This window comes from Lepidochelys kempii, chromosome 4, assembly GCF_965140285.1.
Source record: "Lepidochelys kempii isolate rLepKem1 chromosome 4, rLepKem1.hap1, whole genome shotgun sequence".
Taxonomy (NCBI): Eukaryota; Metazoa; Chordata; order Testudines; family Cheloniidae; genus Lepidochelys; species Lepidochelys kempii.
In genome coordinates this window covers 141,690,192-141,828,795 of record NC_136383.1, presented here as the reverse complement: position 1 = coordinate 141,828,795, position 138,604 = coordinate 141,690,192, and the positions used below count along the sequence as shown (strand labels likewise).

The following is a 138,604-nucleotide window of genomic DNA, read 5'->3' as shown; positions in this document are numbered from 1 at the left end:
CAGAGTTCATGTGGGACTCTCCCCCTGGGCTGGGACGCGCTGGCCTGCTCCCAACAGCCATGCGGACAAACCTTCCGAGCCCCCAGCAAGGGGCCAGAGCAGCAGCGGCCCATTGGGAACCCCCGGCTCCAGCCCTCCTCCCATCAAAGCAGCTTTCTGCTGCCCTTACCGCCCTCTGCCACCAGCTCCTGCCTCTCCCCTCCATCCTTCCCTCCCCCACCTCACCTGCCTCTTCTGCCATGGGCCTGTCTCTGCAGCCCCCTGCTCCCCCCACCTTCATCCCACCCAGACACACACACACCTGCATAGACACTAGCTACATGGGTGTCTGGGGCCATTTGCTCAAATGTAGTGGGAGAACCAAGATCTGAAAGTCCCATAAGTACCCCCAGGTCACATATTTCCCCCCTTGGCCCTGCCAGTGTGTCCTTGCAGATGCTCATCTTACCCACCCATGTCTGTTCCTTGTCTGAGCTATGTGCCTCAAAGTACCCTGCAGCAGTGAGTTCCACAGGTTACCCACACATTGTGTCCTTTGATTTCTTTGAATGCGCCTTTCTACCTCCCCAGGCACCTCCTTACCCTGATGGCCGACAAGGAGTGAATCAGCACCCTCAGCCATCTCTCAGCTCCTCCCTAGCTCTGCTCAGCTGCCACCTCCGGCCCAAGGAAACTTGTGTGAAAATGTGACGCAGCAGGGAGGGGGGAGTGTTGACCTGGGACTGTGCCCTGGGGATGGGAGACCTGAGAGCCTGTCACCTGAGCCAGGAGGGGGAGGGGGAGGTAACACCTTTGCCCAGGAAGGTGGACGGAGACTGCAGCAGGGAACCTGCGGGGGGGGGGGAGGGGTTAGTTTTAGTTTGGGGCTGGGTGGAGGAACGCAGGGAACCCCAGGGCTGGGGTCTAAGCTCCCTGCTCCCCCAGAAGGACTTGACTGAGGGGTCCTGGGGGTACCCACTAGCTCCGTTTTAGACTGTGTTCCTGTTGTCCAATAAACCTTCTGTTTTACTGGCTGGCTGAGAGTCTCAGTGAATCCCAGGAAGAGGGGTGCAGGGCCTGGACTCCCCCACACTCCGTGACAACTGGTGGCAGAGGTGGGATGTACTGCACCTCGTGAACGGCGCTTTCTGCAGTAAGTGACTGGGGAGCAGTAAAACGAAGGGGGAGTGACGAGGACCAGGCGTGCTGAAGGCTCAGAGAGAGACAGTTTCAGGGTTCAGAGTAACAGCCGTGTTAGTCTGTATTCGCAAAAAGAAAAGGAGGACTTGTGGAGTACAGTTTCAGGGGGCGGTTAACCCCTGGGAGTGTGTGACCAGAGAGAAGGACTTTTGCAGTAACAGGGTCCCCCGGGGGATTGCAGCGAGCGGTCCCAGGGGCGGAGGAGTCTGCCGCTCGACCCTGGCAAAGAGGTGGTGACCTCAAGAAGGACTGGCACACTAAGGGCTTTTCCTGGAAACCGTGGGAAGCTGCCCAGCCTGCGAGGGGCCAGCAGGGAGATGTACGCTAAACGCCTGAAGAGCGACCTGGTGGAGCTGTGCAGGCAGAGGGGGCCGCGCATCGGGAGGTCCACCAAGGAACAGCTGATTGCCCAGTTGGAGGAGAGGGATCGCTTGGATGACCCGATCCCTGTCCCTGAGGGAAGCCGCCCAGCAGACGCAGCGTGGGCCCTGGGGCCTGACTGGGCTGGGAGGGGTCAGACTGCTGCCCAGGACATACCGAGACCCTTCCTACCTATGCCTGGGGAAGGAGTTGGGGGAAGCCCAGTGAATACCGAGGGCACCCTGACCCCGGCAGCCAGCAGGGGATCCTCTCAGCGGAGCTCCCCATCCCTGGAGCGGAGGCGGCTGGAATGGGAGAGGGAGATGAAAATGAGGGAGCTGGAGGATCATGAAAAACAGCGTCAAAATGAGAAGAAACAACGTCAACATGAGCAGGAGGAGAAGGAGAGGGAGCGTCAGGAGAAGGAGAAACAAAGACAGCATGAACTGGAGCTGGCCAGGCTGAGGAGCAGTGGGGCCCCGGCTGCGGCTGCGGTGAGTGAGGGGGGACCCAAGGCTGCAAGGAGCTTTGATAAGTGCTTCCTGGCCCAGCGGAAGGAGGGGGAGGACATAGATAGCTTCCTGACGGCCTTTGAGAATGCCTGTGAGCTGCACAGGGTTGACCCTGCGGACAGGCTCCAGTTCCTCACCCCCTTACTGGACCCCAAAGCCGTGGAGGTGTACAGCCGGATGACAGGGCTGGAGGCAGGGGACTATGAACTGTTCAAACAGGCCCTGCTCCGTGAGTTTGGGCTGACCCCCGAGATGTACCGGAGAAGGTTCCGGAGTCAGCGTAAAACGCCTGAGGTCACCTACCTACACCAGGCCAACCGAATGCAGGGATATGCCCGCAAGTGGACAGCTGGGGCCCGAGCTAAAGAGGACCTGCTTGACCTAATCATACTGGAGCAACTGTATGATCAGTGCCCTTCCGACCTGAGGCTGTGGCTGGTGGACAAAAAGCTCGAGAACCCCCAGCACGCAGGGCAGCTGGCCGACGAGTTTCTGAACAGTCGGTCAGGGGGTAGCCGGGGGGAGTCCCAAAAGAACAGGCCCCCCCCCGACGCAGAAAGAGAGTCACCAGGGGGCCTCCCAGTGGGGAAATAGGGAGAACCCCCTCCCACGGGGAACGCCTAGCGTCGGGCCCCTCCGACCTGCTCGAGGGGACCAACGTGACCTGAGCTGCTATCACTGTGGCCAGAGAGGCCACGTACGGACCCAGTGCCCCGGGGTCAGGGACAGACTGAGCAGACCCAACCTACCCAGGGTTAACTGGGTAGGGACCCAGCTGGACGAGGGGCAGACGACCCAGGAAAGGGGGGCTGCCAGTTTACCACCTGCTCAGGAGGGAAGAGTAGCCCAGGCCAGCTCCGCCAGAGGGCTGGAGGCTCTGGACTCCGGGTGCTCGGTTTACAGGGTGGTGTCACGGAGTCCCTGGGCGATGCTCTGGAACTGCTCCCCATGAAGCCAGTCAGGACTCTGGGGTAGTCGCCTTTCTGTGAGCAGCCTGTCTTCAGGACACACAGCTCACACAGCTTCCACCTTCCTGGGTCTGACCTCGGAGCATTCAGCCTCCTCTGCCCCTCCGTGCGCTTCCCCCAGCGAGTCCGCTCAGGCAGGGTCCTGGGGAAGCCAGAGGGTCCTGCACCCTAACTTCGCAGTCAGACGGGACTCTTAGCCAGCCAGTAAAACAGAAGGTTTATTAGACGACAGGAACATGGTCTAAAACAGAGCTTGTAGGTGCAGAGAACAGGAACCCTCAGGTGGGTCCATTTTGGGGGGCAGTGAGCCAGACAACCACATCTGCCCTTCACTCCATGTCCCAGCCAGCCCCAAACTGAAACTCCCTCCAGCCCCTCCTCCAAAGAGGTTTTGTTCCTTTCCTGGGCCAGGTGCTCACCTGATTCCTTTGTTCTCCAACCCTTTAGCTTTCACCTTGCAGGGGGGGAAGGGCCCAGGCCATCAGTTGCCAGGAAACAGGGTGTTGGCCATTCTCTATGTCCAGACCCCTGCACACACCTGCCCTCTAGGGCTCTGCAATGATCATACACCCTTACCCCACCACCTAGATACTTAAGAACTGCATAGGGGAAACTGAGGCACCCCCACACTATTCGGAGGAAACATTAAGAACAGTCCCACTTTGTCACAGCACCTTAGAGACTAACCAATTTATTTGAGCATAAGCTTTCATGAGCTACAGCTCACTTCATTGGATGCAGTGAGCTGTAGCTCACGAAAGCTTATGCTCAAATAAATTGGTTAGTCTCTAAGGTGCCACAAGTCCTCCTTTTCTTTTTGAGAGTAACAGAAGGTGGCCATGGACATCGTGGGGCCTCTCAGCAAGCCGACCCGGTCAGGGAAGAAATACATTCTGGTGGTGGTAGATTTTGCCACCCGCTACCCCGAGGCAGTGCCCTTAGCTTCCATTGAAGCAGACACCGTGGCCGATGCGCTCCTGACCATTTTCAGCCGAGTGGGGTTCCCCAAGGAAGTCTTGACAGACCAAGGCTCCAACTTCATGTCGGCCCTGCTCCGGTGCTTGTGGGAGAAATGTGGGGTCTGGCACGACTGGGCCTCAGCGTATCACCCCCAGTCCAATGGGCTGGTGGAGAGGTTCAATGGGACGCTAAAGATGATGCTGAAAACCTTTATGAACCAGCACCCACAGGATTGGGACAAGTACTTACCTCACCTGCTGTTCGCGTACAGGGAGGTGCCCCAGGAGTCTACCGGATTTTCGCCTTTCGAACTGTTATATGGCAGGAGGGTGAGGGGCCCCCTGGACCTGATGAGAGACGAGTGGGAGGGGAAGGCCACTCCCGATGGAGAGTCAGTGGTGGAGTATGTCCTGATCTTCCGAGAGAGACTGGCTGAACTCATGGGCCTGGCCAGGGAGAATCTGGCCAGAGCCCAGAGGAAGCAGAAGGTCTGGTATGACCGCACGGCGCGGGCCCGTGCCTACGCCACCGGGGATCAGGTGATGGTTCTCATCCCCGTGAGAAAGAACAAACTACAGGCCACCTGGGAGGGCCCTTTCAAGGTCGTCAAGCAGCTCAATGAGGTAAACTATGTGGTGGAGCTGTCAAACCGGGCGCACCACCGCCGGGTGTACCATGTGAATATGATGAAGCCATATTATGCCAGCGGGAATGCGGTGTTGGCCGTGTGTGGACAGTGGGAGGAGCAGGGAGATGACCCTTTAGTAGATCTATTCCCTAGGACCAGAGCTGGTTCCCCCCTGGAAACAATTCCCCTCTCGGATCAGCTAACCCCTGCCCAGCAAGCTGAGGTCAGGGGGTGCTGCATCCGTACCGACAGCTGTTTTCCAACCAGCCTGGACGCACTAATCTGACTGTCCACCGGGTGCAGACAGGGTCGCACCCGCCGATAAGATGCTCCCCCTTCCGAGTCACAGGGAAAACTGCTCAGGACCTGGAAAGAGAAGTCCGGGACATGCTGGCTTTGGGGGTGATCCAGCCATCGGCCAGCCCTTGGGCCTCGCCGGTGGTGCTGGTCCCCAAAAAGGACGGGTCGGTCCAGTTCTGTGTGGACTATCGGAAGCTCAATGCCATCACTGTATCTGATGCCTACCCCATGCCCAGGCCTGACGAGCTCCCAGACAAGCTGGGAGGAGCTCGGTACCTTACCACCATGGACCTTACAAAGGGCTACTGGCAAGTGCCGCTGGATGCAGATGCCTGACTGAAATCGGCCTTTATCACCCCTCTGGGGCTCTATGAGTTCCTGACCCTGCCTTTCAGCCTCAAGGGAGCGCCGGCCACCTTCCAGCGCCTAGTGGACCAGCTACTGAGGGGGATGGAGAGTTTTGCCGTGGCGTATATTGATGACATCTGTGTCTTTTAGCCAGACCTGGGAGGACCACGTGTCCCAGGTTAGACAAGTGCTGGACCGACTCCAGGGGGCTGGGCTGACTGTAAAAGCAGAGAAGTGCAAGGTGGGGATGGCTGAAGTATCTTACCTGGGCCATCGGGTGGGGAGCGGCCGCCTAAAGCCAGAACCAGCCAAGGTGGAGGTGATCAGAGACTGGCCCGCTCCCCACACCAGAAAGCAGGTCCAAGCCTTTATTGGGATGGCAGGATACTACCGAAGATTTGTGCCCCACTTTAGCGCCATAGCCACCCCCATCACTGAGCTATGCAAGAAGGGGAAGCCAGACAAGGTGGTCTGGACCGAGCAGTGCCAGGAGGCTGAAGGAGGCTCTGGTCAGTGGCCCAGTTCTGGCAAACCCAGACTTTGACAAGCCCTTTGTGGTGTTCACCAACGCCTCAGACACGGGACTGGGGGCTGTGTTGATACAGGAGGATGAAAAGGGGGAGAGACACCCCATCGTGTACCTGAGCAAGAAGTTGCTACCCCGGGAGCAACACTACGCGGCCATCGAGAAGGAGTGCCTGGCCATGGTGTGGGCCCTCAAGAAACTAGAGCCCTATCTCTTCGGGCGACACTTCACCGTCTACACCGACCACTCTCCCCTGACCTGGCTGCACCAGATGAAAGGAGCCAACGCCAAGCTCCTGAGATGGAGCCTGCTCCTGCAGGATTACGACATGGACGTGGTCCACGTGAAGGGAAGTGCCAACCTGATAGCGGATGCGCTGTCCCGGAGAGGGGGCCCCAAACTTCCCCAGGTCACTGGTCACAGTGACCCCGCTCAGTTCAGTCTCGAAGGGGGGAGAGATGTGACGATGTGACTCAGCAGGGAGGGGGGAGTGTTGACCTGGGAATGTGCCCTGGGGATGGGAGACCTGAGAGCCTGTCACCTGAGCCAGGAGGGGGACGGGGAGGTGACACCTCTGCCCAGGAATGTGAACAGAGGCTTCAGGAGAGAGCCTGCTGCCTGGGTTTAGTTTCAGTTTGGGGCTGGGTGGAGGAACGCAGGGAACCCCAGGGCTGGGGTCTAAGCTCCCTGCTCCCCCAGAAGGACTTGACTGAGGGGTCCTGGGGGTACCCACAAGCTCTGTTTTGGACTGTGTTCCTGTTGTCCAATAAACCTTCTGTTTTACTGGCTGGCTGAGAGTCTCAGTGAATCCCAGGAAGAGGGGTGCAGGGCCTGGACTCCCCCACACTCCGTGACAACTTGTGCAGATTCTTCCCACGTGGGAGCCCTTCCCACAGTGACCCTAAACTTAGAGTTGGGAGAAGGTGGGCCTAGGTGTCCCCCCACCCCTGGTTCCCCAGGGAAAAGGGGTGGCAGCTATTCCTAGTGTGCTGCACAGATCCCCATTCCAGGCACTGGGAACAGCCAGGCTGGGGCCATTAGAAAACCTGCCCTGAGAGCACCGTCCCCGGGACCACTCCACAGCAACCAGGGGCCTGCAGCTGGGACATGGGACAGCCCATCCCCCCCGCCCTGTCTCTTCTACCAGAGCATACTTCAGACCTGCCTCAGTGAGGCCAGAAGAGTCTGGGGTGAGGCACAGGCAGGTGGGACATCTGCCCCCCACCCTTCTCTTGCACAGTCACGTCCCAGCCTTCTGCACTTGCCCCGCTCAGCCCGCTTCTGCCAGTACCCTGGCCTCAGAGACAAATTCGTGAATTAAAAGGCCCAGGGCTGGGGCCAAGACCTAGGGCTGGAGCCAGTGGCTGCTGCAGAAAGGGGGCGTGTGTGTGTCAAACATTAAAACCTGGATTTGTGCTGGAAATGGCCAGCCTGATGATCACTTTAGATAAGCTATTACCAGCAGGACAGTGGGGTGGGAGGAGGTATTGTTTCATATTCTCTGTGTATATATAAAGTCTGCTGCAGTTTCCACGGTATGCATCTGATGCAGTGAGCTGTAGCTCACGAAAGCTCATGCTCAAATAAATTGGTTAGTCTCTAAGGTGCCACAAGTACTCCTTTTCTTTTTGCGAATACAGACTAACACGGCTGCTACTCTGAAACCTGTCAAACATTAACAGATTCTAAGGGCAGATGAGACCCTTGTGATCATCTGTCTGACCTGCTGGCAGAGAACATCCCCACAACACTTACCAGAGCAGAGCGTTTAGACAAACAGCCAGGTTTGATTTAAACATGGCAAGGGATGGAGAATCCACCGGAGCCCTCGGTAACCTGTTCCAATGGTTCCTTACCCTCGGTTAAAATCTTGCACCTTCTTTCCAGTCTGAATTTGTCTCACTTCAACTTCCAGACACTGGATCTTGCCAGATCTTTGTCTGCTCGACTGAAGAGCCCTCCTCTATTATCATATTTCTCTTCCCCAGGTAGGTACTTACAGACTGCGATCAAGTCACCCCTGAACCTTCTCTTTAGCCAAACAGAGTGAGCTCCCTGCGTCTGTCAATACACGGCAGGTTATCCAATGCTGGGATCATTCTCCTGGCTCTTCTCTGACCCCTCTCCAATTTATCAACATCCTTCCTGAACTGTGGACACCAGCAGTTGCACCAGTGCCAGACACAGAGGGAAAAGAGCCTCTCTGCTCCTACTTAGGTTCCCCTGTTTACACATCCCAGAATCACTCTTTTGGCCAAGGCATTGCATGTTCAAGTGATTATCGACTACCACAACCCCCAAGTCTTTTCCAGAGTCGCTGCTTCCCAGGACAGAGTCTCTCTCCTGTAAGTGTCCTGCATTCTTTGTCCCTAGATGTAGGACTTTACGGTTGGCTGTATTGAAATGCATATTGTTTGCTTGCTCCCATCTTGCCAAGTGACCCAGATTGCTGTCAGTGACCTGCCCTCTTCATTATTTCCCACTCCTCCAATCTTTGTGTCATTTGCAAACTTTATCAGTGAGGAGTTTATGTTTTCTGCCAGCTCATTGATAAAACCGTTTAATAGCACAGGGCCAAGAACCGATCTCTGGGGGACCCCGCTAGAAACAAGCCAGCTCAATGATGATTCCTTGTTTACAATTACATTTTGAGACCTGTCAGTTAACCAGCTTTTAATCCATTTAATTATGTATTGTTCTAGGTTTTTAATCAAAATGACATGCGGTACCACATCAAACGTCTTACTGAAGTCTAAGTATATTACATCAACCCTGTTTCCTTTTCAGTCGAACCTGTAATATCATCAAAACAAGATATGAAGTTAGTTTGACAGGATCTATTTTCCATAAACCGACTTTGACTGGCATTAATAATATTGCCCTCCCTTACTTGTTTATTAAACACCTCTCGTATCAGCCGCTCCATTATCTTGCCCAGGATTGATGTCAGGCTGACAGGCCTTTAATTACCTAGGTCATTCTTACCTCAGACATGGTCCCCTTTACCTCTTTAAATGTTGGCACAGCATTATCTGTCTTTGTCTTTTGGGACTTCCCCAGGGCTCCAAGCCTTATTGAAAATCAACATTCATGGTTCAGCCATCTCCTCAGCCAGCTCTTTGAAAACTCCTGGCTGTAAGTTATCTGGACCTGCTGATTTTAAAATGTTTAATTTTAGTGACTGCTCTTTAACATCCTCCCAATTACTGTTGGAATGGGAAGTGTATCAACATCTGCCTTGACTCCATCGTCCAGCTTTTTCCCAAATATACAACAGAAATATCTGTTGAACCCGTCTGCATTTCTCCATTATTACTGACAGTCTACCATGTCCCTGGGCCTGGCTGGCTGTCACTTAGCCGGCACCTTCCGGCCTCTCTGTAGCCTTGGGACAGGTCAGATTTCAGGGGATGCTGGGGTTATTGCTCTGGGTTACTCCTCATTCCTCACTACCATACACTCCTCTCGTTCTATTCGGTTCTATAGAGGTTTTTATACTGTGCTCATCACCCCAGTGCACGGGGCCCCCAGATCCTATAACTGGTCACTGCCTATGGGGCCTGACACCCAGCCCCCAAATCCTATAACTGGGCTCTGCTTGTGGGGCCTAACACCCAGCCCACAAATCCTATAACTGGGCCCTGCCTGTGGGCCTGATACCCAGCCCCCAAATCCCATGACTGGGCCCTGCCTGTGGGCCTGACACCCAGCCCCCAAATCCCATGACTGGGCCCCGGTTGTGGGGCCTGACCCCCAGGCCCTGTGCTGGCCCTGTGCGGAAGGTCTGAGAGTGGGAGCTGAGGCTGGCCCCAGGGTCCCCCTCGCCGCGCTGGGAGACCAGCCAGGCCCTGCACAAGAAACGGAGACGCCCGGACCCTCGTCCTGGAGGGATTCTGGCCACGCTGCCACTTCCCCTGCCTGCCGGAGCCTGGCTGGGCCGGGCCAAGCGATGGGGAGTCCATGGACCCCAAGCCTGGGACGCAGCCCGGGAGCCAGGGCTAAAGCCACCCTGAGGGTCGACACCCTGCCCATGACCCACAGTGCATGGAGCCCCACAATCCTTTAACGGGCACTGCCCATGGGGCTTCACACCCACCCCCGGAGGAGGGCTCTCCCTGGAGCAGGGGGCATGGCTCCTGGGGGGGCTGTTCCTGGAGGGGGCAGGCAAGGCTCCTGGGGGGGCTGTCCCTGGGAGCACATGGCTGGGGCCGGCTCTGCAGTCCAGATGGCAGCTCCCTGCCCAGCTCACGCTCTCGCCTCACTTGATGTTCCGCTCAGGTGCCCGGCAGGATGCTGGGAAACCAGCCACAGCAACGGGGGGCTCCCACCCCCACTTCCTTCCCTTGCTTTCTGCATGTCTTCTGCCCCCGCCCCACCCCACACAGCCCCTCCCTTCCCCTCCCCATGTAGCCCCTCCCCACAGAGCCCCCTCCCACTCTGCCCCCTCCCCGCCCCTTCCCACAGAGCCCCCTACCACTCTGCCCCAGCCCCTGCCACTCCCCACGGAGCCCCCTCTGCCCCAGCCCCTCCCCTTCTGCCCCACTCTGTCGGCCCAGACCGGGGCTGCTGCCCCAACTGTCCTCTTGCCCATCTGTCACGGAGTCCCCGGGCGATGCTCTGGAACGGCTCCCCACGAAGCCAGGCAGGACTCTGGGGAGTCTCCTCTCTGGGAGCAGCCTGTCTGCAGGACACACAGCTCCCCCGACTCCACCTTCCTGGGTCGGACCTCAGAGCCTTCAGCCTCCTCTGCCCCTCCCTGCGCTTCCCACAGCCAAAAGAAAAGGAGGACTTGTGGCACCTTAGAGACTAACCAATTTATCTGAGCATGAGCTTTCGTGAGCTACAGCTCACAAAAGCTCATGCTCAGATAAATTGGTTAGTCTCTAAGGTGCCACAAGTACTCCTTTTCTTTTTGCGAATACAGACTAACACGGCTGTTACTCTGAAACTTCCCACAGCCAGTCCGCCCAGGCAGGATCCTGGGGAAGCCAGAGGGTCCTGCCCCCCAACTCTGCAGTCAGACGTGACTCTCAGCCAGCCAGTAAAACAGAGGTTTATTAGACGATGGGAACATGGTCTAACACAGAGCTTGCAGGTGCAGAGAACAAGACCCCTCAGCTGGGTCCATTTTGGGGGGCAGTGAGCCAGACAACCACGTCTGCCCTTCACTCCATGTCTCCAGCCAGCCCCAAACTGAAACTCTCTCCAGCCCCTCCTCCTCTGGGCTTTGTCCCTTTCCCGGGCCAGGAAGTCACCGGATTCCTTTGTTCTCCAATCCTTTAGCTCTCACCTTGCAGGGGGGAAGGGCCCAGGCCATCCGTGGCCAGTAAACAGGGTGTCGGCCATTCCCTGCGTCCAGACCCCTGCACACACCTGCCCTCCAGGGCCCTGCAATGATCATACACCCTTATCCCACCCCCTAGATACTTAAGAACTGCATAGGGGAAACTGAGGCACCCCCACACTATTCAGAGGAAACATTAAGAACAGTCTCACTTCGTCACACCGTCCCCTCTGGGTCTCCCCCTCATGGCATGCACCAGGGGCCCACTCCCTCAGCCTGGCTGCCACCCCCACTCCCTGCCCCCTTCTCTTACAGGTGTCCCGCTGGCCTGTCCCAGGCTGCCCCTGGGGCCTCCCTGACAGCCACACACCAGGCCCCTCCTCACCCGCCACCCTTCAACACCCCTTGGCCCTGCCAGCCTGCAGGGAGGGCGTTTTCACTTGGACCCCTCTACACACCAAGCTCCCTTTGAAATACCCCCGACCCCCGGGTCTCACTGCTCTGTCTAGGTCCCTCGGGCAGGCTGCAAGTTCTCCGGGGCAGGGACCCTGCCTTTGTGGGGGCTATAAATCCATCAGTTGGGGTTCGGAGCAAGTGCAGTCCCCAGGCCCCCCAGCGTACACTCCCCTGGCTTCCTTTGGTAACCTCCCAACCCTCAGCGAGAGCAGGAGCAGACAGCAGCAAGGGGACCCGGGTCTATTCTGGGCCTTGTATCATACAGAGGCCTCCCGTCCCAAAGCAGGGAGGGGGCAGTCCACCATAGCCAGCCCTGGGGTGATTGAGACCATCCTGGGCCCCAGCCTGCTGCTCCAAGCCCATCAATCCCAAAGACCACCCGCTCGCCCCAGATCAAGGAGGGCAGGTCCCCATCTGTCAGCCCCTGAGGTGACCCCCGCTGCCCCAGGATCCGGCCCTTAGCTCTGAGCACCGTCTTCCCAGAGAGAGAGCAACAAAGTGCAGGGCATTTGGAGAAGCCCAGCCCAATGCTTGGGACCCAGCTGGGGCTGAGGTCTGCAGAGAGACGGGCGAATCCTGGAGGGAACAACTCCATGTGCAAAGCAGCTGGGCTGAGGGGTGCCAGGGGGAGCCATGAGCTCAGCCCCTCAGGGGGAGAGGAACGATCAGGGGAATGCAAAGTGTGGAACAGAGAAAGGGGAAGGAATTTTGGCTGAATCTCCAGAAAAAACCCTGCCAGGGAGCTAGATGCGCCTGGAGACTCCCCGTCCTACAGCAGGACTGGGGGCCCCATGGCTAGGCCTGGGTCTGGCCAGGAATTCTGTGCCAGGTTGGGCCTGGAGGCCCTGTAACTCCCTGGCTGGGGATGGATCCCATTCTTGGAGACGCTTAGCTCCAGAGGGACAAAGCCCAGCCCCTGCCCTATCGGAATGAAACCCAGGGCTAGGGCATGTCATACCACGCAAACAGGCTTTAGGACACACTTGTTTCCTCCCCAGCCTGAAGAGGACCAGAGACAAAGACAGGGAGGGGAAGACAGGGAGGGCGCTGGGAGTAGGCTCTGAAGAGAGCAGGGAAGACGGAGCGCAGAGCTGGAATGGCAGGGCTGTGATACAGTGGGAGGCAGCGGGGGAATATGGGGCTGGGGCATGAGCAGAACCCTGGGAGAGCAAGAGGACATAGATGCGGAGGTATGGGGAGCCTGGGGGCTGCGTGGGCAGGGAAGGGGGCACAGGCTGGGCTGAGGAACATGGAGAGGCTGGCTGGGTGGAAAGGCTGAGCGTGCAGGGAGAGAGACGGCTGCCCGGGCTGGGAGGAGCAGTCACGCTCTGGTCCTAGCAGTGTCCGAACAGGTGCAGAGGGGCCAGGCAGCACAGTTCTGTTGAGCAGCTGCTCCGCTCCACCCCACAGCCGGCTGCATGTCAGTTTGGCTGGGCCCTCTCTGAGCGCAGCAGCACTGTGGGATCCCTCAGCAGAAAAGCTTCTCACAGACATGAGGACTCTCGGCCGGTGAGCTGCATCCAGCGGCTGGGTTTGCCTCTGCCTAGGGCTCCTGGAGATGTTGCTGTCCCCTGCTGAACACACCCTGCCGAGAGCCAGCGACTCCCTCTCCGCTCCAGGGGCCCAGCTGACCCTGGAGCCGTGGGTATGCTCCAGGCAGCCGCCCCGGTGCTATGTGAGCTCTGTCTGCCACAGGGCACCAGGCGGGGGCCACCAAAGGGTCACCTGAGCAAACACAAACAGGCCGGAGGCCAGGCACCTTCCCACAGCCCAGAGCAACATTCCCCAGCCAGCAGCAACGAGCTGCCCACAGACCAGCCCCAGTGGCCCCGGCGGGACCTAGCGCTGCCAGCAATAGGACCCTGCCTTGCCTGTGCTGCCCCGTCCTGAGGCTACGTGGGGCTGTGAGCCCAGCTCTGCTGGCCCCTCCCCTTCCACCAGCCCCACTCCCGCCCTGGGTAAACACGGGGCCTTCAGGCCCTCATGCTCACCCTGTAACTTGAAGGGCCATTTCGTGCTGTCCTGCCTGTTGAGAGCAGGGCCCCGGGCTCCCTGGTGGTGGAACGCTGCTGGCTCACGTCTCTGCACCTTCCAAGCCGGAGGCCCTTGGTGCGTTAAAGCTGCCTGACTCGTGTGCTGAGCCAAAGCCAAACTCAGCTTTAGGGTGGGTTTCCTTGGGCACCCCTGCCCCCATGTTCCCATTAGCAGCACATCACTGCAAGGGGCTGCCAGTGGGACAGCTGGAGGGGGGCAGCTGCGGAGGGTCAGAGGGGACATTGCGGGAGGGGTTCTGGCAACACATTTCCCCTTTCCCTTCCCCAGTGACAGAGGGAACTCCGGCTCCCGCACCCCGCCAGCCAGCTGCCCTTCTGTTCCTGCCTCAAGAACCGCCCGGGCAGCCCACAGCGATGGAGAGGCCCAGGAGCTGGAGGTTCCTGCTAACGCGACAGCGGTGACGTAGCAATCGCTCAGTATTTGTAATGCCAGAGCACCAAGGAACCCCCGTCGCGGCCCAGGGCCCCACAGCGGCAGCCCAGCCCAGAAAGGCCGTCCCTGCCCAGAGAGCTAGCACTGAACATGTAAGAGAAGAGACAACAGCTGGACACAGACAGAGCAATGGGGCAGTATGAAGGAACCAGAGACTGTGCTGGTCAGCACGACAGGCCGTGGCCTCAGCCCACACCAGCAGCCAACCCCTCCTTATGTTTCTTTGTTGGCCTCACGGCAAAGGAGCGCGTTAAGGAGGATAATGAGTTCGCTTTGCAGATGTGTATGGAGAGAGAACGGGAAAAAGCACAAAGGCGCTTGCTTGAAAATATAACCAATGGGCGAGGGAGGCAGGATCATGGGCCTATGGGAGGCAGGAGCTGACATCTCAATAGCAAATGAGAGATGACAGGTAAAGTGGTGACAGACCATGAAGGGCTTTAAGAACGAAAACAAGTAGCTTCTGTTTGATGTGACAGAGCCAGGGGAGAGATGCAAAGAGAGGGGGAGATTGTCAGTGCAACAAGCTAGGAAAATGATCTCTGCAGCATCATTCTGATTGGATATAAGCAGGACAAAACTGCATTTGTCACGGCCTGAGAGAAAGCTTTTGCAGAAATCGAGACACAAGATTGTAAGAGCCTGGACAAGAGTTTTAGCTGCATGGGTGGGTAGAAAAAGCAGTAGATGTTAGGCAGAAAGAATTGGCAAGATATAGACATAGCATAAGAGGTCAGAGTTAACATCCCGTTGAGATGAATGGGGCAGCTCCCGCCTCTGAGGTGGATGTTATCAGGTAGGCAGCACTCCAGTGAATCACACACAGGGCACTTTCTGAAAGTTTTCTTTGCAAACCCATTAGAATCTTGCATCTTGTGACAGAAGTTGAGATTCAGTGGTACTGGAAGGAGCTGGCAGCAGATTCCCTGGCTGCGGGATTGTAGAAGACACATGACCCCCGGTGTCTGGCTCTCATGCTGCATGTTTCACGGCAGTTGCGTGCATGCAGCCGGAGCTTGGAAATCGCTAGCCTCCAACAACTGCTCCAGCTGGGAATACGGAGGCTGTGGGCAGAAGAGCAGCTGCTCGCACCTCTACTCTCCCCATCCTGTTGCCTCACCCTTCCCCAGCCCCTGGTTCTCTTTGGAGACCAGTCCCAGCATGGCGCTGCTCACCCACGGGGACCAGCCTCCTGTCATTGTTAGCCCTTTATTCTGCTGCTTTTCAGTCTTGCAGTCACTTGCTAGCAGAGCAGGTAGCTGGGAACCTGAAGCGGAGCTGCTGCCCACAGGAACGAGAACCAGCCCCAGAGTGGGGTAGGAGGAGGGGAATAACAGAAGACCTCCAAGCAGAAAGCTCCTCAGTGGGGTGCACCTCTGGTCAGAGCTGCAGGAAAGAAGCCTGGATCTGGAGGCCAGGCAAGGGGGGCAAGTTGTCATCAAGCAGCAAGAAATGGAGATGGAGATTCCAGCTCAGGGACAGTTGGGCAGACTAACACCAGCTGAGCTGGCCTGGGAGCAGCCTCTCTCTTTGCAGACTACCCAGCCTTGATGCCCAATGTCTCCTTATCAAGCCATGCTCTCGCTGCCCCAAGCCCTGCCAGAGCCCTGACACCCTGCGGGTTTATAAGCACCACTGAGAATTATTTCAATGTGTAATATGTCTGCTGGGCCCTGGCTAGTTCAGGGCACTGGGGAATGGGATACAGGACCTTTCCCCTCTAGAGCTCTGCTCTGACCCAGATCAGGCAGATGGGCTGGCTCAGGCTGGGAGCAGGGAATGGGCTGCCTTTCACCTCCATGTCAGGTGTCCACCTCCTAGAAACCACTAGCCCAATTGGCAGTAATTGGCCCCCTCGCTGGCAGCCTCGACACGGAGGCTAAGGCCTGACTGGCTCTTGGAGCCTGAAATCCCTCTCCCCCACTAGCTGGGTCCCTCCGGGCCCTGCTAAGCTGGGGCGGGGTGGGGGGGGGGTTTGCCCTGACAGTGCCTAGGGGGGCCTGTTTGGAGGATGAACAGCAGCCTCCAGGGCCTGCAAGTGCTAAGGAAACCCAGCTCGCACTTCCCTGTTACCCCTAAACCTTCCTGCCAGCGGCTCTAAGGCGGGGGTCCCTAGGGCAGCTGGCGAGGCACCCAGGAGAGGGAGTTGGCTCCCCACACCCCCAAAGCCCGTCGGATGGTGCCAGAGCCGAGCCGCCAGGGCTGTTCCATGTGGGGGTGGGGGACATGGCAGGCACACGACGGGCCCATCACCCTCTCGCAGCTTCCCCTGGCCGTGCGGGCAGGGAGCGCTGGTGAGGCCCCGTGACAGGATTATCCAGTAATTCTGCTCCGTTCTCCAGGCCCAGCGCTGCGGCTCGCTCCTGCCCAGGGAAGGGGCTGCAGCGGGTTGCCATGGCGATGCCTGCCATCCAGTTGGGCAGCCAGCCAGCTGGCAGGCTGTGTGGCCAGCTGATTACGGGGGGAGGAGAGAGGAGTGGGCCAGGAAAAGCTCCTCGGATGGTCCAGGAGGGAGGGAGGGAGGCTGGGTGGCTGACAGGCAGACAGCAGCTTCTGCCCCTCCCGAGCTCCCCCTGCAGCCACCCGAGGGGAAGAGACCCCTCCGCACAAGGCTGGGATGTTGGCTTCTCAACTTTGCTTTGGTCTGCTGGGAACCCGGCTCAGCGGAACTGGCTCTCCACCAGAGGCCCTGGGTTTGTTCTCCCTGTACAGGACAGGGGAGGGGATCTGCGGGCCAGCCGGGCCCCGGGACAGGCTGATACAACATTTCCCCTTGGTCTCAAGACAGGGCTGAGGGCTCCTTGCCCTTCTGGGTAGCCAGCTGAGGAGGGAAGGATTGAAATCACCAGTGAAACCGACAGTGTCTTCACTTACACACCCATCACACAGGTATAGCGGAGGGCAAAACCCAGGCCACAGTTTGGAAATCCTCCCCGGGGTGATCCTGCTGTTACCACCCCTTGAGCTTAAATGATATTACTGAGTAATATTTATTTGTATGGCAGAGAACCCAATCAGTGCAGGGCCTCCGTGTGCCGAGAGCTGCACAAACACATAGAAAGAGACACTCCCTACCCCAAAGAGCTGAAAGACTAGGTTAAAACAGGATGCCGAAAGTGGATGTAACTAAAGTGGGACTACGAGGAGCGGGCCTGGGGATTACACGTAGTTATACCAGCGATAGGCAGACTTTGTGAGGGGTAGTTTAGTTGGTTGGCTTTTTAAAGATATACACTTAGAATCGTAGGACTGGAAGGGACCTTGAGAGATCATCCAACCCACTCCCCTGCACTCATGGCAGGACTAAGGATTATCTAGACCACTTGAAAGGTTCTGTAACCCCGGAAAAATGCTAAAGATTTTTTAAATTCATAATCAAGGGCAATAATGAGACAGTTGTCGAGAATGTGACTGCTTAAAGCTCAGACATGAGCATTAGGGGAGCTGTGTGTCTTCTTAATAAAAGATAAGCTCCTCTACGGAACACAGAATGGCAGATTGCTGCAAAGACTGCTTTAATCATAACCAAGTCAACGAAATGAGTGAAAGCAGAGCTGGACTGAACGTACCCCGCAACAGGACGAGCAGCTACCTCTGCCACAAAAGAAGAAACTAGAAACAAATGAAAAACGGTTACTAATCTTTCGTAACTTGTTCTTCAAGAGGAGTTGCCCGTGTCCCTTCCACTCTTAGAATCATAGAATCATAGAATATCAGGGTTGGAAGGGACCTCAGGAGGTCATCTAGTCCAACTCCCTGCTCAAAGCAGGACCAATCCCCAATTTTTGCCCCAGATCCCTAAATGGCCCCCTCAAGGATTGAACTCACAACCCTGGGTTTAGCAGGCCAATGCTCAAACCACTGAGCTATCCCTCCCCCCATTTTTTCTTTTTTTTCTTTTTAAAATATTTAATCCCTTTTGAGTCATCACTACAAGCAGGTGAGATCTACCAGGAAAGTCCTCTGACAGATGGCCAAGCACTTTCTGCAGGAAGCATCATACCGCACACTGACTGACATCTTCTTCTGTTAACAGGAGTCACCCAAAAACAGGTCTAGGAACCTGATGGCAACTCGCTATGGCTTAGTTTGAAGCCAGAGTTCTCACCAGTATCCATTCTTGCTTGGGGACAGTTCCTTTGTCAGCTGTCAAGGGGTTCATCTTGCTTGCCAAGCAGGGCCTCTCTCTCAGAAGTGCGAGGTCTTCCCTTCCAATAGGCAAGGAATTGGAAGGAGATAATCACATCAAGAGACAGGACCCCCAGGCTGCCAATCAGCCAGGGGAGGTGATGAATGATGTAGTTGCCTTCGTCTTGCCCTCGGTCTGGGTTCTTCAGAAGCACACTTATTCCATACAGCGAGTTCCCCAGCATCACCAAAGCAAAAAGACAGTATGAGACACCTTTGGTAGATTTCCTCTTGAAATTAGTGTAGATCTGGGGCACTCGGGAGAAGAGATATAACAAGGAGGCGATCGAGCCAACAGTGAAGCCAATGATTTCCTTCTTGGTGAAAGGCTCGCATCCAGCCACATCCACTGCGGCAGACAGAAGAGTCCTCCCTTTAAATGTACGTCCATGCCCTGCGCACAGCCTCCAGACATCTTTTCCCTCAGCAGTACCTGTTGGGGTGACTTGAGAGACCTCTGCTGCCATGCGCCGCTGGCATCAGTATAAAAGGCCCAACCAACGCCTCACCCCCTCAGTTCATTCTTTCCAGAAACTCCAGTGCAAAAGGGTGGGGGGGGCGGGTTATGGAAGCGACATGTGCATCTTATCTCGAAGAACAATTACAAAAGGTTAGTAACCGTTTTTTCTTCTTCATAAGAACATAAGAACGGCCAGACTGGGTCAGGCCAAAGGTCCATCTAGCCCAGTACCCTGTCTTCCGACAGTGGCCAATGCCAGATGCCCCAGAGGGAATGAACAGAACGGGGCATCACCAAGTGATCCGTCCCCTGTCACCCATTCCCAGCTTCTGGCAAACAGAGCCTAGGGACACCATCCCTGCCCAGCCTGGCTAATAGCCATTGATGGACATGTCCTCCATGAATTTATCTAGTTCTTTTTTGAACCCTGTTATAGTCTTGGCCTTCACAACATCCTCTGGCAAGGAGTTCCACAGGTTGACTGTGGGTTGTGTGAAGAAATACTTCCTTGTGTGTGTTTTAAACATTCTGCCTATTAATTTCATTTGGTAACCCCTAGTGTTTATGTTATGAGAAACAACACTTCCTTATTTACTTTCTCCACACCAGTCATGATTTTATAGACCTCAATCATATCCCCCCCTTAGCCGTCTCTTTTCCAAGCTGAAAAGTCCCAGTCTGATTAATTTCTCCTCATACAGAAGCCGTTCCATATCCCTAATCATTTTTGTTGCCCTTTTCTGAATCTTTTCCAAGTCCAATATCTACTGGATTCCCTTTACAAAAACCATGTTGACTCTTCCCCAACAAGTTACATTCATCTCTGTGTCTGACAATTTTGTTCTTTACTATAGTTTCAATCAGTTTGCCCAGTATTGAAGTCAGGGTCACCAGCCTGTAGTTGCCAGAGTCACCTCTGGAGCCCTTTTAAAAAAGTGGCGTCCCATTAGCTGTCCTCCTGTCATTTGGGACAGAAGCTGGTTTAAATGATGGGTTACAGACGACAGTTAGTAGTCCTGCAATTTCACATTTGAGTTCCTTCAGAACTCTTGGGTGATACATCTGGTCCTGGTGTTGCCCTGTTTAGTTTATCAATTTGTTCCAAAACCTCTAATGACACCTCAGTATGGGATATTTCCTCAGATTTGTCACCTGAAAAGAATGGCTCAGGTTTGGGAATCTCCCTCACGTCCTCAGCCATGAAGACTGATTCAAAGAATTTGTTTAGTTTATCCACATTGGCCTTATTGTCCTTGAGTGGTCCAGTGCTCCTTTAGCATCTCGATCGTCCAGTGGCTCCACTGGGTTGTTTAGCAGGCTTCCTGCTTCTGATGTACTTAAAAATATTTTTGCTATTACTTTTGGAGTCTTTGACTAGCTGTTCTTCAAATTCTTTTTTGGCCTTCCTAATTATGTTTTTACATTTCATTTGCCAGAGTTTATGCTCCTTTCTCTTTTTCTCACTAGGACTTAACTTCCACTCTTTAAAGGATGCCTTTTTGCCTCTCACTGCTTCTTTTACTTTGTTGTGTAACCCTTCTGCATGTCAGAGTTGGCAGTAATAAGGGCCGGGTTCAGTATCTAGGGGTTCCGTTCCAACAACGCAGTGCAAAACTGGCTCGAGCCCCAACCCAGTGACCTGGGACAAATATATACCACCCCACCCCCCACCCCAGGCACCTCTAAGAGGCAATACTTTCCCTCTCGCAAGCACAGAGTCTGAGTGTAGCAAAAGCCTTTTAATAACAGAGAGAAACAATGTGGCATTATGTTGGGGAAACACCACCAACAGGATTCATAACGCAACCCATGAGCAAAAACCCACCGCAAGCAAATTGGGCTGTGCCCTTTCCCTTTGGTTCTTGAGTCCAGCAACCCAAAAGTCACCCAAAGTCCCAAAAGTCCAACAACCCAAAAGTCTCTGTCCCCGGTCAGTGCAGCCCCAGAGTTTAAAAGTTTATCTGCAGAGTTTTACCTCCCAGCCTGGGTACATGGTCCAAAGCCGACTGCCCCACCTCTCCGTGGGGCTCCACTCTGCTCTGCCAGCCGTCCCGGGAGCCCCTCCAGCCACCCCACAATATATCCAGCTGTTAGTAATTTTACCTCTTTAGTGATTTCAGCTTGTACAGGAGCCTCAGGGCTGGTGCACCATCGGCCCACAGTGAATTCAGCTCAACAGCCTGTAACTAGACTCCTAATGGAATCAAAACTAGCTCTGATATTCCACAGTGGAGAAAGATAATGTAATTAGCATTTAGTGCTCTCACCAAGGGAGCCCATACCACCAAGTATTAATACCAACCTCTCTCAATTCACTGGGTTTTGGAACCCATGTCCCTTGTCTAGCGAGGGCTACTTAGTTGATGGTGAGTCCCTCCATCATAAAACAGTTCCACTGTCCTTGATTCACATAACCAGAGTAACAACACTTTATTCTTCCTGCCCCAATAATAGAGACACTGGGGATCCCACAGCAGCCAAAGTGACCACTTGGGCTGCTGTGGGCTCATGCTAGGCACGGTGGGTGTGCCTATGCAAACAAAATCAGCCCCTGAAGTTCTTTTCCACAACTCACCAACAGATGTCAGGGTAGAGCTCATCCTGACTCCGCTTACAGTTGTTTAGCCATGGTAGCACTTTTGTGGTTCTCTTACTATGTTCTTTAATTTGGGGTATGCATTTAAGTTAAGCCTCTATTATGGTGTCTTTAGAAAGTTTCCACGCAGCTTGCAGGAATTGCACTTTTAGCACCGTACCTTTTAATTTCTGTTTAACTAACTTCCTCGTTTTTCAAAAAGAACAGGAGGACTTGTGGCACCTTAAGAGACTAACACATTTATTTGAGCATAAGCTTTTGTGGGCTACAGCTCACTGCATCGGATGCATCTGTAGCTGTAACTCATGAAAGCTCATGCTCAAATAAATGTGTTAGTCTCTTAAGGTGCCACAAGTCCTCCTGTTCTTTTTGCGGATACAAACTAACACGGCTGCTCCCCTGAAACTCCTCATTTTTGTGTAGTCCCCCTTTCTGAAATGAAAAGCTCCAGTGTGGGGCCGCTGTGGTGTTTTCCCCACCACAGGGATGTTAAATTTAATTATATTATGGTCACTATTACCAAGCGGTCCAGCTCTATTCACCTCTTGGACACCTCTTGGACCTTATCCTGTGCTCAATTTAGGACTAAATCAAGAATTGCCTCTCCTCTGGTGGGTTCCAGGACTAGCTGCTTCAAGAATCAGTCATTTAAGGTGTCTAGAAACTTTATCTCTGCATCCGGTTCTGCAGTGAGATGCACCCAGTCAATATGGGGATAGTTGAAATCCCCATTATTACTGAGTTTTTTATTTTAATAGCCTCTCTAATCTCCCTGAGCATGTGCATTCCACTCTTGGTGACTCCCAAGCAGTTAAATAGGTGAAGGGATCAGAGTTCATGCATACCATCTGCAGTACAGCTCAACCAAATTTGGCATCATCCCTTGAATATTGTGTGATGGAGTAACGGGAGGAGAAAGTGTGCATCGATGATCGGACTGCTGCTTTGCAAATGTCCAGGATAGGGATCTGCTCTAGGAATACCGCAGAGGATGCTTGCAATCTTGTGGAGTGTGCAGTCAGCTTGCCTGGAGGAGAGACACCCTGATAGATCATGACACGCACGGATACAAGTTACCCAAGATTAAATTCTCTGTGCAGAGATTGGAAGACTTTCATTCTGTCCACTAAAAGAAAAGGAGGACTTGTGGCACCTTAGAGACTAACCAATTTATTAGAGCATAAGCTTTCGTGAGCTACAGCTCACTTCTTCAGATGCATATCGTGGAAACTGCAGCAGGCTGTTACTCTGAATTCTGTCCACTATGGCCACAAACAGTTGGGTGGATCACCAAAATGGTTTGGTCCTATATAGAATGCCAGTGTTCATCTAACATCCAAAGTGTGTACCCATTGCTTGTCCCTATTGACGTGTGGTTTGGGGTAAAATACAACAAGTAAATTGATTGTTCAGTATGAAAATTTGAAAGTACCTTAGAGAGAAACCTTTGATGAGGGCGTAAGTACACCTTATCTTTGAAGAAGACTGTGTACAGTGATTCAGATGTGATGGCACACAGTTCGGAGACCCTTCTAGCAGAAATGATAGCAATTAAGAAAACCACCTTCCAAGAAGGGTGTAGTAAAGGAGCATGTTGCTATAGGCTCAAATGGTGGTCCCATAAATGTAGACAAAACTAAGTTCAAGTCCCAAAGGGAAACAGGCTCCCTTAGCTGAAGGTACAATCTTTCCAGGCCTTTCAGGGATCTAATTGTCACGTCATTAGAACAAACAGATCAGTTATCCATGTGTGACATTATTGACAAAATCTGGGACCATATAGATCATTGTTGCAACCAAGGTCCTGTAGTGGCACCAAATCTTCTATAAGGGGGTCAAATAAGGTGTCTAAGACAAGGTTATGGTTGGCTGGTTATTATTAGACTGTCTATCTGTGGGTATCATTTTTGTAGTTAAAGTTATGAATATTGGCTCTATACTGCCTGTATTTCAAACTTGTGCTATGCTTCTGGGTGACACCCCAGACAAGTTGGTGTCAGCTCTGCCTAGCCTGCTTGAATCATAGAATATCAGGCTTGGAAGGGACCTCAGAAGGTCATCTAGTCCAACCCCCTGCTCAAAGCAGGACCAATCCCCAACTAAATCATCCCAGCCAGGGTTTTGTCAAGCTGGGCCTTAAAAACTTCAAAGGAAGGAGATTCCATTAAGGACCATCAGCTATACAATTAACCCATTGAGAGAAGGCAAATATGCCTAGTGACTCAGCAAAGTGTGCAGGGACTTGCCCATGTGACTCCAAACTCCATTTTGCTGTAATTTTCCACAGTAAGAACAAAGAGGGGTTCTTACACCTGGAAAAGACTATAAAAGGCTGATGCCTCATCTCCATCTTGTCTTCAGTCCTGCTTCTTACCTCTGGAGGGACTTGGCTACACTGAAGCTTTGACCCAAGGACTGAAGGACCCATCCCAGCTGTGGATGTTCTCCAGAGACTTGGTTTGAACCTGCAGTTTATTCCATCACTGCTACAAGCCTGAACCAAGAACTTTGCCCTTACTGTATGTCATTGATTCCATTTAACCCATTCTAGCTCTTATCTCTATCTTTTTCCTTTTATGAATAAACCTTTAGATTTTAGATTCTAAAGGATTGGCAACAGAGTGATTTATCGGTAAGATCTGATTTGTATATTGACCGGGGTCTGGGGCTTGGTCCTTTGGGATCGAGAGAACCTTTTTTCTTTTACTGGGGTATTTGGTTTTCATAACCATTTGTCCCCATAACGAGTGGCACTGGTGGGGATATTGGGAAACTGGGGTGTCTAAGGGAATTGCTTGTGTGACTTGTGGTTCGCCAGTGGGGTGAGACCAAAGTCCTCTCTGTCTGGCTGGTTTGGTTTGCCTTGGTGTGCACAGAAACCCCAGCCTTGGGCTGTAACTGCCCTGCTTTAAGTAATACGTCCTGAATTGGCACTCTCAGTTGGGTCCCGCCAGAACCAGCATCGTTACACCATGTGAGGGTGGAAAGCTGGTATTGATTCCAGGTGAACCTTGACAGAGGAAAAAGAACAGGAGGACTTGTGGCACCTTAGAGGCTAACCAATTTATTTGAGCATAAGCTTTCGTGAGCTACAGCTCACTTCATCGGATGGAGACCTTGGGATACAGGCCAGCTCTCACGCTCCAATAGAAACAGGCTTTAGTTTCCCCCAGCTGGAAAAGCCTCACTTGCGTCTCCAATGACTGTCCCATCTCCCTTTCCTCTTTCCTTTCACTGAATGTGCTGCTCACATTCATTCTGCCCTGCTGTCTAATTCCATCCTAGAGCTGCTGCAGTCCACTTTCTGACCAAAGCCGCTAATGATCTTGTGAAACTCTGTACCTCGGGGGAGCGCCCTGTAACCCTCAAATTCCTCATTTATATATCATTGTGATCTTGCATATAAAGCAGGTCATGTGAGGGATCAGGGGAAAGGTTCTGATCTGCTGAAAGTCACTGTTCCATCTAAATATGTGTAGCCTCAATGCATATGAAGTTATGAGGATTGTGTTGTGTAGTTGTCACTAAAGCATTCTGTGGGTTTGGGAAGCGCCCAGATACCAGCTCTCCAGAGACAACCAACAGGGAGGTAACCAAAGCCCAGGTGGGTGCTGAACAGACATCACCAGCCATTGTCCAGCAGAGGAGTTACAATGCAATGACTTACTCACAGGAGAAATTAGAAGGTACACTGACTAGAGTGAAATCTCTGCCAGCTGCATGGACACTTTTCAAAGACACCATAACAGAGGCTCAACTTAAACATATACCCCAAATTAAAAAACACATTAAAAGAACTAAAAAAGAGCCACCGTGCCTTAACAACCATGTAAAAGAAGCAGTGAGAGATAAAAAGGCATCTTTTAAAAAGTGGAAGTCAAATCCTAGTGAGGTAAATAGAAAGGAGCATAAACACTGCCAAATTAAATGTAAAAATGTAATAAGAAAAGCCAAAAAGGAGTTTGAAGAACAGCTAGCCAAAAACTCAAAGGTAATAACAAAATGTTTTTTAAGTACATCAGAAGCAGGAAGCCTGCTAAACAACCAGGGGGGCCCCTGGACGATCGAGATACAATAGGAGCACTTAAAGACGATAAAGTCATCGCGGAGAAACTAAATAAATTCTTTGCTTCAGTCTTCAAGACTGAGGATGTTAGGGAGATTCTCAAACCTGAGCCGTCTTTTGTAGGTGACAAATCTGAGGGATTGTCACAGATTGAAGTGTCGCTAGAGGAGGTTTTGGAATTAATTGAGAAACTTAACAGGAACACGTCACCGGGCCCAGATGGCATTCACCCAAGAGTTCTGAAAAAACTCAAATGTGAAATTGCAGAACTATTAGCTATGGTTTGTAACCTGTCCTTTAAATCAGCTACTGTACCCAATGACTGGAAGACAGCTAATATAACGCCAATATTCAAGAAGGGCTCTAGAGGTGATCCCGGCAATTACAGACCGGTAAGTCTAACGTCAATACCGGGCAAATTAGTTGAGACAATAGTAAAGAATAAAATTGTCAGACACATAGAACAACATAAATTGTTGCACAAAAGTCAACATGGTTTCTGTAAAGGGAAATCGTGTCTTACTGATCTATTAGAGTTCTTTGAGGGGGTCAACAAATATGTGGACAAGGGGGATCCAGTGGACATAGTGGGCTTATTTCAGAGTAGCAGCCATGTTAGTCTGTATTCGCAAAAAGAAAAGGAGTACTAGTGGCACCTTAGAGACTAACCAATTTATTTGAGCATGAGCTTTCGTGAGCTACAGCTCACTTCATCGGATTTCCAGGAAGTCTTTGACAAGGTCCCGCATCAAATGCTCTTACGTAAATTAAGTTCTCGTGGGATAAGAGGGAAGATCCTTTCATGGACTGAGAACTGGTTAAAAAACAGGGAACAAAGGGTAGGAATAAATGATAAATTTGCAGAATGGAGAGGGGTAACTAGTGGTGGTCCCCAAGGGTCAGTCCTAGGACCAATCCTGTTCAACTTATTCATAAATGATCTGGAGAAAGGGGTAAACAGTGAGGTGGCAAAGTTTGCAGATGATACTAAACTGCTCAAGATAGTTAAGACCAAAGCAGACTGTGAAGAACTTCAAAAAGATCTCACAAAACTAAGCGATTGGGCAACAAAATGGCAAATGAAATGTAATGTGGGATAAATGTAAAGTAATGCACATTGGAAAAAATAACCCCAACTATACATACAATATGATGTGGGCTAATTTAGCTAGAACTAATCAGGAAAAAGATCTTGGAGTCATCATGGATAGCTCTCTGAAGACATCCATGCAGTGTGCAGCGGCAGTCAAAAAAGCAAACGGGATGTTAGGAATCATTAAAAAAGGGATAGAGAATAAGGCGGAGAATATCTTATTGCCCTTATATAAATTCATGGTACACCCACAGCTTGAATACTGTGTACAGATGTGGTCCCCTCATCTCAAAAAAGATATACTGGCATTAGAAAAGGTTTAGAAAAGGGCACTAAAATGATTTGGGGTTTGAAACGAGATTAAAGAGACTAGGACTTTTTCAGCTTGGAAAAGAGGAGACTAAGGGGGGGCTGTGATAGAGGTCTATAAAATCATGAGTGGTGTGGAGAAAGTGAACAAGGAAAAGTTATTGACTTGTTCCCATAATAGAAGAACTAGGGGCCACCCAATGAAGTTAATGAGCAGCAGGTTTAAAACAAATAAAAGGAAGTTCTTCTTCACTCACCGCATAGTCAACCTGTGGAACTCCTTGCCTGAGGAGGTTGTGAAGGCTAGGACTATAACAGGGTTTAAAAGAGAACTGGATAAATTCATGGAGGTTAAATCCATTAATGGCTATTAGCCAGGATGGGTAAGGAATGGTGTCCCCAGCCTTTGTTTGTCAGAGGGTGGAGATGGATGGCAGGAGAGAGATCACGAGATCATTACCTGTTAGGTTCACTCCCTCTGGGGCACCTGGCATTGGCCACTGTCGGTAGACAGGAGACTGGGCTGGATGGACCTTTGGTCTGACCCAGTATGGCCTTTCTTATGTTCTTATGAGACACACCGGGGTATTGCTTCACCTTGTGACTCAGCAATGCCCACCAGACATGCCTGGACTGTGTTCTGCAAGCACATGGACTCGGTATAAAACAGAACATGGGGGCCGCAAGCTTCATCTTTTCTCCTCCCCACCCCACCCCGCATGCTGCAAGCAACAAGGACACTCAGAAGACTGAAGACTCCAATAGAAACTGGCCCAGGTTTAAGAGACAAACCTGTATATTAAGGACTGTAAGATCCAGTGGGGTGAGAACATTGCTTGACCTAAATACTGCCTAGTGTGCTAAGGGTTAGGGTTTAGACTGCGTGCTTATATTTTATTTTCGTTAGTAACTAACTCTGACTTTTTGCCTATCACTTATAATCACTTAAAATCTATCTTTTGTCGTCAATAAATTTGTTTCACTGTTTATCTTTACCAGTGAGTTTGCCTGAAGTGTCTGGTGAATCTGCTCAGGTTACAAAGGCTGGTGTATGTCCACTTTTCTTTGATGAAGTGGTGAACCAATTAATAAACTTGCACTGTTCAAGAAAGGGTCTTGAGTGCAAGTTGGCATATTCCTGAGGTACAAGGCTGGGAGCTGGGGGGATTCACCTGGTGCCATTCTCTGTGTGATTCATGAGTGGCTCTGGGAGCATTCATGCAGCCTAGCTGGGTGTGGGGCTCCACATGCGGTTGTGCTGAGCGATCACAGCGCCTGGAGGGGTTTGTTGCTTGTCACTGGCAAGGCATTATGAGAGACAGCCAGGCCGGAGAGTTAAGGGGGCAAAGCAGTCCCCCAATCCCAGGCTGCACCCCAGGGATCCCATCACGGATCTCTTCCTGTCCAAAACTCAGAACCAGTACTCCCATCCTCATACTCCTTGACCTATCAGCCATTTTCAACACCACTGACCGCACTCTTCTTCTTGATATTCTTGTTTCCTTTGGCTTTTGTGACTCTCTCCTCTCCTGGTTCTCCTCCAATCTCTCTAATTGCTCCATCAGCATGTCATTTTGAGGCCTCTCCTCATCCCCCATCTAACTTTCGGGGAGGAATGTCCAGCCAGCAGTTTACACTCAACGTGGTCAAAACATAACTCTGTGTTTTTCCCCCAAGCCCTCTCCCTTCCCTCCTTTCTTGATCACTGTGGAAAACACCAACATCCCCCTGTTACTGAGCCACAACCTGAGAGTCGTCTTCACCTTACACCTCTCCCTGGACCCTCACAATCAGGCTGTGTCTCAATCTTAGGATTCTTTCTGCATCACAGCACTAAGATATGGCTTTTCCTATCCAGTCACACAGCTAAAACTCACAGCCAAGGTCTTATCAACTCGTATCTTCACTACTGCAACATCCTCTTCTCCAGCCCTGACAAATGCAATCTTGCCCCACTCAGACCCCTTGAAAATTCTCTAGCAAAGGTAATTTTTTTGGCTTGTTCCTTTGACCCAGTCATCCCTCTCTTTGCATCCCTCCACCACAGGTGCTGGAAGTAGTTTCCATCACATACAGGGTTTTCACTTTGGTTCAATGGCTCTCAAGACCCCTACTATACACACTGCCTTCCACTGGCTCCCCCTTCTCTGTCAAATCACACATTGACTACTTCTCTTCATTTCAAGGCTCTTCATGGTCTCTCTCTCCCTCATGTTCTTCTGTACCAGATATGGACTGGTCGCAGAGCTTGCTTATACACACCAGCTGTGTTCATCATAAGATCCTTTAACACCCTGACCGGTAAGGCTGAGGTTCGTCTAAGTAAGGTATTTTACCCACAATGCCACCTGGTGTTGGAAAAATATAACACAGATTAGCATTCCTTTTAAATTCTGCATTCCTCCCATTCAGGGTATTTACACTGTCACACTATCTTTGAAGTTCAGTACGTAACAGTCTGTTCAGTGTCTCTGAATCGTCCTGGTTTTCTAATTACACAACCCAAATGTGTAACAACTTCATCATCTGGTTGTCCATTGGTTGCAACGACTGGCCGTGGGTGGTTTGGAATCCTTGAGTCTTCTTCTTGTTCTGCATCTGCAGAGTTTGCTCTGTTGATTGTTCTTTCTGAGGAACAAACCGTAGATGTCAATAGTTTCTGCTGAACTCTCCACTGTCGGTCTCTATCACATATGAGCTGGGTGCTGAATTATGTTTCTTTCTGGCTGCTGGAGTTATCCATTCTTTTTCTCCATCCCATTTAACATGAACATAGTCACCAGGTTCTAGACCTGGCAGTTCTCTGAGTGATGTCTGTTGTAATTTCTTTTAGCCTTTTTATCCTATTTGGCTAATCTCTTCATGTCTGGCCACACTGGAAATAGATTATTTTCCAAAGCTGGTTGTCCGAGTTGTCTTCCCATCAGGGGTTGTACTGGACTATATCCAGTAGCTGTTATTAGCACTGATCTGTAACTCAGAAGAGCAAGGAATGGGTCTTCCTGCTGTCGGATTTTCTAGACTGTCTGTACAGCTCTCTCAGCCTCATTACCGCTTGTAGGTAATGTGGGCTGCTAGGAATATGATCAAAATCATATTTCATTTTGGAATGACTTAAATTCTGCTGCAGTGAATTGAGATCCATTGTCCATCATGAGTTGTCCTGGAATACCAAAGTGTGCAAAAGTGCACTTCAGTTTCTCAATAACACTGCACCATGTTGTGTCTTTCAAGTACATTATTTCTATATTTCTAGAAATAGTCACAAGAGCCAGATCATGATGTTCACTGAATTCACATAAAGCTGCACCTGGGAGGGAGGGGGAGGAGTGGGGATGGGGCGCGCTCAGTGGAGGGAAGAGGTGGGGCAGGGGTAGAAAGAGGTGGGGTGGGGCCTCGGGGGAAAGGATGGAGAGAGGGCGGGGCCTGGGCCAGAGCAGGGGTGGGAGAGGCAGGGCAGGGGTGGGGGCTTGGAGGAAAGGGTGGAGTTGGGGCAGGCCTGGGGCAGAGGAGGGGTCGAGCACTCCCCAGGTAGAGAGGAAGTTGGTGCCTATGTGCAATTGCCTTTAGTTATGAGTCCAATTGACTTACTTAATTGTCCACACACTGCAAAGTAGTCTCTTGTCACTTCCTTAGTGTCCTTTAGATATGTGTTCCAGCCACCTCCAATGTAGCTTAGAACTTCCTGAAGCTGGGTGTCTGTTAAGGCTGCTTTTGGAGCTGCAGTAGTTTCTTTTCCGACACTGGTGTGTATGTGTCCATGTTACCTGCACAAAATTCTCCGTTTTACACACACACTAAGGCACCCAACTTTACCCTAAATTTGTTGCCTGCACACTCTAGGACACCCCTCCTCTACCTAGTTTCCTAGGGCTCAAGGCGTAACCTGGCTGATTTAGGCTCCCCCACCCTTTCCCAGTTCCTAAGGCTCTAGGTGAAAGGCACTGAACTTTACTCCTCTGTGGACTCAGAGCAAACACCCAGTCCCTGTTGCCTCAGGGCTTAATCTTTGCAGGTTTATGGGGTTTTTTACCAGTGGAAGAGCCATACACAGTAATGTCCTACTTAACCTCTATTTATTAACAATCACCAAAACAGAAGGCACACGCTAAGCATACAATGCTCAACACTCCCAAGAGGGCAGATGAACTTTTCTTGATGGCCATTCAGGATCAGGTCATCTGGGGAACTCCACTTTCTGCACGGTGTCATTGGCAGAGTGTTGAGATCTGGCAGCTCTGCTCTCAGGGCTGTGTCCTGGGGTTGGTTCCAAAGAACTTTCTTTTGGACCCCACTTTACACAGTGAAACTTGAGTCTTGCCTAGCTTGCTTAACCAATCATTATACTAAATTATTACTAAACAATTTTCCAACCAATCCTAACGTGTTGTAAAACAATCCTTTACCAATCATATCCCATCACTTTAATTGATTTACACCGAGCAAAATTAGTTATGCAACAGACAGAAACAATCTAAGAACCAGACAGAGACCATACAGACAAACAATAGAGAAATGGGGGCCATAAGGACAAAACAATAAAGAAATGAGGATTTCACAACCACAACTTTTGATAAGTGAGTTCTTGCCAGACAGAATTCTGTCAAACAAAGTTTTCTTTAACCATCTTAAGCTCTGTTTCTCTCTCTGGTGATGGTGGGAGCTGTTAGGACAGGAGCTTCCTTAACAGCCTGATATGACATCATTTTAATGTAATTTAGATGGAATGTGAGGATGTGACTTTCTGCTTCAAGGCTCATGGCTGCTGCTCTCCTAATATGGCATCAGCCTTACATCCACTGTATGCATGTAACCTTTATATCATCTTTGAGCTCCAAGGTAGATGAGTGGAATACTGGGCTCTGTGACAGAGTGTCTGCTACTCCCAGATTTTTCCGAGGAACATATTTAGCAATTGAGTTAAATCGCATTTCCCTTAGCAATAGATGTTGGCATCTCAGCAGTGCTTGGCCCACATCTTTTCCATTGAGAAAGGCTACAAGCAGTTTATGGTTGGTTATCAGTGTAAACGAATCCAGCCCACACAGATATCTGTACACTTTTTCACATGCCCAGACACTCGCCGGGCTCCTTTTCAATCCAGGCATATTGTTTTTCTACCTCTGAGTGTGCGATAGCAAAATACAGCTGGCTTCCACTCAGGCAAGTTGCTGGAACAATACACCACATAGGCCACAGCTGCTTGCATCCACACTGATCGTGGTGGGTTTGTCCACAATCGTTGTACTTGAGAACTGGAGCTGTTGAGATAATTTCTTTTACACTTTTTGAAGGCAGTTTCTTGATTTGGCCTCCATAGGCAAGATATGTTGGACTTTGACATTTCATTCCATGGTTTTGTCACTGTAGAAAGGTGTTGTAAGTATCAACCAAGGTAATTTACCAGCCCCAGTATGCATCTCAGTCCTGGTGTTGCCGGCACAGAGTGCCCAAAGCAAGCAACAGTTGGGTTCGTTGCCCGGTGTGCGTCGCGCCAATGACCACAATGGGGTGGAGAAGCAGCGAGTTTTATTTGAAGCTTCAGATATGGCGCAGGGAGACTGAGCTGACTCAAATCCTGCAGCCCTGAACACAGATTACAGTATACAATTTATACCTTTGCCTACTTCACTACACAAGCTTATACAACCAATTACCTGTTGCCCCGTACAATACCATTGCCAATCAGCTAAAGCAGCCAGTTATGGTTTTCCTCAGTAGCATTGCCCGAGCCTTGCCTTATTTGGTCCTATTTGTTACTAGTTTTTGCTAAACATATCTGCCTTATCTATACGTTTACCAGGCCGAAGCTGGCCTTGGCTAGCAAGCCATGTGCAAACCTGTCTGTTTGTATGCTAGCTTCCTCATAGTTGTGCAGGGTCACAGAAAGTTCAAGGAATGGAGGGGCTTCAGTTTGCCTGGGCCTAGAGCAAGAGGGCTTCATCGACACTCGTGGTCTTCCACCCTCCCGAGTTACCTAGAGCAGTGCCCAGTGTCACCAACACTGGTATATTAGTTGGTGCATTCAGTTCTTAAATTACTTTTATTTTCTCAGGGCTAGGATTGATTCCATCCTTGTTATTGTCTGTCCCAAAAACCCAGTCTGGAGTAGGCGGAAAATGCATTTTTCCTCGTTTAGCTTCAATACAAGCTGACTGATTAGGTTTAAGACTTCGTTGCAGGCTTTGTTATGTTCTTCCATCAAAGAACCAGATATCAGAATATCATCCCAGATATCAGAATATCATCCATGAAAACTACAACTCCAGTCGTGTTCCCTAACAGTTCTGCCACTCGTGTTGGAAAATGACAGGCGCCCCGGTCATCCCAAAGGGTAATCTTCAAACGCAAAATCTCCCAACGGGTGTGATAGCTGCCCTCAGTTTAGCACTTTCTTTGGCTAAAGAAATTTGCCAGAATCCAGCTGAGGCATCCGGCTTGGATAATACTATCACTCCTTTCACTTTGGGAATGAAGTCACCCAGGCTTGAGAGGATAAATTTTTCTCTTACAACTGCTTCATTTAGTCTTAAGATCCACCACAGATACAGATTTTTCCATTTTATTTTGTTCCTGGTACCATTGGAGCACACCATGAGGTTGGCTCAGAGATTTTCTTGATTCTGCCAATCTGCTCCGTTCTCTAACTCAGCACTTTATGAAGTAATGGGACAGGAATCCTGGGAGGCAAGGGCACCTGAACGGGAGAGGGCAGGCCAGAGGGCCATGCCCCTCCCCACACTGTTAAAAGTGGGAGGGTCATGTCTGCCCACTTTTTAACATGGGTGTAGTTTGGAGGCACGTTGCCCTTCCAAACTGCAAGCCTTAGGCAGACACAAAGCTTCCCCTTCCACTGGCACCAGCCTCTTCCCACTGGGGGGGATGAGATGGGCCTTAGCCCCCCCTCGCCAAGAGACCGCCCACCCCTCTCTGTGGCCCTGCGCCTGTCCCTGCTCCTCCTTTTCCCCCTGAAACCCCACCACATGGCTAGGCTGGAAGCCAGAGGCACGCAGTGGTAACAGCTGCCCAGGGAGTCCAGGCCACTGTGAGGAGCCCCAGACCCTCCACCTGCCCTGGGCAGCGCACCACAGAGGGTGTGGACACAGGCTGGCAGCTGCTCTTGGACACCTGGTCAGGGGTCAGGACTCGGGGGGAAGAGGAGGAGCAGGGGTGTGACCATGGAGAGGGGCAGGACCTTTTGGCCTCCCTACGTCTACTGGGGTTTCGGCACTCCTGCTGTGAGGTGTATGTACACTATATGGTTCAGCATTGTCTCTTAAGGGGATTTATATTGGATCTCCTTTCAACCGTCCAATAGCTACTCCTGGGGGAATTCTGCGCCACTGCACACATGCAGAATTTGTGACCCCCGCAGATTTATTTGCTTCTCTGCAGAAAAATGACTTGTGACGAGGAAGCAAAGGGAAGCCGCAAGATAGATCACCCACACCTCCCCAGCACAGGTGCCCAGAGCAGCTGGTGGAGAAGTAAATCACTACAGGACTGGGGACACCCAAGCCAGGGGCTCCTACCCTGTGCCAGGCTCAGCTGCTAGTCCCAGCTGGGCTGGGAGAGGGGGAGGAAGGGATTTCTTCTTCCCCTGCAAGGAACATGGGGCTGGGTCAGACCCACCCCCAGAAACCTCCCCCAGCTGCAGGAAGCTCCATGCCCCCCTCCACCCGCTTCCTGCCCCCACCACTCCTCAGCTGCAGAGGGAGGGGTCACTGTATAGGAAGCTACTCCCCTGCCCAGCAAACCCCATGCATCCGGACCCCACCCCATACCCAGATCCCACCACCTAGCCTCACACCCCCCTAAACCCAGAACTCCCCCAACTGAACCCCCCACACCTGAACCCCCATCCTTTGCTCAGCTCCCCACACTCGAACCCCACCCTAATGAGCCACACCCCCCTGCACCTGGACCACCCCGATGAGCTCCACACACCAGAATCCCCACCCCACCAAGCCCCACTCCCTGAGGACCTGGATCTCCCCAGTAAGCCCCCTCACTCCCAGACCCCTGCTGAGACTCATCCCCCTACACCCAGACCTATCCTGCTCAGTCCCAACCCTCTTCACCTGGACCCCACTACAGAATACCATTCCTGCTGTCCCTGGAAATTCCCAATGAGCCCCTGTGCATCCAGATCCCCCCACAACTGGCCCCCCCACCAAGTCACCTGCACCCAGATTGCCCCACACAGAATCCTCTCACCCCACATCTGGATCCCCCCACACTAAGCCCCTCCACACTTGGATCCTGCTGGGCTGAGCCTCCTTGCCCCACACCTGGATGGGCGTCCAGGACTGGGCAGGCATGCGAAACTCTGTCCCTCTCATTTGCTATCTTGGTCTGCCTCTTGGATATCCCTCCGCCAGTGCTATCCCCTCTGCCACTCCCCACAGATACCCCTCCGCCCACCGCTATCCCCTCAGCCACTCACCACAGATACCCCTCCGCCCAGCGCTATCCCCTCAGCCACTCCCCACAGATATCCCTCCTCTGCCCAGCGCTATCCCCTCAGCCACTCCCCACAGATATCCCTCCTCTGCCCAGCGCTATCCCCTCAGCCACTCCCCACAGATACCCCTCCTCTGCCCAGCGCTATCCCCTCTGCCACTCCCCACAGATATCCCTCCGCCCACCGCTATCCCCTCAGCCACTCCCCACAGATATCCCTCCTCTGCCCAGCGCTATCCCCTCAGCCACTCCCCACAGATACCCCTCCTCTGCCCAGCGCTATCCTCTTAGCCACTCCCCACAGATATCCCTCCGCCCACCGCTATCCCCTCAGCCACTCCCCACAGATACCTCTCCGCCCACCGCTATCCCCCTCAGCCACTCCCCACAGATATTCCTCCACCCACCGCTATCCCCTCAGCCACTCCCAACAGATATCCCTCCGCCCACCGCTTTCCCCTCAGCCACTCCCCCCGATATCCCTCCTCTCCCCAGCGCTATCCTCTCAGCCACTCCCCACAGATATCCCTCCGCCCACCGCTATCCCCCTCAGCCACTCCCCACAGATATCCCTCCGCCCACCGCTATCCCCCTCAGCCACTCCCCACAGATATCCCTCCTCTGCCCAGCGCTATCCTCTCAGCCACTCCCCACAGATATCCCTCCGCCCACCGCTATCCCCTCAGCCACTCCCCACAGATATCCCTCCGCCCAGCGCTATCCCCTCAGCCACTCCCCACAGATATCCCTCCTCTGCCCAGCGCTATCCCCTCAGCCACTCCCCACAGATATCCCTCCGCCCACCGCTATCCCCCTCAGCCACTCCCCACAGATATCCCTCCACCCACCGCTATCCCCTCAGCCACTCCCCACAGATATCCCTCCTCTGCCCACCGCTATCCCCCTCAGCCACTCCCCACAGATATCCCTCCTCTGCCCAGCGCTATCCCCCTCAGCCACTCCCCACAGATATCCCTCCTCTGCCCAGCGCTATCCTCTCAGCCACTCCCCACAGATATCCCTCCGCCCACCGCTATCCCCTCAGCCACTCCCCACAGATATCCCTCCGCCCAGCGCTATCCCCCTCAGCCACTCCCCACAGATATCCCTCCGCCCAGCGCTATCCCCCTCAGCCACTCCCCACAGATATCCCTCCGCCCAGCGCTATCCCCCTCAGCCACTCCCCACAGATATCCCTCCGCCCAGCGCTATCCCCCTCAGCCACTCCCCACAGATATCCCTCCGCCCACCGCTACCCCCTCAGCCACTCCCCACAGATATCCCTCCGCCCAGCGCTATCCCCTCAGCCACTCCCCACAGATATCCCTCCGCCCACCGCTATCCCCCTCAGCCACTCCCCAGATATCCCTCCTCTGCTCAGCGCTATCCCCTCAGCCACTCCCCACAGATACCCCTCCACCCACCGCTATCCCCCTCAGCCACTCCCCACAGATATCCCTCCTCTGCCCAGCGCTATCCTCTCAGCCACTCCCCACAGATATCCCTCCTCTGCCCACCGCTATCCCCCTCAGCCACTCCCCACAGATATCCCTCCGCCCACCGCTACCCCCTCAGCCACTCCCCACAGATATCCCTCCGCCCAGCGCTATCCCCTCAGCCACTCCCCACAGATATCCCTCCGCCCACCGCTATCCCCCTCAGCCACTTCCCAGATATCCCTCCTCTGCCCAGCGCTATCCCCTCAGCCACTCCCCAGATATCCCTCCTCTGCCCAGCGCTATCCCCTCAGCCACTCCCCACAGATACCCCTCCACCCACCGCTATCCCCTCAGCCACTCCCCACAGATACCCCTCCACCCACCGCTATCCCCCTCAGCCACTCCCCACAGATATCCCTCCTCTGCCCAGCGCTATCCTCTCAGCCACTCCCCACAGATACCCCTCTGCCCAGCGCTATCCCCTCAGCCACTCCCCACAGATATCCCTCCGCCCACCGCTATCCCCCTCAGCCACTCCCCACAGATATCCCTCCACCCACCGCTATCCCCTCAGCCACTCCCCACAGATATCCCTCTGCCCACCGCTATCCCCTCAGCCACTCCCCACAGATATCCCTCCTCTGCCCAGCGCTATCCCCTCAGCCACTCCCCACAGATATCCCTCTGCCCACCGCTATCCCCTCAGCCACTCCCCACAGATATCCCTCCGCCCACCGCTATCCCCTCAGCCACTCCCCACAGATATCCCTCTGCCCACCGCTATCCCCTCAGCCACTCCCCACAGATATCCCTCCTCTGCCCAGCGCTATCCCCTCAGCCACTCCCCACAGATATCCCTCTGCCCACCGCTATCCCCTCAGCCACTCCCCACAGATATCCCTCCTCTGCCCACCGCTATCCCCCTCAGCCACTCCCCACAGATATCCCTCCTCTGCCCAGCGCTATCCCCCTCAGCCACTCCCCACAGATATCCCTCCTCTGCCCAGCGCTATCCTCTCAGCCACTCCCCACAGATATCCCTCCGCCCACCGCTATCCCCTCAGCCACTTCCCACAGATATCCCTCCGCCCAGCGCTATCCCCCTCAGCCACTCCCCACAGATATCCCTCCGCCCAGCGCTATCCCCCTCAGCCACTCCCCACAGATATCCCTCCGCCCAGCGCTATCCCCCTCAGCCACTCCCCACAGATATCCCTCCTCTGCCCAGCGCTATCCCCCTCAGCCACTCCCCACAGATATCCCTCCGCCCACCGCTACCCCCTCAGCCACTCCCCACAGATATCCCTCCGCCCAGCGCTATCCCCTCAGCCACTCCCCACAGATATCCCTCCGCCCACCGCTATCCCCCTCAGCCACTCCCCAGATATCCCTCCTCTGCTCAGCGCTATCCCCTCAGCCACTCCCCACAGATACCCCTCCACCCACCGCTATCCCCCTCAGCCACTCCCCACAGATATCCCTCCTCTGCCCAGCGCTATCCTCTCAGCCACTCCCCACAGATATCCCTCCTCTGCCCACCGCTATCCCCCTCAGCCACTCCCCACAGATATCCCTCCGCCCACCGCTACCCCCTCAGCCACTCCCCACAGATATCCCTCCGCCCAGCGCTATCCCCTCAGCCACTCCCCACAGATATCCCTCCGCCCACCGCTATCCCCCTCAGCCACTTCCCAGATATCCCTCCTCTGCCCAGCGCTATCCCCTCAGCCACTCCCCAGATATCCCTCCTCTGCCCAGCGCTATCCCCTCAGCCACTCCCCACAGATACCCCTCCACCCACCGCTATCCCCTCAGCCACTCCCCACAGATACCCCTCCACCCACCGCTATCCCCCTCAGCCACTCCCCACAGATATCCCTCCTCTGCCCAGCGCTATCCTCTCAGCCACTCCCCACAGATACCCCTCTGCCCAGCGCTATCCCCTCAGCCACTCCCCACAGATATCCCTCCGCCCACCGCTATCCCCCTCAGCCACTCCCCACAGATATCCCTCCTCTGCCCAGCGCTATCCTCTCAGCCACTCCCCACAGATATCCCTCCGCCCACCGCTATCCCCTCAGCCACTCCCCACAGATATCCCTCCGCCCACCGCTATCCCCCTCAGCCACTCCCCACAGATATCCCTCCGCCCAGCGCTATCCCCTCAGCCACTCCCCACAGATATCCCTCCGCCCACCGCTATCCCCCTCAGCCACTCCCCAGATATCCCTCCTCTGCCCAGCGCTATCCCCTCAGCCACTCCCCAGATATCCCTCCTCTGCCCACCGCTATCCCCTCAGCCACTCCCCCCGATATCCCTCCACCCACCGCTATCCCCTCAGCCACTCCCCCCGATATCCCTCCGCCCACCGCTATCCCCCTCAGCCACTCCCCACAGATATCCCTCCACCCACCGCTATCCCCTCAGCCACTCCCCACAGATATCCCTCTGCCCACCGCTATCCCCTCAGCCACTCCCCACAGATATCCCTCCTCTGCCCAGCGCTATCCCCTCAGCCACTCCCCACAGATATCCCTCTGCCCACCGCTATCCCCTCAGCCACTCCCCACAGATATCCCTCCGCCCACCGCTATCCCCTCAGCCACTCCCCACAGATATCCCTCTGCCCACCGCTATCCCCCTCAGCCACTCCCCAGATATCCCTCCTCTGCTCAGCGCTATCCCCTCAGCCACTCCCCACAGATACCCCTCCACCCACCGCTATCCCCCTCAGCCACTCCCCACAGATATCCCTCCTCTGCCCAGCGCTATCCTCTCAGCCACTCCCCACAGATATCCCTCCTCTGCCCACCGCTATCCCCCTCAGCCACTCCCCACAGATATCCCTCCGCCCACCGCTACCCCCTTAGCCACTCCCCACAGATATCCCTCCGCCCAGCGCTATCCCCTCAGCCACTCCCCACAGATATCCCTCCGCCCACCGCTATCCCCCTCAGCCACTTCCCAGATATCCCTCCTCTGCCCAGCGCTATCCCCTCAGCCACTCCCCACAGATATCCCTCTGCCCACCGCTATCCCCTCAGCCACTCCCCACAGATATCCCTCCGCCCACCGCTATCCCCTCAGCCACTCCCCACAGATATCCCTCTGCCCACCGCTATCCCCCTCAGCCACTCCCCAGATATCCCTCCTCTGCTCAGCGCTATCCCCTCAGCCACTCCCCACAGATACCCCTCCACCCACCGCTATCCCCCTCAGCCACTCCCCACAGATATCCCTCCTCTGCCCAGCGCTATCCTCTCAGCCACTCCCCACAGATATCCCTCCTCTGCCCACCGCTATCCCCCTCAGCCACTCCCCACAGATATCCCTCCGCCCACCGCTACCCCCTCAGCCACTCCCCACAGATATCCCTCCGCCCAGCGCTATCCCCTCAGCCACTCCCCACAGATATCCCTCCGCCCACCGCTATCCCCCTCAGCCACTTCCCAGATATCCCTCCTCTGCCCAGCGCTATCCCCTCAGCCACTCCCCAGATATCCCTCCTCTGCCCAGCGCTATCCCCTCAGCCACTCCCCACAGATACCCCTCCACCCACCGCTATCCCCTCAGCCACTCCCCACAGATACCCCTCCACCCACCGCTATCCCCCTCAGCCACTCCCCACAGATATCCCTCCTCTGCCCAGCGCTATCCTCTCAGCCACTCCCCACAGATACCCCTCTGCCCAGCGCTATCCCCTCAGCCACTCCCCACAGATATCCCTCCGCCCACCGCTATCCCCCTCAGCCACTCCCCACAGATATCCCTCCTCTGCCCAGCGCTATCCTCTCAGCCACTCCCCACAGATATCCCTCCGCCCACCGCTATCCCCTCAGCCACTCCCCACAGATATCCCTCCGCCCACCGCTATCCCCCTCAGCCACTCCCCACAGATATCCCTCCGCCCAGCGCTATCCCCTCAGCCACTCCCCACAGATATCCCTCCGCCCACCGCTATCCCCCTCAGCCACTCCCCAGATATCCCTCCTCTGCCCAGCGCTATCCCCTCAGCCACTCCCCACAGATATCCCTCCTCTGCCCACCGCTATCCCCTCAGCCACTCCCCAGATATCCCTCCTCTGCCCAGCGCTATCCCCTCAGCCACTCCCCAGATATCCCTCCTCTGCCCACCGCTATCCCCTCAGCCACTCCCCCCGATATCCCTCCACCCACCGCTATCCCCTCAGCCACTCCCCCCGATATCCCTCCGCCCACCGCTATCCCCCTCAGCCACTCCCCACAGATATCCCTCCACCCACCGCTATCCCCTCAGCCACTCCCCACAGATATCCCTCTGCCCACCGCTATCCCCTCAGCCACTCCCCACAGATATCCCTCCTCTGCCCACCGCTATCCCCTCAGCCACTCCCCACAGATATCCCTCTGCCCACCGCTATCCCCTCAGCCACTCCCCACAGATATCCCTCCGCCCACCGCTATCCCCTCAGCCACTCCCCACAGATATCCCTCTGCCCACCGCTATCCCCTCAGCCACTCCCCACAGATATCCCTCCTCTGCCCAGCGCTATCCCCTCAGCCACTCCCCACAGATATCCCTCTGCCCACCGCTATCCCCTCAGCCACTCCCCACAGATATCCCTCCTCTGCCCACCGCTATCCCCCTCAGCCACTCCCCACAGATATCCCTCCTCTGCCCAGCGCTATCCCCCTCAGCCACTCCCCACAGATATCCCTCCTCTGCCCAGCGCTATCCTCTCAGCCACTCCCCACAGATATCCCTCCGCCCACCGCTATCCCCTCAGCCACTCCCCACAGATATCCCTCCGCCCAGCGCTATCCCCCTCAGCCACTCCCCACAGATATCCCTCCGCCCAGCGCTATCCCCCTCAGCCACTCCCCACAGATATCCCTCCGCCCAGCGCTATCCCCCTCAGCCACTCCCCACAGATATCCCTCCTCTGCCCAGCGCTATCCCCCTCAGCCACTCCCCACAGATATCCCTCCGCCCACCGCTACCCCCTCAGCCACTCCCCACAGATATCCCTCCGCCCAGCGCTATCCCCTCAGCCACTCCCCACAGATATCCCTCCGCCCACCGCTATCCCCCTCAGCCACTCCCCAGATATCCCTCCTCTGCTCAGCGCTATCCCCTCAGCCACTCCCCACAGATACCCCTCCACCCACCGCTATCCCCCTCAGCCACTCCCCACAGATATCCCTCCTCTGCCCAGCGCTATCCTCTCAGCCACTCCCCACAGATATCCCTCCTCTGCCCACCGCTATCCCCCTCAGCCACTCCCCACAGATATCCCTCCGCCCACCGCTACCCCCTCAGCCACTCCCCACAGATATCCCTCCGCCCAGCGCTATCCCCTCAGCCACTCCCCACAGATATCCCTCCGCCCACCGCTATCCCCCACAGCCACTTCCCAGATATCCCTCCTCTGCCCAGCGCTATCCCCTCAGCCACTCCCCACAGATATCCCTCCTCTGCCCAGCGCTATCCCCTCAGCCACTCCCCACAGATACCCCTCCACCCACCGCTATCCCCTCAGCCACTCCCCACAGATACCCCTCCACCCACCGCTATCCCCCTCAGCCACTCCCCACAGATATCCCTCCTCTGCCCAGCGCTATCCTCTCAGCCACTCCCCACAGATACCCCTCTGCCCAGCGCTATCCCCTCAGCCACTCCCCACAGATATCCCTCCGCCCACCGCTATCCCCCTCAGCCACTCCCCACAGATATCCCTCCTCTGCCCAGCGCTATCCTCTCAGCCACTCCCCACAGATATCCCTCCGCCCACCGCTATCCCCTCAGCCACTCCCCACAGATATCCCTCCGCCCACCGCTATCCCCCTCAGCCACTCCCCACAGATATCCCTCCGCCCAGCGCTATCCCCTCAGCCACTCCCCACAGATATCCCTCCGCCCACCGCTATCCCCCTCAGCCACTCCCCAGATATCCCTCCTCTGCCCAGCGCTATCCCCTCAGCCACTCCCCAGATATCCCTCCTCTGCCCACCGCTATCCCCTCAGCCACTCCCCCCGATATCCCTCCACCCACCGCTATCCCCTCAGCCACTCCCCCCGATATCCCTCCGCCCACCGCTATCCCCCTCAGCCACTCCCCACAGATACCCCTCCACCCACCGCTATCCCCCTCAGCCACTCCCCACAGATATCCCTCCTCTGCCCAGCGCTATCCTCTCAGCCACTCCCCACAGATACCCCTCTGCCCAGCGCTATCCCCTCAGCCACTCCCCACAGATATCCCTCCGCCCACCGCTATCCCCCTCAGCCACTCCCCACAGATATCCCTCCTCTGCCCAGCGCTATCCTCTCAGCCACTCCCCACAGATATCCCTCCGCCCACCGCTATCCCCTCAGCCACTCCCCACAGATATCCCTCCGCCCACGCTATCCCCCTCAGCCACTCCCCACAGATATCCCTCCGCCCAGCGCTATCCCCTCAGCCACTCCCCACAGATATCCCTCCGCCCACCGCTATCCCCCTCAGCCACTCCCCAGATATCCCTCCTCTGCCCAGCGCTATCCCCTCAGCCACTCCCCAGATATCCCTCCTCTGCCCACCGCTATCCCCTCAGCCACTCCCCCCGATATCCCTCCACCCACCGCTATCCCCTCAGCCATTCCCCCTGATATCCCTCCGCCCACCGCTATCCCCCTCAGCCACTCCCCACAGATATCCCTCCACCCACCGCTATCCCCTCAGCCACTCCCCACAGATATCCCTCTGCCCACCGCTATCCCCTCAGCCACTCCCCACAGATATCCCTCCTCTGCCCAGCGCTATCCCCTCAGCCACTCCCCACAGATATCCCTCTGCCCACCGCTATCCCCTCAGCCACTCCCCACAGATATCCCTCCGCCCACCGCTATCCCCTCAGCCACTCCCCACAGATATCCCTCTGCCCACCGCTATCCCCCTCAGCCACTCCCCAGATATCCCTCCTCTGCTCAGCGCTATCCCCTCAGCCACTCCCCACAGATACCCCTCCACCCACCGCTATCCCCCTCAGCCACTCCCCACAGATATCCCTCCTCTGCCCAGCGCTATCCTCTCAGCCACTCCCCACAGATATCCCTCCTCTGCCCACCGCTATCCCCCTCAGCCACTCCCCACAGATATCCCTCCGCCCACCGCTACCCCCTCAGCCACTCCCCACAGATATCCCTCCGCCCAGCGCTATCCCCTCAGCCACTCCCCACAGATATCCCTCCGCCCACCGCTATCCCCCTCAGCCACTTCCCAGATATCCCTCCTCTGCCCAGCGCTATCCCCTCAGCCACTCCCCAGATATCCCTCCTCTGCCCAGCGCTATCCCCTCAGCCACTCCCCACAGATACCCCTCCACCCACCGCTATCCCCTCAGCCACTCCCCACAGATACCCCTCCACCCACCGCTATCCCCCTCAGCCACTCCCCACAGATATCCCTCCTCTGCCCAGCGCTATCCTCTCAGCCACTCCCCACAGATACCCCTCTGCCCAGCGCTATCCCCTCAGCCACTCCCCACAGATATCCCTCCGCCCACCGCTATCCCCCTCAGCCACTCCCCACAGATATCCCTCCTCTGCCCAGCGCTATCCTCTCAGCCACTCCCCACAGATATCCCTCCGCCCACCGCTATCCCCTCAGCCACTCCCCACAGATATCCCTCCGCCCACCGCTATCCCCCTCAGCCACTCCCCACAGATATCCCTCCGCCCAGCGCTATCCCCTCAGCCACTCCCCACAGATATCCCTCCGCCCACCGCTATCCCCCTCAGCCACTCCCCAGATATCCCTCCTCTGCCCAGCGCTATCCCCTCAGCCACTCCCCACAGATATCCCTCCTCTGCCCACCGCTATCCCCTCAGCCACTCCCCAGATATCCCTCCTCTGCCCAGCGCTATCCCCTCAGCCACTCCCCGGATATCCCTCCTCTGCCCACCGCTATCCCCTCAGCCACTCCCCCCGATATCCCTCCACCCACCGCTATCCCCTCAGCCACTCCCCCCGATATCCCTCCGCCCACCGCTATCCCCCTCAGCCACTCCCCACAGATATCCCTCCACCCACCGCTATCCCCTCAGCCACTCCCCACAGATATCCCTCTGCCCACCGCTATCCCCTCAGCCACTCCCCACAGATATCCCTCCTCTGCCCACCGCTATCCCCTCAGCCACTCCCCACAGATATCCCTCTGCCCACCGCTATCCCCTCAGCCACTCCCCACAGATATCCCTCCGCCCACCGCTATCCCCTCAGCCACTCCCCATAGATATCCCTCTGCCCACCGCTATCCCCTCAGCCACTCCCCACAGATATCCCTCCTCTGCCCAGCGCTATCCCCTCAGCCACTCCCCACAGATATCCCTCTGCCCACCGCTATCCCCTCAGCCACTCCCCACAGATATCCCTCCTCTGCCCACCGCTATCCCCCTCAGCCACTCCCCACAGATACCCCTCCACCCACCGCTATCCCCCTCAGCCACTCCCCACAGATATCCCTCCTCTGCCCAGCGCTATCCTCTCAGCCACTCCCCACAGATATCCCTCCTCTGCCCACCGCTATCCCCCTCAGCCACTCCCCACAGATATCCCTCCGCCCACCGCTACCCCCTCAGCCACTCCCCACAGATATCCCTCCGCCCAGCGCTATCCCCTCAGCCACTCCCCACAGATATCCCTCCGCCCACCGCTATCCCCCTCAGCCACTTCCCAGATATCCCTCCTCTGCCCAGCGCTATCCCCTCAGCCACTCCCCAGATATCCCTCCTCTGCCCAGCGCTATCCCCTCAGCCACTCCCCACAGATACCCCTCCACCCACCGCTATCCCCTCAGCCACTCCCCACAGATACCCCTCCACCCACCGCTATCCCCCTCAGCCACTCCCCACAGATATCCCTCCTCTGCCCAGCGCTATCCTCTCAGCCACTCCCCACAGATACCCCTCTGCCCAGCGCTATCCCCTCAGCCACTCCCCACAGATATCCCTCCGCCCACCGCTATCCCCCTCAGCCACTCCCCACAGATATCCCTCCACCCACCGCTATCCCCTCAGCCACTCCCCACAGATATCCCTCTGCCCACCGCTATCCCCTCAGCCACTCCCCACAGATATCCCTCCTCTGCCCAGCGCTATCCCCTCAGCCACTCCCCACAGATATCCCTCTGCCCACCGCTATCCCCTCAGCCACTCCCCACAGATATCCCTCCGCCCACCGCTATCCCCTCAGCCACTCCCCACAGATATCCCTCTGCCCACCGCTATCCCCTCAGCCACTCCCCACAGATATCCCTCCTCTGCCCAGCGCTATCCCCTCAGCCACTCCCCACAGATATCCCTCTGCCCACCGCTATCCCCTCAGCCACTCCCCACAGATATCCCTCCTCTGCCCACCGCTATCCCCCTCAGCCACTCCCCACAGATATCCCTCCTCTGCCCAGCGCTATCCCCCTCAGCCACTCCCCACAGATATCCCTCCTCTGCCCAGCGCTATCCTCTCAGCCACTCCCCACAGATATCCCTCCGCCCACCGCTATCCCCTCAGCCACTTCCCACAGATATCCCTCCGCCCAGCGCTATCCCCCTCAGCCACTCCCCACAGATATCCCTCCGCCCAGCGCTATCCCCCTCAGCCACTCCCCACAGATATCCCTCCGCCCAGCGCTATCCCCCTCAGCCACTCCCCACAGATATCCCTCCTCTGCCCAGCGCTATCCCCCTCAGCCACTCCCCACAGATATCCCTCCGCCCACCGCTACCCCCTCAGCCACTCCCCACAGATATCCCTCCGCCCAGCGCTATCCCCTCAGCCACTCCCCACAGATATCCCTCCGCCCACCGCTATCCCCCTCAGCCACTCCCCAGATATCCCTCCTCTGCTCAGCGCTATCCCCTCAGCCACTCCCCACAGATACCCCTCCACCCACCGCTATCCCCCTCAGCCACTCCCCACAGATATCCCTCCTCTGCCCAGCGCTATCCTCTCAGCCACTCCCCACAGATATCCCTCCTCTGCCCACCGCTATCCCCCTCAGCCACTCCCCACAGATATCCCTCCGCCCACCGCTACCCCCTCAGCCACTCCCCACAGATATCCCTCCGCCCAGCGCTATCCCCTCAGCCACTCCCCACAGATATCCCTCCGCCCACCGCTATCCCCCTCAGCCACTTCCCAGATATCCCTCCTCTGCCCAGCGCTATCCCCTCAGCCACTCCCCAGATATCCCTCCTCTGCCCAGCGCTATCCCCTCAGCCACTCCCCACAGATACCCCTCCACCCACCGCTATCCCCTCAGCCACTCCCCACAGATACCCCTCCACCCACCGCTATCCCCCTCAGCCACTCCCCACAGATATCCCTCCTCTGCCCAGCGCTATCCTCTCAGCCACTCCCCACAGATACCCCTCTGCCCAGCGCTATCCCCTCAGCCACTCCCCACAGATATCCCTCCGCCCACCGCTATCCCCCTCAGCCACTCCCCACAGATATCCCTCCTCTGCCCAGCGCTATCCTCTCAGCCACTCCCCACAGATATCCCTCCGCCCACCGCTATCCCCTCAGCCACTCCCCACAGATATCCCTCCGCCCACCGCTATCCCCCTCAGCCACTCCCCACAGATATCCCTCCGCCCAGCGCTATCCCCTCAGCCACTCCCCACAGATATCCCTCCGCCCACCGCTATCCCCCTCAGCCACTCCCCAGATATCCCTCCTCTGCCCAGCGCTATCCCCTCAGCCACTCCCCAGATATCCCTCCTCTGCCCACCGCTATCCCCTCAGCCACTCCCCCCGATATCCCTCCACCCACCGCTATCCCCTCAGCCACTCCCCCCGATATCCCTCCGCCCACCGCTATCCCCCTCAGCCACTCCCCACAGATATCCCTCCACCCACCGCTATCCCCTCAGCCACTCCCCACAGATATCCCTCTGCCCACCGCTATCCCCTCAGCCACTCCCCACAGATATCCCTCCTCTGCCCAGCGCTATCCCCTCAGCCACTCCCCACAGATATCCCTCTGCCCACCGCTATCCCCTCAGCCACTCCCCACAGATATCCCTCCGCCCACCGCTATCCCCTCAGCCACTCCCCACAGATATCCCTCTGCCCACCGCTATCCCCCTCAGCCACTCCCCAGATATCCCTCCTCTGCTCAGCGCTATCCCCTCAGCCACTCCCCACAGATACCCCTCCACCCACCGCTATCCCCCTCAGCCACTCCCCACAGATATCCCTCCTCTGCCCAGCGCTATCCTCTCAGCCACTCCCCACAGATATCCCTCCTCTGCCCACCGCTATCCCCCTCAGCCACTCCCCACAGATATCCCTCCGCCCACCGCTACCCCCTCAGCCACTCCCCACAGATATCCCTCCGCCCAGCGCTATCCCCTCAGCCACTCCCCACAGATATCCCTCCGCCCACCGCTATCCCCCTCAGCCACTTCCCAGATATCCCTCCTCTGCCCAGCGCTATCCCCTCAGCCACTCCCCAGATATCCCTCCTCTGCCCAGCGCTATCCCCTCAGCCACTCCCCACAGATACCCCTCCACCCACCGCTATCCCCTCAGCCACTCCCCACAGATACCCCTCCACCCACCGCTATCCCCCTCAGCCACTCCCCACAGATATCCCTCCTCTGCCCAGCGCTATCCTCTCAGCCACTCCCCACAGATACCCCTCTGCCCAGCGCTATCCCCTCAGCCACTCCCCACAGATATCCCTCCGCCCACCGCTATCCCCCTCAGCCACTCCCCACAGATATCCCTCCTCTGCCCAGCGCTATCCTCTCAGCCACTCCCCACAGATATCCCTCCGCCCACCGCTATCCCCTCAGCCACTCCCCACAGATATCCCTCCGCCCACCGCTATCCCCCTCAGCCACTCCCCACAGATATCCCTCCGCCCAGCGCTATCCCCTCAGCCACTCCCCACAGATATCCCTCCGCCCACCGCTATCCCCCTCAGCCACTCCCCAGATATCCCTCCTCTGCCCAGCGCTATCCCCTCAGCCACTCCCCACAGATATCCCTCCTCTGCCCACCGCTATCCCCTCAGCCACTCCCCAGATATCCCTCCTCTGCCCAGCGCTATCCCCTCAGCCACTCCCCGGATATCCCTCCTCTGCCCACCGCTATCCCCTCAGCCACTCCCCCCGATATCCCTCCACCCACCGCTATCCCCTCAGCCACTCCCCCCGATATCCCTCCGCCCACCGCTATCCCCCTCAGCCACTCCCCACAGATATCCCTCCACCCACCGCTATCCCCTCAGCCACTCCCCACAGATATCCCTCTGCCCACCGCTATCCCCTCAGCCACTCCCCACAGATATCCCTCCTCTGCCCACCGCTATCCCCTCAGCCACTCCCCACAGATATCCCTCTGCCCACCGCTATCCCCTCAGCCACTCCCCACAGATATCCCTCCGCCCACCGCTATCCCCTCAGCCACTCCCCATAGATATCCCTCTGCCCACCGCTATCCCCTCAGCCACTCCCCACAGATATCCCTCCTCTGCCCAGCGCTATCCCCTCAGCCACTCCCCACAGATATCCCTCTGCCCACCGCTATCCCCTCAGCCACTCCCCACAGATATCCCTCCTCTGCCCACCGCTATCCCCCTCAGCCACTCCCCACAGATACCCCTCCACCCACCGCTATCCCCCTCAGCCACTCCCCACAGATATCCCTCCTCTGCCCAGCGCTATCCTCTCAGCCACTCCCCACAGATATCCCTCCTCTGCCCACCGCTATCCCCCTCAGCCACTCCCCACAGATATCCCTCCGCCCACCGCTACCCCCTCAGCCACTCCCCACAGATATCCCTCCGCCCAGCGCTATCCCCTCAGCCACTCCCCACAGATATCCCTCCGCCCACCGCTATCCCCCTCAGCCACTTCCCAGATATCCCTCCTCTGCCCAGCGCTATCCCCTCAGCCACTCCCCAGATATCCCTCCTCTGCCCAGCGCTATCCCCTCAGCCACTCCCCACAGATACCCCTCCACCCACCGCTATCCCCTCAGCCACTCCCCACAGATACCCCTCCACCCACCGCTATCCCCCTCAGCCACTCCCCACAGATATCCCTCCTCTGCCCAGCGCTATCCTCTCAGCCACTCCCCACAGATACCCCTCTGCCCAGCGCTATCCCCTCAGCCACTCCCCACAGATATCCCTCCGCCCACCGCTATCCCCCTCAGCCACTCCCCACAGATATCCCTCCACCCACCGCTATCCCCTCAGCCACTCCCCACAGATATCCCTCTGCCCACCGCTATCCCCTCAGCCACTCCCCACAGATATCCCTCCTCTGCCCAGCGCTATCCCCTCAGCCACTCCCCACAGATATCCCTCTGCCCACCGCTATCCCCTCAGCCACTCCCCACAGATATCCCTCCGCCCACCGCTATCCCCTCAGCCACTCCCCACAGATATCCCTCTGCCCACCGCTATCCCCTCAGCCACTCCCCACAGATATCCCTCCTCTGCCCAGCGCTATCCCCTCAGCCACTCCCCACAGATATCCCTCTGCCCACCGCTATCCCCTCAGCCACTCCCCACAGATATCCCTCCTCTGCCCACCGCTATCCCCCTCAGCCACTCCCCACAGATATCCCTCCTCTGCCCAGCGCTATCCCCCTCAGCCACTCCCCACAGATATCCCTCCTCTGCCCAGCGCTATCCTCTCAGCCACTCCCCACAGATATCCCTCCGCCCACCGCTATCCCCTCAGCCACTTCCCACAGATATCCCTCCGCCCAGCGCTATCCCCCTCAGCCACTCCCCACAGATATCCCTCCGCCCAGCGCTATCCCCCTCAGCCACTCCCCACAGATATCCCTCCGCCCAGCGCTATCCCCCTCAGCCACTCCCCACAGATATCCCTCCTCTGCCCAGCGCTATCCCCCTCAGCCACTCCCCACAGATATCCCTCCGCCCACCGCTACCCCCTCAGCCACTCCCCACAGATATCCCTCCGCCCAGCGCTATCCCCTCAGCCACTCCCCACAGATATCCCTCCGCCCACCGCTATCCCCCTCAGCCACTCCCCAGATATCCCTCCTCTGCTCAGCGCTATCCCCTCAGCCACTCCCCACAGATACCCCTCCACCCACCGCTATCCCCCTCAGCCACTCCCCACAGATATCCCTCCTCTGCCCAGCGCTATCCTCTCAGCCACTCCCCACAGATATCCCTCCTCTGCCCACCGCTATCCCCCTCAGCCACTCCCCACAGATATCCCTCCGCCCACCGCTACCCCCTCAGCCACTCCCCACAGATATCCCTCCGCCCAGCGCTATCCCCTCAGCCACTCCCCACAGATATCCCTCCGCCCACCGCTATCCCCCTCAGCCACTTCCCAGATATCCCTCCTCTGCCCAGCGCTATCCCCTCAGCCACTCCCCAGATATCCCTCCTCTGCCCAGCGCTATCCCCTCAGCCACTCCCCACAGATACCCCTCCACCCACCGCTATCCCCTCAGCCACTCCCCACAGATACCCCTCCACCCACCGCTATCCCCCTCAGCCACTCCCCACAGATATCCCTCCTCTGCCCAGCGCTATCCTCTCAGCCACTCCCCACAGATACCCCTCTGCCCAGCGCTATCCCCTCAGCCACTCCCCACAGATATCCCTCCGCCCACCGCTATCCCCCTCAGCCACTCCCCACAGATATCCCTCCTCTGCCCAGCGCTATCCTCTCAGCCACTCCCCACAGATATCCCTCCGCCCACCGCTATCCCCTCAGCCACTCCCCACAGATATCCCTCCGCCCACCGCTATCCCCCTCAGCCACTCCCCACAGATATCCCTCCGCCCAGCGCTATCCCCTCAGCCACTCCCCACAGATATCCCTCCGCCCACCGCTATCCCCCTCAGCCACTCCCCAGATATCCCTCCTCTGCCCAGCGCTATCCCCTCAGCCACTCCCCAGATATCCCTCCTCTGCCCACCGCTATCCCCTCAGCCACTCCCCCCGATATCCCTCCACCCACCGCTATCCCCTCAGCCACTCCCCCCGATATCCCTCCGCCCACCGCTATCCCCCTCAGCCACTCCCCACAGATATCCCTCCACCCACCGCTATCCCCTCAGCCACTCCCCACAGATATCCCTCTGCCCACCGCTATCCCCTCAGCCACTCCCCACAGATATCCCTCCTCTGCCCAGCGCTATCCCCTCAGCCACTCCCCACAGATATCCCTCTGCCCACCGCTATCCCCTCAGCCACTCCCCACAGATATCCCTCCGCCCACCGCTATCCCCTCAGCCACTCCCCACAGATATCCCTCTGCCCACCGCTATCCCCCTCAGCCACTCCCCAGATATCCCTCCTCTGCTCAGCGCTATCCCCTCAGCCACTCCCCACAGATACCCCTCCACCCACCGCTATCCCCCTCAGCCACTCCCCACAGATATCCCTCCTCTGCCCAGCGCTATCCTCTCAGCCACTCCCCACAGATATCCCTCCTCTGCCCACCGCTATCCCCCTCAGCCACTCCCCACAGATATCCCTCCGCCCACCGCTACCCCCTTAGCCACTCCCCACAGATATCCCTCCGCCCAGCGCTATCCCCTCAGCCACTCCCCACAGATATCCCTCCGCCCACCGCTATCCCCCTCAGCCACTTCCCAGATATCCCTCCTCTGCCCAGCGCTATCCCCTCAGCCACTCCCCACAGATATCCCTCCGCCCACCGCTATCCCCTCAGCCACTCCCCACAGATATCCCTCTGCCCACCGCTATCCCCCTCAGCCACTCCCCAGATATCCCTCCTCTGCTCAGCGCTATCCCCTCAGCCACTCCCCACAGATACCCCTCCACCCACCGCTATCCCCCTCAGCCACTCCCCACAGATATCCCTCCTCTGCCCAGCGCTATCCTCTCAGCCACTCCCCACAGATATCCCTCCTCTGCCCACCGCTATCCCCCTCAGCCACTCCCCACAGATATCCCTCCGCCCACCGCTACCCCCTCAGCCACTCCCCACAGATATCCCTCCGCCCAGCGCTATCCCCTCAGCCACTCCCCACAGATATCCCTCCGCCCACCGCTATCCCCCTCAGCCACTTCCCAGATATCCCTCCTCTGCCCAGCGCTATCCCCTCAGCCACTCCCCAGATATCCCTCCTCTGCCCAGCGCTATCCCCTCAGCCACTCCCCACAGATACCCCTCCACCCACCGCTATCCCCTCAGCCACTCCCCACAGATACCCCTCCACCCACCGCTATCCCCCTCAGCCACTCCCCACAGATATCCCTCCTCTGCCCAGCGCTATCCTCTCAGCCACTCCCCACAGATACCCCTCTGCCCAGCGCTATCCCCTCAGCCACTCCCCACAGATATCCCTCCGCCCACCGCTATCCCCCTCAGCCACTCCCCACAGATATCCCTCCTCTGCCCAGCGCTATCCTCTCAGCCACTCCCCACAGATATCCCTCCGCCCACCGCTATCCCCTCAGCCACTCCCCACAGATATCCCTCCGCCCACCGCTATCCCCCTCAGCCACTCCCCACAGATATCCCTCCGCCCAGCGCTATCCCCTCAGCCACTCCCCACAGATATCCCTCCGCCCACCGCTATCCCCCTCAGCCACTCCCCAGATATCCCTCCTCTGCCCAGCGCTATCCCCTCAGCCACTCCCCACAGATATCCCTCCTCTGCCCACCGCTATCCCCTCAGCCACTCCCCAGATATCCCTCCTCTGCCCAGCGCTATCCCCTCAGCCACTCCCCAGATATCCCTCCTCTGCCCACCGCTATCCCCTCAGCCACTCCCCCCGATATCCCTCCACCCACCGCTATCCCCTCAGCCACTCCCCCCGATATCCCTCCGCCCACCGCTATCCCCCTCAGCCACTCCCCACAGATATCCCTCCACCCACCGCTATCCCCTCAGCCACTCCCCACAGATATCCCTCTGCCCACCGCTATCCCCTCAGCCACTCCCCACAGATATCCCTCCTCTGCCCACCGCTATCCCCTCAGCCACTCCCCACAGATATCCCTCTGCCCACCGCTATCCCCTCAGCCACTCCCCACAGATATCCCTCCGCCCACCGCTATCCCCTCAGCCACTCCCCACAGATATCCCTCTGCCCACCGCTATCCCCTCAGCCACTCCCCACAGATATCCCTCCTCTGCCCAGCGCTATCCCCTCAGCCACTCCCCACAGATATCCCTCTGCCCACCGCTATCCCCTCAGCCACTCCCCACAGATATCCCTCCTCTGCCCACCGCTATCCCCCTCAGCCACTCCCCACAGATATCCCTCCTCTGCCCAGCGCTATCCCCCTCAGCCACTCCCCACAGATATCCCTCCTCTGCCCAGCGCTATCCTCTCAGCCACTCCCCACAGATATCCCTCCGCCCACCGCTATCCCCTCAGCCACTCCCCACAGATATCCCTCCGCCCAGCGCTATCCCCCTCAGCCACTCCCCACAGATATCCCTCCGCCCAGCGCTATCCCCCTCAGCCACTCCCCACAGATATCCCTCCGCCCAGCGCTATCCCCCTCAGCCACTCCCCACAGATATCCCTCCTCTGCCCAGCGCTATCCCCCTCAGCCACTCCCCACAGATATCCCTCCGCCCACCGCTACCCCCTCAGCCACTCCCCACAGATATCCCTCCGCCCAGCGCTATCCCCTCAGCCACTCCCCACAGATATCCCTCCGCCCACCGCTATCCCCCTCAGCCACTCCCCAGATATCCCTCCTCTGCTCAGCGCTATCCCCTCAGCCACTCCCCACAGATACCCCTCCACCCACCGCTATCCCCCTCAGCCACTCCCCACAGATATCCCTCCTCTGCCCAGCGCTATCCTCTCAGCCACTCCCCACAGATATCCCTCCTCTGCCCACCGCTATCCCCCTCAGCCACTCCCCACAGATATCCCTCCGCCCACCGCTACCCCCTCAGCCACTCCCCACAGATATCCCTCCGCCCAGCGCTATCCCCTCAGCCACTCCCCACAGATATCCCTCCGCCCACCGCTATCCCCCACAGCCACTTCCCAGATATCCCTCCTCTGCCCAGCGCTATCCCCTCAGCCACTCCCCACAGATATCCCTCCTCTGCCCAGCGCTATCCCCTCAGCCACTCCCCACAGATACCCCTCCACCCACCGCTATCCCCTCAGCCACTCCCCACAGATACCCCTCCACCCACCGCTATCCCCCTCAGCCACTCCCCACAGATATCCCTCCTCTGCCCAGCGCTATCCTCTCAGCCACTCCCCACAGATACCCCTCTGCCCAGCGCTATCCCCTCAGCCACTCCCCACAGATATCCCTCCGCCCACCGCTATCCCCCTCAGCCACTCCCCACAGATATCCCTCCTCTGCCCAGCGCTATCCTCTCAGCCACTCCCCACAGATATCCCTCCGCCCACCGCTATCCCCTCAGCCACTCCCCACAGATATCCCTCCGCCCACCGCTATCCCCCTCAGCCACTCCCCACAGATATCCCTCCGCCCAGCGCTATCCCCTCAGCCACTCCCCACAGATATCCCTCCGCCCACCGCTATCCCCCTCAGCCACTCCCCAGATATCCCTCCTCTGCCCAGCGCTATCCCCTCAGCCACTCCCCAGATATCCCTCCTCTGCCCACCGCTATCCCCTCAGCCACTCCCCCCGATATCCCTCCACCCACCGCTATCCCCTCAGCCACTCCCCCCGATATCCCTCCGCCCACCGCTATCCCCCTCAGCCACTCCCCACAGATACCCCTCCACCCACCGCTATCCCCCTCAGCCACTCCCCACAGATATCCCTCCTCTGCCCAGCGCTATCCTCTCAGCCACTCCCCACAGATACCCCTCTGCCCAGCGCTATCCCCTCAGCCACTCCCCACAGATATCCCTCCGCCCACCGCTATCCCCCTCAGCCACTCCCCACAGATATCCCTCCTCTGCCCAGCGCTATCCTCTCAGCCACTCCCCACAGATATCCCTCCGCCCACCGCTATCCCCTCAGCCACTCCCCACAGATATCCCTCCGCCCACCGCTATCCCCCTCAGCCACTCCCCACAGATATCCCTCCGCCCAGCGCTATCCCCTCAGCCACTCCCCACAGATATCCCTCCGCCCACCGCTATCCCCCTCAGCCACTCCCCAGATATCCCTCCTCTGCCCAGCGCTATCCCCTCAGCCACTCCCCAGATATCCCTCCTCTGCCCACCGCTATCCCCTCAGCCACTCCCCCCGATATCCCTCCACCCACCGCTATCCCCTCAGCCACTCCCCCTGATATCCCTCCGCCCACCGCTATCCCCCTCAGCCACTCCCCACAGATATCCCTCCACCCACCGCTATCCCCTCAGCCACTCCCCACAGATATCCCTCTGCCCACCGCTATCCCCTCAGCCACTCCCCACAGATATCCCTCCTCTGCCCAGCGCTATCCCCTCAGCCACTCCCCACAGATATCCCTCTGCCCACCGCTATCCCCTCAGCCACTCCCCACAGATATCCCTCCGCCCACCGCTATCCCCTCAGCCACTCCCCACAGATATCCCTCTGCCCACCGCTATCCCCCTCAGCCACTCCCCAGATATCCCTCCTCTGCTCAGCGCTATCCCCTCAGCCACTCCCCACAGATACCCCTCCACCCACCGCTATCCCCCTCAGCCACTCCCCACAGATATCCCTCCTCTGCCCAGCGCTATCCTCTCAGCCACTCCCCACAGATATCCCTCCTCTGCCCACCGCTATCCCCCTCAGCCACTCCCCACAGATATCCCTCCGCCCACCGCTACCCCCTCAGCCACTCCCCACAGATATCCCTCCGCCCAGCGCTATCCCCTCAGCCACTCCCCACAGATATCCCTCCGCCCACCGCTATCCCCCTCAGCCACTTCCCAGATATCCCTCCTCTGCCCAGCGCTATCCCCTCAGCCACTCCCCAGATATCCCTCCTCTGCCCAGCGCTATCCCCTCAGCCACTCCCCACAGATACCCCTCCACCCACCGCTATCCCCTCAGCCACTCCCCACAGATACCCCTCCACCCACCGCTATCCCCCTCAGCCACTCCCCACAGATATCCCTCCTCTGCCCAGCGCTATCCTCTCAGCCACTCCCCACAGATACCCCTCTGCCCAGCGCTATCCCCTCAGCCACTCCCCACAGATATCCCTCCGCCCACCGCTATCCCCCTCAGCCACTCCCCACAGATATCCCTCCTCTGCCCAGCGCTATCCTCTCAGCCACTCCCCACAGATATCCCTCCGCCCACCGCTATCCCCTCAGCCACTCCCCACAGATATCCCTCCGCCCACCGCTATCCCCCTCAGCCACTCCCCACAGATATCCCTCCGCCCAGCGCTATCCCCTCAGCCACTCCCCACAGATATCCCTCCGCCCACCGCTATCCCCCTCAGCCACTCCCCAGATATCCCTCCTCTGCCCAGCGCTATCCCCTCAGCCACTCCCCACAGATATCCCTCCTCTGCCCACCGCTATCCCCTCAGCCACTCCCCAGATATCCCTCCTCTGCCCAGCGCTATCCCCTCAGCCACTCCCCGGATATCCCTCCTCTGCCCACCGCTATCCCCTCAGCCACTCCCCCCGATATCCCTCCACCCACCGCTATCCCCTCAGCCACTCCCCCCGATATCCCTCCGCCCACCGCTATCCCCCTCAGCCACTCCCCACAGATATCCCTCCACCCACCGCTATCCCCTCAGCCACTCCCCACAGATATCCCTCTGCCTACCGCTATCCCCTCAGCCACTCCCCACAGATATCCCTCCTCTGCCCACCGCTATCCCCTCAGCCACTCCCCACAGATATCCCTCTGCCCACCGCTATCCCCTCAGCCACTCCCCACAGATATCCCTCCGCCCACCGCTATCCCCTCAGCCACTCCCCATAGATATCCCTCTGCCCACCGCTATCCCCTCAGCCACTCCCCACAGATATCCCTCCTCTGCCCAGCGCTATCCCCTCAGCCACTCCCCACAGATATCCCTCTGCCCACCGCTATCCCCTCAGCCACTCCCCACAGATATCCCTCCTCTGCCCACCGCTATCCCCCTCAGCCACTCCCCACAGATATCCCTCCTCTGCCCAGCGCTATCCCCCTCAGCCACTCCCCACAGATATCCCTCCTCTGCCCAGCGCTATCCTCTCAGCCACTCCCCACAGATATCCCTCCGCCCACCGCTATCCCCTCAGCCACTCCCCACAGATATCCCTCCGCCCAGCGCTATCCCCCTCAGCCACTCCCCACAGATATCCCTCCGCCCAGCGCTATCCCCCTCAGCCACTCCCCACAGATATCCCTCCGCCCAGCGCTATCCCCCTCAGCCACTCCCCACAGATATCCCTCCTCTGCCCAGCGCTATCCCCCTCAGCCACTCCCCACAGATATCCCTCCGCCCACCGCTACCCCCTCAGCCACTCCCCACAGATATCCCTCCGCCCAGCGCTATCCCCTCAGCCACTCCCCACAGATATCCCTCCGCCCACCGCTATCCCCCTCAGCCACTCCCCAGATATCCCTCCTCTGCTCAGCGCTATCCCCTCAGCCACTCCCCACAGATACCCCTCCACCCACCGCTATCCCCCTCAGCCACTCCCCACAGATATCCCTCCTCTGCCCAGCGCTATCCTCTCAGCCACTCCCCACAGATATCCCTCCTCTGCCCACCGCTATCCCCCTCAGCCACTCCCCACAGATATCCCTCCGCCCACCGCTACCCCCTTAGCCACTCCCCACAGATATCCCTCCGCCCAGCGCTATCCCCTCAGCCACTCCCCACAGATATCCCTCCGCCCACCGCTATCCCCCTCAGCCACTTCCCAGATATCCCTCCTCTGCCCAGCGCTATCCCCTCAGCCACTCCCCACAGATATCCCTCCTCTGCCCAGCGCTATCCCCTCAGCCACTCCCCACAGATACCCCTCCACCCACCGCTATCCCCTCAGCCACTCCCCACAGATACCCCTCCACCCACCGCTATCCCCCTCAGCCACTCCCCACAGATATCCCTCCTCTGCCCAGCGCTATCCTCTCAGCCACTCCCCACAGATACCCCTCTGCCCAGCGCTATCCCCTCAGCCACTCCCCACAGATATCCCTCCGCCCACCGCTATCCCCCTCAGCCACTCCCCACAGATATCCCTCCTCTGCCCAGCGCTATCCTCTCAGCCACTCCCCACAGATATCCCTCCGCCCACCGCTATCCCCTCAGCCACTCCCCACAGATATCCCTCCGCCCACCGCTATCCCCCTCAGCCACTCCCCACAGATATCCCTCCGCCCAGCGCTATCCCCTCAGCCACTCCCCACAGATATCCCTCCGCCCACCGCTATCCCCCTCAGCCACTCCCCAGATATCCCTCCTCTGCCCAGCGCTATCCCCTCAGCCACTCCCCAGATATCCCTCCTCTGCCCACCGCCATCCCCTCAGCCACTCCCCCCGATATCCCTCCACCCACCGCTATCCCCTCAGCCACTCCCCCCGATATCCCTCCGCCCACCGCTATCCCCCTCAGCCACTCCCCACAGATATCCCTCCACCCACCGCTATCCCCTCAGCCACTCCCCACAGATATCCCTCCGCCCACCGCTTTCCCCTCAGCCACTCCCCACAGATATCCCTCTGCCCACCGCTATCCCCTCAGCCACTCCCCACAGATATCCCTCCTCTGCCCAGCGCTATCCCCTCAGCCACTCCCCACAGATATCCCTCTGCCCACCGCTATCCCCTCAGCCACTCCCCACAGATATCCCTCCGCCCACCGCTATCCCCTCAGCCACTCCCCACAGATATCCCTCTGCCCACCGCTATCCCCCTCAGCCACTCCCCACAGATATCCCTCTGCCCACCGCTATCCCCTCAGCCACTCCCCACAGATATCCCTCCTCTGCCCACCGCTATCCCCCTCAGCCACTCCCCACAGATATCCCTCTGCCCACCGCTATCCCCTCAGCCACTCCCCACAGATATCCCTCCTCTGCCCAGCGCTATCCCCTCAGCCACTCCCCACAGATATCCCTCTGCCCACCGCTATCCCCTCAGCCACTCCCCACAGATATCCCTCCGCCCAGCGCTATCCCCCTCAGCCACTCCCCACAGATATCCCTCCGCCCACCGCTATCCCCTCAGCCACTCCCCACAGATATCCCTCCTCTGCCCAGTGCTATCCCCTCAGCCACTCCCCACAGATATCCCTCCTCCGCCCACCGCTATCCCCCTCAGCCACTCCCCACAGATACCCCTCCGCCCAGCGCTATCCCCTCAGCCACTCCCCACAGATATCCCTCCTCTGCCCAGTGCTATCCCCTCAGCCACTCCCCACAGATATCCCTCCTCTGCCCACCGCTATCCCCCTCAGCCACTCCCCCCGATATCCCTCCTCCGCCCACCGCTATCCCCCTCAGCCACTCCCCACAGATACCCCTCCGCCCAGCGCTATCCCCTCAGCCACTCCCCACAGATATCCCTCCTCTGCCCAGCGCTATCCCCCTCAGCCACTCCCCACAGATATCCCTCCTCTGCCCAGCGCTATCCCCTCAGCCACTCCCCACAGATATTCCTCCACCCACCGCTATCCCCTCAGCCACTCCCCACAGATATCCCTCCTCTGCCCAGCGCTATCCCCTCAGCCACTCCCCACAGATACCCCTCCACCCACCGCTATCCCCCTCAGCCACTCCCCACAGATATCCCTCCTCTGCCCAGCGCTATCCCCTCAGCCACTCCCCACAGATATTCCTCCACCCACCGCTATCCCCTCAGCCACTCCCCACAGATATCCCTCCTCTGCCCAGCGCTATCCCCCTCAGCCACTCCCCACAGATATCCCTCCTCTGCCCACCGCTATCCCCTCTGCCACTCCCCACAGATATCCCTCTGCCCACCGCTATCCCCTCAGCCACTCCCCACAGATATCCCTCCGCCCAGCGCTATCCCCTCAGCCACTCCCCACAGATATCCCTCCGCCCACCGCTATCCCCCTCAGCCACTCCCCACAGATATCCCTCCACCCACCGCTATCCCCTCAGCCACTCCCCACAGATATCCCTCCAGTCTTTCTCCTGGTGCTGTCCACTGAATGACTCCACAGCTGTACCTCCAATGCAGGAGGGTTGCAGAGTCATGGCGGTGGTGGGGGTCAGTGTGGGGCCGGGGGAGGGGGGCAGAGTCATGGCGGTGGTGGGGGTCAGTGTCGGTTCTGGGGAGGGGTGCAGAGTCGCGGCAGAGGGGGGGGGTCAGTGTGGGGCCGGGGGAGGGGGGCAGAGTTCTAGTTGAGGGGAATTGATCTGGAGCTGGGGCACAAGGTTAATCGCTGTCAGGAGTGGTGGGTGGCCAACACTTTGGGAAAGATGGGGACAAATTGGAGAAAGTCCAGAGAAGAGCAACAAAAATGATTCAAGGTCCGGAGCCCATGAGCTCGGTGGGAAGATTGAAAACATTGGGGTTGTTTAGTCTGGAGAAGCGAAGACTGAGAGGGGACCTGATACCAGTTCTCAGGTATGTAAAAGGCTGTTACAAGGAGGAGGGTGATAGATTGTTCTCCTAACCTCGGAGGACAGGACAAGAAGCAATGGGCTGAAACTGCAGCAGGGGCGGTTTAGGTTGGAGATTAGGAAAAACTCCCTCCTCGCTCTCAGGGTGGTTACGCCTGGAACAAGCGGCCCAGGGAGGTGGTGGAATCTCTGGCCCTGGAGGTGTTTCAGAGCAGGTCAGACAAACCCGTCAGGGATGGTCCAGGTAATATGGAGTCATAGAAATCATAGACCTGGAAGGGAGCTCGAGAGGCCGTCTAGTCCCGTCCCCCCTCTAGTCCAGAGGAGTGCAGGGGGCTGGACTAGACGATCTAGGGAGGGCTCTTCCAGCCCTGCATTTCTATGACTGTGTTTCACACTGTACAGGGCAGTGCTAATTCTCACACACAGCAGCAGGGGGACCTCACATAGCAGCCAACCACACAGCTAATCTTTCATTCATTTTGGATCTCCTACCTTTTGAGCTGCTGGGGTTGGCAGGACAGGCGCCCTCCCAGCTGTACCCACTCAGCCCTGGTCATGCTGAACCCAAGTCCCATCCTTTCTGGAGTTAATGCCACTGTCAGATCCCCAGTCCCGGGTTTGGTTTGGTTTCTCTCGGCTGCTGCCCCCTTGGGGGCTGTGTGGCCCATTCCACACCCCAAAAGGGGATGCAGCTCTCCCAGGAAGGTACCCGGGTTACTGGGGTGCAGCACATCCCAACTCCTCCCTCCGTCTGAGGAGCCCCCCAACTTGCCTGAGGTGAAGGGGAGCAGCAGGCCTTCCCCCATGTGCTACAGAGCCACTGAGGCAGAGCAACGGCGAACCTGATGGAGACCTGGTTGCTTCGCTTCTTCTCCCCAAGGTCTGCTGGCCTGGCTGGGCCTGGGCCTGGCCCCGGCCCCTGAGATCAGAGTCTGGGCCCTCTCCAGCTAACGGCAAACCAGGGCCACCCAACCAAGGGCTACACTTAATGTGTTTCTAATGGAGCAGATTGCAGCCATCTTATGGAGGTGCAGCCCTTGGACACCCCAAGAGCCAGGCTGGAGATCCCAGCATGCAAATGCTTCACCGGCCAAACTGCTCAGATCCACCCTGAGCCCACCCCCTCCTTAGACATCACTCAGCAAAGCCAGTCACATTTGGTTCCTTTAAATCTCTCCCCAGAGCTGAGCCCCGCAGGCCCCAGAGTATCTTGGGGGCTGCTCTGACCCTCCTTCACCTTGTCCACACTTTCCCAGCAAGGAGGGACCCAGGACCAAATTCTGTACCCCGCTGCAGTCATGCCAGAGCAGAGCAGAGAGGGGCTCGCCCCTTGCTGCCACTCCAGGACAGGAACCTCGGGGATTGAGGGGCTCAGAGTTGAGGAACTTCCCCCTGCCTCAACTGCCACCCACTGGCCTATTCCCCACCCTCTCCTATTACATAGGCCAGTCCTGCTGCTGTGCCCTCCACCCTCCTTGGCCTTGGCCATCCCTGCTCCCTCATGCGGGGTGTCTGGTTATTTTCCCCCAGGTGGATTAGCTGCATTTTTCTTGCTGGGTTCTGCCCTGCACCTGGCCTTCCCCTGGATATTTCTCTGTCCTCCCGCAGCCTGGGGCCTCCTCCCACGCTGACTTCATTGAGAAGTTCACTCGTGTGCCATTTGCTCGCCTCTTTGACTTCCTTAATGATGACGTTAAAACCAACAGAGGTTCCCAGCGCCCCGCGTGGCTCCCCCAGCTCACGCTGCCAGACAGGCCAGCGCTTAACTATAAAGTGAGGTCAACCCAGCAAGGTTGCTGAGGAGTGTGAAAAACCCACCCCCTTAGTGAGGGCGCTCTGCTGAGGTCCCCCCACGTGCAGACAGCGCTGGGCCGATAGCAGAATCCGTCTCGAGGAGGAGGAGGAACCCCAGCGCTGGGAGAACCCCGCCTGTGGGTCTAGCAAGCGGCTTCACTGAAGCGCAGCATCTCTGCCGCGGTTTAAATGGAGACGTAGTCCAGTCATCCCCTTTCTTCACACCCCATCAACCTGCTTTCAGCCCACACGACAAGGGCAAGGCCAACCCATTGGAATTAATTTTTCAATTACGATTCCAGGAGCCACAGTCTCAGATCTGCTACTGAACTCCAGCTCTCCGCCCTCGCCTGCGATCCCTGTGGCCTCTCACCTCATGGTTTGACCTTGCAAGACATGGCTGGCTGCCTAGATTGACTCTTTACGCAGCACCCGAGCTGCCTGCTGCTCATGCGTCCATTATCATTCAAGACAGTTAATGGGATTTTCCACTTCTTCAGCCAGCTCTGCACACGCAGGTGTGAGGTGGCACCGATTTAAGTGCAGCTGTACAAGAGCAGGTGCAAGTGAGCCCCGCACAAGCCAGGGGTGTACTGGCGTAAGAGCATCCACGCACCAGGGCCACTGAGTCAGTGTAACAACACCCCTCTGGTTAAACCAACCCGACCTGTGTGAACAGCGAGTGCCAGCTGTTGGCCGGTTTGGAAAGAGGCAGCTGGGGTAGCGACTGCCAAGGGCTCCTCTTTTCAGGGATCAGGGCAGATTCCGAAAGCAGGGAACTGCTTGAGCTCTTTCCGAGGCCTCGTTCCGTCCCCTCCCCTCCTTCCCTTCACCCCACATTGGTTAAGGAACCTACTTCTAGTCACAGCTTTTAAGGCCAGAAGTGACCACTGTGACCATTTAATCGGACTCCATTACATTTCAGGCCAGCGACCCTCCCCCAGGACACCAGCTAGCCCCGAAGAGCTGGTTGAACTAGAGCAGAGCTGTCAGAGACATCCAGTCTGGACAGAAACACCCCAAGGGATGGAGAATCCACCACTGCCCCAGGTCAGCTCGCCAAATGGTTAACCCCCAGCCCCAGCTTCTCCTCCCTCCTGTGCTGGGTGCACGCTCCCCCTACTCAGGAGCTGGACAGAGGAACCCTGCCTATTCCTATAGGGGCCCAACACCACCAGCTGTTCTGGGGCAGCCAGCCCTCCCCTGACTGGAGCGGCTCCTGGCTCCCAGCTCCTGTGGGAGAAGGGCGTAGGCTGGACGGTTTGGGGGCTCTGCGGGAGAAGCAGGCAGCATGTGCAACACCCCATCCATCCGCACGGACCATCATCTCCCCTGCAGGCAGCCTGGTGAGAGCGAGGTTCTGCTGCCACCAGAGGTGACTGACCGTTCAATTCCTGAGGAGACCCACACATCAGTGGGGAGCCACGCCCGGCCAGCCACACAGCAGTCGTGGCCAGGGTCCAATAGCCAGCACCCCAGCAGCACAGCCCCCTAACAGCAGATGGGGCCTGAGCAGCTGACCAGGCTGCTGGGGTGAAGCCACACCCTGGCACATTCAGGCCTTAGCTCAGGGGTGGCGGATGTGGCGGGCTGACGCCCAAAGCTGCTGCCTGTAGCCGCTACAGCTGCACAGCTCCTAGCCCGCAACGGGGCCCGGCTGCGGAGACGATGGGGCACTGCACGCTGGGACCTGCAGCCTCCTGGGGCTCCCTGGCCCCCGCTCCATTTCACATGCACTTGGTGCAGCCCTCAGGAATTCCACCTCCCCCTTCACTCCCATGCTTCAGAGCTTTCTCTTCCCGCAACCTTTGCTCCGGCTGCTGTGGAAACTATCCTGAGGCTGACGAGCCGCTGGCCAGGTCCTGGGGACATGCACACAATGGGCTGCCTAAGAACCTGCTCAGTTCTAGAGCCAGAGTAGTTAAAAGCCACCTTGTAGCTGAATAAGTGTAACCCTTCTGCCCGTCAGAGTTGGCAGCAACAAGGGCCGGGTTCAGTATCTAGGGGATCCATTCCAATAACACAATGCAAATCGGCTCGAGCCCCCACCCAGTGACCTGGGACAAATATATACCACCCCCGCTGGGCACCTCCAAGAGGCGATACTTCCCTCTCGCAAGCACCTAGTCTGAGTGTAGCAAAAAGCCTTCTAATAACAGAGAGAAGCAATGTGGCATTATGTTGGGGAAACACCACCAACAGGATCCATAACACAACCCATTAGCAAAAAATCCACCCCAAGCAAATTGGGGCATGCCCCTTTCCCTTTTGTTCTTGAGTCCAGCAACCCCAAATCACCCAAAGTCCGAAAAGTCCAATGACCCAAAAGTCTCTTTCCCTGGTTAGGGCAGCCCCAGAGTTCGAAAGTTTATCTGCAGAGCTTTACCTCTCAACCTGGGTGGAGATGGGGGTGGAGGTAAGAGGCACCTTACATGATCTGAAGCTGACCGCCCCACAGCTCCATAGGCCTTCGCTCCGCTCGCCACCCCACAAACTGCTTCGCTCAGCTCCTTGGCCCACATGCAGCTCCCGCCATCCCACGAACTGCTCCACCAGCCGATCCACGAACTGCTCCACATCCCACCAGGAGCTCCTGGCATCCTACAAACTGCTCCACCAGCCTGTCCACAAGGCACTCCAGCCAGCCCACAAACTGCTCCACAATATATCTTCAGGCTCCCCTGCTACTTAACACAACACTCAGTGATTTCAGCTCTTAGGTGAATTCAGCATTTAGGAGGGGAGCCTCGGTGTTGGTGCACCATTAGCGCAAAATGAGCTCAGCAGCCTGTAATTAGACTCCTAACAGAATCAAAATTAGTTCTGATATTCCACAGTGGAGAGAGGAGAAAGTGCAATTAGCATATAAAACCCTCACTAAGGGGCCCATACCACAAAGCATTAATACTTGTCCCCAACCTCTCTCAATTCACAGAGTTTTGGAACCCATGACCCTTGCCTAGCAAGTGCTACATAGTTGATGGTGAGTCCCTCCATCATAACAAAAGGCCACGTACAGTTCCAAGCACAGTTCCCAGAATCAGGGTAATAACAATTTATTCTTCCTGCCCCAATAACAGAGACACTGGGGATCCCACAGCAGCCAAAGTGACCATTTGGGCAGCTATGGCCTCATTCTAGGCGGGGTGGGTGTGCCTATGCAAATGAGATCGGCCCCTGAAGTTCTTTTCCACAACTTGCCACACCTCACCACCAGATGTCAGGGTGGAGCTCATCCTGACTCTGCTTACATCAGGGCCACACAGGGGGGCTGCCTCCCCCCCAATAGCCAGCCTCTTTCAGGGAAGCAAGGTGGAGAAATGTGGGGATAGGGTAAGAACTTCTGGCATGACTGGTGGTGGGAGGTGGGGGGGGGTTCCTGGCTCCCAGGGACAGGGGCAGATTGGCCAGGTGTTGCCGTTACAGGAGACGGGTCATTCTGGGATCTCTGAAGGAATCAAGGAGTTTCACTGGAACGACAAACTCAGCTCCTGGCCCCTGCCTGCCTCGCTGGGACTCAGGGGGCAGGTGGGTGTCAGCTGCTAAGCAGGGGCCTCATGGGACAGCTACAGAAGCGGGAAAGGAGCTGTGGGCAAAGGGGCAGGGGGTGGCCCTGTGGAGAAGGGCCCTGCTCAGGCTGGGGCGGTGCCCCAAGGAAAGCTCACAGAACAACGGCACAAGTCCAGGATGTTATCGCCCAAGGGGACTGGAGGGGTGAGGCCACCTCTTCCAGGGGCAGGCCCAGCAGCATGGGGTGCATGTGATGCTCTGACCCAGGACAGATCTGGCCCAGCTCAGGGGAAGGGGGGCTCTGTGATGTCAGAGAATCTTCACTTCTAAAAGACATTTTCTTTTTCTTCCACAACCCAGGGCAAGCGTGGGTCTGTTGGTGCATGAGCCAGACCCGAAACTGAGGGGAAAGAATGTGGGGGCCTCTGCCCCCCCGTTCAGAAAAGACATTTGTCGGTGGGATGCCAAACGCACAAGGCACCAGAGCTGCCGCAGGAATCTGCTGTAACCTGCCTGCATGGCCCAGCCCTGTGCAGAGCCAGCGAAGGCCCCAGCCCGCCCACAATGGAGATGCTGCCACGTGGCAACCACTCAACGTAGAGTTTGATTTCCCCAACATGAGGCTGAAACTCCCAAGCCCATGGAGCGAGAGCCTCAAAGGAGACAAACGCTGTGCCTGCGCCCTGCTGTGCTTGGAATCGCCAGCCCCAGCGAGGTGCAGGCTCTGGCAAAGCGGGACTGTTCTTAATGTTTCCTCTGAATAATGTGGGGGTGCCTCAGTTTCCCCAAGGCAGTTCTTAAATCTCTAAGTGGTGGGGTAAGCATATATGATCATTGCAGAGCCCTAGAGGGCAGGTGTGTGCAGGGGTCTGGACACAGATAATGGCTGACACCCTGTTTCCTGGCAATTGATGGCCTGGCCCTTCCCCCCTGCAAGGTGAGAGCTAAAGGGTTGGAGAACAAAGGAATCCGGTGACCTCCTGGCCCGGGAAAGGGACAAAGCCCAGAGGAGGAGGGGCTGGAGGGGGAGTCAGTTTTGGGGCTGGCTGGGGACATGGAGTGAAGTGGAGACGGGGTTCTCTGGCTCACTGCCCCCCAAAATGGACTCAGCTGAGGGGTCCTGTTCTCTGCACCTACAAGCTCTGTTTTAGGCCATGTTCCTGTCATCTAATAAACCTCTGTTCTACTGGCTGGCTGAGAGTCACGTCTGACTGCGGAGTTGGGAGGCAGGACCGTCTGGCTTCCCTGGGACCCCGCCCGGGCAGACTCGCTGGGGGAAGCGCACGGAGGGGCAGAGGATGCCAAATGCTCCGAGGTCAGACCCAGGAAGGTGGAAGCTGTGTGAGCTGTGTGTCCTGCACACAGGCTGCTCACAGGAAGGCAACTGCCCCGGAATCCTGACTGGCTTCATGGGGAGCAGTTCCAGAGCATCGCCCAGGGACTCCGTGAAAACTGGTGGCAGGAGTGGGATGTACTGCACCCCATGGATGGCGCTTCCTGCAGTAAGTGACTGGGGAGCAGTAAAACGAAGGGGGATTGATGAGGACCAGGTGTGCTGAAGACTCAGAGAGAAGCGGTTTCGGGGGGCGGTTAACCCCTGGGAGTGTGTGACCAGCGAGAAGGACTGTGCAGTAATGGGGTCTGTCACGGAGTCCCTGGGCGATGCTCTGGAACTGCGCCCCATGAAGCCAGTCAGGACTCTGGGGTAGTCGCCTTTCTGTGAGCAGCCTGTCTTCAGGACACACAGCTCACACAGCTTCCACCTTCCTGGGTCTGACCTCGGAGCATTCAGCATCCTCTGCCCCTCCGTGCGCTTCCCCCCAGTGAGTCCACTCAGGTGGGGCTCCTGGGGAAGCCAGAGGGTCCTGCACCCCAACTCCGCAGTCAGACGGGACTCTCAGCCAGCCAGTAAAACAGAAGGTTTATTAGACGACAGGAACATGGTCTAAAACAGAGCTTGCAGGTGCAGAGAACGGGACCCCTCAGCTGGGTCCATTTTGGGGGGCAGTGAGCCAGACAACCACGTCTGCACTTCACTCCATGTCCCAGCCAGCCCCAAACTGAAACTCCCCCCAGCCCCCCCTCCTCTGGGCTTTGTTCCTTTCCCGGGCCAGGTGGTCACCTGATTCCTTTGTTCTCCAACCCTTTAGCTCTCACCTCGCAGGGGGGAAGGGCCCAGGCCATCAGTTGCCAGGAAACAGGGTGTCGGCCATTCTCTGTGTCCAGACTCCTGCACACACCGGCCCTCTAGGGCTCTGCAATGATCATACACCCTTACCCCACCACCTAGATACTTAAGAACTGCCTAGGGGAAACTGAGGCACCCCCATACTATTCAGAGGAAACATTAAGAAGAGTCCCACTTCGTCACAGGGTCCCCCTGGGGACTGTGGGGAGCAGTCTCAGGGGCAGAGGAGCCTGCGGCTTGGTCCTGGGAGAGAGACGGACTTTTGCAGTAACAGGGTTCCCCTGCGGATTGCAGTGAGCGGTCCCGGGGCGGAGGAGTCTGCAGCTCGACCCTGGCAAAGAGGGGGTGACCTCGAGAAGGGCTGGCACACAAGGGGTTCTCCCTGGAAACCGTGGGGAGCTGAGAACACACAGGCCTGTGAATCCACAACAACTTGGGAGGAGCGGAGTGATGGCCTGTCACCGTCTCCTTAAGAAGGACATTGTAACCCTGTGCAAAAAGAGAGAGGGTTACACATTGGAAAGTTCACCAACGCAGAGTTAATCGTGCAGCTGGAGGAGGATAACCACTCTAAGGAACAGATTCCTGACCCCAAATGGGGCGATAGCAGGATCTGGAAGCAGCTGGAGTAGTAGCCAGGCATCCCCAAGACTCCTGTCCCCGACCAGACGAGGGTCTTCACGATCAGGTTCCCCATCTGGGAATCGGAGACGGACGGGATTGGAGCTGAGTCCGAGAGAGCAAGAGGACTGTGAGAGACAGCGAGAGGCCGAGAAAGAGCTGCAGAAGCATGAACTGGCGGTGGGGGAGCGGAGAGGTCTAGGGAACCCCCCAGGGGTGAGTGGGGATAGACCCCGGGGGGCCAGTTCCACAGGGAACCTTGAGACTAAATTGCTGCCCCTGGTTAAGGAGGGGGGGCGGGGGTGTGGATGCCACCTCACTGCCTTTGAGCAGGCTGGCGATTTGAACCAGGGGGACCCTGCGGAAAAGCCCCGGTGTCTAGCTCCCTTGCTGGGTCCCAAGGCCATAGACTCCGTCAGCCAGATGGGTGGGGAGGTGGACAGGCTCCCACTCCTGACCCCAACCTATATGTCTGCGTGGAGTCTCCTGGGCTCAGGCCCCTCGGACCCCCAGTGGGAGCAGGAGGTGATGGTCAATGGGGAGACATTCCTGGGGTGGCGAGATCCTGGGACAGAGAGAACTGGTGTCAGGCCCTGGGTGGTGCAGCCTCAGAGGCTGAGGGGCTGGGTGACCTGGGTGAAGGTCCCAGGGACGAAGCCCCTCGCCCTGCCTATGGCCCAGATCCCTGTGCAGACCCATGAGGGGTGGGGCTGGCTGGTTGTTGGGGTTCTCCGGGAAACCGGCTTCGAGACCCTGTTGTGGGGTGACTGTCTCTCTTTGGGACAGGATCTAAGCCCTGCTCCGGTAACTGCCAAGGGTTTGAATTTGAATCCAGGGAACCAGTCAGTGGAGAGGGAAATGGTCAGATGAAAATGCAGTGAAAATGGTCAGTGAAAATGCAGGAGGGAGGAGCGGCTAGGCTCAGGCTACCTGCCTGCCTGTTACCACACCAGAGCGGGGGCTCAGGCTGGCTCTGATGCAGTGAGGAAAGCAGGGAGCTCGCTGCCTACCCCAACTGGGACAGCAAGGGCAACGCTGAGCACAATGGGAGCTGAGACCCCAGCTGAGTGGGGGAGACACAGGCCGGGCAGGGGATCTGTGGGGAGTGGCAAGGTGCTTGGTAAGGAAAGTCTGGATGAGCCTAGGAAGCCTTGTGAGCTGATGGCTGTGTCTAGTCAGCAGGGTGGGAAGGCGAGGAGAGTGGAAGATGAGTGTGGACCTTACCTGTTCACTGGGTGGAGAAGTGTGACAGGGAAGGAAACGTGTCTGTGTCTGTCAGGGGTATTGACTTGCCTGTGGAGGGAGCTACCCTGATCTCCAAGCAGTTGTCTGTGACCAGCCTTGTGTGCTGGGACAAGGGGAATGAGATCCCAAGCTGTGTGTCTGGGAAAGGAGAAAGTGTGTCCGGCTCTTCTTTGTCTGTGGAGCAGACAGAAGGGGCCTTTCAGCCTGTGATGGTTGAGGGTCGTGCAGTTGTCTCAGAGCTGGTTCTGGATTCAGCTAAAGCCCAGGAAGGGAAGGGTCCTAAGTTTGTGTCTGCTCGGGAGAATGGCCCTGTTACTAGGTCGCATCCAGTTAGTGTCTATGTAAAATCCCAGAGACCAGACAATTCTGGTGCTTGTATTTTGCCTGTTGCTAGTGTGTTGTTGGGAAAGGGTGGAGCAACTCTGTCTAATCAGGGTGAGATCCTAGCCAGGGCACAAGGAGAGCATGAAGGTGATTTGATTATGTTACCTACTGAGGGTGTGGAAACCTGTAGCTAGAAGGAAAAGATTCCTGAACTTGTGTGTGGCAAAGGGAAGGAGAACGCTTCTGACCTTTTATCTAGGAAGTCTGTCAGTTTGCCTGAAAGGGGATTGTGTAGGAATCCGCCGGATGGGCCAGAGGTGATTCTGGATGTGAGGGAGACCCAGAAAGAGTCTGTTGTTGCTCAGGAAAGTGTTCCTCTAGAGCAAGCCCTAGGTAAAGAGGGTAAGAGCAGAATTTCTGTGAGGGGTGAATTGTTGCATAGAAAAGCCCTCAGGAAAGGAATCCTCATGGAGTCTTTGCAAGCAGTTTACTGCAACTGAAGGGTGTGAAAGTGATTTAATCAAGAAAGTTTCAGTTCCTACCAGCCAAAAATTTTCTGTTGTGAATGGATCCACTGACTTTCCTGTTGAAGGACCCAGTGTGGATAGCTCTGAGAAGGTCTCAGATGAAGTGAAAGCTGTTTAGAAAGTTAAACAGTCCTCTAACCAAGTGGCTGTTTGGCCAGCTTGTTGGGGAGAAGACCCAATCCCAGTTTGACCCCCTGGGGTTTTGGGGTGGCCAAAGGGCATGGGCCGCATAAACCTTCCCACATGCGGCCTGCCAGTGCTATCGACCACCCCCAACCTAAGGGAGGGCGTGAAACTGGAAGGGCCTGGTGTAACTCCCACCAAGGAATGGGAGAGATGCTGGGGCATCCATGGGAACGTTGGTGGCTTCGAACTTCCCCAGGTCACCAGCTAAAGTGATCCCGCTCAATTCGGTCTTGAAGGGGGGAGAGATGTGACGAAGCGGACTGTTCTTAATGGTTCCTCTGAATATTGTGGGGGTGCCTCAGTTTACCCTAGGCAGTTCTTAAGTCTCTACGGGGTAGGATAAGGGTGTATGATCGTTGCAGAATCCTAAAGGGGAGGTGTGTGCAGGGGTCTGGTCACAGAGAATGGCCAACACCCTGTTTCCTGGCAACTGGCAGCCTGGCCCTTCCCCCCCCCCCTGCAAGGTGACAGCTAAAGGGTTGGAGAACAAAGGAATCAGGTGACCTCTGGGCCTGGGAAAGGGGAAAACCCAGAGGAGGAGGGGCTGGAGAGAGTTTCAGTTTGGGGCTGGCTGGGGACATGGAGTGAAGGGCAGACGTGGTTGTCTGGCTCACTGCCCCTCAAAATGGACCCAGCTGAGGGGTCCCGTTCTCTGCACCTACAAGCTCTGTGTAAGACCATGTTCCTGTCGTCTAATAAACCTTCTGTTTTCCCGGCTGGCTGAGAGTCTCATCTGACTGCGAAGTTGGGGGGCAGGACCCTCTGGCTTCCCCAGGACCCTGCCTGGGCGGACTCGCTGTGGGAAGCACATGGAGGGGCAGATGATGCTGAATGCTCCAAGGTCGGACCCAGGAAGGTGGAAGCTGTGTGAGCTGTGTGTCCTGCAGACAGGCTGCTCCCAGAAAGGAGACTTCCCCAGAGTCCTGCCTGGCTTCATGGGGAGCAGTTCCAGAGCATCGCCCAGGGACTCCATGACACAGGCTCCCTCCACAGCGCACTGGGACCTCGCAAACTGCTGAGCAGGGAGCTGTCTGAACCAGCACAGAGGAAATGCCGAGGACAGTAAAGGGCTTAGCCCTGCAAGGGAGTTGGGGGCCCATGTCTGGGCCTCCATCTGCCCAGGAACCACCCCTGTGAGCATGGGTGGTGGGTCGCATAGGCTGGAGGAGACTGCCTCCTCAAACAGCCAGGTGCAGCCCCTCCCGCTGTTTATCACAGCTCCCTGCGGCTCCAATCCTACAGCCCCAGTGCTCTGGCTTTGTCTGGAGATGTACGAGGGTGGCGCAGAGGAGCAGCGTGACAACGTGTCTAGCAGTGGTGCCCTAGACAGAGATGACAGTGATGATGACATTGGTGAATACATGTTTTCGGTCCTACATGCCAAGGCTAGCTTCCCTAGGATTAGCCAAGATCAGTGTCTACTTTAGGTAAGCAAAACATCCCTGTGTTAAAGGATACTTTTAAAAAGTTGATTTTTATACATTTCCCCTAATATATATCTACGTAATTGTTCTAGGTTTGTCATGCTTGGTACCACTGTGTTCATGGGAGAAAAGGCTTTCGAAGGACACCCAACTCAGCCCATTTCCATTACCCTGTATTATCAAAACTTCTGCCAACCAGGGGAGGTAGAGCTGGGAGCTGGCTGGGCAGCAAGTTCCCTCTCCCATATCGCAGAGGGGAACACCATCAAAATGAGGATTGTGGAGAGTTTTACGACTCAAATGACACCTCCCTTCCCTTTCTGTCACTAACTTGCCCACAGATGAGATTGTGCTACGTTACACTCCCAGGCTATAAATCGCTGAACTTCTGGGCCAGATGCAATAAAAGAGCTCATGCCACAACTACTCAAATGTCCATGGAGCTCCTGAAAATTACAGACAATAACTTTCTAACACAGAAAGTATTGCAACCAATATCAGGCCACATTCCAACGGAGAACGACAAATTGATCACTGAACTAAAAATTGATGGTTGCCTAGGTGCAACTGATCACAACCTAATTTCATTTGTTATGTGCATACAGAATGGAGTGCCAATGAGCAATCCACACACTTGGGATATTAAGAAGACTAATTTCCCAAAGCTGAAAACAAAAATGAGAGGAAAGATATAAACAACATGAAAAAGGTAAATGATAACTGGAATTGTTTGAGACCAAAGAAACATAATTCTGCAGTCACAAAAGAAGGCTTCTTTGATTAAAAAATATCCTGGCTAAGGAAGAAAGTGAAAGGAGCCATTAAAAATATATATAACAAATGGACAAAATGGGGAAGCCAATGCAGTTTGGAAATGCAGACAACTGATAAGGGGCACTAAAGGTTTTAGTGAAAAATCTATGGCAAATAGGGTTAAGGAGAATAAGAAAGAATTCTTTAACTAAATCAGGAACAAATGAAATCCTAGCACTGGTATAGGTCCAATACTAGATAAGGATGGTAAAAATTGTCAACAATGAGGCAGAAAAGAGAGAAATATTCCGTAAGTATTGCTATCCTGAGTTCAGAAAGAAGCAGGATAATGTATTTATATCTTACAGTGATAATTCAATATTTTCTCTTTCATCAGTTACCAGTGCAGTGAGGTTATTAATCATCCACTATTGAAATGTTTTTAATTCCACAGGACTGGATAACTTAAACCCACATTGTATTAAAAGAATTGGCTGCGGAGCTCTGTGAACCATTAATGTTGGTGTTTACAAACCTCGGAATGGTGGTGGAGTTCCAGAGGACTAGAAAAGAGCTGAGTTTATGCCAACATTTGAAATGGGCAAATGCGATGATGGTGTGTGTGACCACAGGCCAGGCAGCATGACATTGGTCCTGATCCAGGGCTAAATCATGGAAAAGCTGATATGGAGCATAACCAATAAAGATCTAAATGATGGCAGCAAAATTAATGCCCATCAATATGATTTGATGGAAAACAGGGTCTTAAACAACCTTCTCATTTTGGAAGAGATGACAAGTTTAGTTGCTAAAGGTAACTGTACTAACTTAATATATTTAGTGTCTGAAAGAACTTAGCCCTGCATGACATGCAGACACAATGAGTACTACACAATGTCAATGTAGCCCATTTTAAATGGATTAAAAACTGGATACTTCACAGATCTCAAAAAGGTAAATTGTTAATGGGGAATCATTGTCCAAAGGGGTGTTTCTAGTGCAGTCCCACAGGGATCTGTGCTCAGCCCAATGTGATTTATTCTCTCTCTCAATGAGCTGGAAGAAAATAGAAAAGCACTACAGATAACATTTGCAGATGACACTAAAATTAGTGGAGTGGTAAATGATGGGGAGAGATACACAGACTGACCTGGGCACCTTGGTAAGGTGGGCTCATCTAAACACGTTTTCAAACAACCACCTGTAAGCTCACACACCTAGGAACAAGACTGTAGGTCACACTTATCAGATGGGGGGACTGTATCGTGGAAAGCATGACTCTTGGAGACTAACTGAATGTGAACCGTCTGTGTGATGCTGCAGCTAGGGGGGAAAACACACTCCACAGACACGTGAGCAGGAAAATACTGAGGAGAAGGCAGGTGGTGTGACCTCAGTCTGTTACTGGATACTGGACACTGACCAAATGGAAAGGGTTCCCAGAAGAGACACAAGACTGACTGGGGGTCTGGCAAGCCTGCCTTATAGGGACAGGCTCCAGAAGCTTTGTCCAAGAGCAAGTGGCACTGGCTTGATGAAGTCCTGTAAGTACCTGTCTGGGCACGCACTGTGTGGTAGCTGAAGGACCTGACCCGAGCAGACAAAGGCAGAGCGAGATCCAAAGTCTGGCAGCTGAAGCAGGAGAAATTAAAACCTGAAATAAGCTGCAGATTTTTACCAGCAAGGGGACACAACCCACCCAGAGACGCGGGCATTCTCCATCCTGTGCAGGCTCTGAGTGGAGACAGGCCATCTTTCCCAAAGACCGACTGGCTCAAAGCAGAAATGAGGAGTTTATGCAAACCCTGCAGCAGGAGGGTCTCTGGGCTGTGCCAGGCAGGAGGGCAGACTGGCCTTACTATCTATGACAGCAGCAGCTGACATGCCCACTGCACAATGTCCCTCCAGACACAGGCAAACTGACGACATTCATTCCAAACCCACCGGTGGGCAATAGGCCCTTAGGGAATGGCTGGGAAATGGCATTGTCTGGTGCTGGGCAGCCAGATAGGTAGCAGCATCTGAGCAGCTTAAACCACCGATCACCCTTTGGAACACGCTGATTTAACTAAGCCATCTGCACTGTCGGTAGATGCAGCTTCCGAAGGACAAGGGGCATGATTTAGGTAGAAAGGGCAGCCAGTTGCTTTTGCTTAGAGGCCACTAAGCAAGGCAGAAACTAAGCCCAGACAGTAGATGCCAGTCTGGTCTCCTCAGATTACCAGAGCTACCAGCTCTTGTGGCTTTATTATGATATTTGGTTTTTCTCTTCAAGCTCCAGCTCCTGGATTCAGGTGATTTCATGAAATTCTTGGTTTCTAAGCCTCCTGTTGGGGACAAAGGCTTGACAAAGTGATTTGAGTGCAGCCTCAAGGATCCAAAGCCAGAAGGCAAGGAACAAACCCACATTCAGTATGGTCCAAATCCCATGGTTTTTAAGGTTATCTCAGGTCTGGTTCATGATTTTTGAGCACTGGGAGTTGGTGAGACTAGATTCCACCAAGGTAGATAATGGCTTGGGAGAACCCATGCTCTTTCCTCTGTAGATCTCTGAGCTCAAAGGCCCCATCACCCTCACAGGGGGATATGCAAAGTCTGCAAGTGAGGGTCTGAGCACAGACTTCGGCTGGGCTGGCAGCTGGAGCCCAGGTATTCTCCCCTTTGCAGCCTGGTCCTGTCCCCCACACACACACCCACTCCTGGAGAGGGGCCCACCCTCTGGGTTTGTCCTTGCTCTCCATGTGTGGCTGTCTCCCTCCTGCCATGGCCAAAGGATCCACGCTCCCCAGGCCTGCCCTCCATTCTGGACTCACCAGCCCTGGCCAGGCAACCCACACAGGGGACAGCTGAAGCATTCACTGAAGCATCTCCCAACCCTAAGCTTCTTCCTTGTCCCTGGGATTCCTGCCCAGCTGCACAGGCCTACAGGATCCCTTTCCCATCCAAGAGACTGGCTGGGAAACCCACCTCCCCCACAGGAAAAGGGGGCAGGGCCCATTGCTGGGAACACTCCAAACTGGCGATGCCCCTGTGGTAACTGGAACACTCCTACCCGGGCTGCTGGAAGGGTCTGTATTGGGGTAGGGAGTGGTCAAGATGGGACCTGTGGGTCCATTCCAGCTACACACTTGGCACCAAGTCAGCAGGGATCCCCTACGGTGCCCAGCACTGGGGCTGCCCTGGGCAAATGAAGGGAAAGAGGGAGGGAAGAACACATGGGGTGCGGGGCATGACCCATGGATCTGGGGCCAGAAGAGACAAGAGGCAGGTGCACACACGCAGGGTGGAGAGTGAGAGATACTGGGGGGGGGGGGGGGGGGGGAAGAGAGACAGACAGACACAGGGACAGATACTGCCTGCAACGATTATTGCATCCATAATGTTGTCACGGCAACAAACAATCCCAGCTGGCGTGGGAGGGGGAGGGCGCTGAGCCTTGTGTTGATGAGGGGTGGGGGGATGGACCCAAGTTTGTTCACCTTGGTTAACTGCTCTATGCCCGGGGCAGGATCAATGTCGTGCTTGGCCCCGATGGGTCCAGTCCCCACCTCTCCCTGGCCACCGCAGAGAGCTCGCCCTGCTGGAGCTCTGTCCTCAGTGACGCAAGACAACAGCAGCTACCCCGGTCTTGGCACAATCAGGTACCACCATTTATTGCATCCCCCAACTCCATGCCCTGCGCTCAGCCTGAGCCCCTCTGAGTTCACATAGCGCTGAGCTCAGCAGCGGGCACGAGCCAGCCAGGCCTTCCCGCTGGGCTGGTGCTGCAGGAAAGGGAGGGGCCTCAGGCAGGGCCCGACTCAGAGAGGGAGAGCAGATGTGATCCCGCAAGGGGGGTAGGTGAGTTACACCTCGAACACTGTCTAACAGTGTGTGGAAAGACAAGTTGTGGTGCTCTGATGGATTTCAATCTGGAGGAGACATGCTGGAGATCTCATGCAGCCAGCTGTTAATTTTCAAAACTCTAATGATGGTTTTAGATAACTTTTTACCACAAGAAGCATTACATCCAGCACGGGGAAATGCTGGACCTCATTATGATGGATTAAGATGACCTGGAGATAACTGATCACAGAAGCTAAAAACACCAGGGAAAAATCTCTAGCTGGCAGGGCCAAGCACGACAAGAAGGTTTAAAGTATGTTAGGAGCAAAAGAAATCCTAGCAATGGTCCAGGCCCACTACTCAATGGAAACGCTAGAAGTATTGTAAAGGTGCAGAAAAGGCAGATGCGTTCAATAACTATTTCTGTTTGTAAAGAAGCAGAAAGAGCTGGGATGACCTGGGTAACTGTAGGCTGGTTGGCCTGACATCAGAAATCCAGGGAAAATAAGGGATGAGCTAACTAACGAAGGCTGGCGTATCACTGAGACCCGTCAACGTGGTTTCAGGGAAAACAGGGTTTGTTAAACAAACCTGATTTCATTTTTTGATGAGATTATAGATTTCGTTGATAAAGGTGACTGCACAAATGCAGTATACTTGGACTTTGGTACGACATTTGTCTCAGTACTGCATAATATTCTGACTGGACAATCAGCTCTATCCACTCTGAACAGAGCGCACGTTCAACAGTTTAAGAATGGGCTGACATCTCCAAAAGCAATCATCCCCGGGGACTCTTCGCTGCATGGCGGTATACCAGTGCAGCACCACAAGGGGCGGTACTAGGCTCAAGACGCCAACATCTTCACCAACGATGTCAAAGTAAATATCAAATCTGCATGCGACACACACACTGGGGGAGCAGGGAATGAGGACAGCAGCCATCCAGTGTGGTCTGGATTGCTCGGTAAGCTGGGCGCATTCCAACAGAACATTTTCATACAGCCAGCACTGTACATCTCAGAGCAAGGCAGGGAGACCACAGGCCCGAGTGCGGGCTGTCTCCTGGAAAGCAGCAACAGAGAAAGATCCTGGGGTCACTGCAGACAGCGCACTGCTGTGCCAAAGAGGGCTCCGTGGACGGATCTGCAGAGTGGGGGTGAGCAGCAGCAGGGAGGTGGTTCTCTCTTGTACTCAGGCTCTGGGGAGACAGACACCAGAATCCTGCATCTGGCTCTGGTGCCCACAGTTTAGAAGGAAGTTGTAAAACCGGAGGGTGCAGAAAAGGGCCACCACAGTGACTCGAGCTGGAGAAAACACCGGCTAGCAAGAGCGCACTCTGCTTAGCTTGTCACAAGGACGACTGAGGCCACTTGATCCCATTGCGGAGGTACCGTCATGGGGAGAAGGGGCTGCAGAACAAGCCACTCCAAGGCCAAGCGCTGTCCCAGGGCCACGCACGACTCAGCTGGGGCCAGCTCACAGCCCAGGCTGGACTCGACCACATTCATCAACATCCTAGTTCAGAGGGGAAGGGGCAGGGGCAGAGCTGGGGTCAACCAGGTGACAGTTACTCTCGCTTCTTCGTGGAACTCATGACTGCCTCACGCTCACACCGCTGCTCAGCACTTCACATCATCACTGCCTGTGGCCATGACTTCCACAGGCTCCTCCCAGCTGGGGAGAAGCAGTTTCCCCTCTCTAAGCCTTGGCACCCCTCTGCCACATGGCTGTCCGCGCCCCGAGTCAGTGCCTCAGCCCCACCTCCGACCCTGGGGAGGGGCACAACTTCCTGAGGTCTCCAGGCTTCTGGCAGACTAGAGTGTTTTGCTCAGGATTATAGCCTTAGCCCTGTCTCTCCCCACCCCACCCCACCCAGCCGCCGCTGCGCTTGCCCACTTTCCATGGGTCCTTCCCCTGGGTGGCAGTAGTGGCTGGAAATGCCTGTACCCCAGTTGGTGCCCGCTCTTTTCTGATACAGCCCGGCTGATCCAGGCCAGCGGTGCAGAACCACCTAGCACCGACCCCTCCCCTAACACGGCAAGGGCAGCTCCATCTCCTATGCAGAGCAGGGCGAGCGGAACGCTGCTTGGGGGCCCTACACCAAGCTCCCCACGCAGGACGGGCACAAAGCCAAGGGCACGCCCACCAGTGTACAGGTACATGCGGTGGGAGAAGGCTCCCGGGTCAACAGGCCCCAGCTATGGAGCTTGCAGTGGCATGGGGCAGCAAGGGGGAGCCATGGGACTGAACCCCAGGACTCTGATTCCTTGCCCCGTTCATCCTCCAGATACGGACAGGGTGGCAAACGCACGTCCCCACGGTGGGCAGCGCCTGCAGACAGCACCAGAAGGGTTAAACGGCCCTACCCCCACACTGGAGCTCTGGGGTCAGGACTGGGGAAGAGGAGAGCACCCAGCCCCCACCGCGTCTGGGAAAATGTGTTCAGAGCACAGGGAGGCTCCTGGGAGCTCGGGGGTGACACCCCAGAAGCCGTTCCAGCCTATCCCATGTTACTACTTTTGTCCCTTTTCACTTTACCGTGGCCGGGGGGGCACCACGGTCCCCTGTGCTGGCTGCAGCCTGCTGGGAGCCCGCACCTCCTTCCACCACGAGCACAGGACGCAGCCAGCCAGGCCAGGCTGCACCAGCTGCCCCAGGAACAGGTGTGGCTCTGCCATGCATGCCATGGAGAACAGCGCCCCCTGCTGGCACAACCCACACAGTGCCTGGGGCTCCTCCACACGCTCCCAGATGCAGGAGAGGACTGGGGGGCTACGGTGGGGGAAGCCAGCAGGGCCAGAGTGGGAAGGCGGAAGGTGGGTTCTTTAATGAGTTTTATTAAGAACAATCTGTAAATCCCCAGGCAGGTACAAATCCCTGAACAAATTCCCGTTGGGCGCCGCACCCACTGCAAACCCGGGGCTGCCCGGGGGAAGAGCTCTGCGGAGTTCCCCGCCCCACAGCCCGGGAGCAAGGCCCACCCACTGAACGCACAGGCTGGGCGCTCTCAGGGCCATAACAGGTCAGTTTGCATCCTCGCCCCCAGGCAGATCCTGGCCCCTCAGCCACACACAGCCCGGCACCTGCCCAGAGCAGCCAGCTGGTCTCTGTGATCAGCAGGGCAGGGCAGGGCAGCTCCCTGGTACCCAGCTGGCTTTGCACTCAGGGCTGTGGGAGACAGGTGAGGCAGAAAGCAGCCAGACTGGGCCAGAGCCGAAGAACAGAGCCGGCACTAGGGCAGAGAGCCCCAGGGGCATCGCTGCACATGAGCGAAAGGGGACCTGGGACCAGCCTGCCCGGTGCCGAGAGCACCACATGGCAGGGGAGCAAGGGGCTGGCCCAGGCCTGTGGGGCTCTGTATGGGGTGGCATAGGTTAGCCCCAAGGGCAGAGGGATGTTCCAAAAACAAAGGGACAATGTTAAAAGCCCAAGTGGAACCGGGGGCGGCTCTATGGACTGGGGCCACAGCCCAACCCTGACCCTGGGCCATGCTCCCCACCCAGCCAGCCCCCCACAAAGAGCTACAGAAGAACGGCCAGACTGGGTCGGGCCAATGGTCCATCTAGCCCAGTGTCCTGTCTGCCAACAGTGCTTCAGAGGGAGCAAACCCTCGCCGCACAGACAGGCCCTAGCAGGGCAGAGTCAGTGTAACAGACCCAGGGCTCAGCCAATCAGAAGGCAGGAAGGAGAGAGCATGGCTGAGGCAGGAACCTGCCCCGGGACAATTTTTGGTATGAAATAGCCATGGAAGAGCAGCCCGGGGGGTGGAGACTACAACTCCCAGCATGACAATGCCCTTCATCCCAACAGCATGGTTCCACTGCATGCTGGGAGTTGTAGTCCCCATAGGCCTCACTCCATAATAAGGCAAAGGGGTCTGCAGCCAGCTCCAGTGCCCCCATAGATGTGGGGCACAGTGCCCCCACTGGGCCACGGGCAGGGCCCTGAATTCCAGCCCTCCCTGCCAGGAGAGGCCCAGCGATTCCCTCCAGGCCAACCAACCCCAAGGCAGTCCCGGGGGGCGGGAGGGGGGGGGCGGGCCGCCCCACCCAGCTTGCATGGCTCCTTCCCAGGGAAGGGGAACCCACAGCACAGCCAGCCAGGGTCCCCATCCACACAGCAGCGAGTCCAGTCCTACCCCGGGGGGGTGATGCCCACTGGCTGGCGCTGGGCCACAGGTAGGCAACAGGCAGCAGCTGGAGGGGCCTTGGGAAGGCCCAGCATGGTAGCCATCCAGTCACTCTGTGCCCACGAGGCAGCATGGCCAGGGAGGAGCCAGCTGTCAGCCTGGGGACATCCGGCCTCCAGACCCCTGCAATGATGGGGCCAGGGCAGGGCCCTAGTGCTGAGCCAGCTTCTTGTCCAGCCCCTTGCTCTGGGGCAGGTGGCGGAAACGGCAGTCGGCCCCGTAGCTGCAGCCGGCGTTCCGCCAGAAATGGCACTCCAGGGTGGGGGGCACTCGCACTGGCTCCCTGTGGGCACACACAGAGGGTCCAGAGCCGGCATATGTCTCATCAGCCCATCCCCCATACATGCACAGCCCAGAGCTCCAGCCCCCCGTACAGGAGATCCTGGGCTGGGATGCCACTAGTGATGGCATCATGCCAAGGCAGTAACAGGCCATGGCTCCAAAGAAGCATCCCAAGAACCCCACTGGGGAAATAATCCAGGCTGGCACTGGAGCGGTGGGGCGGGTTCCTCCGAGCCTGAGCCAAGCAGGGCCAGGGCACCTGGAGGGGCACTGGGCAGACCCCTCCGCGGGGCACCAGCAGGGGCCCAACTCCTCAGGCCTTGGAACAGCCTCGCTTCGGCTGCTCAGCTCCATGACCCAGCAGTCCCAGAGCAGGGGGGCACTGCAGACAGCCAGGAGGGCCCCTACCCACTCATGCCCCACTGCAGGCTCCAGGATTCCCATTCCCAAGGGCAGCACCTACCTCCCCACAGGCCGCGGGCCGTTGCCAGGGCCAGCCCTACCAGGGGCCGGGGTTGCATGGTCAGGGTGCTTCAGCTGCAGCACAAACTTGGTTCCTTCCACTTCGGCCCCCTGGGGAGAAAGGGGCCGGTCAGCACAGGCCACCCCGTGGGGCGGAGCGCTCGCAGCGCTGCCAAGGAGCAGTGCACGGAGGGCACCACGGGACAGTAGGAGACACTCCAGCAAGGCAGGGCTCTAGGAGAACACGGAGGCCCTGGGCTGTGGGGCAGGAGGGCCCTGGGGGAGAGGCCGCAGGCAGGGCAGACAAACCCAGGCTGGTGTCACCAAGCAGGTGTTGCTGGCACAGGCCCTGTGCGGACGACCCGGCATGAGCGCAGGGCATGGAGGGTTGGCTCAAGCCGAGTGAGGAGGGTTGGCTCAAGCCGAGTGAGGAGAGGGCTCAGCTCACCCAGAGCTGGGCTCAGCACCAGGCACTGACTGGGGCAAGTCTCCAAGCAGAGTGTGTGCCGGGGGCAGGAGTGGGGGAATGACAGAACCCGAGTGGGGCCCTGTCTCCATGGGGGAGAGCCCCAGACAAGCCTTCGGGCGGGGCCCCCCAGCCAGAGAGAGGCAGGACAAGTGGGCCAGGAGAAGAGCGGCTCCCCCTGGGCACAGCAGGCCTGGCCCTAGGGGAGCTGAGCCCCTGCCATGACCAGTCCTGCCTGCTGCCCACCAGGCTGCATTGATGGCTGGCATCAGTGTGGGCTGCTGGCCCAGAGCAGCCTCTGCCAAGCCACGTGGGCCAGTACCCCCGACCCTCTCCCCAGGCCTGGCCTGACCTGCAGGGCTGCGTAGGCCGCCTCCGCAGCCTCCTTCTTGGTGTAGTTGATGAAGGCGCAGTACTTCTCCGGGAGCATCCGCACCGAGTGGATGGGCCCATACCTGCCGAGCAGAGCGGGCTCAGCCTTGCTGCCCCCGCCGGGACCAGCCCCAGGCTCTCCAGGCACAGGGCAGCCGACACGAGGGACTCTTGCGTCGGCAGCAGGGAGCTGGAGTCAGCGAGAGGGCCCTGGGTCGGCCGGGTTACTCCAGGGAGGGCAGGCTGACGCGGGCCTCAAGACAGGCACGGCTCCCCGGCCCCACGCTGCAGCCAGAGGGGAGAGGCTGTGGCCCAGAAGGCAGTACTCCTTTGACTGGGCAGCCCCCAGGCTGGCTCTGGGGCAGCCCCGGGCATGTGGTGCTTGCTAGCCAAGGCAACGTAGGGGAGCACCAGCGGGACTGGGGGGCAGGGCCTGGAGGGGCACCAGCTTAGGGGCAGGGCCAGGGGTCAAGGCAGCCCCAGCGGGGGAGGGATGGGCTGGCAGGAGACAGAAAGCAGCAGGGCAGGGTTTATGCCTGAGGGCCCAGGCTCCACCCCAGCCCCGCCCCACCGTGCCCTGCCCAGACAGCTTGGGGGCATGGGGGGGGGACGGGGGAGGAGAATCACTCACGCCTCAAAATAGCTGCGCAGCAACTTCTGGGTGATCCTGGGGGTGACGTTCCCGACCCACACAGCGTACCACTCCCTGCCAAAGGCACACAGCATGGGGTCACCCACCCGCCAGCCTCACCCCGGGCACCAGGAGCCAGCGGGCCGACGAGTGCCACCCCCCACCCCACCCCCCACTCCCCCTGCTGCACCCCCAGGCCCAGCACCTGTCCCTCCCCGCCTCCAGGCCCAACACCTGCGCCTCCACTACCCCCTCAGGCTCCCGCCCCACCCCCTGGATCCAGCATCTGCCCCCTCCCAACACCCCCAGGCCCACCTGGCTCTCTGCTCAGGGCCCTGTGCCTGCCCCACCCCCAGGCCTAGCAGGCTTTCTGCTTAGGGCCCGGATCCCTCCTCAAGCATAGCCAGAGATGCATCCAGGACACTAGCCTGTTTCCCCCCACAGCCCATTTCCCAGGCGCCCCATTACCTGGCCTGATGCACAGTGGCTACAGGGTGTCTGGTGCTAGCTGGGGTCTCCCTGCTGCTGGCCCGGAGCCCCTGCTGGGCTGGACCTTTCCCTCGGCTCCGCGAGCTAGTGATGGTCACAAACCCGCTCTCCCCATCCTCGTCCCCCTCGGCGTAACCACTGCTGCCCAGGGACCAGCTCCTGGCCTGCTCACCTGGGGGGACAGGCAGGGCTTAGCACACCCCCGCTCTGCAGGCACAGGGCCATTCGGCCAGAGGCAGGGACAAGCTGGAGGCTGCTCAGGAGCTGCCCAGAAGACTCGGCCCCCCCCGCGGGGACACTGCAGAGGGGCAAACTGATGGCTGGGGGACTGGCAGTTCAACCCCGAGCTGCCCCTCAAGCCCAACCCGCAGCCCCCTGCTCCCCCATCCCCACACCGCTCTGCCAGTGCCCCTCACTCCCGACTCGCAGCCCCTGCCCCTCAGTCCCAGCCTGCAGCCTTCCCGCTCCCAACTCTTACTGGTTCCCCGAGGAAGACTGGGCCCAAGCCAGGTCTCCGCAGGGAAGCGGAGCTCCACACCCAACGGTCCCCATGCCCCTGTGCCCTTACCAGGCCCCGCCGGCTGGGACTCTGTGGCTCCCAGCGACGGCTCCACCAGCAGGCTCCTCTCACTGCTAAAGCTGCTGAAGCCGTTCTCCTGTCAGGAGGGGAGCAGGTCAGCAGCCCAGCCCCACTCATCTTTCCCCAGCTAGCGAGCTAGGGCTCTGATTCTGCTGACCATCACCCTGGTATCTGGGCCCCTGCACATCAAATCAACCCAGGGTGGTCCCCGCAGGGAGAGGCCCCTGGCAAAGTTTCCCAGCCTTGCCAGACCACCGCAGGGGCTCTGAGCACATGCAGCCTAGACCAGGGAGGGGGCTGCAGGGCTGTCTGTCCCAGCCAGAGCCCCCAGCCTGGGAGGGGCGATCCTCCCAGAGATGAGCAGGGCCCCAGTGATGTCCCAGCACGCAGAGAACTCCCTACTGCCCAGCAGGCAGAGACTATTCCTGTCTCACGCTCTGTCCCCTGCAGGGGTGGCTCCCACGGGGCCCAAGCCAGCCAGCCCACCCCACCCCACAATCGCTCAGGCCGCGCTGTGCCCACGGCTGGAGGGCCTGTCCCCACCCCCGTGTAGACAGCAGGGACACTCACCAGGATGAGCTGCACCTGGCAGACTTCCAGCTGGGTGGCTGCGTCGGCATGGGAGCTGTCCAGCTGCAGCAGCTCCAGGAAGGTGCTTTTGGCCTCAGCGTAGCGCTGGGGAGAGCCAGGCAGTCACTCACTGCCACCCCCCACCAGGCCCAGCGCCTCCCTGCCCCACAGGGCCAGGCACCTGTCTCCTTCCCCTGAGCCTGGCACCTCCCACATCCCACCTGCACCTCAGGGGCCAGGGTAGGGGCCTCCTCCCCCACCTCACTTAGACCTGGCTCCCACTCCCATGAGCTGCTCGCTCAGAGGGCCCCCCATCTCCCTGACCAGCAGGGCCAGGCAGGGATTCAAGCCCTGGCGCCCACCCCCCACACCCAGGTACCTTCAGCCCCATGAGGGCCTTGCCCTTGCGGAAAAAGCCTTTGGGCCAGCCGGGCAGGAGGCTCAAGGCCACGTGGGCGTCACGCAGGGCCTTGTCGTACTGCTGCATCCTCTCATAGCAGTACGAACGGTTCCCGAAGAGCCTGCAGGGAGAGCGCGGTCAGCGAGCCTGGGCCAAGGCCAGCTGCCCGCTCCTGCCCCAGCCCCAAAGCGCCCACTGGCACTGGGCCGGTCAGCGAGCCTGGGCCAAACCCTGCTGCCTGCTCCTGCCCCAAAGCGCCCGGCAGCGCTGGGCCTGTGTGGGGCTGAGGCTCCAGCAGATCGTGCAGGCACAGAGGGAGTCGGGCTGGGGATACAGAGCCAGGGCTAGGAGGGGGCTGCACGGACTACCAGCCCGCCTCTGGCATGGAGAACCCCCCATACCTCCCAATGAGAGAAACACACTCCCCCCAGCCCTTCCCCAAAGAGCACACCCCCGAGAGAAACACTCCCCCAGCCCCACACCAGAGCATCCCCCCACCCTGAGAGAGAAACACTCTGCCCCCTCCCCAGTGAGCCCCCCCGCCCCGAGCCCTGCCCAGCGCTCCTACCTGTGCTCCCGAGGGTTGAGTTTGACAGCCTCAGTGAAGAAGAACACGGCCTCCTGGAAGCAGCTCCGCTTTGCCGCCTCGTTCCCATAGCCTGCAGGAAGGGAACAGGGTCACCAAGACAGGCACTGCATTACTGAACCCCATGCAGCCTAGGCAGGCCTCCAGGGCGGGGCTGGCTCGGGTGCCCGTGCCTGCCTGGCACCTACATGGAGATCGCTCACCATGGGACAAGCGGGATGCAGCGGGGAATGGGCCAGAGGGAGGGAAACGAGGCTGGGAAGGAAAGGGTTAATGCATCCCTGACACCAGGGCTCTAGGAAGGGCTGTGCCTGCTCAGGGCTGGGCTATCAGGGGCTGCGGGTCGGGACTGAGGGGCACCAGCGGACCTGGGGGAGAGCCCAGGGCTGGGATGGGGGGGCTGCGCATCAGGAGTGAGCAGGGCGGAGCCAGGTTGGCACAGGAAAGGCGTGGCCACTTGTCCGGCCCCACGGCCCCAGACCCCTTCTGCTGGGTGTGGGAAGGCCGGGCCTGTGGGGGGCGGGGGACACTGACCTGCTAGCACTGTGCTGGGATCCACTCCCCTCCCGTCCTGCCCAGGCCTCGGCACCTGCACAGGGAGCCAAGTAACATGGTGAGGGCTGGGCTGCCAGGGCAGCTGGGCTCACCCCCCGGGCCTGGCAGGAGGCGAGCGCTCAGCTGGGCAGCGCGTGTGGGGCAGCTCGGCTGAGTGGGGGGGCACTGGAGGGGGGAGAGGCTGCAGCACAGTGCATGGGGTACACCTGCGGTGCTGCCAGGCCAGCCTCCCCCAGGAGCCGAGGGGCAGGCTGGGAAGCCCGCTCGCCTGAGCCGCCTAGCAGACGGGCTGGTGCTGGGCACAGACCACGCGGGAATTCAGCCCCTGGCGAGAGCAGGGACAGTTACCCCGTCCCCGCAGCACACGCTGCCCCGGGCCGGAGTCACCCGTCCCAACACTGCCACAGAGCCGACATCGCTGATTGCCCGGCCTCGGCGCCAGGAGGCTGCTTTCTTCTGGCACAGGAAGGGCGCTGCGTGCATTACAGCTCCTCCTGGGGACGCCCCATCTCCCGTTCAGACTGCAGCGAGGGGGACCGGGTTACACCAATTCCCCCCTGCTGGCATTGCCCCCCACCGGCAGCATCATTCAAGGAACCACTCTAACCAGTCAGTCGGTCTCACTGAGCGGGGTCCGGGGCTCCCCACCCACCTGCCCCAAGGAGCTCTCTCAGGCCGAGCAGTGCTGACCACCTTGGGGTGCAGCAGTGGGAGGAGGCAGGGGCCCTTAGGAGACCTGTCTCTGCCCAGAGAACCTGGGCGGCACCAGGCACCTCCAGGACATTCTCAATGTCTCCAGCCCACGGCCGGAGAGCTGCCCTGGGGTCAGGACACACAGCAAAGAACTGCTATGCTCCCTACCGAGGGACAGACACAACTCAGGAGGACCCGCAAGGCTGGGGTACTGCAACGGCCGCCACCCAGCCTCACTGCTGCAGGGCCCCCCACGGTGCAGCCCCAGCAGAGCCTCTGGCATGCAGGGGAAAACCCGAAACCCCCACCACTGGAAGACACCTCCCCCTGCCCACACAGGCTGCCCGTCTTGCCGTGACCAGCGCAGGCAGCAGGGGTCAGGGACAGGGCTCTGAAGGGCAGCGTGGAGCACGCTCACACCCTGGCCTTTCCCCTTGGCCAGAAGGGGAAGGGGATATTTTCTGCCCAAGTTGAAGGCTTTGTGCCACATGCCCTGGCCCTGAGGGGTGGACTGGCCAAGGCTGGGGGCAACCCACCAAGCCCTTCCCCTCCTCTGGGCCTGTGACTCGCACAGGGCCCCCAGCTCTGAAAACCAGCAGTTCCCCAAGCCAGTCACGTGAATGGCAGGCAATTCCAACCTCCCACCCCAGGCAGCCCGCAGGGACCAGCCAGCCCAGCCCGGTTCTGCCTCCCAGTTACCGTCTCTGCAGCGAATGGCCTGCACCAGAGCGTGGGGGTGTCTGTGTGGGCTAGGTGGGGCCAGGCCCCCATGCCGCAGGACAGCTCTGGGGAAGCGCAGGGCTGTGGCAACAAGGTGCCTTTGGAAGTCCTTCAGCTGTCACTTTCCAGCACATTTCTGCCCCATGCCCAGACACCATGCAAAGACATCAGCGACTCCAGTCCTGCCCACCCCCACCCAGCCCAGCCCGTCCCCTAGGGCACAGTTTAGCCTCCCTGTGAGATCAGCCGGGATGCAATCCACACAACGGCCCAGCCCTTCCCGCCTCACCCAGCCCGCGCCCAAAGCTCCCGTGCTGGGATTCTTGGCTGGCACCTAGGCACTGAGCCCGTCATCACAGTACCCGGGCTGCTCTGGCACAGCTCTGCTATCCAATTCCCCACACGCCCACCGGCTGGGGCTGTCCCTCTGCGCACGCACAGCACCGAGGCAGGGTGCAAATCCTTCCACTCTGATTGCCTGACAGGAATTTGCACATTCGATCGTTCTCAGACAGGCCCGGGCCCCCTGCCCCGAGGGGGCGCCATGCGCCAGAACTAGGCACCTTCCAGAGAGACACGCAGACGGACCCACTTCCTTCAGCCGCCCCAGCGCTGCCAAGGAGAACGGGTGCAGCTGGAACTGGCCCCACCTCTCCCCATGGGGGGCTCCGCTTCCCCAGCCGCCGCCACTCCACTAGGAGCCAAGCCCAGCAGGTCGCAGGACGAGAGGCCTGAGTGCGCTGGCTGGGGTGGGGACCCACCTTCTCCTAGCGCCAACCGAACAAGCAACTGAGCAGCTTCCTGCTCACGCAGGGCCTCTGGGCTGGCTGGGAGAGACGCTGCACCGTTAGCCTGCTCTTCGCTTTAGCCAGGCTCCCCTGAGCCTTGGGTCTGCAGGCAGGTATGGCTTGCTTGCACAGCAGCTTGCCATGGGGCTGCCCCACACCTTCCCCCATTCACTCTGCAACCTGACACCCCATGCTGGGCCCATGTCTGTCGCCGCTCACCGCACACTTTGGCTGCTCCCAGCAGCAGCCCCGGCACACTCCAGCCTGGCCTTGACCTGGACACCGGCCCCGGGAGGCAGCATGGGCTGTTGGGGCCCAGATGTCCTAGGCCAGGGTCACATCGCAGATCACTTGCCACTTTTCCCCGCTGGCTCCCCTGCAGTGCTCACGGCTGGGTCGTGGGGCAGAGCCTGCCCTGCCTCTGCCCCGTCACGCGAAGGGCAGGTGACCTAGCAGGGGGCTGACCAGCTCCGCCTGCACTTGCCCCTGATTTTCCTCCTCCTCCTCTTAGCCCCACATCCCACCGACTCCTCCACCAGCCCCTCCACGCTCCCCACTTGCAGTCAGCACATAACAGAGGGGACCAGAGTCTCCCCCACAGACAGGGCTCCCGAGAAGCCACGTCCTTCCCCAGAGAGACACTCCCCTTCCCTGGGAGCAGGCAGGGGGATGTGCCCTGGGGCAGAACCCCTCCATTCACTCTGCCTTGGGTGAGCAGCACATTGCAGGGACAGCCTGGCTCTGGCTGAGCAGGTGGCCATGAGGAGGGTCCTGTGCCATGGTCCTGTGCCCCCGGCGAGCCCCGGCCCCTCTGCCGCGCAGAGCCCAGACACTCCAGCAGCGGTCCAGGCTGATCTGGTGCACAGGTGCTCTGAGACACACTGAAAGGCACTGGGGACATGGAGGGTGATCGCGGAGTGTCCTGGAGCAGGAGCAGGATGCTAGAGCCAATGGAAAGCACCCCTCCCAGGAGGGACCCAGAGCTGTCTTGTCCCTGCACTGCTGTGAGCCGAGGCCTCAGGGCCAAAAGCCCTGCCTGCTAATAGAGAACAGGCCCTGTCACGACACAGCCTAGATCAGTCCCAGGCTGGCTCCACTCCTCCCTCACCAGCTGGCCTCAGCTCACTCCAGGGAAGGTTGGCTACCTCAGAACCTTCCCTGAAGAGTCACGAGACCGTTCTCAAGGGCTATGGGTGTGGCAGACAAACACGAGAGCTCAACTCCGGTGCCAGCCAGGCCTCACAGAACTGCTGATCACCTGGCCCATCTGCTGGTTCCACTCACTGGAGCCCAGCGAGGCTCCGAGCACTTCCCAAAGCCCTTCAGCGGCGGGGAGTGAATCTGCAGCCCCTGCCCCAGTGGTGGGAAATCCCCTCCAGGCTGGTCCTATGGGGCTCAGCAGCTGAGAGTCAGCCCGGAAGAGTCTGTGTTAGGCCAGGACCACGGGGGAGCACGTCACCAAGGGGGGGTGGAGCCAGAGGAGCGTGGCCAGGCACAAGAGGGTGGGCAGCCTGCAGAGTCCAGAGCCAGGCCCGTCACAGCTCACTGTTGGGAGGGCGGCTCAGCCGGGTGCTCAGAGGACAAGTGCCCCCACTCCAAGAGGACACAGACGCTGGCACTAATCAGACCCACTGGGGCAGCCAGGGATCTCCCTCCTCCGCCCCATGGCTGAGACACGTTCACCCAACCCAGCCCACTCAGAGGGAGGTGTCTGCCCAGAAACCCAATGCTCACCTCCTGCTGGGGCTTCCTGTCCGGCTCCTTGTGCTCAGCTCTGGGCACCTTCTCCTTCCTGGGCGTCAGCGGCTTCACACCCACCTTACGCTGAGCTTTGGAGACAAAGGTGCTGCTCAAGTCCAGCTCATCCTGGGGGAGAGGGACACGGGTGTCAGGCTGGATGAGCAGGGACATCAATACAACAGTATGCCACGTCACGCCCTACGGGTTGCACGACCAGAAGACACCTGGCCCCAGAGGCAGCGGGTGCCTTGGTCCCTGACCCCCAGCCGTCACCGAGCCAGCTGACCCGGACTTTCACAGCCCAGCCATTCTGTCTAGGCAGGCCGGGTGAGCACCGGGCCCTGCACAAAAGCAGGACAGGGCCACAGCCCAGCACACCCAAGCCTCACCTCCGTCTCCTCCTCGGTGCTCATGTCTGCACTCCTGTCCTGGGCCCTGGCTCCCTCCCCTCTCCTAGGAGCTGGGGCCTCGCTGGGATCTCTCCGGGAGGAGCTAGAGTCCAGGGTCCCCCTCCGCAATGATGTCATGGCGCCTTCCTCCTCCGCGTCACCATTCAGACAAGGTTCATTCTGCAAGGAGAGCACCAGCCCGTGAGATCAGAGCTCTGCCGGCAGCTTCCCCAGGATGGCAAGGCTCTGCCACCTGGCACCCGCCCGCCAGACTCCCCTGGGAGGGGAGGGGAGAGCCCAGCCCAGCCCAGCACTCACAGGTTACAGCCCCTCCTCTTCTCGGACACACAGGAACCAAGAGTACTGCACCTCAGAAACGTGGCTCTGAGCCCCGCTCCCAAGCCCAGGGATGACAGGGCAGGCTGCCCGGAGAGCAAGGCGTATCCCAGCTGTGACGAAGTGGGACTGTTCTTAATGTTTCCTCTGAATAGTGTGGGTGTACCTCAGTTTCCCTTGTGCAGTTCTTAAGTCTCTAGGGGGTAGGATAAGGATGTATGATTGTTGCAGAGCCCTGGAGGGCAGGGGTGTGCAGGGGTCTGGACACAAACAATCGTTGACACCCTGTTTCCTGGCAACTGATGGCCTGGGCCCTTCCCCCTTGCAAGGTGAGAGCTAAAGGGTTAGAGAACAAAGGAATCAGGTGACCTCCTGGCCCAAAGGGACAAAGCCCAGAGGAGGGGGGGCTGGAGGGAGTTTCAGTTTTTGGGTCTGGCTGGGACATGGAGTGAAGTGCAGACGGGGTTGTCTGGCTCACTGCCCCCCAAAATGGACCCGGCTGAGGGGTCCTGTTCTCCGCACCTACAAGCTCTGTGTTAGACCATGTTCCTGTCGTCTAATAAACCTTCTGTTTTACTGGCTGGCTGAGAGTCACGTCTGTCTGCGGACTTGGGGGGCAGGACCCTCTGGCTTCCCCAGGACCCCGCCTGGGCGGACTCGCTGTGGGAAGCGTACAGAGGGGCAGAGGAAGCTGAATGCTCCGAGGTCAGACCCAGGAAGGGGGAAGCCGGGTGAGCTGTGTGTCCTGCAGACAGGCTGCTCCCAGAAAGGAGACTTCCCCAGAGTCCTGACTGGCTATGTAGGGAGCAATTTCAGAGCATCGCCCGGGGACTCCGTGACACCCAGCCACTTACCGACTTCATCTCGGGCCTGGGCTTCAATTCTTGTTCTAGTTTTTCTTGCCTCTTCCGATCTTTCTGCCTCTGGAAGCCACAGAGAAACGAGTGAGCTCCAGAGAGCTGAAGCTTTCCCCAGCCAGGGGCTCTGACCCCGATCCCTCCCAGGGAAGGCTGCACTTCCGAGTCACTGCTGACACATTTGGTAGAGCAGAGTCAGCTCACCCTCCTGGGGCTGGGGGCCACCCAGCACCACACACCCCCAAGGGACCTCCAGGGCAGGTTCTGTGGGGAGCAGGGCAGCCAGCCAGGCTCCTCTGGCAAGGGGAACGGAACTGAGACAGGTTGTCCTGCAGAGCCTAGACGCAGGGCAGGCTGAACTCCTGGCTTGCAGCCTGGAGCTAGGGGCCTGGGCAAGAGAGGACCTCAGGGAAGAGAAGGCACCAGTAGAGCCTGGCCAGCACTGCCTGTTCCACACTAACCAGAGATTCCCACCAATGCGTGTGATTGCTGCATGAGCCAAGAGACATCCCTTATCCCAAGCTCAGTGATAGCCCCAGACTCCATTCAATCTACCCGACACACCACCCCTCTTCTATGGGACTGCTTTACACTAGTCTACTCTAGGAGTATAAGAAGGGGACTGAACTCGACACAGCCCCCTTCCCACAGACAGAGATGGAGCTGAAGAGCTCAAAACACAGGGCAACTGGGTAGCAGAGAAAACAGAAGTTTGCCCTCCAGAGGATCCATCAGGCTGTGCAGCACAGCTGGTTGGCTGGACAGGGAACAAGGGGAAGGTCTCCCCACAGCTGGAATCCCTGCACCCGGATCTGTCACGAGCCAGGATGGGAGACCCCGGATTTGAGTGCCAGCAGAGGACCCTTGGCTCGTTGGCATGACAGAGGCAGAGTTTGCTATCCATCCATTTTACCAACAGACCTGGTATGGACCCCAAACAAACCCATCTCCTGGCCACAGGCTCCCTGCCCTGCTTGGGGGTGGGAGAATGGCATTTGCGCTGTTGGGGGGGAGGCAAGCGCCGTCACCAGTGTGGCATGCTGGCGAGATGCACACCCCATCCCCTGGGGTCACCGGCCAGGCTGAGAATGGAGAGGAGGAAGCAGGCATGCCAGGTGGCTGGGACAGCAGCAGGAGTGGAGAGCACAGCTCCGGGCACTCACCTTCTTCTTAAGTCTTTTCTTCTCTGCTTTCCTTTTAACTCGCTCTTCCTCAGCTACCAGCTCCTTGGCGTTCTTCTCCGCTTCCTGGGAAGAGAACCACGCCAGCTGGGCACAGCCCCCACCCAGCAGCCAGCCCTTCCCAACTGGGAGCAGGGGCACACCACTGGAACTGAGAGTCCCTATCCCCCAGGAGATCACAGGTAATGATCAGCTAGGGGTGGCAGCTGTGAGAAGGACCCCTTCCCCCACAGGAAATCACACTGCAGTGAGAACAGAACCAAGGTCTAGAGCAAGGAGCCATGGTAGACAGGCAGCTAAACATGTGCTCCTGGTAGTGCCATGCTGGCTGTAAGTGGGGAGCGTGGCCCGTAGATGGGCAGGCAGAGGGGTGGCGAGCAGGAGCCAGGAGGTGGTAACATGTCTGTCTGCAGCTTTAGTGCGACCCTCGCTGGGACAGCAGGCCCATGGCTGTAGTCTACGCTTTCAAAGGGATGGTGACAAACTGGAATCGGATCAGAAAAGAGCTACAAGGATGCTCTGAGGGCTGACCTTCGGGAGAGGCTGAAGCAGCTCAGTCTAGTCAGCTTATCCAAGAAAGAGTTCTGAGGGGACTACGAGCACCTCCTCCACAGGGAGGAGATTTCTGAGAACCCAGGGTGTGAGTACCAAGGGCAGGATGAGAGCCAATGAGCCAATGGGATGCGGCGCACTCTGTGTCTTTCTGAGAGAGGCTCTAGCTCAGTCAAACATCTGGGGCTGGATGCAGGAATCCCTGGGTGGTTCTCGGGGCTGGATGGTCCAATGCTCCCTTCTGGCCTTAACAGCTAGGAAGCTTTCCCTGGGGCAGGTTCTCTCACCCCCGCTACTGCAGGGGCTTCTGCACCTTGCTCTGCAGCAGCTGGAGATGGGCTCCGTGGAGCCCTGGGCTGATCCGGGATGGGGATCCCGGTCTGCACCCTGGCGAAGTCCGAGGCCAGCTTGCTCTGTTCCTAGAGAAGCAGTACTACATCCATGCTCAGCAGCGGGGCTGGTCAAAGGTGGCGCTGACAATCCCCACCCCTTCCCCCAGGTTCTGTCCACTCTGATCTGCAGCCAGGACACCACCAGAAGGTTCTCCCGCGGAGGACTGGCAGAGATCCAGGAGGCACCACAGTGGACAAAGCCCTTAGGAAATACATGGAGGGCCCCATCCAGCCCTGGCCACAGTGGGGCTTCCAGGGGACTGTGACAGGGTGCCGGGCACAAACTGCTGAGCTAGCCCTCCGTCACACCAGCTCCCATTACGGGAGATAAATTGGAGCTGGCTAGAGAAGCCTCTGCATGATTGGCAAAGGGGAAACAGCTGCCAGCTTGATTAGCCTGGGGGTACATAAAAGCCTCAGAGGAAGGAAGCCAATGGGGGGAAGCCAGAAAGTGGGAGCTCTTCTCTCTTGGATGCAAAGGCTGGGAAGTCCTTCAGACTGAAGCCCCCAAGCTGTATATGGTGAGAAGGTGGTGGGGTTTCACGCTGTAAATAAACTGCACCCGTGATTGCTGAGCCAGAAGGTCTCTGAGTGGTTTTTGGAGCAGAGCAGGGGCAGGAGCAAAGGGGGCCCTGTACGCCCTGTTACACGGACCCACTGGGGAGGATGACCCTGGGGCTCGGCTCACCTCTGCGGTCACCTGCTGCCTCTGGGGCAATTTCAGGTCCAGCAGTTGATAGTCCATCGACTTCTGGGGCGGGGGAGCTGGTGAGGTGTCCTTGCACAGGAAGGATTTCCTGAAGCCACAGAAGGTGCCAGGGAGTGAGTCCTCGTCAGTCTTTGCATCGCACTCCTTGTTGAAATCGTCCCACTTCTCCTCATCCTCGTAATACTCCCCATCATTGTCGTAATAATAGCAGAGCTCTTCGTCCGAGTCTGCACAGGGAGAGCACATCAGGCGCTCAGCCCCATGCAGCCATGGCTTGGGCTTCCCATCCCCTGTGCTGTACCTCCCCCCGTCAGGTCCCAGCTATGCTCCAGAGACAGTCCCCAGTGCATGACTCCACCAGCCCATATCTCCTGGGAGTGGAGCTCTCGATGCGCCCCCTCACTCCAAACCCCTTAGTCCCCAGCTCTCCCCAAACCTCGAGTGATCAGGGAAGGAGCAGCCCCATCCCAAAACCCCAAAATAAACCAACTCACCCCAAACCCCTCCCCCACTGAGGAAGGAGCCTGAGATTCCATAGACCCCAAGGCCTTCCCTACTGCTGTCAATCTGCCACGGGAGGTGCCCAGACTCTGTGGTGATGGGCAGGGGGTGGGCTTGTCAGGACAGGGCCAGAGGGGATGGGAGATTCCTGGCAGTTCAGAATCCCAGCCTGGGAGAGGTTCTCATTCTGGGGAAGCATCGTTCACAAGTCCCGCAGGGGACCTCGACACTGCAAAGAAAAACCTGCAAGGCCACATCACAGAGCCCAGGTCAAAGGAGTCAGGCTCACAAGGCTAAAAATAGCAATGCAGAACTTCCCACTCCGGCTGGAGCCTGGGCTCTGAATCCCGGCAAGGGGCTCGGATCCCAGCCTCCAGCCCAAGCAGGAACATCTACATTGCTGTTTTAAGCCCTGTAGTGCAAGCCCAAGTCAATTGAGCTGGGCTCTGAGACTTGGTGGTGTGGGTTTTTCTCTGGAGCGTAGACGTACTCCTAGAATGTGGATGAATTTCCTTCCCCGCAGGGTTTTAGCAGGGACAGGATGATCTGCTGACAGGCTCTTGTCCCATACATGCCTCCAGGCCATAGCTCTGGTCCTCTGTCTACCTCTCGTCTTGTCCTTCAACTGTGAGGTCACTGGGGCTGTGTGCATACAGCGCCTAGCGCAACGAAGTCCTGGGCCACAACTGGGGCTGCTCGGCTCTGCCACGATATAGGTAATGTCACAATGCACATGGCTGGGGCACTGACTAACAGGTGTTTGGATGGGTATTCTTTACCCAGCCCCACTCAGACTCTAGCCACGAACTGGGAGGGGAAAGAGCACCCAGCTGAGTCCTCTGCCTGCAGCTACAATAGGCCCCCTTGTGGCAGCTTCATCAGAGGCAAAGGACTTCTCAGCCCATGGAGTCTGAACCCCACCCTCCACCACAAACCTGCTTCTCCCAGGGCAGGGCGAGGCACTTGGCAGAAGGCAGGGTGCATCGTTCGGAGAGAGCTTCTGGGCCAGGGCTGTGGGACTGGCCCCTCTCGGCAGCACTGGCTTGTCCCCGCGGGGTTCCCAAGCACTTTGCCAAGAACATAACATAAGAGCGGCCATGCTGGGTGAGACCAAAGGTCCCTTTAGCCCAGTATCCTGTCTTCCGACAGTGGCCAGTACCAGGTGCCCCAGAGGGAATGAACAGAACAGGGAATCATCAAGTGATCCATCCCCTGTCGCCCATTCCCAGCTGCTGGCAAACAGAAGCTCAGGCCATCATCCTGGCTAATAGCCACTGATGGGCCTATCCTCCCTTAACTTATCTAGTTCTTTTTGGAGCCCTGTTATAGTCTTGGCCTTCACAACATCCTCTGGCAAGGAGTTCCACAGGCTGACTGTGTGTTGTGTGAAGCAATCAGACAGGGCTCATGGAAGCAGGGGTGAAAACGAGTGAGGAGGGGGGAGCCTGCCCGCAGCAGGGATACGCCAGGGCGCGAAGCCCTGGGCGCGAAGCCCTGGGCACAGCAGTGCCTCATACAAGCACCAGGAGCAGGTGCACTGTTAGCAGCCCACGGGTGGAGTCAGGAGGGGCCAGGGATGGCTCTGCCTGAGGAGACCGGCTGATTCCACAGGAACATGAGACATGCTGCTTCCAAGAGCTTCTGACCCCACAAGGTCCACCCACAAAAGCCCCTGGCCTCCCCGACTCTCCCCTTCCCCACCCCCTCGTACCTGCTATCTCCTCAGCTTTACACTTCATGGCACTGTTGGGGGGGCCGTACAGGTTCTCCATCATCAGCTTCTCCATGAAGTTGTTGAGATCCTAGGAGATGGAACCACAGCTAGCGACTCAGGGTCTCCAGCAGCCCCGCTGGGGTTCCTCAGTGCCTCCCCCAGCTCACTGCTGCGCCCACCCGTTACACAACTTGAAGCTCTGGTCAAATCAGACAGAAGAAGCAGGAATGAGCTTCTCCCAGAGCCCTGGCCCAGGGTCCCCCTCCCCGCCTGCAAACCAGGCAGCCAGCCCAAGAGACTCAGCCATGTCTAGTTGCCAGGGGTCTGGCTGGGAAGGTGGGAGCCCCATGATCCCCTTGAGGGATGCACCCCACACACTCCCTTGAAGGCAGAGGGACAGCAGACACATACCTCTTCCTTGTGGTGCTGTAAGCTGGGGTCACAGCCGTAGCTGGTGAGCAGGCTGAGGGGTAAGTGCCCCGGCGGGAAGGGCCCTGCAAGACAGCAGCTGTGAGCAAGCAGCCAAGCGGGCCAGGACCGAAAGTGAACGTGCAGAGGGTCAGGAAGGCCAGGGAACAGACCAACCCACCTCCTGCTGACGCATGGCCCCAGCACCCCCCCCCCGCCGCCTCCCAAGAGATCTCCCAAGGGGACACCCCCGCATCAGGCCCAGCGTATCTCCTCACCGCTCGCTCACTCCAGGGAGCACCCCAGGTAGGCCAACCCCCCAGCCGGCGCCGGGGGCAACATCACTTCCTCCCCCCAACACAGGGTGGGGGCTCCCCCCAAACGCCCTGAGCAGAACAGCCTGGGGCTCGGGAGTTACTTTCTTCCTGCATGTCCCCAGACTTCCCCACCTCCCCAAGCCCCCACTGCACCCAAACCCTCAGACACCCCCCACCTCCCCCTCGCAGTGAAACCCTCAGACCCCCTTCACCACCCCAACCCCCCTACACCCAGCCCTTCAGACACCCCCCACCTCCCCAAGCCCCCACTGTACCCGAACCCTCAGACACCCCCCACCCCCCCACACACCCAGCCCTTCAGACCCCCCACTGTCCAAACCCCCCCTCACCGCCCCAACCCCCCCCACACCCAGCCCTTCAGATCCCCCTCACCGCCCCAACCCCCCCCCACACCCCAGCCCTTCAGACACCCCCCACCTCCCCAAGCCCCCACTGTACCCGAACCCTCAGACACCCCCCCACCCCCCCACACACCCAGCCCTTCAGACCCCCCCACTGTCCAAACCCCCCTCACCGCCCCAACCCCCCCCCACACCCAGCCCTTCAGATCCCCCCTCACCGCCCCAACCCTCCCCACACCCAGCCCTTCAGACCCCCCCTCACCGCCCCAACCCCCCCCCACACCCAGCCCTTCAGACACCCCCCACCTCCCCAAGCCCCCACTGTACCCGAACCCTCAGACACCCCCACCCCCCCACACACCCAGCCCTTCAGACCCCCCCACTGTCCAAACCCCCCCTCACCGCCCCAACCCCCCCCACACCCAGCCCTTCAGACACCCCCTCACCGCCCCAACCCCCCCCACACCCAGCCCTTCAGACACCCCCCTCACCGCCCCAACCCCCCCCCCACACCCAGCCCTTCAGATCCCCCCTCACCGCCCCAACCCTCCCCACACCCAGCCCTTCAGACACCCCCCACCTCCCCAAGCCCCCACTGTACCCGAACCCTCAGACACCCCCCACCCCCCCCACACACCCAGCCCTTCAGACCCCCCCACTGTCCAAACCCCCCCTCACCGCCCCAACCCCCCCCCACACCCAGCCCTTCAGATCCCCCCTCACCGCCCCCAACCCTCCCCACACCCAGCCCTTCAGACCCCCCTCACCGCCCCAACCCCCCCCCACACCAGCCCTTCAGACACCCCCACCTCCCCAAGCCCCCACTGTACCCGAACCCTCAGACACCCCCCACCCCCCACACACCCCAGCCCTTCAGACCCCCCCACTGTCCAAACCCCCCCTCACCGCCCCAACCCCCCCCCACACCCAGCCCTTCAGACACCCCCTCACCGCCCCAACCCCCCCCACACCCAGCCCTTCAGACACCCCCCTCACCGCCCCAAACCCCCCCCCACACCCAGCCCTTCAGATCCCCCTCACCGCCCCAACCCTCCCCACACCCAGCCCTTCAGACACCCCCCACCTCCCAAGCCCCCACTGTACCCGAACCCTCAGACACCCCCACCCCCCCACACACCCAGCCCTTCAGACCCCCCCACTGTCAAACCCCCCCCGCACCGCCCCAACTCCCCTCGCACTCAAACCCTCCGACCCCCCCACACTCAGCCCTTCAGATCCCCCCTCACCGCCCCAACCCCCCCACCCCCAGCCCTTCAGACCCCCCCTCACCGCCCCAACCCCCCCCACACCCAGCCCTTCAGATCCCCCCTCACCGCCCCAACCCCCCCCCACACCAGCCCTTCAGATCCCCCCTCACCGCCCCAACCCCCCATCCCCAGCTCTTCAGATCCCCCCACCGCCCCAACCCCCCCACCCCCAGCCCTTCAGATCCCCCCCACCGCCCCAACCCCCCCACCCCCAGCCCTTCAGACCCCCCTCACCGCCCCAACCCCCCCCACACCCAGCCCTTCAGACCCCCCCTCACCGCCCCAACCCCCCCCACCTCCAGCCCCTCAGACCCCCCCTCACCGCCCCAACCCCCCCACCCCCAGCCCTTCAGACCCCCCCTCACCGCCCCAACCCCCCCCCACACCCAGCCCTTCAGATCCCCCCTCACCGCCCCAACCCCCCCCACACCCAGCCCTTCAGACCCCCCCTCACGCCCCAACCCCCCCACCTCCAGCCCCTCAGACCCCCCCTCACCGCCCCAACCCCCCCCACCTCCAGCCCCTCAGACCCCCCCCTCACCGCCCCAACCCCCCACACCCAGCCCCTCAGACCCCCCCTCACCGCCCCAACCCCCCCCACCTCCAGCCCTTCAGATCCCCCTCACCGCCCCAACCCCCCCCCACACAGCCACCCTTCAGACTCCCCCTCACCGCCCCAACCCCCCCCACACCCAGCCCCTCAGACCCCCCCTCACCGCCCCAACCCCCCCCACACACCCAGCCCTTCAGACCCCCCCTCACCGCCCCAACCCCCCCCCCACACCCAGCCCTTCAGACCCCCCCTCACCGCCCCAACCCCCCTCATCCCCAGCCCCTCAGACCCCCCCTCACCGCCCCCAACCCCCCCACCCCCAGCCCTTCAGACCCCCCCTCACCGCCCCAACCCCCCCACACCCAGCCCTTCAGACCCCCCTCACCGCCCCAACCCCCCCCCACACCCAGCCCCTCAGACCCCCCCTCACGCCCCCAACCCCCCCCCACACCCAGCCCCTCAGACCCCCCCTCACCGCCCCAACCCCCCCCACCTCCAGCCCCTCAGACCCCCCCTCACCGCCCCAACCCCCCCCACACCCAGCCCTTCAGACCCCCCCCCACCGCCCCAACCCCCCCAACCCCAGCCCTTCAGACCCCCCCCTCACCGCCCCAAGCCCCCCCCAGCCCTTCAGACCCCCCCTCACCGCCCCAACCCCCCCCACACCCAGCCCCTCAGACCCCCCCCTCACCGCCCCAACCCCCCCCCCCCCCCAGCCCTTCAGACCCCCCCTCACCGCCCCAACCCCCCCCCACACCCAGCCCTTCAGACCCCCCCTCACCGCCCCAACCCCCCTCATCCCCAGCCCCTCAGACCCCCCCCTCACCGCCCCAACCCCCCCACCCCCAGCCCTTCAGACCCCCCCTCACCGCCCCAACCCCCCCCACACCCAGCCCTTCAGACCCCCCTCACCGCCCCAACCCCCCCCCACACCCAGCCCCTCAGACCCCCCCTCACCGCCCCAACCCCCCCACACCCAGCCCCTCAGACCCCCCCTCACCGCCCCAACCCCCCCCACACCCAGCCCCTCAGACCCCCCCCTCACCGCCCCAACCCCCCCCCAGCCCTTCAGACCCCCCCTCACCGCCCCAACCCCCCCCACACCCAGCCCCTCAGACCCCCCCTCACCGCCCCAACCCCCCCCCACACCCAGCCCCTCAGACCCCCCCTCACCGCCCCAACCCCCCCCACACCCAGCCCCTCAGACCCCCCCTCACCGCCCCAACCCCCCCCCACACCCAGCCCCTCAGACCCCCCCTCACCGCCCCAACCCCCCCCCACACCCAGCCCCTCAGACCCCCCTCACCGCCCCAACCCCCCCCACACCCAGCCCTTCAGACTCCCCTCACTCACCCCGCTCCGGCCCCCGGGGGCTCCCGCCTCCCCGAGTCCCGCGTTCGGCATCAGCCCAGGGAGGGGCGGCCTCCCTCCCTCACCAGAAACATCCCCCTCAGCCCACCCCACAATCCTCTGCGCCGTGCGGAACCGGACACAGTCACAGGAGTCCACCCCGCCGTCTGCTGACGCCATCTTTGCTAGGGGCGGGGAGGGCCGGAGAGCCCCGAGCCCGCCATCTTTGCTAGGGGCGGGGAGGGCCGGAGAGCCCCGAGCCCGCCATCTTTGCTAGGGGCGGGGAGGGCCGGAGAGCCCCGAGCCCGCCATCTTTGTTAGGGGCGGGGAGGGCCGGAGAGCCCCGAGGCCGCCATCTTTGCTAGGGGCGGGGAGGGCCGGAGAGCCCCGAGCCCGCCATCTTTGCTAGGGGCGGGGAGGGCCGGAGAGCCCCGAGGCCGCCATCTTTGCTAGGGGCGGGGAGGGCCGGAGAGCCCCGAGCCCGCCATCTTTGCTAGGGGCGGGGAGGGCCGGAGAGCCCCGAGCCCGCCATCTTTGCTAGGGGCGGGGAGGGCCGGAGAGCCCCGAGCCCGCCATCTTTGCTAGGGCGGGGAGGGCCCGCGGGCCCCGAGCCCGCCATCTTTGCTGAGGGCGGCGCGGCGCGTTGCCAGGGCTCCGGGCAGGGACACGGGGAGCGGCCAGGCGGGGTCAGCCCTGGCGTGACCCGCCCCGGCCCGGCGCTGGCAAACCGGGGCCTGGCCCGTGGGGCCCAGTGGCCTCCTGTCCCCCCGCCCGGAACGGCCTCTGATCCCCTGAGCGGGGGCCTGCTGAACCCGGGGCTGGGAGTTCAATCCTTGCGGGCCCAGCCAGGGAGCGGGGCAGAAACTGGGGTCTGGCCCTGCTTTGAGCAGGGGGGTCGGGTCCAGCCCTGATACTCTGCGGCCCTCCGTGAACTTACCTCGCTCTGTTGTTAACCCAGTTGTGCTTTCAGCCGCCGCGGCGTCCCCAGGCAAGGAGTTCCCCGGGTCGACTGCGCGCCGAGGGAAGGAACCCTTCCTCCGGCTTGTTTGAAACCCGCTGCCCATTCATTGCATTGGGTGGCCCCTGGTTCTTGGGTTACGAGAAGGGTAAATAACTCGTCCTTCTTTCCTTTCTCCCGCCCCCGTCAGGATTTTATAGGCCTCCCTCATATCTCCCCTGCGTCGTCTCTCTTCCGTCGTTTTCATCTCTCCTCATATAGACGCTGTTTCAGACCCACAATCGCTTGCCCTCTGTGCTTTCCTCCCAGTCCAGTACTTTGTTTCACGTGGCATGACACCAAGCAGCACACACTATTCGAGGTGTGGGCAAGCCCAGGGGGAACCCTGCAATAGCACATGGGGTGGGTAGGCCCAGTGCTCACAGGGCACCCTTCAGTCACACACGGGACGGGCAACTGAGGACAATACTGTAACTGCAGGCAGGGAGCTAATGTGAGTTTGCGGTTCCCCAGCACCCAGGCGGGATCCCCAGAGGGCTGGATGTGCTCGGAGGGCTGCTCTGGAGAGGAGGACTGCCTGCCTGCCCGCCCCCTCTCCGGGACTGCCCGGATTAGGAGCTGATTAGAGCTGTTATTAAGCTCATTTCTCTCTGCCTTTAGCAGCGGGCAGCTGCCTGGGGCCGTTGCTGACCCACCATGGACAAGGAGAACAGCCTAGAGAGAAGCCGCAGGAAGGCTTACCTTGAGGTGAGGACTGAGGGGAGCCCTGCGTCTGCGCTGTGTCTTTTTGGGGTGCCAGTGGGAGCAGGGGACTGAGGCCAGTCACTGGGGATTGGAGGGAAGGCTGAGCCAACCTCACAGCAGCCCTGTTACATGGGGCCCCAGCTGGCACAGGGAGTTCTCGCCCTTGAGGGCTGGGTGTTTCTCAGGCCAGGCAAGGGGGTGAATGTCTCCAACACACCACAGTCCTATGGGTGGGATCATTGGCGAGCCCCAGGTACTGAGCTGACTAGGGAGCCAAGAGGGTCCTTCCCCAGGGACAGACGCATCTATGGCTGGACTCCAAATAGCTTGATTTGCTATATAAGCAACTGGAGGGGACCCCAGTCTGGGACAACATGAACAAGGGAGAGTGGATCCCCAGCATCCCGCCCCCCTAACCCTTCATCTGCCCAGGCACCCCCTGAAATTCTCCCCCCAACCCAGCAAGAGGAGACACAAGTCACTTGTACCCAGTCGTCAGCCCCAGCTGGCAATGGCTCTCCGGGCAGAATGCCAGCTACCCGGAGAAGCAGTGTCCTCTGGAGAGAGGGGTGGGCTGGAAGCTAGGCCCTGGCATTGGGATCCCACTGCACACCAATGGGCCTGGCCTGCAGCAGGCCAGCCCCGTGCCCCATGCCTCAGTTTCCCTCTGTAAAGTGGGGACAGTGCTGTTGCCCTGGAGGTGGGAGGTTAGTCAGTTACCCAGGATTAGTTGGTCTGTAAAGAGCTCTGAGAACTGACACACGGGGCACATGGCAGGAGTTAGGGTTCTAATGGAGACAGACACCAATGCCAAGCTCCGCAGGAAAGGCGGTGAGCAAAGCAGCACAGGGCTCAGAGGCACTGAGTCACGACCAAAGCTGCAAGGAGTCCTGGCCCCCAGCCCATGTGCACTATGCCCCTTTGGGGAGCCGTCAGATGGGAACATCTCCCCACAAGTACCAGGAAAGCCAGGAGCAGCACCAGGTTCAGCTACATCCTGCCACAAACCCACCCTTCCTGTGCCTCGACACGGCCAGGGCAGGGCAAGGGAGTGGGCAGCAAGGTCGTGCACCGGTCCATCTCCCCCAGTCCAAGTTGGGACCCAGGCGTCACACAGGTGTGTGCATGCAGGGAGGGGGAGCTCTAGGTGTGGGGAGGAGAGATGGATAATGGGGAAAGCCCAGCGGTTAGCCCCAAGGCTGAGGGACTGACTCCTGGTCCTTGCTGCCCACCTGCCCCAGCCCAGCTGTGGAATCCAGTTCTCTGGTTCCCTAGTTCGGTGTCCCCCACCCCTCTGCATGGGAGCACGCCACCTGTCCTGGCTCCCTTGTTTCTTCTGACCAATAAGAAACTGCCTCCCTCTGCCCCCCTTCCTTGCTTCTCCATTGCTACACCCCCTGCACCCTTCCCTGTGCCCCCTTTGCTGCACCCCTCTATCGCCCTTCCCTGTACCCCCAAAACCCCCTTCACTGCACCCCTCTGTCCCTCCGTCCCCCTTCACTGCACCCCTCAGCCCCTTCTCCTCCCCATTGCTGCACCCCTCCATCTCCCTTCCCTGCACCCCCAAAACCCCTTTCACTGCACCCCTCTGTCCCTTCTCCCATTCCCCATTGCTTTGCTGCAACCCTCTACCCCCCTTCCCTGTGCACCCTTTGCTGCACCCCATTGCGGCACTCTTCCATCCCCCTTCACTGCACCCCATCCTTTTCTCGTTCCCTAGTCCCCCACCCCCTTTCGCTCTCTGCCCCTTCGCCCCTCCTCCACTGCTGCAACCCTCTGCCGCCCATCCCTGCACCTCTCTACCCCCTGCTCCTGCAGCAGGCATGCCTCCATCCTGCCCAGCAGCGCCCTGAACTCAGGGTTACACAGACATGTGGCCATGAGTCACAAAGCACAGAGGTGGCTTCCCTAGGTGACAGGGTGGGTGCATAGCCCTGTCTCTGGGATGGACGCACACTCTGGGCTCAGGCGGGGAGACGTGCAGGCAGAGTGCAGCTGGGTGGCTTGTCCGAGTGGCTGATCTATTGGTCTTGATTTCTGTGGGAATGTGACAGAACTGCAATCGGCAGCCAGGCCTGTTGTGCTGGCTGTAGGCCTGGAGGGGTGCAGCAAAGGGGGTAGGCTGGAGGGGGGAGAGGGGTGCAGGGAAGGGGAGAAAGGAGCAGAGGAGCAAAGGAGTGGGGGGCACCGAACTAGGGAGCCAGAGAATGGGGTTCCTGAGCTGGGCTGGGGCAGGTGGGCAGTGAGGGCCAGGACTCAGTCGCTCAGCCCTGGGGCCAACCGCTGGGCTTTCCCCATTATCCTCTCCTCCCCCACACCTAAAGCCCCTCCCCTGTCATCGTTAAACCCAGGTCCCAGCTGAAGGGCTTCCCCCAGGAGCTTCCTCACAGGGGACAGGTGATGGATTGCGAGCCCCGCAGGGACCAGTGTCATCTCTGTGGCCTCTCTAGCAAAGTGCAGGTCTCTGACCACTTCAGCTTCCTCGCCCCCTTCCCTGCCTGCCTGCCCCTTGCTGACGGGGAGAGGGAGGGAGAGTTCAGTTAGAAATGAGCAGAGTCCAGGCGCTTGCTGCTCCTGGGGAGTTGGGGGAGGCAGGACTGATGAAGCCAAGCCCGTCCAGCGGCTTTTCCTGGTGCAGGGGATGGGTGATCCCGCACATGCACGCCTGCCAGGCCCCCACCCACCACGAGCACCCCCACCGGCTCCTGCACACACATACACCCACGCATGTGTGCACACTCTAAACCTTGCAATGCAGGTACCACCCCCCAGCCTAGCACTGGCCCACGTATCCTTGAACACACCTTCCCATGCGTGCCCCCCCCGCCCACCCTCCAGTGTGCACATGGGCCCGCCCCCCCGACACGTGCACACACCCTGGACAAGGCTCAAGTGACCCCGCACTGCTTTGGAGAACTTCACCAAAGAGCAGAAAGCCAGTCTTTGCAAGAACACGTCAGAAGCCCCAGCAGACCCAAGCCATGGCCCATCCCCGCTCAGGCTCTCCCTCCCTTCATCGCTAGCCCCCTGTGGTCACCCAGGCAGCTGCCCTCCACACCCCAGCACCTACTGAGCCCAGCACTAACTGAAGGGGAGGATCAGCAACACTGAGCCTGGACCCAGCTTCCCCAGGTGGGGAGGTCAGGGAGCGGGGGAGAGTCAGGAAGTCTTTCTTCCAGAACAATGCCCAGATGGGGTTACCAGGCACCCCTGCTCTCTCAGAGAGTAGATCCTGTGTGTGTTCAGGGAGGCCTGGCTGGCTGGGCTAAGTAGGCCAAGCAACTGACCCGGTGGCCCACACTAAATGAGGAGATTGGCAGGGATTAGACCTCAGGATACTCTTGGCTTTCAGTCCACTCCCTTCATGTATAAAGCAGCCACTGAGGGAAGGGGCTGGCAGTGCCTGGGAGACCTTGGAGCTGGTGTCACCCATGATCAGCCCCACTAGAACAGGGAGCAGAAGTATAGAAAGAGAAAAGGAGGACTTGTGACACCTTAGAGACTAACCAATTTATTTGAGCATAAGCTTTTGTGAGCTACAGCTCACTTCATTGGGTGCAGTGAGCTGTAGCTCACGCAAGCTTATGCTCAAATAAATTGGTTAGTCTCTAAGGTGCCACAAGTCCTCCTTTTCTTTTTGCGAATACAGACTAACACGGCTGCTACTCTGAAACCTGTCATTATAGAAAGAGAGACACTCCTGTGCCAGATAAATCTGGGAGCCCTGCTAGCCTGACACTCCCCCCTGCTGCGCTGGAGCAGGCCAGTGGGCACACCTACGGGGCAGGCCTGCCTCCTGGTTGAACCACATCAATCTAGTCGGCAAAGTGCAAAGGTCCCACAACGCAGGCTGTGCAGGGAGGGAGGAGAAAGCCCCAGCTGAGGGCCAGCCCAGCAACCCTGACCCTCCCTGCTAAGTCCTTACCCAGGCCTTGGGTAACTTGTTTCTGGAGGGGTCTGGGGAAGGCTAGGCAGAGAAGGCCCAACCGGTCTCTGCCCCGAAGAGCGCACTGTGGGGCAAGTAGCAGCAGGGCTCCGGCAGTCACTGGCTACAGCAGCTTATCCAAGGGGCCCAGACACAGATTCTGCCCAGCACCTTCTGCAGGGGGCATCATAACTTATGGGGAACATGGGGATCTCTACCAGGCTGCTGCAGAGGGTTCTGCATGGGAAGTCGGGGGGGTTGGCCAGAGGCTCTGCAGGGGGGTGTTGCAGGGAGCTCTGCAGGGGGCATCATGAGGGGCCATCGGGGTAGCTCTGTAGGGGGTTCAGCAGCGGGCTCTCTGGAGGGGGGCTCTGGAGGGAATGTCACAGGAGGCTCAAGGGGGCTGTTGTGGGGGGTTCAGTTGAGGTGTTGCAAGGGGCCCTGGGGGGGTATTATGGCGGCGCTTTGTAGGGAGTGTCATGGGCGTTCAGTCAGGGGTGACATGGGGGCTCATGGGGAGCTCTGTGGGGGTGTCACAGGGGTTCAGTTGGGGTGACATGGGTTCTCTGCAGGGGTGTCATGGGCGGTTCAGTCGGGGTGACATGGGGAGCTCTGTGGGTGTGTCACGGGTTCAGTTGGGGTGACATGGGGGCTCATGGGGGCTCTGCAGGGGTGTCATGGGCGGTTCAGTCAGGGGTGACATGGGGGGCTATGTAGGGTTCACTCAGAGGTGACCCCAGGGAATCATGGGAGACTCATAGGGGTGTGACAGGGCATTCAGTCAAGGGTGACATGGGGGTTCAGTTGGGGTGACATGGGGGCTCATGGGGGGCTATGTAGGGTTCACTCAGAGATGAGCCGGGGGAATCATGGGGGACTCATAGGGGTTTGGCAGGGCTTTCAGTCAAGGGTGACATGGGCGATTCAGTTGGGGGTAACATGGGGAGCTCTGTGGGGGTGTGTCAGGGGTTCAGTTGGGGTGACATGGAGGCTCATGGGGGGCTATGTAGGGTTCACTCAGAGGTGACCTGGGGGAATCATGGGGGACTCATAGGGGTGAGACAAGGCATTCAGTCAAGGGTGACATGGCGGGTTCAGTCGGGGGTGACATGGGGGCTATGTTGGGTTCACTCAGAGGTGACCCTAGGGAATCATGGGGGACTCATGGGGTGTGACAGGGCATTCAGTCAAGGGTGACATGGGGGCTCATGGAGGGCTATGTAGGGTTCACTCAGAGGTGACCCGAGGGAATCATGGGGGACTCATAGGGGTGTGACAGGGCATTCAGTCAAGGGTGACATGGGGGGTTCAGTTGGGGTGACATGGGGGGCTATGTAGGGTTCACTCAGAGGTGACCCGAGGGAATCATGGGGGACTCATGGGGTGTGACAGGGCATTCAGTCAAGGGTGACATGGGGGCTCATGGGGGGCTATGTAGGGTTCACTCAGAGGTGACCCGAGGGAATCATGGGGGACTCATAGGGGTGTGACAGGGCATTCAGTCAAGGGTGACATGGGGGGTTCAGTTGGGGTGACATGGGGGGCTATGTAGGGTTCACTCAGAGGTGACCCGAGGGAATCATGGGGGACTCATGGGGTGTGACAGGGCATTCAGTCAAGGGTGACATGGGGGCTCATGGGGGGCTATGTAGGGTTCACTCAGAGGTGACCCCGGGGAATCATGGGGGACTCATAGGGGTGAGACAGGGCATTCAGTCGGGGGTGACATGGGGGCTATGTAGGGTTCACTCAGAGGTGACCCTGGGGAATCATGGGGGACTCATAGGGGTGTGACAGGGCATTCAGTCAAGGGTGACATGGGGGGTTCAGTCGGGGGTGACACGGGGGCTCATGGGGGGCTATGTAGGGTTCACTCAGAGGTGACCCGGGGGAATCATGGGGGACTCATGGGGTGTGACAGGGCATTCAGTCAAGGGTGACATGGGGGCTCATGGGGGGCTATGTAGGGTTCACTCAGAGGTGACCCTGGGGAATCATGGGGGACTCATAGGGGTCTGACAGGGCATTCAGTCAAGGGTGACATGGGGGGTTCAGTCGGGGGTGACACGGGGGCTCATGGGGGGCTATGTAGGGTTCACTCAGAGGTGACCCCGGGGAATCATGGGGGACTCATGGGGTGTGACAGGGCATTCAGTCAAGGGTGACATGGGGGCTCATGGGGGGCTATGTAGGGTTCACTCAGAGGTGACCCGGGGGAATCATGGGGGACTCATAGGGGTGTGACAGGGTATTCAGTCAAGGGTGACATGGGGGGTTCAGTCGGGGGTGACACGGGGGCTCATGGGGGGCTATGTAGGGTTCACTCAGAGGTGACCCTGGGGAATCATGGGGGACTCATAGGGGTCTGACAGGGCATTCAGTCAAGGGTGACATGGGGGTTCAGCCGGGGGTATCTCGGGGGCTCATGGGAGGGGCAGTGTCTGGCTAGCTGCAGAGGGCGCAGCAGGGAGTTCCACAGGTTGGCGATGGTGGGGCCTGCTCCTGAGCCCTGCCACACAGCCCAGCCCCCTCCGCCGTGGGGCAAACCGGGCGGGGGAGGGGCAGATACGCCCTCCGGGCCCCGCCCACCCCCGTCCTCACGTGGCCGGACACAAGCTTCCCTTATCACGTGACAGAGCGGGCGGGGGGGGCAGAAGCCGGCGGACCCTCGTCACGTGCCAGTTCCTCGCCCGCTGATTGGGTCTTGGCTCCCCGCCCGAGCTGGGGCGGGTCGGCTAGCGGCGGCGGCCGGTGAGTGTCGGGGCCGAGCGGGGCTGGCGCGGCCGCCGCTCTGCGGCCACCAGGGACCCCGGCGCGGGCCCGAGGAGCCTCCGGCCGGCCGCGGAGCTGCCGGTTACCATGGCTACCGCGGGCCGCGCGTGCCCGCTGAAGTGCCCGGGTGGACGCGGAGGCGGGGCCAATTCCGGGCGCGCCACGCCCCCTGCCGGCGCCACGCCCCCCGGCCTCTTGCCCCGCCCCCCAGCCCCCTAGGGCCCAAAGCCGCAGCACGTGGAGGCTGCGGGGGGCTGTGGCCCCCCAGCGGGGAAAGGGGGGCCGGGCGGGCGTTGAGGGGGCTGACAGCAGAGGGCAGGGCGCGGGGGGGATCTGCAGGGCCCCCATTCGTAGCCCTACTCGCCCCTTGTAACCACCCCGGCCCGCTGCCCCCCGGCCCGGCCCGGGCTGTGTGGGAACGTGTCTCCCTGGCTGAGCTGCCCCCCGGCCCGCCCCGGGGCTGTGTGGGAACGTGTCTCCCTGGCTGAGCTGCCCCCCGGCCCGGGCTGTGTGGGAACGTGTCTCCCTGGCTGAGCTGCCCCCCGGCCCGGGCCGGGGCTGTGTGGGAACGTGTCTCCCTGGCTGAGCTGCCCCCCGGCCCGGGCTGTGTGGGAACGTGTCTCCCTGGCTGAGCTGCCCCCCGGCCCGGGCTGTGTGGGAACGTGTCTCCCTGGCTGAGCTGCCCCCCCCCCCCCGCCCTGGGCATCAGCACATGCCGGGGGGCCGTTCTGGTCTGTCTCCACTGCAGCGTGAGCTCAAGTCAGCAGACCCTGGCCCTGAGCGTCCACACTCGTCTGTAAGCCCGGGTGTGGAGCTGTTACGCCCTGAGGTGTGTCGGCATCTACACGGCATTATGCAGGCCTGAGGCCAACCGCCCATACCCCAGAGTTCTTGCACCCTCCCAAACCGTGGCCGCTGGAGCCCTCTGTTCCTGGGGCAGCGTGGGGAAACTTGACTGGCCGCCGAAGCTGCTTTGTCCAGAGGAAAAAGAAAGTCAGGGCTTGGGATTGTGGCTACTTTTGGCACACTGCCAGAGCATGAGTCCAGTGGGGCTGCATCTACACTGCAAAGCAACAGGGCTTGAACCCTGGCTCCAAGGTTGACTGAGGCTCAGGTCCTCCACCCCGGTGGGGTCCCGGGACCCTGGGTTAGCATGATTGGTGTGTAGGCAGAAGGGGGTTAGTCTTGAGGCTGAGTTCAAACCCTGGATTTACACTGCAGTGTAGACACACCCTCAGTTCCTGGGTGCCCGTCCCCTGCACGTGGAGGTTGGGGCCTGGGGCACTGCCCTAAGGTGGCAGCCAAGGTCCGTGTGACTAGGGCTGTCAGGAGATGGTGCTGCAGTCCTTAGGAGGGGTCAGGGTCGGAGTCAACTAAGCTGGCGGCTGCCTCTGCGGACAATGCTGAGGTTGACCCACCAACCCTTGGCTCTTGCAGATGATCGAAGCAGACGGCATTGGCCTGAATGCTGTCTTCATCCTCATCATGTCGCGCATGTCGCAGGCCTCGGGCTCCATCCTGCCGCCGCTGAGCTCGCTGGTGGGGCCCAAGAAGGTGTCTCCCGCCGATGGGCACGGGGAGCGAGAGGAGTCAGCAGACTCAGGTGAGGACAGTAACTCTGTGTGGCTGGGCAGCACCACACCATGACAGGTTCGGGCAGGAGGAGAGCTGGACACCAAAGTCTCCATTGAAAGCAGAGAACATAAACCCCAATCGAGGGCTGTGACAGCAACTCCTTGGCAGCCTGTGGTGGCCTGGGCCGCTCGCTGCAGTGCCAGGGCATGCTTGGCTGCTGCCAGCTCAGGTAGACACCTGGGGCGGGGTGGCTGCTCTTTTTAGTCTCTTGATCCTTTAATTGCATTTGTGCCTCTTTCCTGCAGCTCCTTTTGTTCAGTCTGGGCCATTTAATCCCTGGGCATTACTGGCAGGGGAAGGGCAGCTGCAGAGGCAGCGATGGGGGAGGATAAGAAGCAGTGCAGGCTGAGAGAGTGCAGAGGGGAGGCAGGCAGGGGGCTGGCAGCAGGGAAGAGAACGAGGAGCTGAAGGTGGCAGTGGGTGACCTGCAGCCTTGTGTCACAGCCCCGACAGCAGCGGGAGCAGGGGAGACAGAGCTATGCAGGAGCTTCCCCTTTGTCCCTCTGCATCCCTGGCACTGTGGGTGTTCACCTCTACCCCTGTTCTGTTGAACAGTGCGGGCCCTCCAAGGCACAGTTGGTGTCCCCAGCAGCCAGGCGAGTGACGGATCTAGCTCCTTTCCCCATGGCAGGGGTGTCGGGGGTTCCCCAAAGACAAGTGTGGGAGTGGTGGGTTGAGGATGGGGTAATTACGGGTGGTCCAGGGGCTATAAGGCAGGTGCCTTGTGGTTCTCCATACCCCAGGCCACTGGAGCTGGGGGTGTCCTAGGGAGTGTTGGGGGCACATCTACAGGAGCATGATGGACCGTTGGGGGGCATATCTCTGCTCCCCCTACGTATTGGGCTCTCTCCATTCAGCCCCAGCCTGGCTCTGCTTTCGCCGCTGCGGGAGGTTACGGGGGTTCCCTGGGGCTGCAGCTGCCTCCTCCCATCTCCAGGCTCCGTGTCTTGCAGGCCGCAGCTCCCTGAGCGGCTTTGCCAGGTCCCTGCAGAAGGCGGAGGCCCTGCTGTGGAGCTGCGTGAACCCCAGTGTGCAACGCCTCCTGCAGCCGAGGCACGCCGGCGCCGGGGCCTACGACAGCGACGAGGAGGACTCGCCCGGCGCCCTGGCCTGCTTGGCCCAGGTGGAGCACAGCTTGCTGGGGCTCAGCCGCTGCCTCCGCGTGCAGGAGAACCCCCGCACGGAGACCTTCCAAGGCCACGTCAAGCCGGCGGCCGGTGAGACGGCCCAGGGCGCCTTCTCCTACCACCCCGTCTACCCCAGCGTGGCCAAGCGCTGTGCCGCCTTGCACGCCCTGGTGCAGCACCGCCATCACCTCCGCCTCTCCCGCGAGTACAGCCGCCGCCTGAAAGGGGCCTCGGACTTCGTCCGCCACCTCCTGGCTCTCCTGGCGCTGCAGGACTGGGGAGGGGACCCTGCGGGGAGCAGGCCGCTCAGGGGGCTCTGTGAGGAGCTGCGGACTCACACCGGCCACTGGAGCAGGCTGCAGCACAAGATGCGCAGCGACCCCTGGCTGCGGGGGCTGCTGCTGCAGCGTCACGAGTCGGTGAGGCACATGCAGGGGGTGCTGGGCCTGCTGGCCCTGCACGCCACCCGCCTGGCGGAGCGCTACCTGGAGGGGCTGCTGCACTGCCTGGCACGGGCCAGCCCCGCCGCCGTCTCCCCTGCCCAGGTCTCCGACCTGTTCCAGGGCCTGGAGATCTACAACCAAGTGCTGAGCGACCAGGCCCTGGAGCGGGCCTCCAGCGAGCCGGGGGCTGATCCCGCCACTCCACTCCAGCGCAAAGGGGAGGTGGGGGGTGGCGCTCAGGCCTATCCCATTGGGCGGGTGCTGGGCATGCTGGCAGCCGAGAGAGGCAGGCTGGCCGCCCACAGACTCCACCAGCTCCTCGTGCGGCGGGCACAGGGGGACAGCCTGGAACAGGTGCACTGGGAGCATGCTGTGGTGCCTTGGGCCCTGGACCACAGCAGCAGCGAAACAGATATGGGGTCCCCTGGGCCCCCCACAGTGGAGGGGCTGCCGAGCCTCCCCGAGGAGCTGCAGGCACTGTGCAGGGAGGACAAGGAGCTCCTGGACCTTGTTCTGGGAGTCCTGGTGGCCTCCACTGACACCCTCTGGCACCATGTGCTCAAGAGGCCCAAGCAGGAGAAGCCCCCGGCAGAGGAGGGCCAGGAGCCCCCAGTGGTGCCGGCAGCCAGCCCGGGCCTGGACGAGAGGCTGAGCTCAGCCTCCCTGCCCAGCTGGAAGTCCGTGCGCTGGCTGGATGCTTCCTACTCGGAGGCTGCCGAGGTTCTGTATGCGCAGTACCGCCCACTCTTCTGGGAGGCCACGGCCGCCTCGCTGGCCCATCGCCTGGAGCTGCGGCAGGACCAGGCACAGCCCTTCGGAGGCCTGCCGCAGTGCACAGAAAGGGCAGCAACCACGCTGGCGCAGGACCTGAGCCAGGCGCTGAGTCAGGGTGAGTGCCGGGGGGCGGCGGGGAATGGGACGTGGAGCCGTTCCCCTCTAGGGGACGCTGGCTCCGATCCAGCCCCAGGGTTGGGGCCGGGTTGGGAATGGGGCACAGGGTCTTTCCCCTCCAGGGGGTGCTGGCTCCCATCCAGCCCTGGGGCAAGGGACAGGCTGGATCGGGGGGCAGGTAATAGGACATGGGGTCTTTCCACTCTGTGGGGTGCTGGCTCTGATCTGGCCTCAGGGCAGGGCCTGGCTGGCTCGGGGGAGTGGGCGGGGTTTGGAACACGGTGCGTCTCCCTTCTGGGGGTGCTGGCTCCCATCCAGGTGAATGTTTTGGTGCCCAGATAGCCTTCCCATCAGGGCTGCGGCGTGGCCTATGGTGCAGGAATTGGAGTCTCAGGCCAGGAGTTTGCCCCACCCTGGCAGTATCTGGCTCCGCAGGAGCCAAGGGCTGACTGGCCTGGCCTGATCCCCTCCTCCTTCCCCGGGGCTGTGCCTGCCCTGGTGCTCACCCCTGTGTTTGCTTGCAGCCCGCGTGCCCCCGGAGTGCAAGGCGGCGCTGCAGCACCTCTGCCAGTGGCTGATCTCTCAGGGCGTCTTCCAGAGCTGGGACCGAGGTAAGGCCCAGGGGCTGCTGGCCTGGAGGCCCTGGGGCCGACTGGAGTCCTTTGCGAAGGCCTGGCTGCAGCACTGGGGCTGGAGGGGCTCTGGGAACAGGGGGCCCTGCGTGGGGTATTTTGGGGGCATGCTGGGAGTGGGGAGGCTCTGCAGTGACCACTGGGGGACGGGGCAGGGAGTTTCAGGGCCCCAGTGTGCTCCCCGTTGGGCCCAGTGGCAGCAGCATCTCCCTCCCCCACCGTGGTGCTCTCTTCTCTCCCCAGGGTTCTGCCAGGCCCTGGGTTCCAGCCTCAGCGATAAGTGCGTGCCTGGACCCAGGACAGTGGGCACAGCGCACAGCAGGACAGCCCAGCTGCTCCGGGAGCTCCACCCTCCCCTGGCCTTCGCCCTGAAATGCCTGGAGCCTCCACTCGCTGCAAGGACTGGTGAGTGAGGCCCTGCCCGGACGCCAGGGTTCTCTCGGCTGCAGGGCTGGAGACTCGGAGGCGGAAGAGGGTTCTGTATCAGCCAGAGGAGTTGCTCACCGTGGGGGGTGGCTCCTTCTCACGGAGGGGACACGCCCCAGTGCTCTGCAGAGAAATCAGCTTCTAGGGCCCTGGCACGACCTGTGCCCCCCACCCCCAGGGCCACCCCCGGTGCTGCCCATCCCACCCCTATGTCAGGGGCTGCCCCTGGTGCTGCCTGGCCCCCCTCCCACGACCCTAAGGCTGCCCCTGACACTTCCTGGCCCCCCAACCCCCACACCGGCCCCTCCCAGCCCCAGGCACTGCCCGGCGCCCCCCCCACCCCAGCGCTGCCCCCCCCCCACCTCCTGGGCCACCCCTGGGACTGCCTCCCCCCCCGAATCCCCATCCCCCTGGGCTCTCCCCTGCCCCAGCTCACTCTGCTCCTCGGGGTCTCCTGGCTTTGACCATTAACCCATTGTCCTGCCCTGCAGCGAGCGGCAACCTCGTCTCCCCAAGTCTCCGGCTGGAGCTGCTGACTCGCTGCCTGGCCACAGGGCAGGCCTCCTGCTCCTGGCTCATGGCCAAGGCCTATCAGCACCTTGCGTCCTGGTCCCTCTGCCCGTTCCTGCTCGTCACCCAGGGAGATCTCCAGGCAAGTACAGCTCCTGGGACGCTTCCTCGGGCTGGGACCCTCAGCCAGGGAGATGCTGTCTGGGCCTGGGGCCTCTCCCTCCCACAGCTACAGGGACCCGACCCCCAGCTCCCAAGCTGGAGTCCCTCCCTGTAGAGTGCCAGAGCTCCACGGGTGCAGCTGGCCCGTGGGAAAGGAAGTTGGCAGCGGAGGGGTTGGGGCTGGGATCCCAGGCCGGGGGAGGGCTGCAGCTGGCCCCCAGCCAAGCTCTCTTTGGCCATGGCTAGGCTCAGGGCCTCATGTCTTCCTCTCCTCTGCAGCTGTTAAAGGCAGAGACCACCAGGTTGGCAGAGCTCGTGAGTGGGGCCTTCCCTGAGGGCGGGGACAGCCCCAGGTGGGTGCAGCCAGCCCTGGGCTCCCACCAGGAGTGGCAGCTGAGCCTACAGATCCATTCCACCGCTGCCAGCATCCAGGTAAGGGACCTGCCCTGCCTCGCGCTACCTGGGAGCGCTGCAGCGCCTCACGGTGACTGCGTAGGGTTCGGGTCCCGGGGCTTCAGGGCAGGGGCCCTGCCTCGGGCCAGCCCATTCCTCTCTGAGCCACAGCCCTCCTCTGGCGAGCCCGGGGAGCTGTGCCACAGAGCTGGGCACGGACTGGAAACTCCTGCATGGAGGGTCGGAGCACCTTCCTGTCCCCAGCCCTATTCTCGCGGGGCAGGGCTGGGGGGGCGATGCCAGCTTGGACCCGGGGGAGGGGGCAGGGCGGGGGGGGCGATGCCAGCTGGGACCCGGGGAAGGGGACTGTCTGATCCAGGTGGGCAGGTTGTAGGGGGGAACAGCTGGTGGCAACTCTAGTCAGATGGGTGGTGTGGAGTGTGCAGTGCTGGCTCTGAGCTAGGTAGGCTGGAGGTGGGGCCGGCCCCAGGGTGGTGGCACCGGCTGGAAGCCGGGCTGGGGCCGGCCCCAGGGTGGTGGCACCGGGTGGAAGCTGGCTTTGCTCCATTTCCTGGCACACGTGCCCGGGACCCACTGCGTCATCCTTGCTGCACTAAGCTGGCAGGTGCCTGAGGGTGGGGGTGCGAAGCCAGGCTCTCCCAGGGGTGCCGGCCCAGCTCCCGCTTTGTTCCCCAGAGCTTCTCCCAGGACGTGCTGCAGATGTTCTCCACCGACTGCAAGCGGATTTCGGCAGAGATCTTCGGCCAGACCATGCCGCTGGGCAAGCACTGGAGAGCAGGCCTCCGTGCAGGTACGTCCCCCCGTGTCCTCCATGCCGAGCACCGTCCGCCGACAGACCTGGTGGGCAGAGCAGCTCAGAGCTGGCACGTCAGCCTGAGAGCAGCTTCCTTCTTGCCCAGGCCTATCCCGGACCCTGCCCTGCCACGGCAGCCCGGAGCACCAGCTCTGGGCCCGGGCCCTGCTGGCAGGCCGCTGACCCGGCTATCCCTGGTAACTCTCCCAGGCTGCATGGATCGCTAACCCCCAGCATGCTGGGCTGGCTGCCTGGCATTGCCGGCGCCTGGGGGCTGCAGCTTGAGTCTCTGGGGCAGCACCGTGCCCACAGGGCCCAGGCCAGCCTGCCCCACTGGCCCCGGGGAAAGGCCCCGGGTCCCAGTGAGAACTGGAGGTACCTGCTGCTGGGGGCGCAGTGTGACCACTGCCCTCCCCCATCCCGCCCCTCCCTCTGGTGGTGGAGCGACTCAGTATCCAGTGCCCCCTGGGGGCCGGGCAGGGCATAGCTGGCTTTTTGGCACCCCAGTGGGTCACTGTAGAGTCTTGCCCTTCAGGGGTGTGAGTGTCCCACAAATGGGTCCATCGGCCTCACATCGAGTCCTTCCTCCCTGCTCCCCGGGCTTTGCCCACCTCCTTGCCCAGGCCCTGCTCTCCTCTGGGCTCCAGCCGGGTACCCGGAAGTGAACAAGCAGGGTCTGCCTAGTCAGACCTGCTCCCTCCCTGCTCTGCCTATCAGCAGGCCCTTCCCACAGCTCTGGATCTGCTCCAGGCTCCCCCAGGTGGGAATTTAACTCCCTGCTGCCACCCTCGTGTGGCCCTTCCAGCACTTACCTGGGAGATCTGGGCCCTGGCCCCTGCTGCCAGCTCTCCCTGGGCACCTCCCTCCTCCTGCCTGCCGCCCGCCTTTCTAGAGCCGCCCAGCTGGCCATCTGCATTGGGCCTGCCACGCTCTGGAGTTGCACCCGGGTGCCCTAATGAGCTCCCCGTAACCCTTGCCGTGCCAATGTGGGGCATACACCCCTCACAGCTCCTTCCAGCCATGCAGGAGTAATGCTGCCCCCGCCCCGGCCTCTTTCAGACCTACCCAGCACCCCAAGTGAGTACGCCTTGACTGCTGCCCAGAGTGTCCTGGGCCAGGTCCTGCAGGGCATCCAGATGCTCCCACGTGAGTCCCAGATGCCCACGCTCACCCACGTCATGACAGCCTTCGTGGAAGCCTGGATGGACCACATCCTCACCCAGAAAATCAAGTTTAGGTAGTGGAGCTCACTGGGTGCGGTGGCAGGGGGCTGCAGGTCGGGAGTGAGGGGCACTGCAGGGTTGGGCGGGAGCTCAGGGCTAGGGTGGCAGCGGGCTGCGGGTAGGAAGTGAGGGGCTGTCAGGGTTCCCTCCCCACTCTGAACTCTAGGGTACAGATGTGGGGACCCGCATGAAAGACCCCCGTAAGCTTATTTCTACCAGCTCAGGTTAAAAACTTCCCCAAGGCACAAATCCTTCCTTGTCCTTGGATGGGTATTGCTGCCACCACCAAGTGAGTTAGACAAAGATTCAGGAAAAAGGACCACTTGGAGTTCCTGTTTCCCTAAAATATCCCCCCAAGCCCCTTCACCCCCTTTCCTGGGGAGGCTTGAGAATAATCTGCCAACCAAATAGGTAAACCAGGTGAGCACAGACCAGACCCTTTGGTTTTTAGGACACTAAAAACCAATCAGATTTTTAAAAAACAGAACTTTATAATAAAGAGGAAAAAAATAAAGAAGCACCTCTGCAAAATCAGGATGGAAAAAGTTACAAAAAACTGGGATAAACCTCTCTCTTAGCACAGGGAAAATTCACAAGCTAAAATAAAAGATACTCAAACGCATTTCCTTGCTATTACTTACTATTTCTGTAAGTTTAGATGTATCATTCAGTAGGAGCTGGATTACTTGCTTGGTCTCTCTTTGTCTCCGGAGAGCACGCCCAAAAAAACACAAAACAAAAACCTTCCCCCACTGATTTGAAAGTATCTTCTCCCCTTATTGGTCCTTTTGGTCAGGTGCCAACCAGGTTATCTGAGCTTCTTAACCCTCTACAGGCAAAGGAGGGATTCTATGCTACCCTTAGCGGTATGTTTGTGACAGGGCTGGGGAGAGCCCAGAGCTGGAGTAGCAGGGGGCTGCGGGTCGGGAATGAGGGGCACCAGCAGAGCTCTGGGGGAGCCCAGGGCTAGAGGAGAAGGGGGCTGCAGGTCGGGAGTGAGGGGCACCGGCAGGGCTGCGATCTCTTCCCCCCTCTAATCCTGGGGCTCCCCAGCCTGCAGGGTGCCTTACAGCTGAAGCAGGACTTCGACACGGTGCGGCAGCTGGTGCAGTCGGAGGATTCCGGCCTCTCGCCCGAGATCAAGCAGTCGGTGTTGTCGCTGCGCATCTTCCAGCAGATGGACAATGCCATCGTCTGCCTCTTGCAGCAGCCCAGCAGCAAGGCCTACCTGCCCTCCCACACCTGGGAGTCCTTCCGCAAATGCTGTGAGTGCCGTGGGGCTGGGCTGGAGGGGCAATGGGCTGCACTGCCCCCGGCCAGGTGCATGATGGCGGGTCAGAGGTGGGAGCCCGGGCGAGCAGGGCTGGGCCCTGGGTGGGACGTGCCCAGAGACGCGCTCTGTTGGTGCACGATCAGCGTGCGAGCGTTGAGTACGTGGAGCCCCGCGCCCTGGCACGGGGACAGGACGGACTTGCTCAGCTCTGCACCGGCTGTGGGGGAGCACTGTGGGGGACCGGCTCCACCCTGCACGGCACCCCTGGGCCCGGTGGTGTCAGGGGAGGTTAGCGGGCATCTGTCGAAGGGGAGGTGCTGGTCCGTGGCCCTTTCTCAAGCAGCCTGCTGACAGCCTTCCATCCTGGAGACACTGTGGACTCCTCGGTACTGCCCTCCCAGCAGGGCTGGGCCTGGCTGGGCACAGGGGAGCAGTATCCCCTTGGCTGAGGCTCTCCTGTAGGTGGTGGGGCTGGGTATGGGTGTCTGGGAGGCACCCTGGGGTAGTTCAGCCATGCTGAGGGCTTCTCAGCCATAGAATCATAGAATATCAGGGTTGGAAGGGACCGCAGGAGGTCATCTAGTCCAACCCCCTGCTCAAAGCAGGACCCATCCCCAACTAAATCATCCCAGCCAGGGCTTTGTCAAGCTGGGCCTTAAAAACCTCAAAGGAAGGAGATTCCACCACCTCCCTAGGTAACGCATTCCAGTGTTTCACCACCCTCCTAGTGAAAAAGTTTTTCCTAATATCCAATCTAAACCTCCCCCACTGCAACTTGAGACCATTACTCCTCGTTCTGTCATCTGCTACCACTGAGAACAGTCTAGAGCCATCCTCTTTGGAACCCCCTTTCAGGTAGTTGAAAGCAGCTATCAAATCCCCCCTCATTCTTCTCTTCCGCAGGCTAAACAATCCCAGCTCCCTCAGCCTCTCCTCATAAGTCATGTGTTCCAGTCCCCTAATCATTTTTGTTGCCCTCTGCTGGACTCTTTCCAATTTTTCCACATCCCTCTTGTAGGGGCAGTGAGCTGGGATTCCCCGTGTTACTGGGTTTGGGCTCCTCTGCAGATGGCAAGAGCCTGTCCGAGAGGCCCCTGCCCAGCTCCCCAGGAGATTAGCTCACCCCAGAGCCCCGCGCATCCGCTGGGTGATTCCAGGGTAAACAGCTGTTCGTAGGAGTGGGCAGGAGTCTGCGCGGGGCACCGCCTCCCCCAGTTTGGGGCACCACCTCCCCTGGCTCTGATCAGCCCCAACGGGGCGGGGGGCCAGGGCATGGGTGGGATGGGCTGTGTGGAGGGCCCAGGCGATGACAGCAAGTGAATGGAACACAGTGATGTCAGTGCCGGGCTAACCTCCCCTCTGCCCCCCCACCCCCCGGGGCTAACCTCTCCTAGATCCCCCCCCCCGGGTGACATTTCCTCTCCTTGTCCCAGGCTCACACAACGGCATCCGCACTCAGGACTTCCCCCCGGGCAGCCTGGACAGCCTGGAGAGCCTGGACGTGCAGGCCTTGCGCAACAGCACCACCCTGGAGACCCAGAGCTCCGACCTCCTCAGCCAACTGCAAGGCAGCTGCACCGCAGAACCCTACCTGCCCAGCACCCAGCAGGGGTGGCTCTCCCTGCGGCTGCATGGCACGCGGCGCTGGAAGGTGCCCAGCCTGCCCTGCACCAGGAGCTCTGAGCCCTGAGGGGCTGGGCCCCCCCGGCTGGGGACGTAGCCCGGCCACGTGTTCGTGGATAGAAATAGAGCGGCCAAGCAGCCTCAAAGCTCCATGGCTCCGTGATTCTGTTTTGCCCCCATGGGACGCGCAGCCCCCCGGACCTGGCCAGCCAAGGCATGCCTCGGCAGGGTGGCACATTCCCTTGACCTGCCTCCTGGAGCACACCACAGCCAGTCTCCCCTTGGCACATTGGTGTGGCCTGTGGGACTACAGATCCCAGCATGCAATGGGCCTCTGCGAGGACAGCTGGCCACAGAGCTCCCTGAGCCAAGGCCCTGCAAGCTGCAGGGCTGCAGCTGTGGGCCGTCAGCAGGAGAGGGCTGGGGCTGGCTCCTGTCTGAGCTGCCCCTGGGCCAGGCTCTCTGCTTGCAGCCAGCTCTGCAGGAAGCCCCTGGCTTGGGTGGGGTGGCAGACAGCCTAAGTGTTCTGGGTGGAGTCGCTGCCCAGTGCTTGGTGTCTCTGCAGCCTTTTACCTGCTGCCCCCCACAAACAGTTCTGCCCAGTGACTCTGGCCTGGATGCATGGACCGGGGGTCTCCGACTGACCATCCCAGGCCCCCTGCAGACTGTGCGTCTCAGCCTAAAAACGTTACTGTTAACTGATTATTTGGGAGCCGGCTGCCACGGGAGAGGGCACTGCCCACAGCCGCCACCCGTGAGCCCACAGCTGCCACGGGGCAGGGCACCAGCCGCGAGCCCACAGGTGAGCCCACAGCTGCTACTGGCCAGGGCACTGCCCACCGTGAGACCACAGGTGCCACCCGCGAGCCTACAGCTGCTACGGGCCAGGGCACCGCTTGCTGCGAGACCACAGCACCCAAGAGCCAGCCCCTCAACCAGGCCCCAGGGCCAGTCTCCCCCTTGCTCAGCAAGGGGGGGGGGGGGGGGGGGGGGGGGGGGGGGGGGGGGGGGGGGGGGGGGGGCTCAGCAAGGGGTGAGAGGCAACAGCCATTGCTGGGCTGCCCACACTGCTCTGACTGCACCAGAGAAACAACCCCTCCTCCCTCTGCCAGCTGTGGCTGACGCAGCAGCCTGCTTCCTGGGAGCGGGATGGGGGAGTGGAGGGGAGTTGGACAAGCTGCCTGCTGCCCAGGGCCAGAGCTGGGCTTTTATCAGTGCTCCCAGCCCGCGTGGATGGGCGTGGTGGCTACACCCGCACCTCCAAGGAACCCAGGAACGGCCCAAGAAGGGGCTGGGCGTGATGCCGTCTGGCCTGCTGTTGCCACAGGGTGCAGCATTACCCTGCAGAGCTCCTGGCTGGGTCCATGCAGCTGGGTTGGGCGGTGTGGAGGCAGAAGGGTGGTGGTGTTGGAGGCGGGAAGCCGGGCATAGGAACTGGGCAGGGTGATGCAGGAGGGAATGGCAGGAGCTGAAGAGGCACTTACAAAAGAATCCCTGAGCTGAGCTCACCAGCCTCCTTTCACCTTGGGGCTGGGCAAGGCCTGAACTGCCCCCTATGTTAGGTTGGTGCCCCAAGGGTTTGCCATGCCCCCAACACACTTTGTCTCTGAGGAAGGGTCACTCGGGCCCCTGCTGTCTTGTCATCCAGCCAAGCCCCATGCCCAGCAATCCAGTTGTAACGATGCTGGTTCTGGCAGGACCCCACGGACAGTGCCAATTCAGGACAAAAAGAAAAGGAGTACTTGTGGCACCTTAGAGACTAACCAATTTATTTGAGCATGAGCTTTCGTGAGCTACAGCTCACTTCATCGGATCGCTTTTGATCCGATGAAGTGAGCTGTAGCTCACGAAAGCTCATGCTCAAATAAATTGGTTAGTCTCTAAGGTGCCACAAGTACTCCTTTTCTTTTTGCGAATACAGACTAACACGGCTGTTACTCTAAATTCAGGACAAGCTGCTTAAAGCAAGGCAGTTACAGCCCAAGGCTGGGGTTTCTGTGCACCCCAAGGCAAACCAAACCAGCCAAACAGAGAGGACTTTGGTCTCACCCCACTAACTAACCACAAGTCACACAAGCAATTCCCTTAGACACCCCAGTTTCCCAGTATCCCCACCAGTGCCACTCATTATGGGGACAGATGGTTATGAAAACCAAATACCCCAGTAAACAGGTTCTCTCGATCCCAAAGGACCAAGCCCCAGACCCAGGTCAATATACCAATCAGATCTTACCCACAAGTCACGCTGTTGCCAATCCTTCAGAATCTAAAATCTAAAGATTTATTCATAAAAGGAAAAAGATAGAGATGAGAGCTAGAATGGGTTAAATGGAATCAATGACACACAGTGATGGCCAAGTTCTTGGTTCAGGCTTGCAGCAGTGATGGAATAAATGGCAGGTTCAAATCCCGTCTCTGGAGAACATCCCCAGCTGGGAGGGGTCCTTCAGTCCTTGGGTCAAAGCTTCCGTGTAGCAAAGTCCCTCCAGAGGTCAGAAGCAGGACTGAAGACCGGATGGAGGAGCTGTCGCAGCTTTTTATAGTCTCTTGCCATGTGGTCTCTTTCTTTGTCCCAAAGACAAGGTGCCCATCCCATGGCCTGGAAACACCTCAGAGTTCTGTCCGTAGGCAGGTCCCTGCACACCTGGCTGAGTCCCCAGGCGTGTCTCCCTTCTCGCAATGGGTCAGTTGTGTCGCTGATGGTCCTTCATGGGCCACCCAGCAGGCTAGGCAGAGCCAACACCAACTTGTCTGGGGTGTCACCCAGAAGCAGAGCACAAGTTTGAAATACAGATGGTGTAGAGCCAATATTCATAACTTCAACTACAAAATGATAGGTTTTAGAGTAGCAGCCGTGTTAGTCTGTATCTGCAAAAAGAAAAGGAGGACTTGTGGCACCTTAGAGACTAACAAATTTATTTGAGCATGAGCTTTCGTGAACTACAGCTCACTTCATCAGAATGATACCCACATACAGACAGGATAATCATAACCTTGTCTGAGACACCTTATTTGACCCCCTTTGTACAAGATTTGGTGCCACTACAGGACCTTGGTTGCAACCATGTTCTATATGGTCCCAGTTCAAGTCAATAACGTGACACCAGTTAATTCACAAACAACACACTAGGGCCTGGTTCCCTGGACACAGCAGGAGCACGCAGGCAGTTCCCTTACTAGTCCCACGTCTGCTCCTCCTGCCAGCCCTAAGCCTCAGGAGCACTGTCTGCTCCCTCTCTGGTCCATGCTCACCACTGCTTCTCTCGCTGCCTGCTCCTTTCTCTGGGCTTGCTGACAACCAGACATAACAGCTGCACCAATCAATGCCCCAGACCCTGTGTGACAATCAATTCCCAGAGAATTCCCTCAGCCACAAGGCTTACCTCTGGGTCTGGCCTTGCCAGTACCTTGGGTAGTGGCTTTCTTTTGTTTCAGCTCTCACAACACAACAGAGCATTTAATTGTCCCTTAATTTTGCCTGAGTGAAGGGTGGTTAGCACACTTCGTAACATTAACCAGATCTGTTGCTCCTGGCTGCCACCTTCCAGCACAACTGTAGGGTCCGTGCAAGGGCTATGGGGGTTGGTCCCAGGAGAGAGCAGTGTGGGGTGATATAGGGGTCTCAGGGATGGACCCAGCGCACAGACCTAGACCCCTGGGCCCCTCCCTGCCTGGCACAGAGTCCTGCCCTGCCCACGGCCCTGGCTGATGGGGTCCCGGGAAGAACCATGACTGAGTCCACTCCTTGGCCCCCTCCTTTTCCCAGAGCCTTGGGTCAGTCTGCTCCCTGCCGCCCCTCCCGAGCCATGGGTCAGTACGTTCGCTGCCCCTCCTCCTCAGAGCCATGGGTCAGTCTGTTCCCTGCCCCGCTCCCCTCCCCATTGCCAAGGGTCAGTCCATTCCCAGAGCCGTGGGTCAGTCCGTTCCGTGCCCCGCTCCCCAGAGCCATAGGTCAATCTGCTCCCTGCCCCGCTCCCCTCCCCAGAGCCATGGGTCAGTCCGTTCGCTGCCCCCCCTCCCAGAGCCATGGGTCAGTCCGTTCCCTGCCCCGCTCCCCTCCCAGAGCCATGGGTCAGTCCGTTCCCCGCCCCAGAGCCATGGGTCAGTCCGCTCCGTGCCCCCCCTCCCAGAGCCATGGGTCAGTCCGTTCGCTGCCCCCCCACCGAGAGCCATGGGTCAGTCCGCTCCGTGCCCCCCCTCCCAGAGCCATGGGTCAGTCCGTTCGCTGCCCCCCCACCGAGAGCCATGGGTCAGTCCGTTCCCTGTCCCTCCTCCCAGAGCCATGGGTCAGTCCGTTCGCTGCCCCCCCTCCCCAGAGCCATGGGTCAGTCCGTTCCCTGTCCCCCCCTCCCCAGAGCCATGGGTCAGTCCGTTCCCTGTCCCCCCCTCCCCAGAGCCATGGGTCAGTCTGCTCCGTGCCCCCCCTCCCCAGAGCCATGGGTCAGTCCGCTCCGTGCCCCCCCTCCCCAGAGCCATGGGTCAGTCCGTTCGCTGCCCCCCCACCGAGAGCCATGGGTCAGTCCGTTCCCTGTCCCCCCCTCCCCAGAGCCATGGGTCAGTCCGTTCCCTGTCCCCCCCTCCCCAGAGCCATGGGTCAGTCTGCTCCGTGCCCCCCCTCCCCAGAGCCATGGGTCAGTCCGCTCCCCGCCCAGGCCCCTGCTGGCGGGGTGGGGCATTGCGGGGCGCGGCTGGGGGCGGGGCCAGCCTGGGCTCGTGGCCGCTCGCGCGCTGGGGGGAGCTGGCTGGGTTCCCCGCCCCCGTGTGCGTCACTTCCGCAAGGGGCGGGCGCGCGCGCGCGCAGCAGCGGGGCCCAGCGCAGCGTCGGGGGTCCGGGTCGGGAGCGCGCCCGGCTCGCAGCTGCCGCCTGCGGCCATGTCGGGCTCGGTCAGCCCCGCCCGCGGCTCGGGCAGCCCCGCCCTGGCAAGTACCGGGCCCCGCCCCTCCCCCCGCCGCCCCGGCCCCCCCCGGCCCCGTCCCTCCCCCCGCCGCGCGAGCCCCCCCCGGCCCCGCCCCGCGCGAGTCCCCCGCGGCTCCGTTCCCCGCCCCCACCGCCTCCCGGGCCTCTCCTGCCCCGTCCCCATGCGCCGCGGGGCGGGGCGTTGCGGGGCGCCCGGGGGCGGCGGGGGGTTGCGGGGCGCCCGGGGGCCGGAGGCGGGGCGTTGCGGGGCGCCGCGGGGCGGGGGGGTTGCGGGGCGCCCGGGGGCGGCGGGGCGCCGCGGGGCGGGGGGGTTGCGGGGCGCCCGGGGGCTGCGGGCGGGGGGCGCCGCGGGGCGGGGGGTTGCGGGGCGCCCGGGGGCTGCGGGCGGGGGGCGCCGCGGGGCGGGGGGTTGCGGGGCGCCCGGGGGCCGGAGGCGGGGCGTTGCGGGGCGCCCGGGGGCTGCGGGGCGGGGGCCAGGGGCATTGTTGGGGTCGGGGTTGCCCAGTCCTGTCCGGCCCCGGCCCCATTCTCCCTTTTCTCTCCCAGCGGCGAGCTCAGCCGTTCACAGGCCCCCAAGCTCTGGGGTCCGCGGGCCCGGGGGCCAGGAGCGTGGCCTGTCCGAGGGACTCTGCCCCCTGCCTGGGGTGCTGCAGGCGGGTGCTACGCCCCAGAGTGAGCTTGGGGGGGAGACTTGTCCCGGAGCTGTCTGGACGCTGCTGGGGGAAGGGGCAATAGGGCAGCCCCTCAAGTACCCTCCAGCCTGCAGGCCAGGACGCCAGGCTGCCCCCGGCGTGGGATGGCGTTTGGGGCTTGGGCCGTGGCTCTTCCACGGCCCCTGGAGCTGTGTGAATGCACAGCCACCCCGCCCCCAGCCAGCGGCTCGCTGGAGCGCCCCCGGCTGGGTAGGCCGGGGCTGGAGTGGGGGGGGTGAATATGAACGGAAAGGAAGCGATCTGTGGGGCAGCTCCTGGCTCCTCCGCCTCTCCCACCGGGGCTGTGTGGGGCTGCTCGGGTGCAGCAGGAGTCCATGGGGCGTCTCTGAGCCCTCCATGCCCTTGCAGGCCCCGTGCCAGGCAGGCTCAGAGGACGAGGCTCTGGAGGAGGAGCTGATGGATGGCAACGGGTCCCGCCCCTGGACCCCGCAGGAGAAGGCCCTGCACGAAGCTCGGCTCAAGGCCAAGGCCAAGCGACGCCTGCGGCGCACCTCATCCCGGGACTCCACCCGGGAGCCGGCCCCCGAGGGGGGGGAGCCCAGCCCTGACCCCAGCAGCCCCAAGGGCAAGACCAACGACAGGAAGTCACGCATGGGCAAGGGCCGTGGGCTCCCCAAGAAAGGTGAGATACAGCTGCCCGGTACAGCGCCCCCGGCTCCTACTGCTGCCATGGGGCACACCGCTGCCTCACAGTGCAGGCTCCCTGATCCCCCCTGCTGCCCCGCCCTGCATCCCCCTGGCCCCTCCTGCTGCCTTGGGGCACAAGCCTGCCCCATGGTGCAGCCTGTGGCCCCCCTGGCTGTCACATAGTGCACACACCCTGCAGCTCCTCCTGCTGCTGCTGCCATAGGGCATCGCAGCAGTGCAGCCCCTGCTGCCTCCCACTGCCCCAAAGACACAGGGATCCTCCCCTTTACCTCTCTCAATCCCCATGCAGGCCCCTGCTCTTCCTTTGCTGCGTGGGAGCCACTCCTGCCACATGCTGTGGGTTTGCTGGGCCCCACTGAACTCACTACACTTGTGACACAGTCATGCCCGGGCTGGGAGCCTGTGGTGAACCACTGCTGCTCTGATGCTGAGCTTTTCCCTGGGCGGGGGGTGCTGAGCAGTGCTACCCTTGCCCAGAGCCCCCCGGTCCCTTTTCTCTCGTGGGCAGAGCTGAGCTGGTGCCTGGCTGGGATGCTGTGGCCCAGGGGGGTGCCTGACCCAGTGTGTCTCCTGCAGGTGGTGCTGGGGGCAAGGGTGTGTGGGGTGCACCTGGCCTGGTGTACGGGTACCAGGAGCCTGACGCTCGGGACCCCAACTACGACGAGTCATCTCAGGTATGTTCTTAAGGGCAGTGTGGCAGAGTCCCGGGCCTCTTCCTCCCTCCGCCTGGAGCCCAGGGTCACAGAACTCAGGCTGTAGAAAGTAGAACCCCAGTACCCATCCACCCGGGCACTCCTGCCCCTGGCCTGTGTACCTGCCCCCACTCAGCCATGCCAGCCACTCTCTCTGCCCCCTCTCCATGCCTCATGGACTGGTGCTTGTGTGGGTGGGGCCTGTCCAAGTGTGGGTGCCGTCGGCCATGAGCCCCTCTGCCCCTCTTTGCAGGGCCACACGGTCTATGCCACGGTGAGGCCGGAGCTGGAGGAGGGGGAGCTGGAGAAGAACGTGCATCCCATGGTGCTGGAGTACTTTGAGCATGGGGACACCCTCGAGGTGATGGTGAGTCTGGGGAGTCCCTCTGCCCCCCCTTCCCCCGCAGGCTTTTGGGCTGGGAGGGTTTCAGGGGCCACCTCCATGTGGCTAGGCCCGGGAGCCCCTGCAATGCCAGGGGAGGGCGCTGGAAGCGGCTGAGGAAGGAGGCTGGAGGGGGGCTGGCTGACGCGCTGTGCTGGGTGTAGGAACTGCTGAAGGAGCTGAACCTGGGCACCAGGAAGCACGCTGTCCCCTCGCTGGCCGTGGCACTGGCGCTGGAGGGCAAGGCCAGCCACCGGGAGCTGACTTCCCGCCTGCTCTCTGACCTCGTGGGCAAGGTCATGACCTCGGAGGATATCGCCAGGGCCTTTGACAAGATGCTCAAGGACCTGCCTGACCTCATCCTGGACACTCCTGAGGCTCCACAGGTGGGGGCGGGACAGGGAAGGGAATGCCCCGGGGGAGACATGGGCGGGGGGAGTTGGCTGGGGGGCAGGGCCAGGAATGCCCTGGGGGGGCAGGAATGGCAGGGGGGGGCAGGAGCTGGCTGCGGGGGTTGGGAATGCCTAGGGTGGGAGCTGGCTAGGGTGGGGGCGGGACTGGGAATGCCTGGGGGGGGCATGGGAAGGGGTGGGAGCTGGTTGGGGGCAGGACTGGGAATGCCCTTGGGAGGGTGGGGAAAGGACCGGGAATGCCCTGGGGAGCATGGGAAGGGGTGGGAGCTGGTTGCGGGTGGGGCTGGGAATGCCATGGTGGTCAGGAGCTGGCAGGGACTGACCCCCAGCAAGCTGAGGGGGCGCTGGAGTTGGGTGGGGGCTCTAGGGCCTGGCCTTGCCAGGCGGAGAAGGTGCTGTGTCAGGTCCCTGGGTGGCATCTGCCCCCTGACCCCACACTCGCCTCTCTGCAGATGCTGGGTCAGTTCATTGCCCGTGCCGTGGCTGACCATGCGCTGCCCCTGGACTTCCTGGACCGCTACAAGGGGCGTGTGGACTGTGAGCATGCCCGGTAAGAGTCCCCTTCCCCCCCACCCCACCCACCCTCGGTCAGAGCGCCCCTGCCCTGGCACCAGCCTGGTCTGCTCTGCCTCCAGCCGGCAGCTGGTATCATCTCTGGGGAGAGCCCCCTGCCTCTCACCTGTCTCCTCCTTGCAGGGCTGCCCTGGACCGTGCCGCAGTTCTGCTCCGGATCAAGCGGGACGTGAACCGATTGGACAATGTGTGGGGAGTGGGGGGCGGCCAGAGGCCTGTGAAGCATCTCATCAGAGAGGTGAGCTGGCTTGGCCCCAGGGCTGCACGGGGCCTGGGCGGGCACCTGCCCGTCCCTGTGCTGAGCCCTTGGTGCCTCTCCCTGCAGATGAGCCTGCTGCTGCACGAGTACCTGCTGTCTGGGGAGGTGTCAGAGGCAGAGCACTGCCTGCGGGAGCTGGAGGTCCCTCACTTCCATCACGAGCTGGTCTATGAGGTAGGGTGCAGGCTTGGCCTGGGGGGGCCTGTCCCTGGGGTGTCTGTTGGGGGCTGTGCTGTGATCGCCAGCCTGGGGGGGCAGTCCCTGTGGCACCCGTGGTGGCTGCTGCGGCCTGGCCGTGGGAGCTGTGCTCGCTACCTGGATCCTGGCGGGTGTCCCTGATGCCGGCAGTACCTGGTGCTGACGCCCCCTCCCCCACCCCCGCAGGCTGTCGTGATGGTGCTGGAGTCCACAGGCGAGACTCCCGTCGTTATGATGGTAAAACTGCTCAAGGTGCTGTGGGAGACTGGCCTGGTGACCCTGGACCAGATGAACCGGGTGAGTGCCAGAGCTGGGACAGGAGCCGGGGCAAGGAGCTGGGCTGGTGCCATGCATAGGGAGGGGAGCCAGCCGTGAAGTCTGGGCAGACTGGCCAGCTGCAGCAGAGGGTGAGGAGGGCCTGGGCCAGGGACCTTTGTGGGGGCACATTCAGCCTCTAGGATTGACGGCAGCACAGGCTGCTGCTCCTAGCCCAGGGAGCGAGGTCTCCATGGGGCATCGTGGCCCCGCCCTGCTCTGCCCCAGCATCTCTGGCTCTGATCCCAGTTCGCCTGATCCCCAGGGCTTTCAGCGAGTCTATGACGAGCTCGGAGACATCAGCCTGGATGTGCCCCTCGCTCACCGTATCCTGGAGCGGCTGGTGGATCTCTGCTTCGAGGAGGGAGTCATCACCAAGCAGCTGAGAGACACTTGCCCGGCTAGGTACCTGCAGCATGGGGGTCAGGATTGAGGAGTGCTGGTAGAACTGTAGGGGAGCCCAGGGCTGGGATAGAAGGAACCTGTGGGTTGGAGGTGGGGGGAAGCCCGGTGCTGGGATAGCTGCGGATCAGGAATGAGGGGCGCTAACAGAGCTGTTGGAGGGGGGGTGGGGGGTGAAGAGCCCAGGGCTGGGGTAGCAGGGGCTGCAGGTTGGGATTGAGGGGTACTGGCACAGCTGTGTGTGTGGAAAGCCCAGGGCTGGGCTGGGCTGTATGGGGCCTGGCTCACTGACGTTCATGTCTTTCCTCTCTCCAAGGGGCCGGAAGCGATTTGTGAGCGAGGGTGACGGGGGGCAGATCAAGCAGTAACGGACCGTCTCGTCCCCCCCAGCCCAACAGTCCCCTGGAGGTGATTGATATCCCCCAGCCCTGGAGCTCGTCCTTGTCTGTCTCCAGCTGGGAACGGCACCAGGGAACCACCCCTCGCCAGCTCCCAGAGGGGGCAGTGCAGAGGCTGTGATGGATCTTGGGGAGGGGGGGGGGAGGGAAGGGAAGTAAGGTGGGGTCAAGGAGCAGGGAGGGTCTGGTGGGCTGATCTCCCAGCTGGGACTATGCTGGAGGTGGAATGCGGGGCTAGGCACAGCTGCAGGACTCTCGCCCCCTCCACTTCCCTGCAGCCCCAGCTGGGAGATGCCCCTCCCTAGCCTAGTGGGGCTGCGTGTCTTAACAACCATCCTGTGTCTGTGTCCCACCCAAGCTTGGCTCCCCTTGGCTCCATGCAGTGGGGTTAACAGTGGGCACCCCCCTCACCAGCCTCCTATGCTGGCTAGTTCAGGAAAGGGCCTGGTGCTTACTCTACCCTGGGGGCTTTGGGATTCCTTCCTTCCCCACAATGGAGTCACTGAGGTCACCTAGTGTGTCAGTCCAGCTGGGGGGCCCTGGTGGCACAGGTCTGACTGTAACGCCAGCTGCAGCGTGCTCCCTGGCGCCCCCCCTTTCCACATCAGGGCATGGCAGGGAGCCCAGGGCTTGGCCTGCAGAATGGGCTGGGTAAGACCAGCCTGTCTTAGGGGAAAGCAGCGTATCCTTACTCTGCCCCGGGGGACGGAGTTGGGGGCTTGCCAGAGACATGCCCAGGCCTCTGCCTTGTGCTGGGCACCCAGCCACACAGGACAAGCTGCTTCCTTGCATCTTACGCCAAGGGCCAGGAACAATCTTCAGAGCAAAGGATTCTGGGTCACACCAATCAGCTTGCCTCATGGGCAGTGACACAGGTAAGGGGGCCACACCCTCCTCCCCACATCTCAGCTCTGCTCCTCTTCTAAGCAGAGATCCACCCGGGGACCCACATAAGGACTGCCCCAGAGGCCAGACTCAGCTCTGCCCCTAAGGTAATCAGCTGGGCATTACCCACAATCCACTGCCCTGTACTTACTTTACTACCCTACAGTGACTCATCACAGTGCACCAACCACCGGTAGGGGCTGCATGCAGAAGCACCGGGCGTGAGAGCTGGAGTGAGGGGTTCTGCCTGGCCTAAGGGAGCCCAGTTGACGAAGGGCAGGTATTTGAACGGTGTGGAGCTGGGGAGCCTGTAGGACTAGGGTGGCTGGGGGTATCTCAGGGAGGTGATGGGCTTGGCCTCATCTCCCAGGGCAGGGGCCTTAAACCCCAGCGCTTGAGCAAGGTGGGACCTGTGGGGCCACTCCAGCTGTGCCTTCCAGCACCCTGAGGAGGCTGTTGTCCCCTGGTAGGCCCCACTGTTGGGCTGGGGAGCAGCAGGGAGGCAGCAGCTGGGTGCTGAGGTGCCCCAGCAGTGGATGGCCCTCCCTGGCTTGAGCAGGGGAAAGGGGCAGCGCTGAGGCATAAACAGAATAAAGATGTGTCCAGAGGAACTGCTGGCCCGGACTGGGTTTGTCCTCCACTCTGGGTGCTATGGGGGGGGGAAGCTTGATCCTAATGTAGGTAGGGGGGAGCTTGACGGCCCGCGGCTAGTGGGGCAGCCCCAAGGCCGGGGCTCAGCTAGCGTGTCCCAGCTTTTGCAGAGGCTCTGGGCATGAGGTTTGACACCTGAGAGCTGCAGGCAACAGGGCCTGAGTCAAGGCCCAGGGCACCCTGTGTTCCAGCAGGGTCTGAAAGGGACCCTGGTGCTCCCTGGGCCTGAGCCCCCCGGGCCGGCCCCCACTCACACCCCGGGCCCGAGCCCCCGAGAGCCCCATTGGCCGCTCCCACCCCCAGCCTGAGCCCCCCCTGGGCCGGCCCAGCCCGAGCCCCCGAGAGCCCCATTGGCCGCCCCCAGCCTGAGCCCCCCTGGGCCAGCCCAAGCCCCCGAGAGCCCCATTGGCCACCTGCCCCCAGCCTGAGCCCCCCCCTGGGCCGGCCCCCCCCTGCCCCCAAGAGCCCCATTGGCCGCCCCCCCCCAGTCCAAGCCCCCAGGCCAGCCCCCCTCTCAGCCCGAGCCCCCGAGAGCCCCATTGGCTGAGCCCCCCGGGCCAGCCCCCCTCTCACCCCCAGCCCAAGCCCCCGGGCCAGCCCCCCTCCCACCCCCGGCCTGAGCCCCCCCTGGGCCAGCCCGAGCCCCCGAGAGCCCCATTGGCCGCCCCCACCCTGAGCCCCCCTGGGCCGGCCCCCCCCCGCCCCCAAGAGCCCCATTGGCCGCCTGTCCCCAGCCTGAGCCCCCCCTGGGCCAGCCCGAGCACCCGAGAGCCCCATTGGCCGCCCCCAGCCTGAGCCCCCCTGGGCCAGCCCGAGCCCCCGAGAGCCCCGTTGGCCACCTGCCCCCAGCCTGAGCCCCCCCCTGGGCTGGCCCCCCCCTGCCCCCAAGAGCCCCATTGGCCGCCCCCCCCCAGTCCAAGCCCCCGGGCCAGCCCCCCTCTCACCCCCAGCCCGAGCCCCCGAGAGCCCCATTGGCTGAGCCCCCCGGGCCAGCCCCCCTCTCACCCCCAGCCCAAGCCCCCGGGCCAGCCCCCCTCCCACCCCCGGCCTGAGCCCCTCCTGGGCCAGTGCAGCCCGATCCCCCGAGAGCCCCATTGGCCGCCCCCAGCCTGAGCCCCCCTGGGCCGGCCCCCCCCTGCCCCCAAGAGCCCCATTGGCCGCCCGCCCCCAGCCTGAGCCCCCCCTGGGCCAGCCCGAGCCCCCGAGAGCCCCATTGGCCGCCCCCGGGCCAGCCCCCCTCCCACCCCCGGCCTGAACCCCCCCCCCGGGCCAGCCCCCCTCCCACCCCCGGCCCGAGCCCCCGAGAGCCCCATTGGCCGCCCCCCCCCGGCCTGAGCGCGGGTTGGGTCTGGGCGAAGCGCTCGGCCTCTCGCTGGCCCGGCGGGGCACCGAGCTGCACCCGGCCCCGGCCCCCCTCCCGCTCCGGGGGCGGCCTGGCTGTGCCCTCTGCGCTGGGGAGCGAGCGTGGACTACAGCCCCCGGCATGCAGCGCGGCAGGGCTCCCCGCCACGTGCTATTTGGACTACGGCGGCCGCTGCGCACTGGGAGCTGTCGTGTCTCTCCGGGCTCCGCGCGGGGCATGCCGGGAGATGCGGTGACGGGGCCTTCAGCCCTTCCAGCCGCGCGCCCCTGAGGACGGTGACGTTCAAGTGCCGCGCGAGCGAGTGCCATCAGCGAGCGTCGCTGGGGGCGTCATCGCGGGGGCGGGGCCCGGCGGCTGGCGTGGCGGGAGCTGACAGGCTCGGGGGCGGGGCCTGGGGAATCTGGTTCGGCGGGCTTGGGGGCGGCGCCCGGCAGCGTGGCGGCAGTGGGCGGGGCCGAGCGGGGGCGGGGCCGGGGGCGGGGCTTGGCGGCCTGGCGGAGTCACTCGGTGGCGTGGCGGGAGCTGACAGGGGCGGGGCCTGGGGAATCTGGTTCGGCAGGCTTGGGGGCGGGGCCCAGCAGCGTGGCGGCAGGGGGCGTGGCCAGGAGAGCGGGAGGGGCGGGGCCAGGCGGCCGGGGCGGGGCTTGTCGGGGGCGGGGCCGGGCGGAGGCACGCGGGGCGGGGCCAGGCGGGCGGGGCGGGGGCGGGGCTTGTCGGCGCCGCTCGGTCGGTGGCTGGCGCGGCGCGGCGCGGCGCGGCGGGGGCATGGCCCGGGAGCGCAGGCGGCGCGGCGCGGCGGCCGGGCGCGGGGCGGAGAAGGGCGGGCGGGGCCCGCAGGCGGCGCGGCGGGAGCGCGGGGCCCCGGCGGGGCCGGCCCGGGCCTGCGCGCTGCTGGCGCTGCTGGGGCTGGCGCTGGGCGCCGCCGGCCTGGCCTACGGGCTCTACGGGCGCTGGCGGCTGGGCCGCCGCGTGGTCACCCCGCACCCGGCGCCGCGCGTCCTGCCCGCCGGCAGCAGCGGCCCCCGCGCCGCGCCCGAGCGCTTCTGGGGCTCCTACCGCCCGCACGTCTACTTCGGCATGCGGCCCCGCAGCCCGCGGCCGCCCGTGGCAGGTAGGGGCCGGGCCGGGGCTCCCCGCGGGGCGGGGCGCGGCGGCCCCCGCCCGGTCTCAGCCTCCCCCTCTCTCCCCTAGGCCTCATGTGGCTGCGGCAGGCGGCGGAGGCCCGGCTGCGCCACACGTGCGAGCAGAGCGACGGGCTGCCCGGCTACGGCTGGCTGCTGCACGACGGGCTGCGCTTCGGGGCGCAGGAGATCCGCGACCGGGGCCTCACGCTGCGCACCGAGTTCGTCAAGCGGCCGGGCGGGGAGCACGGCGGGGACTGGAGCTGGCGGGTCACGGCCAGGCCGGAGGTGGGGCCGCGGGAATGAAGAGCCTTGCCCGGGTCCCCAAGCGAGTCGGTGACGGAGCTGCTGGGAATGGAACCCAGGAGTCCTGGGCGTCCCCCTCCCCCCGAGTCTCTACTGTCACCATCCGGCCACGTGTCCGCCCAGAGCTGGGAGTCCGGACCCCGGGGTGCTTCGTGCTGGCCCTTTCCCTGGTCCAGCGGAGCGGTGCCTGGCCCGGGCCGTGGGGACTCCCTGCTTTCAGCCCCGTGTTTTCCCGATTGATTGGCGCACCGGGCCCCTTGTGTTTTGTGGCGGTTCCTCTCCTGCCCGGTCGCTGTCCCCGGAGAGCGTGGAGGGCTCCTACTGTGGGTGGCTTCTCGTGGTTGCCTGTGGCTGCGTAGGGGGGCCTGGCGGCTGCAGGGGCTGAGCGATGCGCAGCGTCCGTCTCCCTCTCCCTCTTTGCAGAGTGCGGGCGAGCAGAGCCCCCTCCTCTCCCTGCTCTTCTACGTGGCCACAGACGGGCAGGGGACGCTGCAGCCGCACGTGGAGGACACGCGGTTGGTGTCCGTGACCGGGACGTCCGAGGAACTCGGCCGTTTCAACATCACCTTCCACAAGCCCACCACAGAGACTGGGGAAGCCCTCAGATATGCCAGGTATCTTGGGGGGGCTCAGAGCCGGGCGGGAAGCTCCGGGCTGCTTGGGGACCAGGCTTTCCTAGGCGCGGGCGCTGTGGGGAGCGGGGCAGCAGCTCCGACGGGGGGCGTTCCTGGCTTCCCCTGGCCCTGGCCCTGGCCCTGACCCATCCTCTCCTGCAGCTATAACCACCTGGAGGCCAGGAGCCCCGGGCTGCACCGCCTGACAGACGTGGTGAAGAGCAGCCTGAGCAACCGCTTTGTTTACGCGGCGCCCGGCGAGGCCAAGCGCCGCTACTTCGCTGTGGACACGGACCGGGCGCTGCCAGGGGAGCCGGGGCAGGCTCCCCACAGCCACCTGCTGCTGCACCAGGTGACGCTGACGCTGCCCTGCCGCGTGGAGGTGACCTTCGAGTCCGGCAGCTTTGCCGAGCGCCCCGGCTCGCTGGTGGGGGCGGCCCTGAGCCAAGAGCTGGCTGGGCACGTGGCCGCCTTCGAGCAGCGCTTCGAGGAGACCTTCTCCCTGGCCCGCAAGGGCTTCCCGCCCCAGCAGCGGCGCTTTGCCCAGGCTGCCCTCAGCAACATGCTGGGCGGGATGGGCTACTTCCACGGGAGCTCCGTCGTGCAGTCCGCGCACAGCCAGCACCCGCTGCCCTACCCCGAGGGCCCCCTCTTCACCGCCGTGCCCTCCCGCTCCTTCTTCCCCCGCGGCTTCCTCTGGGACGAGGGCTTCCACCAGCTGCTGCTGGCGCGCTGGGACCCGGCCCTGAGCCGCGAGGTCATCGCCCACTGGCTGGACCTGATGAACGCGGAGGGCTGGATCCCGCGGGAGCAGATCCTGGACGACGAGGCGCGCGCCAAGGTGCCCCCCGAGTTCATCCTGCAGCACAGCGAGGCCGCCAACCCGCCCACCCTCTTCCTGGCGCTGCGGCAGCTGCTGAGGGAGCCGGGCCAGGGCCCCGCCGAGCTCTCCTACCTGCGGAGCCTCTTCCCCCGCCTGCACACGTGGTACGAGTGGTACAACACCACGCAGGCAGGGCCGCTGCCCTACACCTTCCGCTGGCGGGGCCGGGACCAGGACACCGACCTCTTCCTCAACCCCAAGACGCTGACCTCGGGGCTGGACGACTACCCTCGGGCCTCGCACCCCTCGCCGGCCGAGCGCCACCTGGACCTGCGCTGCTGGATGGCCCTGGCCTCGGGAGTCATGGCCCAGGTGGCCGAGCGGCTGGGCGAGCCGGCGGCCGAGTACCGGCGCATGGAGCAGGTGCTGAGGGACAACGCCCTGCTGGAGCAGCAGCACTGGGCCGCGCAGCTGGGCATGTTCGCCGACTACGGCAACCACAGCCAGGCCGTGGGGCTGGAGCGCGAGAAGGTGGTGCTGGGGCCTGGGCAGCCCCGCCACCAGGTCCCGACCCCACGGCTGGTGCGGGTGGTCCGCAAGCCCCCCCAGTTGCAGTTCGTGGGGGCCCTGGGCTACGTCAGCCTCTTCCCCTTCCTGCTGCAGCTGCTGCGGCCCGACTCGCCCCGCCTGGGCAGCATCCTGGGGGACATGCGCAGCGAGCAGAAGCTCTGGACCCCCTACGGCCTCCGCTCGCTTGCCCGCACCAGCCCCCTCTACATGAAACACAACACGGAGCACGACCCCCCCTACTGGAGGGGGCCCATCTGGATCAACATGAACTACCTGGCCGTGGGGGCGCTGCACCATTACGCCAGCCTGGAGGGGCCCTACCAGCAGCAGGCAGCTGCGCTCTACCAAGAGCTGCGCGCCAACCTCATTGCCAACCTGCACCGCCAGTACCGGGAGAGCGGCTACCTGTGGGAGCAGTACAGCGACAGCACGGGCAAGGGCCAGGGCTGCTACCCCTTCACAGGCTGGTCTGCCCTGGTGGTGCTCGTGATGGCCGAGGAGTATTAGGGGCCAGGCTGGGACGGGGGTCCCAGCTACCAGCAGGAGGGCAAAGGCAGCCGCCTCTGGGCTGAGCACTAGCATGCGGCGTCGGGGGGTGCCCAGGGCTGCCGGCTGTGAGTGGGGCGCTGGGTTTGCCGCATTACTGGGTTACCACACGCTGCCCTGGCCTTTGCCCCTGCTAGTCTTTCTCAGGTGTTTTAATACGAATGTTCAAGGCTGGAGGGGTGAGGGGTCTCTGCACCTTCCTGCCCACCCCTGGCTGGAGGGGTGAGCGGTCTTTTTTTTTTGTTTTTTAAAAAAGAATAAAGCTGCGTAGCTTTACCCTCTTCTGGCTGCTGCCATCTTTGGGAATCAGCAGCTGGGGGTGGGGTGGACACAGCCAGCCATGGGGCACTCGGGGGA

The 138,604-nt window shown here is 60.2% G+C and overlaps 4 protein-coding genes and 1 long non-coding RNA gene across 14 annotated transcripts; 4 read left to right on the top strand and 1 right to left on the bottom strand.

Annotated features, from left to right (window-relative positions):
• The first annotated feature begins 68,644 nt into the window (after positions 1-68,644).
• On the top strand, positions 68,645-74,593 carry LOC140910945 (uncharacterized). The gene is made up of 3 exons (XR_012158802.2): positions 68,645-72,916; positions 73,519-73,622; positions 74,121-74,593. It is a non-coding gene; the product is annotated as an uncharacterized LOC140910945 (long non-coding RNA).
• Positions 74,594-80,313: 5,720 nt separating this feature from the next.
• On the bottom strand, positions 80,314-102,985 carry TTC31 (tetratricopeptide repeat domain 31). 5 transcript variants are annotated; one of them, XM_078852645.1, is made up of 18 exons: positions 102,844-102,985; positions 98,060-98,142; positions 97,646-97,736; positions 95,413-95,660; positions 93,763-93,846; positions 92,597-92,665; positions 91,407-91,586; positions 91,012-91,143; positions 87,056-87,110; positions 86,504-86,594; positions 85,915-86,056; positions 85,536-85,640; positions 84,954-85,041; positions 84,365-84,557; positions 83,897-83,971; positions 83,246-83,348; positions 82,429-82,538; positions 80,314-81,966 (listed from the first exon to the last, which is right to left on the bottom strand). In XM_078852645.1, the coding sequence occupies exons 1-18, from the start codon at positions 102,968-102,970 to the stop codon at positions 81,834-81,836; spliced, it is 2,109 nt and encodes a 702-aa protein (XP_078708771.1). In that variant the 5' UTR covers positions 102,971-102,985; the 3' UTR covers positions 80,314-81,833. The 5 variants fall into 5 exon arrangements, 3 of the variants coding, with proteins under 3 accessions (XP_078708771.1, XP_073199240.2, XP_073199241.1); XM_073343139.2 differs by lacking the exon at positions 102,844-102,985 and adding an exon at positions 101,910-102,053; XM_073343140.1 differs by lacking the exon at positions 102,844-102,985 and adding an exon at positions 98,335-98,455.
• A 420-nt stretch (positions 102,986-103,405) lies between these two features.
• Positions 103,406-121,607, top strand: CCDC142 (coiled-coil domain containing 142). 3 transcript variants are annotated; one of them, XM_073343137.2, is made up of 11 exons: positions 103,406-103,611; positions 111,743-111,908; positions 112,894-114,399; positions 114,926-115,012; positions 115,277-115,438; positions 115,951-116,111; positions 116,411-116,563; positions 117,221-117,335; positions 118,398-118,575; positions 119,615-119,826; positions 121,268-121,607. In XM_073343137.2, exons 1-11 carry the CDS (start codon positions 103,561-103,563, stop codon positions 121,522-121,524), a joined length of 3,048 nt encoding a protein of 1,015 aa, XP_073199238.1. In that variant the 5' UTR covers positions 103,406-103,560; the 3' UTR covers positions 121,525-121,607. The 3 variants fall into 3 exon arrangements, with proteins under 3 accessions (XP_073199238.1, XP_073199239.1, XP_073199236.1); XM_073343138.1 differs by lacking the exon at positions 103,406-103,611 and adding an exon at positions 110,243-110,284; XM_073343135.2 differs by lacking the exon at positions 103,406-103,611 and adding an exon at positions 110,314-111,134.
• Positions 121,554-132,864, top strand: LOC140910942 (programmed cell death protein 4). Of its 3 annotated transcripts, none has more exons than XM_078852644.1 (11): positions 121,554-122,259; positions 127,437-127,710; positions 128,313-128,410; positions 128,682-128,795; positions 128,975-129,196; positions 129,676-129,773; positions 129,920-130,034; positions 130,122-130,229; positions 130,440-130,550; positions 130,834-130,973; positions 131,287-132,864. In XM_078852644.1, the coding sequence occupies exons 1-11, from the start codon at positions 121,636-121,638 to the stop codon at positions 131,336-131,338; spliced, it is 1,956 nt and encodes a 651-aa protein (XP_078708770.1). In that variant the 5' UTR covers positions 121,554-121,635; the 3' UTR covers positions 131,339-132,864. The 3 variants fall into 3 exon arrangements, with proteins under 3 accessions (XP_078708770.1, XP_073199234.1, XP_073199235.1); XM_073343133.1 differs by lacking the exon at positions 121,554-122,259 and adding an exon at positions 126,238-126,377; XM_073343134.1 differs by lacking the exon at positions 121,554-122,259 and adding an exon at positions 126,845-127,047.
• Positions 132,865-134,972: 2,108 nt separating this feature from the next.
• Positions 134,973-138,523, top strand: MOGS (mannosyl-oligosaccharide glucosidase). Of its 2 annotated transcripts, none has more exons than XM_073343131.1 (4): positions 134,973-134,993; positions 135,459-135,676; positions 136,118-136,308; positions 136,471-138,523. In XM_073343131.1, the coding sequence occupies exons 2-4, from the start codon at positions 135,464-135,466 to the stop codon at positions 138,206-138,208; spliced, it is 2,142 nt and encodes a 713-aa protein (XP_073199232.1). In that variant the 5' UTR covers positions 134,973-134,993; positions 135,459-135,463; the 3' UTR covers positions 138,209-138,523. The 2 variants fall into 2 exon arrangements, with proteins under 2 accessions (XP_073199232.1, XP_073199231.1); XM_073343130.1 differs by lacking the exon at positions 134,973-134,993 and adding an exon at positions 135,009-135,378.
• Positions 138,524-138,604: the final 81 nt, after the last annotated feature.

Excerpts from the sequence above, each read along its gene's own strand:
- CCDC142 (XM_073343135.2), top strand. The coding sequence starts at position 111,018 with ATGCCGGGGGGCCGTTCTGGTCTGTCTCCACTGCAGCGTGAGCTCAAG. Across the intron at positions 111,135-111,742 it reads TGGAGCTGTTACGCCCTGAG|ATGATCGAAGCAGACGGCAT; the intron begins GTGTGTCGGCAT and ends TGGCTCTTGCAG. Across the intron at positions 116,112-116,410 it reads TCACCCAGGGAGATCTCCAG|CTGTTAAAGGCAGAGACCAC; the intron begins GCAAGTACAGCT and ends TCTCCTCTGCAG.
- TTC31 (XM_078852645.1), bottom strand. The coding sequence starts at position 102,970 with ATGGGCAGCGGGTTTCAAACAAGCCGGAGGAAGGGTTCCTTCCCTCGG. Across the intron at positions 93,847-95,412 it reads GGCAGCAGGTGACCGCAGAG|GAAGCGGAGAAGAACGCCAA; the intron begins GTGAGCCGAGCC and ends TTCTCTTCCCAG. Across the intron at positions 81,967-82,428 it reads GGCCCGCGGCCTGTGGGGAG|GGAGCCAGTGCGAGTGCCCC; the intron begins GTAGGTGCTGCC and ends GTGTGCCCACAG.
- MOGS (XM_073343130.1), top strand. The coding sequence starts at position 135,033 with ATGGCCCGGGAGCGCAGGCGGCGCGGCGCGGCGGCCGGGCGCGGGGCG. Across the intron at positions 135,379-135,458 it reads CCCGCGGCCGCCCGTGGCAG|GCCTCATGTGGCTGCGGCAG; the intron begins GTAGGGGCCGGG and ends TCTCTCCCCTAG. Across the intron at positions 135,677-136,117 it reads GGGTCACGGCCAGGCCGGAG|AGTGCGGGCGAGCAGAGCCC; the intron begins GTGGGGCCGCGG and ends CCCTCTTTGCAG.
- LOC140910942 (XM_078852644.1), top strand. The coding sequence starts at position 121,636 with ATGGGACGCGCAGCCCCCCGGACCTGGCCAGCCAAGGCATGCCTCGGC. Across the intron at positions 128,796-128,974 it reads GGGACACCCTCGAGGTGATG|GAACTGCTGAAGGAGCTGAA; the intron begins GTGAGTCTGGGG and ends TGCTGGGTGTAG. Across the intron at positions 130,974-131,286 it reads AGAGACACTTGCCCGGCTAG|GGGCCGGAAGCGATTTGTGA; the intron begins GTACCTGCAGCA and ends CCTCTCTCCAAG.